At 45.4% G+C, this 144,179-nt stretch overlaps 1 protein-coding gene across 1 annotated transcript; it reads left to right on the top strand.

The window, feature by feature from the left end:
• The first annotated feature begins 44,339 nt into the window (after window positions 1-44,339).
• Window positions 44,340-135,922, top strand: LOC147706665 (CD5 antigen-like). The gene is made up of 6 exons (XM_086925811.1): window positions 44,340-44,403; window positions 62,328-62,648; window positions 79,221-79,535; window positions 109,414-109,734; window positions 131,902-131,934; window positions 135,289-135,922. The coding sequence occupies exons 1-6, from the start codon at window positions 44,340-44,342 to the stop codon at window positions 135,771-135,773; spliced, it is 1,539 nt and encodes a 512-aa protein (XP_086781937.1). The 3' UTR covers window positions 135,774-135,922.
• The last annotated feature ends 8,257 nt before the right edge of the window (window positions 135,923-144,179 follow it).

The raw sequence follows: 144,179 nt of genomic DNA, 5'->3' as shown, positions 1-144,179 counted from the left end.
CTTACTGATAAACAAATCAGTTTGGCACAAAAAGGAGCAGATTATACAATACTGAGCATTGAAAAACTCAAGAGATTTCCATTGACAATGTCAGAAAGACCTCTCATTGAATGGATAATACATGGAACGATTACAATTCCGATAACAACTTTCCAGTTTAATTACTGTCAAGAGTATATACCAGCAGGCCAGTATGAAAGGTTGGGTAAGGAATACATCAAATCAACCTGGGATTAACCTTATACACACAGATGTTACAGTGAAGGAAACAGAGAGGTATTTCTTAGTGGTAAAAATTGTAAAAAACCACTAAGCGGCACACTTCTGTGTCAAGGAATTATTTGCATGGAGCCTGTGAAGGGTCTTCAAATAACCTTTCATGTCACCTGCATGGCACGCCTGCAAAACAGATAGAGCCATTTTTTAGACCACTTTCGAATGGTAGTTACATTTTAATAAGTGACCACAGCTGTTGTGGCATGCTGTCAGGAAAAGCCTATCTGACAACTGTAACTTCCAGGGCCATTTGCTGTATGCAAGTATTATTGTATCCACACAGCAATCCAGATATGGGGGCTGCGTTATGGCCTCGTTGAATATCTCTTCTATTCGAATTGATACTTTAAGCAGAATGAAGTCTATTCTTTTACAAACAACTGTGCCTCTAACGTCATCAACAGAAACATATGATCTGCAAGTTGCAAGGACAGCAGCAGAGATACACACCCTTTTATCAACAAATTGCCCTGTACATTTCGTAGAAGTGTTAAGCCAAATCTTAAACATGTCTGATACCAGTGGCATCGCACATGTATTTAAGACAATTTTTTCGGGACTGTTAGCACCATATGAAACAGTTCTGGGCATCTTTCCGAATTTTGTCCATTCTGTCTTTGGCGGCCTACCCTTGATCTTGGGACTCGTATCAGGAATTTTATTTTTGCTTCTTCTGCACCGATATGGCAAGCCAATCCACATGCAAGACTCTAGCATCGATGGAAGAAACGATCCTAGCAATACGATGCCGAGACCGTATCACTAAGGTCCTCGAATTGGCCCGGCTAAGAGATCTAAGTACAACTTGGTTTCTTTCATTCAGAACGATCTGGAAAGATTGCATCCTACCTGTGCTTCGATGTCTGCTATGCGGAGAAGAATGCGTGTTGGACATCTGTCTTACACTAAAATCAGCAGTACCAATGGATATCGATACTTTGCTAGGTCCGGTAACGACTCATGCATCGTGTTGTCCCCAGCGGCTACCGATTCTGATGACGGCATTCGTTGAGACTTCACCACTATGAGTATGTGGTGGTGAGATAAGAGAGGAAAGCAGCACCGGACAGGTACAGCCTTCTGTGAGCATTGCTGATCCAACTATTGATGATAGCACTCACGCAGAAAACTGCACAGTTGCAGCATTTTCATACTTGGTCAAACTTTAACCTGATGTAGTAGACCTATTCTTTGCGAGTATGTCTGAAACAATGTTCTCTCCATCCAACGAGAATAACTCTTAAGAAAAACAATGAGCACACAGCGCTCCCTGAATTCTGAATTCGGCGTTCAGTTTTTGATAAACAAAGCTACAGAGAACATTTGGAACTTTTCCCCTGAAAGCGAAATTATTTTTGCCCATATTTCCAAAATATTTACCTTTTTTGGCACATGCTACTCTGCTTAAAGTAGAACTATTCTTAGAGAACAGAGCTTCTATTTTAGGATACTAGAGACAATATTTTACCTCAGCCTCTAGCACATATAAAAGAAATTTGTATAAATATGTGATGAAATGGTCTCGACCTTCTTTTCTGTATTTAGAGCCATTTCATGTGTAATTTTTGCAATTCGTTCAGCTGATATATATATATATGTATATATGCATTTCTCTAAATGATAACACTGCTTGAAAAGCGTACAGTACAAATACTCATTTCCGTGTATTTACCGTATACCATTTCAAATGAGAAATATGTATTTTGGGGTGGGTCGGAAAAAACATATCCACCTTTGAATGTTTAATATTGCTTAGTTTTAGTAATGATGGACATCAATTTGTGGAGTGGGTGTTGTGTTCTTATCTAGGACCCTAATTCGATATTCCTGATTTATGCCCTTGTGAGGTTATAATCAATAATGTCCTGATAACGGCATAGAATCAGATTCATATTCAGTAATAGCCCATGCAATCCAAAGCACAGCATGGCTACTCCCATCGACTCCTAGAAAGCACAACGCGTTCTTTAAACAAACCAAGCCTCCAGCAGTCCGGGAAACCCCCCCCCCCTGCTTTTGTTTTGATTTGAACAAGAACTCCTGAAGTCCTGCAAGAACTGTTAGTTCTTGGTGACGTCTTATGTCCAACCTTACGTCAAACCTGGCACCTTTCAGGAATAAAATACTGAAGAAACCAAATATTTACAATACTCCTTCTCAGGGGTCTTACCAATAAGTAGTCCATTCAAAAGTGGCAAAGAAATCAACACAGAATCTGAAATATGAAAAGACATCTTTATTATTATTAATTGTGAGGCTCCGTCGCCCAGCCACTCTTAAAGCAACTGGATGAGAGAGTCTGCTGCATGGCCTTCGCACAGGCCTTTTATACAGAATATTTCGCCTTAAGCACACATTCCTGCTTTGAAGTGCATTATGTTGGAAATTCCCAGGACGTGCATACAAAGCATCACTTTCAAGATAAGTCCAGGCTAAAAAAAGGATTGCACACATGCTTGGTTTCCTGTTCAATCAGGCCGGACAAACCCACCATAAAACCTTCAACCCAGATCGATGAACATGTTGTAAAGGAAAGGCAGCAACAGATGGGACGGAGATAGAAGCGGTGGGAATGGTGCCATAAAAGGTCGGACATGTCCTGCTCTTTGAACTTTATTGCGCCAGCTGCTGAACAAGGAACTGGCTTGGGAGGTTAGCCTCGAGCAACAGGGTCAGCTGTCGTCAGGTCATGCAGAAGTCAGCACAAACCCATGCTAAGGTTATGTCCTTTAAATGCTTGCTCTGCCATGGGGAAAGCCTACTGTAAGGGCAACGAAATAACATGGCTGCTATTTACAAGATGAAACCCAAGTGTTCAATGCAAAACCTTCAAATGCACAGTGAATCCATTGGTGTAACATGACGAAAATACTCATGAATAACGCATTCATCATTTGCGGTTCACTGATACCAAATTCATAACAGAATCATGACATTTAAAACACAGGTTCAGAACCCCCAGAACCACAGAGCATACTTTTGCCCTTACATAGGCAATAACCTATACTCATGCTAATTCTAAGACCATGTCTATATTTCATCACTAGCTGGTGTTGATGTAAATACTGTACCAAAGGAATTATCAGTAAACTCTGACCTAACCAGTTCATGTTCAGGTAAAATATGAAGCTCATGTGAAGAAACAGTAGAAAAAGAAAGAGCACGTTGGGAAGTTGGTGCAGACGTCAATTGTGCAGAAGGAAACAAACCAAAATATAGTAGCCAATAAAATACATAAAAGTATTAAAATAGATAGAGCTATACCGCACTTAGAGAACAATATTCTATAATGTCTGTTTTTCATCTCTTGCTTTTTATCGTCATTCCTCAATACAATCTCCATTTTCTAATGTCGCTCACGCAATCTTGTTAGAGTACTTCAGCTGTGATTATTAGCAGGTCATAGGGACACTGCAAGTCCTGCAGGCCTACTGCCACTACTCAGGTCACAAACTGAACCGTTGGTACTCCTACGTGACCCTGCAACTGGCAAATGGTAACCAATCAAAAATTTAACAAAAAACCATAATACAATTCAGCAAGAGAAAAGGAACAACAAAAGGTCAAATGCGTAATACTTGCACAATCCTAAACAGAAAGCAAATCATAGAATTTTCTAATAACGTTTTATATTGCTTCCTACGCATTTAAGTAATTCATTATATATTTAAGTGAAACAATAGTGTTTCTGATCAATGCTCTCAGATGAAAAAGGAATTCTGTTTCACAGAGAGTGGACTTTATTCTGCTTTTACTAAACAGAATAGTACTTTAAAACAATGCCAGCAAAGCAGCAAAAATTAGTTTCCAAACTTCAAGTCTATACAAGTTCACAGAAAATACCCAAAGTCCATCAAATCCGCTTCCAGTGTTTTCTTCGCGTTGGGCCTCTCCAAGTCAGGCTTTTCATGAGAAAACAATACTGTTTAGTTGTAGTGCTCTCCGGGCAAAACACTCACAGCTCACTCGAAAGTCTCAAAGTCTCAAAACAATGCACCAGTGTCTCTTCTTTGTGGCAGACACTACAAATGATGTGCTGTTTATTGATCAAGGGCACAAAGCATCTTGTGCAGATCCAAGAACTATTAAGCAAGATCAGCAGCATTTTCAGTCTCCAACACTCATCATTTAGTGTCAGAGGACGGTCAAGCTGCTCTCTCCTGGGCACCAGAATGTCCAACACTCATCATTTAGTGTCAGAGGACGCTCAAGCTGCTCTCTCCTGGGCACCAGAATGTAGTGCCTTTTTCTAAACGTGGATGCTCGGGTGCACTGCCGTTCCACTGGTGCAAAGCAAAAGTGTGAATGTGGCCAAAACTCGGGCCAATGGCTCAAGGGAATGTACACTGACAGAGGTTTACCAGCACATAACAGGTACAGAGCCCAAACAACAAATAAAAGAATCAGCTCCTCCTTTCTTCTGCAACGCCTTTCGCAAATCAACTGCCTTGCTTTGGAGGTACCACTGATGTCGCGCTGATGATCGTTGTCCAGCTTCGCGACTTCCTTGTTTGCAATAAGTGTAGAGCCAGGAAATCTGTTCATCTTAGAGCGGTCACTGATGGGGAGTGAGCTTAGTGTTGATCACAGGTCTGCAGGGAATCACTCTTCCTTTAACTCTGGAAGATCTTAGCAGAGCCTAGTGAAGCAGGGAATGTAACACAATTATTAGTTTCCTCCAAATCAAGCACAAAAAATAGTTCATGTGTTTTAACCAGAGGACTGGTGAGCAGGTGGCCTGCAATCTGCAAGGGAGTGACAATGTGCCATGAGCATAAAATACAAGAGCAAAGGCAAAGGGCAAAACAGTATCTTTAGCATCTTCAGTTATGCTCTTTTCATTATTCTCTGTCATCTATAGCTACACAGGAATTCTATCAATAATGAATTTCCTCACACAGTGGCATTGTCTAATGGAGTAAATACATGTGTTCCCTCAATGACTAAGCCTAGGTGTTCCTAAATTCCTTATCTAGAACATCTCGAATAGAAAAACAACATGATTCATATTATCAAGGACATGAAGAAAAGTCCCTTTAAAAATGTGCATTAAGTGCACTATGCAATACAAAAGGCTAATGATCAAATGTGAAGACAAAGAACAAACACTAGAAAGTCCTGGTATTTGCATGTTTAGAACACATCTAATCCCACCAAAAATTAAAGCAGCAGGAACACAAGAGAGCTGAAAAATTAAAAAATAGACATTGGAACCAGCCTATCACTACCTTGACAGTCAGTCTGAAAAAAACATTTTACATAACATGGGGGGTCCCTAATACATAACTTCGGTCTAGAAGTGTACACATAAACAATACACCCATAATAATAAATGGGCTGACTGGTGAAAGGAATATGGGAAAAAGGGAAATGGAATTAGGACACAACTAAAATACCTAATAACTAAGCATAGTGCGACATTGGTCAGGGGCGGAACAGCAAAAGAAAAATCTATAGCAAGAACAAGAGTTTGCTTGGGTGCCTCAGACATGTGATACAGCACCAAGAGAACGGGGAATACACAAAAGACCAAAGTTACACAAATTCTAATTCTATGTTCCTGTTCTCTCTTCAGGGAGTGGAAAAATGAAACCTGGCTTCCTTTCAAGGGACAAAGCCATATGCTATTTGGGAAACAAAACATGATCAAATAACGCAATATAAAAATTAGGTCACCTTGAGTCACAGATCTATAATTCTATCCTTAGGTCCAATCAAGGATACATAACAATTTAGGGCTGCCTATTCCTTTAAGGGAATGTGCAGTACGTAACATCAGGTGATACACTTTGAACCTGTTATATTTGTTTAGTTATTTATGTTCAATACAGCCAAATGTATAGCCAAAGGTAGGCATGCACTGGTAAAAGTGCTGCCATTATTCCTCACAGTATGCAAACCATATCCGTGAAATTTATCATTATACCAAATTCATCCAATAATTGTGTAGCGGTACATATCGTCATATGGACCTCTTCAGAACACAGGAGAACTTGTGATGGTAACAACATGAACAAAACATACAAAAATGCAGCACCATGGCATGTGTATTTTATGCACTTTAAACCTGCAGCCAAAAACCCAATATTTGGGCCTGTCTAAATTGTCAGGTCCAAACTCCATACAAACTCTACACCCTCATTTTGACATTGAGCACAACGCAGTTGTCGGTCTATTGTCAAATATAATATGTCATGACAGCTGTAAATACCTCAAACAGAAACATGTACATTTTTTTTCTGTTAAAGAAATGACGCAAAAACACATCTTTTGTCAATTAGCCAAACTCACGTGTCTTCCCTTCTTAAGAACAATCCATGAAAAATCTGTTGGCAAAAACAGAAAAATACACAACACAAAAAACATTGTACCATACACAAAAAATAACTGTTTATTACTTAACTGTTAATGAGCAAATCTGTATTGAACGTAGGCCTGTAACCTATAACCTTCAAAATTGTGTGAAAAAGGCTGCATGTTATTTTTATCTAACACTGGATGCATCATTTCGTTTTCTGTAAAATAAAACACAGCTAGCAAACATTGTAGCAGTCCTGCCAAGCATTTAACACGATGTTTAAAGAAACCCCTTTTCATCTCCCCGTTTCAATCAAGGTCTTTCATGTTACCACGGTGAAACCAGGAACCAGAAACCTCACCCTTAGCAGCCGTTCAGAGAGATCATTCTGCATTCCTTGGAAACAAAGGCCTAATTAAGAGGCTGTAAATGGCAACACACGAGGGGCCTTCTCCATAATTTATGGGGAAACACTTAAAAGAGAAAATCTCAGCGAGCGCGCTGAGCCAGCTGTTGCAAATTCTCCCAGCCCCCGGCCTCTGCCACAGTGGAGCTGACAAAACCAGTAGACTCTATTTAATCCTGCAAGAATGCAACCTATTTTGTAAAATAATTTCCCTTATTTTTAGGCGCCAAAATTATCTAAATTCCCATAGCAATAAACTACATTCACTATCAATATTCCTGAAAACCTACAGACACACAGACCAGTTTTTTTAGAGTAAATGCTTGTTACAATCCTATGGCACACACTTCATCAGTGTTAAATAAGCAAACTGTCCGTAGGCCTAGCTTGAAGATAGAACCTCCAATCCTGATATTAAAACAAGCCTGTGTACTGGCACATTAACCCACTGAATCACAAGAAAGCACAACCTTATATCAAAACCTAAATGCATGCATTTGCTTAAGGCTGAGACACTTTAAGGAAAGCAAAAATGCAGTTTAAACAGTGAATTTACTCAAAATCGACTTTCTGATTTTGGGCATTAAAAAATGAGTATCCCACAATCTTTTAGCAGAATATGGATTACTAGAAAGTCTATTACATAATCCATGAGTTGGGTATGTTAAAATAATAATTTATACGTTATAAAAATGAGCTTGCTTGCGCCTATGGCAAGCGAATTTATACACATGAATTCTTGTCATTTTAGTGATGCAACATAACGCAAATCACATTTTAATGCTAAGAGGTCATAGCATGAGTGTTACGCTTTATGAATATTAAAAAACGATTTTGGTAGCACTAATTTTTATTAATTATTTTTCCATAATTAATAATTTTTGTCTTCAAATAAAACCCAATTATTTCTGTTTGTGATTGTTTTACATATAGGAGCCCGCTACATCCCTTGCCTAATATTTAGATGCATTAACTCACAAACCTGAGCGCATATGCCTAATTTAAAAAGCGTCACATTCTGCGTCACTTTAGGGCCTCTGTTATATAAAAGGGCCTTCATGCAAAATTCCACCCGCGTTTAACTGCAAAAAAAAATTGCTGGCTGAAGAAACATTCCTATGCAAATATACTACAGCTAAAAACCTTTTGCCTGTGAACATTTAATACAGTGCATGTAAGTGAAAACGCTGTAAATGTATTTATTTCTGCAAAAACATGCAATTTCTTTTTTGGCTGGGGCCTTATTTATATCCATTAAATGTGAACCACACACATTGTGCTCATCTCAGACATAAACAGAAAGTGTTGAAAACATTTAGGACACACAAGGCAGCGCTCTCCAACCATTTCTTGTAAATCGCGTCGTCGCAATGTACAACAAAACTCACAAACAAAATAGACATGTAAACACACATTTTAACCACGCATTCAAACACACATTTAAACCCACAAGTCAACACTCAGGACGAAAACAGGACAGTCCGGACTATACGTAGCTTTAAGTCATATTTACAAGAAACACTGCTCAACAGTGTAAAAACCAAAAAATACACTCAATTCACTAGCTGCAGCTGGCAGAACACCAAAAATCGTTCTGCATATCCATTCATAAAATTATACAGAGCACAGTATCCTTGTTATGTATTATGACACATTTTAATTCCCTGCGGATACAAAATCACCAAGGAAGAAATATGTTTGTAAATCTAACCTATTTAGATAAACCGGCTAATTCAAACGTATACAAAGTTGGCCAATACAAAGCTTCAAATTCACTAAGATCAGGCATCTTATAGCTCACTAATCCAGCATCAAACTTCAAGGGTTACGGGATTTACCAAGTCCCTGCAAAGAACAAATACCCTCGGTTTTTGGCGTCTGCAGGCGTCAAATAACACAACAACAAAAACGCTAGCAAAGTGTCACCGACAAAAACACTAGCAAAAGCGTCAACAACTAAGAACTATGGGAGCGACCCACATATACTTTATCAAAGCTGTACCAAACAAATAGGTGTCCAAATTCTAACTGCCAATTTCTAACTGCACTAACAGTCTCTTTAAAAAAACTTACACAAAAAAGGGTTGCTCAGTCAGGAGTGACATCTTTTGGAGAGTTTTAAGTCAGAAAAATCAAAAATATGCCAGGCCGCAAAGACAGAGAATCCCCCAGAACCTCCGTGCACAGAGTACCTCTTTTAGTAGATTCCTGTCTTGCCTTCCCCAGCATAATTCTGTTCTCTGAAAAATTTCTCCTCCTCCAGGTAGTCACTTCATGATGAGCCCCGAGTTGGTTGCGCCAACTGAAGAAACCAAATATTTACAATACTCCTTCTCAGGGGTCTTACCAATAAGTAGTCCATTCAAAAGTGGCAAAGAAATCAACACAGAATCTGAAATATGAAAAGACATCTTTATTATTATTAATTGTGAGGCTCCGTCGCCCAGCCACTCTTAAAGCAACTGGATGAGAGAGTCTGCTGCATGGCCTTCGCACAGGCCTTTTATACAGAATATTTCGCCTTAAGCACACATTCCTGCTTTGAAGTGCATTATGTTGGAAATTCCCAGGACGTGCATACAAAGCATCACTTTCAAGATAAGTCCAGGCTAAAAAAAGGATTGCACACATGCTTGGTTTCCTGTTCAATAAGGCCGGACAAACCCACCATAAAACCTTCAACCCAGATCGATGAACATGTTGTAAAGGAAAGGCAGCAACAGATGGGACGGAGATAGAAGCGGTGGGAATGGTGCCATAAAAGGTCGGACATGTCCTGCATGAACTTTATTGCGCCAGCTGCTGAACAAGGAACTGGCTTGGGAGGTTAGCCTCGAGCAACAGGGTCAGCTGTCGTCAGGTCATGCAGAAGTCAGCACAAACCCATGCTAAGGTTATGTCCTTTAAATGCTTGCTCTGCCATGGGGAAAGCCTACTGTAAGGGCAACGAAATAACATGGCTGCTATTTACAAGATGAAACCCAAGTGTTCAATGCAAAACCTTCAAATGCACAGTGAATCCATTGGTGTAACATGACGAAAATACTCATGAATAACGCATTCATCCTTTGCGGTTCACTGATACCAAATTCATAACAGAATCATGACATTTAAAACACAGGTTCAGAACCCCCAGAACCACAATACCAACAGTTGCCTTAAACAAACACACAGTGGTTTGGAGCAGAGCGGCCATCTACTTGCCCGAGAGCCCAGCTGATGGGAGTGCACACGGAAGCCGCCCCTCCTGTTTGACGCACTGAGAGAGACGCTGTCTTTTTCTCCAGCCGAGAAAATCCAACTCCGGGGTTTCCAGCCTACCCTTGCAGGTTGCTGGGATATCGAGTCCTGAGGAAAGAGATACCAGACCTCCCACATTCTATTACCAAGGTACGGAGCTGACTAAACCCTTAGGAGAATTCTTGATGCAGATTCTTGGCAAAACTATCTTAACCAACTTAACTTAACGCTGCTACTTCATTGTCTCTTCCCACGTATTAGGCTTAGGTCAGGTACAACGGGGTAGGCTTAGTTAGAAGCACCAGTTGAGCCTTTTAGCCAATGTATATATGTATGTATATATGTTATCCATTTTAAAGTATCATATGGCTAAGAAACCGTATCAATGCTTTTACAGTATTATTTCATAATACTACTTTTACTGTACGCACTTTACTTTACCTTAAGTATTGCAATTGTGGCAAAAAATTTCTCTTGCATGAGAAGGAAGACTGCTCAATAAATAACACAGTTTTATGGAAAACGCCTGTCTCTCCTTTTCTCTGCATTCTGGTGAAACTAAGTATGCACTGTTGACTGAGTGAAATAATTGTCTATTGTTTTCACACGACTCTAGAGATATACTCTTATTCTGAGGGAGCAAAGTTGTCATGTTTATGCGGTTGTCGGAAACTGAATCCCTTCTTGTTTGAGCCATGGAAGGTTATCCATCCCTCTCCATTCGAGAACGTTTCCAGTGACCTCTGAGCTAGCTGGCACAAACCTAAATTAAGTTTAACATAGTCAGTAGAGACCTAGATGACCTCAGTCCTCCGTCTACACTGCTGTTTATGTTATTCCAATGCGCAGAGCCTGTTTGGAAAATAGGAACTACACTACAAGCATTGATAAGGATCGCCACTGTTTCACCTGAATATGTAATAAGTTACTGAAATGCATAGGAGCCCTAAAAATGTTACTAGATAATTTTAGGATTTGCTTTTTGCTTAGGATTGTGAAAAATGATAATTTTGTTTGTAATAGTGGTCATTACTTTATGGTAATTATGACCCAATGCCCTGTCCTCTTTGTATTCCTGCTCATACCTTTAATGAAATGTTTAGAATGGAAAATGCTCGCCTAGCAATTAATTAGGATTTGCCTGTGTAATGGCAAAAGGAGGGCCTGAGGTTACGTGGTTTTTGACTCCATTTTACATTCAACTCCATTTTGTGTTGCCCTTGCACAGGCTGCATGATTCACGAAGTGTCTCTGCCCTTTTGGACTGCAATGTGTTGAAATCCCCCTCCGTCCTTGTCTTGAAACTCATCTCAGACACCAGCCGGCCTAAACTAATTCTTGTCTGGACCACCTAATCCCTGTATCAACTATCTGTTAGCCTTTAGCATTCTTCTCGTGCTGTATCTTATCTTTTGGCCTTCGCTATTCTCTCCCTGTGTTTTCCTATTTCACAAACCTTTCCTTTGAAGCACGCAAACATGTTCTGCCATTACTGATTGACCTATAGGTGCTGCCATTTAGTGACTTATGGGATCGGGCAAAGACACGACTCAAGGCGGATGTTCTGGTTACATGATGCCTTGTTTTGAATGTTTTCTTATTGGCTAATATTTGGCAAATCTTGCATGTCCATGTTAGGCATTTTGAATGCTTTCAAAAGCTATGACTGCCCCTTACTTTTATGCTGAGTTTTGTAACCCCCAGCATATGTAAGGCCTCTGTTTTCTGTACTCCTCAGACTGCCTCATTCAGTTGCTAAGGCTTCTCTGTGATGTAGCCTCACTCATTTGAGTTTAATAAAAATGTTCTCTTTATATTCCAGCTTCTGTGTCAAGTTCTTCTTTCTATTAGTGAGACCCCTGAGAATGAAGATTTTGAGTTTCTTCAGAGTGAACTTTTTTTTATCCCTGTACCAAAATGTTTGGGCCATTTTCTGTCAGGCACTAGGTCTACCCACACAAGTGGGGTACCATTTTTATCAGGAGACTTTGAGGAACACTGGGTGGTAGGAAATGTGTGCTGGTCTGGTGATTCCACAACTCTGTCACACACAAATGTAAGGAAAATGTGATTTGTGTTGCCAAATTTGAGGTTGCTGGTGATTTTGGTTAGGAAAACATGGGGAATCCACCCAAGCCACACATCCTTAGACTTTACCCGGGTCTCTACTTTTCAGAAATGTCTGGGTTGGGTAGGTTTCCTTTTATGGACACCCAGCCTGCACCCAAAAATGCAGGGGACCTTCTTGTAAAACCAGGTTGTTTTGTGATTGCTCATTTTTGATGCTTCCACAATACGTTTATGGTCCTTTCCTGTGGCGGACACTTGGCCCACCCACACAAGTGAAGTACCATTTTTATTGGGAGACTTGAGACAATGCTGAGCGGAAGAAAATTTAGGCATTCTTTCTGATTCTAGAAGAAAAAGGCACAGTAATGCAAGGAAACATTGTGACTGTAGTCACATGTACAGGTTTGCAGGGCATTTTGGGTAGGAAAACTTGTCAAAATGTATGAACGGGACACCACCCTGTAGTCCCCCGAGTTTGTACTTTATGAAAATATCAAGAGTTGGTTGATTTTCCATAGAGACAATTTGCACCCTTCCAGATAAAGCCATAAGATGTAATTGCTACTTCATAACCAACTATCCATTAAGCACACACACATACTGCTTGGATTTGGCACGAGTGTGAGTGATGGTTCAGTATCTAAAATGTTATTAGCAAGAGAATTCACTAAAAGGAAATGCCCTGTTAATAGTTAAAAGGTTAAAAACCTGAACCGATGATCCGCAGCTCATGAGCTGTAAAGTCCCGACAACGATTTAGAAAAGGGGGTGGTGATGAACAGAGTGTCTGAGTTAAACAGACCACTCTTACCCAGTCCAAAGATCAGGGCTTGATCCATCACCGTTATTTATCTCACTGCCCCATCCCAGCTCAGAACCTGGCTATATGCAAATCAGTCTGTCCCTGGCCCAGTGCATCATGGGAACAGGGCAGACTAAACTACCAAGCCAATTCTTCACCAGAAAGGAGACAAGCTACCGGGGACCGGTTTCTGGCATTTCAGCCTTCTTCGGCCCGGCTTGCTTGAATCCTGATGGAGCAGTGAGAAAGGGACTCATGTCTGAGTATACCCTGCCACACCTATAGTGGCCAAAAACGATTTAGAAAAGGGGGTGGTGATGAACAGAGTGTCTGAGTTAAACAGACCACTCTTACCCAGTCCAAAGATCAGGGCTTGATCCATCACCGTTATTTATCTCACTGCCCCATCCCAGCTCAGAACCTGGCTATATGCAAATCAGTCTGTCCCTGGCCCAGTGCATCATGGGAACAGGGCAGACTAAACTACCAAGCCAATTCTTCACCAGAAAGGAGACAAGCTACCGGGGACCGGTTTCTGGCATTTCAGCCTTCTTCGGCCCGGCTTGCTTGAATCCTGATGGAGCAGTGAGAAAGGGACTCATGTCTGAGTATACCCTGCCACACCTATAGTGGCCAAAAACGATTTAGAAAAGGGGGTGGTGATGAACAGAGTGTCTGAGTTAAACAGACCACTCTTACCCAGTCCAAAGATCAGGGCTTGATCCATCACCGTTATTTATCTCACTGCCCCTTGTTGTAAATATTTTTGTCCACCCTAAGCGTGGAAGGGTATTCTCAGATGTGAGACCCTTGCTCATTGCACCATCAGGATTCAAGCAAACCGGGCCGAAGACGGCTGTAATGCCAGAAACCGGTCCCCGGGAGCTTGTTTCCTTCCCAGTGTAAGAATTGGCTTTTGTAGTTTGGTTTGCCCTGTTCCCATCATGCACTGGGACAGGAACAGACTAATTTGCATACAGCCAGGTTCTGAAACTGGGATGGTGCAGTGAGCTAAAAAACGGTGTTGGATCTAGCCCTGATCTCTTGACTGGGTGAGAGCTTTCTGTTTAATTCAGAGACTCTGTCCGTCACCACCCCTTGTTGTAAATAGTAAAGTCCCGACAAGGCACCAACCTCTTTACTGGCCATTTACACACCTTTCATTTATGACCCATGCAAGACCATTCACACTGCCAGCCACGGGCTAAGTACATTACAACACTTGCATAAATAGGGAGCACCATTCAGGGGCCCATCACTTTCATATGCCCTCATGCCTGACATAGGACCCACACCAGCTGAGTGAGTACTGGAGTTTGTCTAGCAATGTGTGTAGTGACCAGCAGCATGTCACCAATCCTCTCACACGACCGGCCAAGCACCAGTCCACGCACACCTCCAGCCAAGCACCTGTCCACACACAACACCAGACAAGTGCCAATCCATGCACATCGCTAGCCAAGTGCCAATCCATGCACACTGCCAGCCAAGCATCAGTCCAAGCACACCACCAGGCAAGCGCCAGTCCACATACACTGCTAGTTCACACACATCACCAGCCAAGCGTCTTTCCACACACATTGCCATCACATATGTTATGCAAAAAAACACAAACCAATTGGCAATAGATACAAAACTATAACTACAAGCATAACAGCTCCTTCTAAATACATCACACGTATGCCAACCATGAAATCTGAACAAAAAAATATAAAACAATACAGACCAGTCAGTTTACTTTTGTGCCCGTGGTTACAATCAAAAACACTTTTGTGTGTTGTACACTTTTAAACATGTGGGCAGACACAGCCCAGGATTAGAAGGACAATAGGGGCAGTACATATGACCCTTCAGTCAGAGACTACATTTTCTAGCTGGAAATTCTTGGGAAGAAGGTGATCAGGAAAGTGGCGATCTTTCTATCTAATACAACAAAAGAAGAGAGGTCTAGTCAGTCTTAGGACTGCTAGGGCTATGGAGCAAATGATAGGAGGGTTTTCACACAATCACTCAATTTGAGTAGGAAGGCCCTCACACACCGACCTGGTCAGTGTCATGCTTCATCATCGGGCCCCACCGAAGAGACCGAGTGCCTCTTCGGTGTGCTACGACGCCAGAAAGACTCCGGAGCTGGTCGTGTGGGGAGGACGTGTTGTGAAGGAATAATGATTAAAAGTGCCTAAAAGGGTATCAAAAAAAACTTTTAATGAGTGATCCCTAAGACACGGTTATGTGGTATATGTGTCTGAATTTACGTGCCAAGGTTGTTAGGATTTGGTTTAAATTCAGCTAAATACCACGTGGTTATATTCAATCAGTCTCTTCGGTGGGGCCCGATGATGAAGCATGACACTGACCAGGTCGGTGTGTGAGGGCCTTCCTACTCAACTTGAGTGATTGTGTGAAAACCCTCCTATCATTTGCTCCATAGCCCTAGCAGTCCTAAGACTGACCAGACCTCTCTTCTTTTGTTGTATTGCATTTAACCGGGGATTAAGAGAGTGTCCTCAATTCTCCCTACCTCTCCCTTTGTTGATATAGATCTTACTATCTATCCAGATCCTCCACCACTGCTTCTCAAGGCACTCCTACCTGTTCCAATAAAACAAGGCTGCCTATCAAAGACTGCTGAAACTGAACAACCATCATCTTGGAGTCTGGAGAGCAATCCTTAAAAACAACATAGGCGTTGTAGCTTGCTATACAGTGTAAGGTTCTAACCTCTGATATACTCAATCTACTCCACCAGTGTATTTATAGTAGTCTAAAATGCACAAAGGTTTGCGCACTTTAGCAACCTAACCCCATACAGTCACAGGTAAAGTACTTTCTTCATGGAAGGTAGTCAGCATATATACATTTACCTTGTCAGAAAATGTCAGAGCTAGAAGCTCATGACTACGCAAAGTGCTGCACTGTCCCTTCACACGTTTTTTTCAAAGTAGCTCTTTTGGGTAACCTCTATGGTTAGAGTGGATTGTGCCACAAGCAGCAGTGTCGCTTTTGAACAATTCCGTGAACAACAGCATGAAAAAGGTTTTTCCATTTAAATGGTGAACTTTGTTAAAAAGTCCTCTACCCACTTCCCACAACTTTCTTGGTGTCTTCGAAAGTGGACAGACAACCAAGGAGTGTCAATACTGAAATCCCTCCCAGTGTATACCCTGGAATTTTAGACATATCCGGTACTACACTCAGACATCATATACATTTTAATTCCAAAACGTTCCCTCTTGCTGGGATGTACTGCCTAAAAATCATTTAATCCTTGAACAGAACCAAAGACTCAACAACACGTATTTATATCCTGACCAAAAAGTAATCAATCTTAGGCCGAACCTTAAAAAGACGGTCACAATCAGGGTGATCTCGGGACAACACAAAAGAATTATCAACAAAATGCAACATCCGAAGAAGAAGCAAATACCGATTACGACTCATGGTTGCAGGAAAAACAGATGTTGCTATCAAGAGATTAGTAGATTAGCGGAAGTTCTCCCCCTGCCATCCCCAGTGGGGGCATGTATGGGTTGGCCCACAGGGTTGTGCTAGCACTACCCATGTGGGCCAGTGCCCGGACGCAATGGTTACATCCTCAGCACAGCTCTACCATTGCAGAGGGCGTAATCTATTGTGGTTAAAAAACATGGCAACATAAAATAAGTAAAAAAAACCTGAGATAAGCCACATTGCATGTTTTTCACATAGTGGCACTTTAAAAAAGATTTTCTTTTTTGAAACGAATTAAAGTGCATTTGTTATAAATTTATTTATTACAATACAAGTACTAGTTCCGTAAAATGATACACATTGCATTTAACGCTTCGGTCAGTAGAGGCCACTTTTGCAAGATCTGACAAATTCTGTTAAAGGCTAAGAATCACTTTCATGGGTTTGTTAGTTTTAAGCTCAACATATTTTTCATAAAAACAAACGCAAAACATAGCAACATACAAAAAGTGCAAATACCCTAAGGTTAAGCACATCGAATTAATTGTGCACATTAATCTTCAACACCACAAATAAAACTCCAATGATTATAATTCATAAAACAACAAACAAAAACAAACAAAAACAAAGCATTTGTTAAAATAAAAGTGGTGTGTTCCATAACATTACACACATTAGATTCAATGCTCGCATTACTTTGAAAAAACATCACACAGAAAACAAAGTAAAGCAAATTTAAAAAGTACACATTCCATAACATTACGCACAGTAGATACTCACAATATATTCAGTGCTCGCATTACTTCTAATACACTTCACACAGAAAACAAAGCAAAACAAATGTTAAAAGTACACATCCCTTAACATTACGCACATTAGATTCAGTGCTTGTATTACTCATAAAACACCTCACATAGAAAACAAAGCAAAAAAAATGAAATAAAAAAGTCAGAGGAAACCATCATACATAAACAACATCAGATTAATACAAGTGAAGGGGCCAGAAGCCATGGGTGTGACTGTCACCCTAAAAGATTTTACAAAGCAAACTAAATAACAAATAGAAACAACTTAAAGATAGAGGCGTTTCCGAAAGCCATAAAGAAGATACTGCATGTCTTAAGAGCCCTCCTTTACACTGACATTGCAGTTCTCATGGCTTGCAGCCCACTGGCCTTACAGTCACTGCTCACCAACTATATTGAATATGTGAAGGAATTAGGTCTCCAAGTCAGCCAATCAAAAACCTTTATCTTGAAGTGCGGGAGGAACAATATAAAATGTACAGACATAATATTAAATGGAACAAAGATTGGTTTAACCAACACTTTTTCTTACCATGGAGTCTTATTTAACAAGGACGGTCTGTGGATCCAGGCCATCGACAATAGAAAGACACTATTTAGCAAGGCTTGTTGGGCTCTCAGAAGCTTTGGAAGATGACTGGGCTCCAATCCTCAAGAGATGATGATAAAAATATACAAAACAATATGCCTTAGCATAGCACTCTATGGGGGGGATAGAGGGATACAAGAAATTTTCAGAGGTGCAATTAATAGAAAATAAATTGTTTAGATACCTCCTAGCAACCCCTAAAAGTGCTTCAGTATATGTAGCCCATACCGAACTTGGTGCCCTTTTCTCACAAACGTAATTAAGTTGGAACCAATTCTGCTGTGGCATAAAATCTGGACCTTAGAATGCACAAACCTCAAACGATTGTCTTAAATCAACTTCATATTCACGCATTGCGTGATTGGAGTATGTCCAGCGCTTTTTTTGTGAAGTGGCTCACCCTGAATACTTTTTGAACCAGAACTGCTAGTTAAAATCAGTCGGAAAATGTTGAAAAGGGAAGCAATGACACATTTTGTAAATTGATTATTGAACTTTCTGAACTCAGTGTTTGAAAAATCAATTGATGTTAACTTCTTTTAATATGAAGTATTATCTTAAAATTGTTTTTAGTGCATGGCATAGGTTTTTTCTTACATGTTTAAGACTGGACATATTTGATCGATTATGTAGTTTCCCTACTATGAATGACTGGTCCACAAATTTCAATAAGTGTCTCTCCAATGACAGGATGCCCAAGAACACTCTGCACATGGTTCTTTTTTGTAAATGTTTTACCCAGTTTAGGAAACGTTATGTCTTTCCGATGATTAGACATTTATGCTCCAAACAATGTTGTCCTGCATATTTGTGTTTGCAATCATTGCCAACATTACAGATTTGTTGTGGAATGTCATCATTTTTATGGGATGTTTTTATGCTAGGAGGAATATGTCATTAGTTATTACCTAGTGCACGTCATAAAGAGTATACACCCGAGGGGCGCGGGCAGTACGAGCCATGGGAGTAAGAGAAATTGGAAAGAAATATGAAAAACATCATACTAATGTATTTCAATAACTGTAGGAATTTATTTAAAGCCAGCCTCAATGAAAAATCAGGCAGCTACTCGTTTTAATAATCGGAGCTCAGGTCTATATTGCTTTTTTAATGTACATAATTGTATTTTATCAGATATAATGAAATGAAAATGATGCATGTTTGCTCTTTGTACAATTGCTTTTATAGATGTTTTCCCATGACTCTGAATTAAGCTACATATGACTATGACTAAATAGAAAAAAACCTAAAAGAAAGAGGTATTTCCAAGTGCCATTGAGCTGATACTGCAGATCTCAACTAGACAGGGAATGTGCATCTTAGCCGAGACCAAAAAAGGAGCACACAAAAGCTTTTAAAATTGTGTAATTACGTCTGGTAGTGGGTCTTTGATTAAAACACACCTATCACCCCCCTACTCGAGGCCATAAAACAGGGAAAACTGGCAACAAGAATCTGACATGGATGCCAGAGATGCACGGTGACTTCTGTAAACATAAAGCAGAGATAAAGTGCTCCTCTGTGCTTGGGACACCTGACTATAAGAAGGAACAAATGTGGCAGCTCGAGGCACCTCTCCAGAATATTCCTAAGGAAAATCAAAAGAGGACTGGACCTGCTGTCTGAGCCTTGAGATGAGAACAGTTAATTGGACCATTCTTCCCATTGTGCCATAAAAAAGAAGGTGACTACAATGGTCATGAGGTTGAAGACCTGTTAAAGCTACAAGGATACAAACATTTTCAGGAGGCCTTTTCCCACATCTGCCTAGCTGACCGGGGTCAACTAGACCTGTACTGGACCCCAATGTTTTCTTTCATTTTTTTTTTTTTTATTAAAGTTCTGCATGTTACATACAATATTGCAGATTACTTTCGTCAGTTAACCAATCATAACAACATGTGGCATTAAATAGGTACAGTAGTGCATATATTCTGATATGACTCTATACATACAGTGTAAGGTTGTTTTTTAGTGTGCTATTACCTCACGACATAGCTATGCATCAGAGTCCAGTGGTGCTTCATTTTGATGTGAGTGAAGGTATTGCAACAGAGGTTCCCAGATGTCTTTCGGTCTACCCGTTGTTGGTAATACTTCCGAATACAGAGCCAGGGTCTCCTGATAATATACCATGTCTCGTAACCACTTGGTAGTGGAAGGACAAACATGACTCTCCAGGACATGGCCACCCTTCGCTTGGCTAGCAATAGCGTTATTTTAACAAACCTGTACATCATTCCCTTCAAAAACGGTACCAAGCCCAATAGACAGACATGCGGGGAACATTCCAAATGACGGTCAGTCATATTGTGTAGAATAGCTATCGCAGCCACCCAAAATTCTTCTCACCTCCCATGCTAGGTGCCAGAAGTCCGCCCGATGCATTGCACCATTTGCATCTGTTATGGTCTCTCAGACTGCACTTCAAGAGTTTATGTGGTGTATGGTAAACCTGGTGTATGTATTTAAAGTGGATAATCCGCAGGTTGCCATTCGATGTAAGTGCTTGAGTCAACTGGCAGCAGTACTCCCAGTCCTTCTGCGTAAGTGGCGGCTCCATTTTTCTATTCCAATTCTCCATACTCTATGTTTTGAGTCTCTATATATAATGTAGTTTAGTCTCTAGTTTATGTCTTGTGGTGCTGGCTAGCAGTGTATGTAGAGGTTGCAGCATCGGGGGTTCTGTCGGAAATGATGGGTAGTGTGCTTGCAATGTCTTCCGAAGCCTATGCATAGTGAACAGGAATAAAGGTGTTTGGTTGAGTACGTAGGTTAGATCAGCCGGCTTCAGAAATCTACCAGCCGGAAAGAGGTCCTGCATTTTATCGATCCCAGCTAGTGTTAAAGTGCGCATGACACCCCTCTCATGAGTGACTTATAGATCTTCATGTTGTGCCAGGGACACAAGTGGGGAGTATACCAGGAGTTTACCCACCCTACTACCCAGCGCCTGCCAGGCTACAATAGTAGTATTAACATAGTTAATTTCCAAATGGTATGCCATGTAGTGTGTGGGTTAGTTTGGAGCTTAGAGGGATGGGGTGTGCATCTCCATCTTCCACAGCCACATGTGGAATGTAGTCGTGAGTGCGGTACCAGTAGTACGTAAACTGTGCCTGTGTGCACACATAGTACAGACGCATATCAGGTACATTGAACGCCCCCGCCTTGCTGTGATCTAGGGAGAGGGTTGACAGAATTACCCGTGCCCGTTTTACCCCATATTTGCGAAATTAGATGTGTTTGAATCATTTTAACATTGTTGTGTGGAGAGATATGGGGGTGGTGTTAAATTAATATAGAAACTTAGGTAGAATAATCCTTTTTATGATTGCCATGCAGTCAGCTAGTGACAGCGTCAATCGTATCCAGCGATCAACCTGGTGTTCCAGTTTTGTGCATGCGGTACCGTAATTTCCACGGACCACCACCTCAGGGTCACGATGGACCCAAACACAGAGGTATTCGACGGGCTCCTCTGACCACAGTAGTGGAAATTCCAGCGTGTGGGGAGATGTGGAAGCATTGAGCGGGACAACTAATGATTTAGACTAGATTATTGTGAGGCAAGAGAATCACCCAAATCGGAAGTATTCAGTATCTGAGACAGAAACTTCTGTGGCTCTCTCACAAAGAGGAGCATATCATCCGCATAGAGTGATACGATCACAGGGCGGTGGGCAAATTGCAGTGCTGCTCCCCTATGTTGCTGCCGAATTCTACAGGTGAGGGGCTCTAACATTATCACAAAGAGACGCGGAGAGATAGGACAACCTTGCTGCGTGCCTCTGAAAATTATAATAGGGTCGGATGTGATGACCTCTATACTTACACGTGCTGATGGGTCTGTGTACAACAGACGTATCCAGTTGACGAAGAGTGGTGGAAAACCCATCCGCTGCAGGATATTAAAAAGGTAGCTCCACTCGATGAATCAAAGGCCTTGGCTGCATCCAGTATCACAGCCGCCACCTGTAGGTCAGGGTTTAGAACATGATACACGGCTAGTAATGTCTGCAGGTTGTATGACCTTTCGGGAATGAATCCAGACTGGTCCAGTTGTACCAACCTGGGCATTAATGGGGTCATTTTGTCGCAAGTATTTTTGCCAACTATTTGGCATCTAAATTTATGAGGGAAATCGGGCGGTAGGAATCACATCGATTTGGTGGTTTCTTTTTTTTGAGCAGGGTGATGATGAGGGGCGCTCGTAACGTCGGGGGGAGCGAGCCCACCTTGTAGGCTTCCGCATACATTTCAAGTAGATAAGGAGTCAACTCCTCTGCAAATTCTTTATAAAACTCAGGTGAGACCTTCAGGCTTAGGAGCTTTTTTGTTCGGAAGGAACTTTATTGCTGTTATTATGTCATCTTCAGTTATAGGTTGGCATAGATCCTCCCTGTGAGCATCAGAGAGCCATGAAAGAGCAATATCTGATAGATATTCGTCTAAGTCCGATGATGATGCAGTAGTCTGTGAGGTGCACATATCTGTATACGTTGCTTGGCTCTGTAGAGTAACGATCTACCTCAGATGCATCTGTTATTTTAGTGCTGGTGTGGCAGTGGGCCCCTTCCCTTGCTTTAATTTTATTAGCTAACCTATGTGCCCCGGTCTTCCCCCGTCTCCTTATGTACAGGTGATTTGGTTCCTGGATAAATATTGAATTTCATAATCTGCTAATTTATGTGGGTATATAGAGGATCAAGCAGTGCCTCAGAGCTGAAGTGTCACGTGAACTGCCGGGAAAATGTTTGTGGGATGTGTAATTCGAACCTAACTTGATTATGATTTGACAGCACTCTAGGGAGCACCTCTATGTCCGATACCCTGGTTGTACTGTTAGCACTCATAAGCCAGTAGTCCAGCCTTGACCAACTAGCGTGTACTGTGGAGACATGTGTGCCTGTAAGCGTATATGGATTTTGCAGGCGCCATACATCCTCCAAGGCCAGTTCCACAATCCCCTTGTTGATAACCTTGGCAGATCTCGGAGAATGCCCTGTCACTCCCCTCGACTTGTCCATACTTGGGTCCAGATGGGTAATCAGCGCTCCGCCCCATAGTATGATAGCAATATTGAAAGAAGGCGCTCATAAAAAGCAGGGTCTTCTTCATTAGGACCATATACATATACTAAAGGGAAGAGAGTTCCCGCCAGCTTACTGTAGGCTATTGCGTACCTTCCTGCGTTGTCTATGCAACTCTAAATGGGAAATGTTTCTTTATCAGGGTGAGCACCCCCTGGCATATGTGGAATATAATGAGGCCTGTCTATAGCCCACCCACTTGGTCCCTTTCTGTGCCTCAGTATGCCGTGCGAGATGCCTTTCTTGAATGAGTGTGAACTTTACATCATGGCGATCTAGGTCGGCCAGTACCTGCTTATTTTTTGGGGGAGAGATAAGGCCCCTCACATTCCATGTTAAGCAAACACTTTTTTCATAAACCATCAATAGTCTTCACATATAGCAAATGAAATGCACCATTTAGCATCTTTTCATTGTCACTGCCCTTCAAATTGCATCCTATCACACTACCTTTACCCACAACAAAAATTCCCCTGTTCCTCTCCTCCCACCTTCTTCAGCAACCTTAACCTGCAAAAGCCATCCCTGTCCGCCCTAACAATGCCCCACAAGAAAGAAAATCTGCCGTAACAGCGGTGGAGTGACTCCTGGGTGACAAAGGAGGTGACCAGAGATAAACTGTGTACTTTCCCAGCCTAAGGTGAATATGAATATAAACAATTCAACAGTGATAACTAGAAAAAATAAGAAGCGTATAAAAGGCTAGAAAATCTTATCTACCAGATCAGAGTTCAGGATATCACACAGGAGGAGTCTGCACATGATGCAATTTGGAAAGCACCTGCAGGAAAGGCCCACAATTTTGCATTGTTATCGCAGTCTACAGGGGAAATTCCATTAGAGTAAACGTAGAGTGTCACTCTGTCGTGCCTTGCGAGGAAGCATCGTCGACATCCGCGGTTGGGGTAGGTGAGTGCTTGCATTTATGTTTTAGCATTTTAGCATAATCCATTACTGATTTTGGTGTGTTGAAAATGTGAGATTTGTCATTGAAATCTACTCTCATGCAACCTCACTGGCTTTTGCAAGGTCAATAATTGTCGAAACAGCTCAAAGGCAGAGGCACCCCAGTCTGCTGTACATGCCGACATCAACAGCAGTCAAGAAGTGTGGGGGCGTCGCACTATCAGGCACATATAGTGGAATCATCAGCCAAGTAGCAAGCTCACCTCCGCCGCCACTGGTCCTCAAAGCACTGTTTGTAAATTCAGTATATCCTGGTAACTATAACTTTTATTGGCAGTGTGTATTAGAATTGTCCCCGGGGGGACCTGTATCCCAATTGTACTCCACAGGTCCAGGGAAGAAGGGAAGAAACTGCCCATGTTGCGACAGGCACAGACACGCACCAGGCACCCAGCTATGGCAGACGTTAGCTGTAGATCGTGGGGCCATTACTTACTCAAGGTGTCGACTCAGCAGGAGAACATGGGCCTCAGCACAGGCACAAGAGGCGCGCATGCAGTCCTGAAGCTCCACGTGCGGAGATAGAGTCTGCAGGAGATCTGCAGTGTTTCCTGTCATCGCAGGTGCAGAGTTTGATTTTTCCCTGCCGATTACAGTTCAAGCAGAACCTGTGTTTTATTTCTGTTATTGTGGGCTTGAGCTCAAAAGAAGTTAGTGACTTTTACAACTCCTTACAGTGAGGAATAAATAAGTTGTTCAAAATTAAATAAAATAGATAGGTGAGAAATTCTAGTTCTGCTGGTTTGTTCATGCTCCGCTTCTTAAAGTTGTAAAGTGGCCATCACGTGTTACTGCATCCAAACAGAAGGTGGGGTACACACTGTTAGAGACCTTCTGTCCCTGCCGGCGGCTCTGAGGAGACTGCTAACCATTTAGCAATGAGGCCTAGGGCAATAATGGATGATCTGCACCTGGTAATAACAGACGAAAGCAAATAAGCAGAGTGCACTCTCCTGGTCGGCGTGCACTGTGTTTAGAAACAATGTGAACAGGACACACAAACCACCTGTCTTGATTTAGCTGAGTTTTAGACTTGAATAAAGCATCTGAGCATGGAATAATCACACTTGGGATATATCAGAGTAATTTAAGGATTTGCGCATTACTCTTGTGAAGCATAAATTGTGAAATTATGTAATGAAACAAGCAAGAGTATTCAATAGGTATTTGGGGCAAAAATCCTTCTGCAGGAACTCAGGAGCAATAATGAGTGAGCAGCAGCTGGGGACAGCTGTTCATGTCCTGTAGCATCTAGTGCTATTTTCTTAGGGCAAAATGTATCCTCTGACCCATATTGGAAGCGAGGGTTAATTTTGAACCGAAAATAGTTATGCGTATTGCTGGAATATGCTTTTCATGTAATTGCCCATAATTTCAGGTCATTTTGCTGTATTTGCAGGGAATTAAACGAGAGAGAATTACACCAGTTATGCTCGCCTCTACTTATTATCTGAGCTCCACTGCCCGTACCGGTCATTAACTCTATAATTCATTATTTTACCAAGGAGTGGCTTCAGGTGGAAGCAGAAATGTTACTATTACACTATACATTAAACATTTATCTTTCAATCTGTTATGTTTATCTAAAGGGGGATTTTCCAAAGAAAACACCCACGGCCAGATTTACATAAACTTTACACAACTCAGCAGAGCAAGTAAAGTTGCAGAGCTGCGCTGCGCTGCGCTGCGCTGCGCTGTGCTGCATGAATAGGAGAGAGATCAGTACAGCACCAGATCTACTAACATGTGGCGCTGTTCTCTCTCCCTTCTCAGGCACTCTTTTGGCAGCCGTGAACCAACACAGCCACCCAAAGACGATAGACAATCCATTGCACCTCAATGGGCAAAAGGGACAAGAAGCTTCCACCCTCGCCCGTACGTGGGAACTGCAGTGACATAACAGACTACAAAAAATAATCCTCTGAATTATCCAAGAAACTGGAGTCACGTGGCTATCCACGAGCAATCATCGCCAAAACCAAGAAAAGGGCAAGGAACAAAAACAGAGAGCCCTCCTCGAAACAATACCAAAGGAAAAGCAAGAGCAACCTATAACTTGCGTTACCACATACAATACATCCTCCAATGAAGTAGCCAAACTCATCAAGAAAAATTGGAAAATTCTCAGCTCCGGCCAGAGACAGTGGGACACACCGCGTTTTGCTTACAAAAGATGCAACAACCTGAAGGACCAATTAGTGAGCACCCGCCCGAAAACGCAGAACACGCAAGGACCGAACACCATCCTGAACGCATGGGGACTTCCCAAAGTCACAGGCCATTACCCCTGTAATGACTGTAGCGTGTGTCATTTAACCACCCACTCCAAAACCCTGGCATTTGAACCTAACAAAGTGTGGACTCAACGCAGCCACACTAACTGCAATTCATGTAACGTGATTTATCTCCTTACATGCACCTGCGGCCTCCGATACGTCGGGATGACCACCCGCAAAATACGAACTGGAGTCACCGAACACAGGAGCACCATTAGGTGCAAAAAAAAGATCAGCAAATTAACCAATCATTTCATCACCCAGGGACACACCCATAATGACCTAACTTGGACCATCATCGCACAACTCCCTGAACTGGCAGCTGACAATGAGAAAAGACTTCTAAATAAGGAACAACGCTGGATCTACCGCCTCTCCATGCAAACCAATGGCCTAAATGATGCAATCCCCTGGAACTCAGTCACCCCCTAAACACCTATGCGCAGAATTAGACGCTACCATACACTTGCTGGTGATCCAGTACTCCTATACTCATTCTAACCACCCTTCTCTCACTTGAGATGAGGTCTGTCAATCATCTAGGGCACTGACAACCGAGCATGACCCATCCTAACCTGGCTGTCAAACCACAACCTAGTCAGCGCATGACAGAGCCATGCCTACCAGCTCGGATAACAATAGGGCACCTACTTAGCACCTTTCCTTGCCTCACAGCCAGCAGTCCCCACTGTACTTTATACTCCCCAGTGTGTAAAACGCTGTGTGTAATACGCATGGAACAACTGCCCACATAGACCTTGGACAGCCCCTCATTTGGACAACATTGTGTAAATGCAAGATGTCCCCCATGTGTCCCCAGTACAAGTACTATGAACTTACAACCTCAGAGCACGTCGCACTACGACAAAGCATGCGCAGGCTCTTCTTAACCCGCGCAAGCGCTTTCACTCGTATACTAGCAGTGCTCCGTAAATGCCCTAACGGCATAGTGCAGAAATGCTTTGAACACTTCAATCCCTTTACCCCCGTATAGGCATCTGCCAACATTGCAAATACTTTATTTTGGGCACCTGACATCGGAACTAATACTGGAGCATTGCACGCCGTTTCAACGCCGCACACACGCGCAGTTGAGCCCAGACAACAGTGCATGCACAATAAACTAGTGTTTAGCACCCCGTGCATGAGCACACAACCATGGAAACACACGGGGAAGTCTCTCTTCACTTACCCCCCTCTCCAGGTGCCGATCGTTTCCTCATTAACAAGCATATATAAACTAGCATGATTCCTCAAGCTCATTCTACCGGAGATCGACGGCGGTGCAACAGGTCCAGGGCAGGCTCTGACTAGAAAGGCTGTGAGTATGACAACCACCAGGCAACAGTCTGGGTAAGCGCTTTTTCCTCCCTACAGGTCTCTAACCCCAGTGGCCAACATTTTTCTCTCAATAGGGTCACCCCCTACCGCTTCACTCCAGGAAGCATTGGCATCTAAATCTTAGCGTAAGAACCTTATACTTACGCCTCACCACATTATGTACCTCATTCTTAAGTGTTATACCCGTGTTTTAGCTATTCCACGTCTAAAATAGATGGGATATTCACCCTAATGGTACCACCAGTACCATTACACTTAAGCTGACTATAGTCTACCCACCATGCACTATAGATCCGGATTCTTTTGTATATGATTATGAGGCAAGATTCCAATTGACTCTCCTCTCCATACGTGTTTTGTCTATGTCCTAAATGTTTGTCTGTACAGGTATGCATGATAAGGGAATCTTCCTCTCACACCTAGATAAACATGCGAAATTACCCAAATTCCTCAAATTCCGCAGATTCCGTGAACGGAATGGAATTTACCGCCCAGGCCTAGTATAAAGGTACATAGAGGGCTCAAAGTAGGAGCTCCAACTGCCCGTGAAGCAATTCCAGTGCCGGCCCAAACAATCTAATCAGGTAATCACTGAAAACACTGCTGTTCGGAAGAACCCTGGTCGCAATGTAGTCTTGTAGCTGTGTCTCTCTGAGGAGTTGAGCCAAGTTATTGTAATAACATTGATTTCCAAGCACTTAGAGACCTGCAGGTGATTGGACGCGCTATAAATCTAAAATTACAATAACAATAACAATAATGAATGGAATACATTGACAAGTGTAAAGTAATATTCCAACATTTTTATACAAAGGAAGTGCACTGAGAAATGATGCACAGACACCACACAGTTTCAACATGGAGTCGGGTGTATGGAAGGCAATTGACCCCTTCCCGCCCCTGGAAGCATGTCAGTGTAGATATATATTGTGCAATCATAAAAATTACGTTCTGAAATAGCATGCATTTCAAGATTCTAATTCATGCTAAGAAGAGATCTCTACCAAAGTGATGGTGCGTGTCTATGATCATGGATGTTAGAGCAGAGCCCCAAACCTGCATGTCTGACACCAATGTCGATACAAAGTTTGTCCCATAATGTCCCAGTAACCATGGGGAGGTCACTACATCCAGTTAACTCTAACCCTCCCATCAATCGGGTGTGCCTTCCTCCGGGACCTGTATGGATAATCTGAATTCTACCAGTATTGCATCCCAGTTTTGAGCTACCCCAACATGAATATGCCATGTTGGGGTAAAATTATAGATCACCCCGGACTTTTTCAGATGGGTGAAAGAGAGTAAACCCATCCTGACAGGGAACACTTCTATAGACTACCAGCAGTTTGTGGAATGGATCTGTGCCATAGGGAATAAGACAAAATCCGTAGGTGCAGAGATAAGACCTGGCCGTAAGAAGAAATCTGCGCCCTGGTTCTCAAAAACATTAAAAGAAACACACAGGGAAGTTAGAACATTAGAACGCTGGTGGCATCGCAATTACAATAGCAAAGATCATGAAAGGTACAAGGCACATTAAAAGTGCAAATGCCGACTTCTATACCGCCGCTATCAAATCTACAAAAACCAAGCAGAAGGAAATCTTCAAAATTGTGAATAGTTTCAGAAATCCCAAATTCCTAATACAGGACATTCCACATCCCAGTTTCTTCGTGACTTCATAGCTAACTTTTTTGAACAAAAAATTTACAATCTCACTAAGGAGTTCCCTCCGGCTGAACAAACTGACCCTAAAGAAATGGTTAGGACTAATACTAATACGGCTTGCCTGAAGGCTTTCTCCCCGATTAGTTTGGAGGATACTCACAAGGTCATATCTCTAATTAAGTCAGGATCTCCCTTTGATCCGTGTCCCCCGGTTCTGTTAAAAGCCATGACAGAGGAGGAAAATCCCATGATCAAAGCCATCATTAACTCATCACTCCTGTCGGGTGAGATTCTAGCACAATGGAAAATCGCAGCGGTAAGACCCATCCAGAAGTCACTACCGGACCCTATGACCCTGTCCAATTTACGCCCCATCTCACTCCTTCCAGCTCTCTGTAAAGTAGTGGAAACATTTGTAAACAGACAGCTTACGGCATTTCTAGAAGGGAATAACATACTTCATCCTAATCAAGCGGGATTTAGAGCCCAGCATTCTATGGAGTCTGCCCTTCTGTTTACTACGGAAACCATACCAGCTGCCATTGATCAGGGCAAGAAGGCCGTCCTGATCCTTTTGGATCTATCGGCGGCGTTTGATACGGTGTCCCATGCTATTCTGTTGGACCGCCTGGCAAGTGCGGGCATAGCAGGAACCGTATCAGAGTGGCTTAAGAACTTTTTAACGCATAGGCGTCAAGTAATTACGTTGGGGCATTTCTGTTTAGAGGAAAAGGCAGTGATGACAGGGGGACCACAGGGCTCAAGTTTGAGCCCTACGCTTTTCAATCTTTACATGGTCCCCCTGATCAAGTTAATCTCTTCCTTTGACATCAGCACTATTGCTTATGCTGATGACACGCAGCTGGTCCTAGTCCTGGATAAGGATGTGATGAATGCAGAACAAAACCTCAAAAACTGTCTAGCAGCGACATTTACCTTGATGCAAAATAACCATCTGAAGTGTAACTCCGCGTAAAACGGAAATTCTGCCGTTTGGACTTAACGCTTTTGCCCCTCAGAAATGGTGGCCAAAGGATGCTGAAGCACCGCTAAGCACAATTAGTGCAGCACGACATTTAGTGATCACATTTGATGATTCCCTATCTTTCAAACAGCAAGTAGGGGCGGTTGTAGGATCCTGTTTTAATATCATAAAGGGGCTAAGGACATTTTTTGATTTGCTTCCCCTGGCAGCCAGGCGCACAGTGGCAGTTGCATTAATTACATCTAGACTAGATTATTGTAATAGCCTGTATGCAGTATCAAACAAATCGGCCCTTCACAGGCTTCTGATGGTCCAGCATGCGGACGCTCGCCTGGTACTTAGGTGGCCCAGAAAGTCTTCGGCCTCTGCTGCACTGGATGCCCTTCACTGGCTCCCTATCCATAAACGCATTCTGTTTAAGGTACTGACTATCACCTATAGGGCTTTTCACTTGCAGGGCCCGATATATCTCAACAAAAGTTTTACGAGATATTATCCTCCCCGAAATCTTAGGTCCGCCTCAGCCAACCTACTCGTTGTCCCCAAATTCAGACTTTCCATGAAGGGAGGAAAATCCCTGGCAGTGATTGGCGCCAGGGCAGGGAATAAACTACCCGACCAGTTGCGCTAGTTCGCACCTGAACATGGTTTCAGGAAAGCCCTTAAAACCTGGATTTACAGCCTGTCGGAACCAGCATGTAAAGCACTAGTGTGAATTCTAATTCCCTAGGTGGACAGTATACAGCTGCGGATCATCAACTCAGCTGGGTGAGTCTAAGCGCCAAGATGCTCCTTGGAGTGATAGTGCGCTACACAAATGACGCCTCACATCACATCACATCACACACATTTGCACAACCCTAGGGCGTCCTCCCTGTGGAGTGCCTTATGATCCACTTGTGCCCGCACAAGTAGTGATTTTATCCAGGCCTTGACTGGGGGAGGGTCTGGGGACTTCCACTGGTGGGTTAAGAGCCGCTTGACAGTTAAAAAGGAATCAGGAAGTAATCTAGTCCTAGGGAGTTGACCCAGCACACACGCCTCATAAGTGTGCAATGCTGGACGCTCTGTACAGGAGGATATTCGGGTTGTGAAATGACTGACTGAATGTATTTATAAAAAGCACTTATGCCGGGGCATCTTATTATTGCTAATAAGTGTGTAAGGCTGGACAGTGCAATGACATGTGGAGCAGATCTGCCCCATCTATAGCTCATCAGGGGTAGGCAGCGTTCATCTGATAAAATATAGATTTATTTTGACCATGGTAAGATGTTCTCTATGCACAATGTAAAATTCTATTACCCAGAATTTCACATTCCGCGGGGTGTTGGTAGGCCCTGCCGATACCGTTGTCCACTCCTTTTCAGTACAGGGACGAGCGAGATCCTCCTCCCAGCAAGCTCGCAGGTGTGCCAGTGGGGGCATTGTGTAAGTCAGCAACGAGGCTGTTAACCAGCAAGACACCCTCGCTGTACAGGTCTCCTAGTGTGTGTAGTCCAGCCACGTGCCAGGTGGCAAACTCAGCACCAGATGTAAAATTGGCTTGCCTAGGTGTAGAGTAGCAGCTGAAAGGGCTTCCTCATATAACAGCTTCAACTGCGGGCAAGCAGTGCAGAATAGGTTTTATAAAACTCATCTGGCAAGTGCCTGGATAGTGAGCAGTATTTCCTCTTGAGTGAGCTCTGCCCATTATTCTGGGGTAATGTGTCGTAGTTCTAGCGTAGAAAAAAACAAGCAGGTCTTGGCCTGGGTAGTTGTGGTAGATGAATAATATAGATCTGTGTAGTGTCATGTATGCTTGCCGTCAATCCTTCTGTGTATTAAGTAACGTGCAAAATTGAAGAGTTTAGCGTCATGATGGGTTTATAAGGGGACAACCTTGGTGTATGATCAAAGCCGCTAATCGTCCAGCTCGGTCAGCTGTTGCATGTGCACGAGATAAGTGTGCAGTGTAATTTAAGCACTGCAGTCTTTCCAGCAAAGATTCATGTTGAGCTTGTTGCTTCTCCAGCTCGCATATTTCAGAGGGTATGCCCACCACTTGGGTTTCCTCTTGAAGGAGCCCGCCCTGGGTATGAGGGAGATCTACTTTGATGGATCTGTGAAGACTACATTGTGTTCTCAAGCAGTGTCTCCAGATGTCTAATTTAAAAGCTTCCCATTCAATTAGGTGTGAGGATGCTGTGCAGTCATTGTTCCGGAAGTATTCCGCTATGGCAGACCTGTGGGCTTCCCAGAAAAGAAGGTCCCCCATCACCTCTGTTTATAATCGCCATGTCTAGATGGTAGACGTGTCAGTGTCCCACAACATCTGCAGGCATTGCGGGTTGTGATTGGAGTGAGTCGTACTCTTATAGTCAGTCCATATCACGGATGAGGCAAAGGTAGACGTACAAACCATCTTGTCCAGTCAAACATGTAGCTGATGAGAGCCTGAAAAGCATGGGTAGATTTTGTTGTGTACTTGATGTGTTGCCAGACATCCACCAACTGCCAATGTTCCAGCCAATTCTGCAATGATTGTGGGTGCTCCTGGGAGCAGGGGCAATGAGCAATCTACGGCTGGATCAAGGACACAGTTAAAGTCACCACCCATTAGCCACGGGAATTCATATCAGAGGCATAGCTTATTAGATAGGGTATCAAAGAATGTGGCTTAGTCAGAGTTTGGAGCATAGATCGAACCCAGGAGTATGTGTCACTCATCTAAGTGGTGCTTTGCAAACACATATGCCCCTCCTCATTAATGTCAATCTTGTCTGCCATGAAAGAAGTCTGCTGTCCAACCCACACCAATGCTCCCCGTGCAAAAGCACAAAGGCTAGTGAAGAAGAGCCATTCCCGCTAGCGTCTTTGAAGTCTAGGGATCTCAGGGTGCATCAAGTGTGATTCATGCACGAGGGCAATATGAGCCTGAGCTAGGAATAGATAGAGTATCTGGTGCAGGAGTGTGAATGCCTCTAATGTTTAAAGTAAATGTGTTATTGGGAGCCATTAACGTTGTTGGGGCTGGTCCTGGAGTGTGTGGCACCTACGGGTAAACACCTGATGTGAGTGGAGGAATCACTCCAACGGTAGATTCATGTGCACAGTAAAACATGAAATCATAGTTAGTCATAAAACAAACAAAAGTCAACAGACTTCAATAATTCCATTAGAGTGAGTGTACAAGCACTCAGGATGCTGGTTTACGGTCCAGGGAAGACCAGGCTTGGCATTTCAGGCTGGTCTGTTCCCATGAGGCACATGGTCAAGACTGATTTGCATATGGCTGGGTCTAAACTGGGGTGGCAAAGTGAGCTGTAGAACAATGATGGATTCAACCCTGATCTGTGACTGGTGTGAGTATCTGAAAATTGTCAGTGCTCTGTCCATCATCTCCTTGTGTTTGCTTAATACAACACATACATCACAATTCAGCCCACATATCAGTTTCAAGGCAGTACTGGAATAAATATTGTACATTCATTAAGTGGCTGTTATGTTAAACATTACTCTATAGTGTACACTCTGAGAAACAAATTGAGTTACTTGCGTGTCCTTGGGACCCTGTCGGGGACAGAGAGCAATCAGCGTAGTCTCTTCCTAGTCAAAATATGCTGTCTGATTTCTGGAGGTTTATCTCAGAAAGTACTGAAGAGTTAGGGAAAGAGGGGTCAGTGCTAGCAGAGTCTTCCTCGCTGTCACAGCCTATCATCTCCAGTGCCCTAAATTGTTCCATGTTGGGTGCATGTGCCAGTCTACAATCGCTGTCCCTGCATCATGTCCCCCATTGGCCTTCATGTGAAGCCAAGCCTTGAGATCCTCCAGGGAGCCCTGGGGAGGTGGACTTTTGATCCAGACTCGTAGAGTCCAGCCATTTCCTGGCCACGTCAGGGTCGTTGAAGAAGTACGCTTTTCCTGGGCCACACCTAGTAAGCATACATGGAACAATAGAGAGTGTTTGAGGTTAAAAGTGCATAGACGGGGCTTCACAGCCAAAAATGAGTACCTTCATTTGCACCAAAATGGTGTAGCCTGGGAATAGCATTGCTTGAGCATGATCTACTTGTATAGGCGAGAGATTGCGAGCTTCCCGCAATATTGAGTCTCTGTCTTTGTAGTACAGCAGGCGCAACAGTAGGGGACTTGGGGTTGAGCCTGGTGAGAGGGCTCTTATTGGAACCCTGTGAGCCCTCTCAATGGTTAAGAATAGTGACAGTGCATCCACTGGGACCAGACTGCTAATCCAGAATTCAACATAGACAGTAGCATCTTTCCATTACATCCCCTCTGGTAGCCCCACCACACAAATATTATTTCACCTGGACTGTACCCCCAGTTTGTCCTACATTCCAAAGTATGCAACGGCTAGGCAACTGACATAGCAATGTCTCCACCATCTGGGTCATAAGGAATACTTCCTTCAGAGTATTAATGGAGCAAGTTTTATCTACTAACTAGCAATGCATGCAGCAGAGTAAGATCAGTCACTACCCCATCAGTTTTGCTCTCCAATGAAGACGTAGGAGGATATTCTCAAGAACGTGTGATAATTACTGCAAAATTAGCTTAAATCAGTTCTTCTTATCGCAGTCTATCACGGTAAAGTAACTGCTGTGTTAACGTAGTATTCACAACACGGCAGTACCATGCGATAGGCCCAAGATAACGCATCAAATGTCTATGATAAAGTCAACACAACACTGCAAAAATGCGAAACACAATTGCAAAATACTTGCGATGAGGTCAACAGCGATACAAAAATCAGCAAAAAACAGTGACAGGCCAGCAATCCCCATGCCTCAAGTGTGAAAAGACACCGTTAAAGCCAAACAAAACCAAAGGGAAACAAAAAGAAACCACTTAGCAAAATAGATGCACTCGGACCAAGTGCAGAGGTCAAAGTGAACCCGACAAGCCCCACGGACAACCAGCAAGGAACAACAGGGTTGGGGAAGGCCAAGGAGAAGAGGGAGAAGAAGACGGGGTGCAGTTTGCAGGAAAATCAGATCTGTATCACAGAGGTGACAGAACACTACCATCAACTGAACTACAATCAGACAAACGTGAATGTGGTTGGAGTGTCGAGGGGGTCAATGGAGGAGGCCAAGTGGCGCTGGCATGATGTGAAATGCCAAGCCAAGCACAAACCCGCTGCAACAGGGAGGCTGCAAAAAGCGACAGGAGGTTGGAGTCCTGCTCCACACTAGGAGCTGGAGGGAACGGAGGCCAGAGTCAACAGTGTGGAGACGGTGCAAGGAGTTGAGAGTCCGGACACAGCTCGATAGGACCTGACCCAACAGCAATAGGGTTAGTAACGACCAGGGTCTGGGGGACAGGGGAGATAGGAAAAATAGCACACATGCACAACAATGTGCAGCACAATGCACACCCACAATGACCCTGGATCAGTCCCTGATCCCTGTGGCACACTGTAGCATATACACATAGCAATAACAGCACATCCATATTGACGACAATGTGGTACAATGTGCAGCCCTGACACTGCATAACAGAGAACACAACAGGGTCGACTCATGCGCAGAAACAGTCCAATTACATCAAACATAGCAGGAAAAAGTAAGATGGAAATGTACACGTACAACCTCAAATTTGTCATGTAGTCCAAATGTCCACTGTTCCCCATCATAAATCCAGCACCTCCCAAACAGTCACAATGTACATTGTAATTGAGTCTGCAAGTAAACAAGAACAATGCGCCAACATACCTGTCAACACAATTTCAAAATGCAGCGCCCCTACACATTGCAGAGGGACAAACAACACCTCCAGCAATGTAGACCAGACAACTCATCAGTGATGCTGGAGAGGACCACCATACCTTCAACACTGACACCCAATAACAGCACATGGACATCTCAGGCAACCCTCACCCAGGAGCAGGGCAGCCAAGCTACATAGATAAGAACCCAGCCCCTGCACAAACCATCTAGCAGGAAGCACCTACCATCATGGCTGGCTCACAACACTTCACGGAGGCACACTTGGCATTCCAAATAGGGGTGGGCAGAAAACTCCGCTCTGCCAGAGTAGTGGATAAAGCCAGCCACCCCTGCTCCCCGGCCCAGTCCCTGCTTCTGAAAGCAGCCAGGCCGGGGAGAGCCTCCCCAGGCCCCTACTTAATAATCACATTTTCAAAGCACTACACAACACTGGCACAGCATACCTCAATAACCACTTTGATTTTCACATCCAGATACCTCAGCTTGGCCAGACTCCTACTTGCACGCATTCCATGTCCAAGCAAAACCAGATCTGGCAGTCAGACTTTATTCTACAATACTGTGTAATGCAATGACCTGCTCTTTTACATCATGGTTTCCATATGTCTGCAAGGGATATATGTCGTTACAACACGCGCGTTACAACGACCTACCATTACAACGCGGTTGTAACAACTCAAGTCGTTACAACGACTTGCGTTGGGGGGCGCAAATTTAAAACATTTAAATTACTATTCCAACACCAGTCCCCGTGGATAGCAGGGAAGGTGTTGGGATAGTAAATTAAATGATTTACTATCCTTGAGCGCCCCCCAGCGCAATGCGTTGTAACAACTTTCGTTGTTACAACCGCGTGGTAATAGTAGGTCGTGGTAACGCGCGCGTTGTAAACGTTGCGCACCGTCTGCAAGAAGCTGAAGACCTGGCTGTTCAAATAGTTCCCCAAATTCCCTAGACCAGGCTTGGCTCAGACCTACTCAGTACCAGGACACTCTTCCAAATGGCAGTGTATTACCCAAATCCTCATAGAATAACATAACAAAAGCTTGAAAATGCAGGACCCACCAGCTCTTCAGAGCTCGTCACTCACGCTTCCATAACCTGTCAGGCCTGATTATGTCCAGGCTTGCAGGCAGAAAAAGAAGAAAATCAGGAACCCACTGTGAAGGGTTCAGAGACCTAGTTGGTGTGTATGGTTACTGCTAATTTTGTCAGTGTGTACCAAAATGAGAAAGAAAAATTTCTTTCTAGAGTCCCCTCACTCACCGGGGTTTCCCCACGGTGACATGCTTCATCATTGGGGCCATCCCAGTTCTCTACGAAAAGGGGCATGCTGCGACTAGCGGACTACGCAGGAGCACTATTTTTGTGAAACGGCTATGTGTGGTGTAAAGTGTTGTGGTGGTGGAGTGGGTGTGTGATTAAAAATACCTTGCTAGTGGGCCTCAACAATTTATTCTGCTCCTAGTTTGGTATGTTAAAATGGGGTAACACTGTATTCTAACCTTAAATTTGGGCTAAATCAGTGTTCTGTGGTCGACATGTTTCAAGCTCCCCAAGCTTTTCATCAGGACCATACAGGGTCCAGCCCTGTATTTTCCACTCCTATATTTAAATAAATAGGTTGTTTTTAAAAAAATTGTTGTTGTACTATGCGCTGTTAATTGTTAAACATGCGTTTTTATACATACGATTTGTATCCTATTCGTATTTATGTATGAGTGCTAAGTTACACTTCATGGTCTCAGGCGAGGGCAGGATCGCCTCGTGGAAAAATTGTTCCTATCGGCAAACCCGCTCGGTACTACCTGTTCGATCCTCACCCGACCGCATCGGTAATATGACTTAAAGATTTTAAGAGGGACACAGACAAACATAGTTTGGTTTGGTCCTTTCGGACCACCTCTCTAACCATATACATGAAATTAGCTGACTTTGGTAATCTGTCCTGCGTGCAAATTGCACATGGAGCATGTTGTTTCTCACATGCCAATCCCTCTGAGCGTACCAGAGAAAATGTGTGCAGTTGAATTAATATTTCCTGTTCTCCCTGGGAGTCAGGTCGTAACACTTCCAGGGTAATAGTGTGACCAAGAAAAAAAAGGCATTTCTCCTAAACCTTTTGTGCTCCAAGAACTTAGAGAAACTCGGAGACATGCAGTTTAAGAAAAGGCTCAGTGCACCCTGAAATAGAGAATTTATGTAAAATTGTATCCATTGAACGATTGTGTAGAGTCTCAAGATTACATAACCACTCTAGTCCCAATAAGAGCCTGTGGTGATTGCTACAGGCTGAAACACACAGACACCAAGTTAGTGTGCAGGCTGTACTGTTGAATTGCTGGTTTAAATGTCTGCTATGTGTGCAGTTTAGAATTATCTGTTCTTACTTCTTTACCCATTCACTGTTACAATAAACATTTCTCGCCTCTGATTTCTAGTGTGTCTGCAGTAATATCACAGTATAATTGCACATAAATGGACTCATGCATAATTTGTACACATTTGTGCCAAATTTATACAAAACTTTTATTGTATTAGTTTTAATTGACATTCTTCTGCTGATACACTTGGAGGAAAAAAATAAGTATTTTCCTGTGTCGGTTGTCATGAATAATTGCTGTATTAAGTATGTTTGCTCTCCTGGGTTCATCCTGGGCAGAAGCTACCGGATTAAATCCTACCTACATTATTTTCTGTACTAGTGGTTATCTATGTGTGGTGCTGGATTTACAACTGTTTCTATTTTAATAGCAACATACACTCAAACTCATTCAATAAGCAAAAAGTGATACCAAGCGGCAAATTGCTCTAAAATGTAAGTTACCATTATGAGTCCGGCCCGCTTACTTGATGTTTGAACAATAACATATGGAAACTCCACAGGTGGGGCAGAAATGTATGCATTGTATTGTAACATATAGGGGAAAAGAAGGATGTTTATATATCTTAAAATTAAATGTTAAGAATATGTTTTTGTTAAACGTTAATGTAAAGTATTATATTTTCTTTAAATATGATACAGAATAAAAAAATAGTACAGTACTATTAAATAAAGTTTGAATTAAAACTTTAAACAATGAATATATTTGGATGCAATTGTTACTATGCCCTGGCTGTCTGATGGCAGATGTAGGTGGGTGGAGTTAATGACAGTCATGAAGTTGCAAAGTATTGAAAGAAATACGGGATATAATTGGATGTTGGAGGAGTGGCTGATCCCTCCTCATTTGGAGTGTCATGTACATAAGGACAGACTGCTTCAAAACATTTAGAGCACCCCAGCCATCACCGCACATCTGTGGTAACCGTACACACCTGAAGAGCTCTGCATAGTGAGTATTATGCTTTTCAATCCTATAGGATGGCACTGGGAGAGATTATAGAGACAACCCCAGACAGGAAATAAGTTTCACCCTGAGGAACATATTGTAATGTTCAGGATGTGCCACATTTCACAGGATGAGCAGGAGATGAACATGGCTCATATGACTGGAGATTCCTAACAATGAATATGGAGTATGTAACTTAATAAGAAGGAGATGGCAGGTGGCAGCTTTAGAGGTAAAGAGGAGGTTAAAGACAGAGTGTATGGGGAAAAGAGAGTAGAGACAGTGAGTACGGGATACAGTATATTAGGAAAAGTGAGTATGGTATACAAGAGATTAGAATGTTATGATATGCAATGTTATGTTTTGTTATTAAAATGCATACAGTGCGCAAATTTCCATAGGCGTCTTGGCACTTTCAGGGTCATAGACATACTCCGACTGAGGTATCGCTAATTTATGAAGAGCCAGATCTTGAGTCATTTTCTAAATGCAAGAATGGGTTGGAAAGGTCCTAAAATCTAGTGGAAAGAGTTCCACAACTCAATTTTATTGTATCTGAAACTCCTACCACCCCAGTTTGTTTTTATGATTCTAACAGTGGTAACCAGATCTACTTGGAGAGTACCAACTAAATGTATTCCAAAGAAATTGTGGACCCTCTTTGTGTAGAGCCTTGTGAGCAATGCAGATTCTCTAAACTTGTGTTGTTGGCGTACCTGGAGCCAATGGATATCCTGAATGCCTGCCACTATCGGCTGATATTTAGGAACATCCACAATCAGTCTGGTGGCCGCATTTTGTACCGCCTGCAGTTTCCTTAGTAATATGGTCTGAAGATTCATGTACAAGTTATTACAATAGTCCAGCTTGGACAGGACTAGCGAGGACACAACCATTTTCCTGGTGTTTCTAGGAATAAAGGGGAGGACTTTTCTCAGGGTTTTAATGGTATAAAAAGAGGAGGACACCACTTTAGACACCTGGGTCTTGCAGATACGTCTCTTGTCCATGATAAAGCCACAATTCTTGGATTTCATCACTGGAGTAGGAGGTGGGCTCAGATTTCCTGGCCACCAGTCAGGAGACCAAGCGGGAGAGAGGTTACCGAACAGCAGCCCCTCTGTTTTGCTTCAATTCAATTTCAAGCAGTGCTTGCTCATCCTGCTACTCAGGGCAGGCATGTAATTTTAGAGAATGGTTAACGGTCTCATCCACAACAGAGATCATCAGCTGGGTTTCATCTGCGTAAGATGTTGGGTTCAGGTTAAAACTTCTAATCAGCATGGCAAGTTCAGAGACATAAATATTAAACAGCAACCGGGCTCAACGAAGAGCTCTGAGGGAACCCCGAAGGAAGAGTAAATGGTGAAGATTTAAACTGACCTAGATGTTCCGTTTGTGATATCCCTGATAAAAAAGATGTTAGTAGATTAAGAGCCCTTCCTCTAATCCCTATTGCGTTCAGAATCAGGTAGTATGGAGTACAAGAGATTAAAGGCAGTGAGTATCGGGGTAAACGCTGTCCTCAATTTGAGCCTCAGCACCGGCTCGTAATTGTCAACATCGACACCTATGGCAGCTGCCACATGTTTACGTAATATAGAGATGAACATAACAAGAGGTTTTTTTTATTAATCAAATAGACATTAAAAATACTAGGACAGGCCTCCCTAGCCATTGTCATAGCTTTGGGGTCACAAACAGTTTGAAATGTCACAGTCTGATGGCAAGTAGTTGTTTATTTACTGCATTAGCAGCTCAGGCAGTGGCAATGGGTGTTGCAAGCTGGGGTGGCCTTCTGATCAGGGCCCTGTCACTTATTCGTCTACAAATTAAGAACTGGGTACAGGTGATTTGAGAGAGTCAGTATTGGGTATTTATCTCAATAAGAAAGAGATAATAGCAATGGAGGTTCCACCAGGAGATTACAGTCCATGAATATAACACAATGAATATGGGATACAAGAGATTAGATATCGTGAGTATGGGGTACAGGAGACTAGAGAAAGCAATTATACGATACCGAATATTAGAGACATTGAGTATGAGGTATTTAACTCAATATGAAAAGATAGATATTTAGATACTGCGAGAAACTACATACAGTGAATATGAGGTACAAGAGATTAAAGACAGGGAGTATGCAATACAGGAGATTAGAGACACTGAGTAGGGAATTACAGGAGATTATAGACAATTAGTGTGAGGTAAGAGATTAATGATTGTGAGTTTGGGGTACAAGGTTACAGTCAGTAAGGTTGGGGTAAAAGAGATGAGATATAGTGAGTTTGGGTTACAGAAGACTGGAGACAGTGAGTATGGAATACAGAAGATTAGAGACATTGACTGTGGAGTATTTCTCTTGATAAGAAAGGGATGGCAGTATTGGAAGTATTGCACAAGATCAAACGCACTGAGTACAGGGTACAAGAGATTAGTGACTGTGAGTCTGTGGCATAAGAGATTACAGACAGTGAATTTGGCATATAGCAAACTAGAGAAAGTGAGTATGAGATACAGGTGATTAGATACAGTGAGCAAGGGGTATGGAGTAGACAGACTAAGTATGAGGTACTTAACTCAATAAGGAAGAGATGATTGCATTGGAGGTACTGCAGGAGATTTCAGACAGTGAATATGAGGCACAAAAGATTAGCAACTGCAAGTATGGGATACAGGAGACTAGAAAGAATGATTATTGGGTATTTAACTCAATTTGGAAGAGGTGGTAGCATTGGAGGTAGTGCAGGAGATTACAGACAGTGAGTATGGGGTACAAAAGAGTAGAAACAGTGAGTGCAGGGTACAGTAGATCAGACAAAATGAGTATGGGGTACAGAAAGTTAGAAACAGTGACTATGCAGGATTGGACATTGCAGATAATGATTATGGGGTTCAGTAGGTTATGAAAAGTTTGTATGGGGTACAGGAGAATAGAAATAGTACATATGGGAGAGAAGGGAATTTAGACAGGGACTAAGGGTACAGAAGTTCAGAGACAGTGACTATGGGTACAGGAGATTAGAGATAATGGGTATGGGGTATTTAACTAAATATGGAAAGATGATAGCATTGGGGTAGTGCATGAGATTACAGATTGCAAGTATGGGATATAATAGATTAGAGAAAGTGAGTATGTGGTATTTAATCTGGTTAAGCGGGCATGGTTGCATTGCAGACAGTACAAGAGAATATTGGCAGTCAGTCTGGGGTATAAGAGATTAGAGACAGTGAGCACGGGGTACAAGAGATCACAGTCAGTTTGAATAGGGTACTTACCTCAATAAGAAAGTGATTCAAGAGTTGGGTACAATACAGGAGATTAGGGACAGTGAGTATGTAGCATTTAATTGTCTCAGAAAAAGATGGCAACTTTGGACATAGGACAGGACACAGCACATATTTAACACCATTGAGTACAACTGGAACCACAGATTTTAATTTCATAAACTCCCTGGGGAATGGATAAACAATAAATATCCATGATTGTGAGTTTCATACATCAAGTAAGGGTTATTTAACTGCAAAGAAATGGAAGTGCCTCAGATAAAAAAGATTCCCGCGCAGTAAGTAGGAGGTATGTGCCTCTCTGTACGACCAACAGCAGAGGGGGTAGCATGTGCTCACCTTTCTGAGGTAGTGACTGCAGAGTGAGTAGGAGGTATTTATCTCTTGGAAGGAGTGATAGGAGATATAATATGGTCAATGTCCCTTTTCACTTGAGCAACAGAAGATAAATGGATAGGTTGGAGATTCTCACAAAGTCAGTTGATGTAATCACCTCTCAGAGGGGTGACAGCTGAGACTGCAGGGCTATGGAGAGAGCAGGAGATTAAGTTACTGACGTTTAACTCTGAGCGGAAGATACGCTAGCGGTAGGACTTAAGATTACAGCAAATAGTGGTATCCCAGTGTATAGGGAACATATGTGTGAATTAGGAGTAATTGGCAAAGATGTCTAAGCCATGCAAGAGTGAGTTACATGTATGCAATATAGTATGTGACTGAGTAAATAACATAGTCAGCCCAGTCTTTACTTACAGTATCTGAGTCTATATGTAATATAATGTAAACCTGACACAGTTTTACATTCCAATTTAAATGCCAACAAGTGGATGCACCCAAGGGTCAGAGAGGGGGTCATTTAAAGACCCCACAAACCATCTTTGGCATTTACTCACTGAGCAAATATGGGGCATTCACAACTTTTAGGGGTGTAACATATACATAACCTACACAGACCTCACATAATACCATTAATGAGCTTACAATGAGTTTACAGATGATTCATTTAATGGTATTTATAACTACTATTGCAAAGGTAGTGGCAGGTACAACATAGATCGAAACACAGCGACTAAAGCGATGAATAGATTTGAGGAGGGTAGCTAACAAATCGTTACCTCCCTACCATAAGGGACAGTGTGCAATCATCACACTTTTCAAATAAATAATACATGGGTTAACTGTTATTAGAACATATTCATAAGTATATTACCCCTACTAACACCTAGGCACACATAGCTAATGCCTACCTTAAACTCTCACAACTTACACCTAACAAATACCCACCTTCTTACCCCTTACACCAACACACACCAACGTTACAAAGTAGCCTTGGATATGTGTAATGTACATGGACTCCTCTGCTTCATGCCAGTCATGTCTGCAATGTAAGGAATTAAGTCATGATGGATTCATGTAGTCCTTAGCTCCATTTGTACGGCACATGGTCCATGGGTGGACAAGGGCATTCATGAACTGAAGCCTAGAAGTGGTGAGGCTCATCTTACACAGTGTACGTCCCACAGCACTGGCCACTCTCACCATCACCTGATGTGTCCAAGTGGCAAGGATTGTTCAACATCAGGAGAGGGGAAGTGTGCACCTTCAATAATAACCACAATAATTCAATATATTGCATCACCAATAGAGAGTGGCTAAAAAACAGTTCCAAACTATGACATTCTGAATAATATTGACAAAGTGTTCCCTTTCTTTCAGATCTTCAAATGTGGGGGCACATTGTGTTCCTGCTTCTTGCCCAGAGGGTGTCCGCTCTCTGTCCTGATTGTGGTGAGTGCTGTTTGTCTGACAGGTTAATGACACAGTCTGATGATTTGTACATCTACAGCTTTTAGTGCAAGAGAACACCCCAAGTAAAGTGATGAGCTAATGTATGCAGGTATTTATTGTGGATTATGGGCAGCAACATACTTTTTTTCACTTCATGTCCTCTATAGGGCAACAGAAGAACCAGAAAGAGTATTTGATGACTCTGGGAATTACAAATGCTGGTGTGACATAATGTTGCATAACATCATTATAGCATACTATAACGCATACCACAGCACAGAATACCAATATATCAAAATGACATGATATAACCTATTAGAATAAATAGCATATCTATATATATATAGGTATCAATATACATATTCACTCAAATTAAAAGGTTAACGTGATGTTATAGTTAGGTGAATATGTCAGTGGCTAGTGCCTATGCCATGCACTGCATATAAACTCACATATTACATAACTGACAACATAATTTTGTTGTTGTGAAGCTTTTATTTCGACATTTTTGTCTTGAAGCCATAAAAACATTTTTAAAATACATTCACTTACAAAGAAGTAAAAAAAGCCATAATTACTAAAGTACAATGACTACATCTACAAGAACAGCATCGTCAAGGGATATATACAATTTATGTGGAAATACATTACTAATTCCTTATAGGTATTTGCATACAAAATACAATTTGATACAATTTAGTAGTCAGTTACAGAACCGGATTTAAAAGCCTATCTACATTGTATAAATAATTAAAATGTCAGTAAATTAAAAACATATTTTTTACTTATTTGTAAATTTAAAAAGTTCCTCATAGAAATCAGGACTGTGGGGTATCAAACCCTTTGTTTTAACCCCAAGTTTCTTCCTAATCAAGCAGACACTGAGGAGATACCTACTGACTCCAAAAGCTACCAACTGAGAGGATGTAGATTTGAGTATCCTCTCTGCCTCTTTGTATGATCTTATGCCCAAATTTTTACAAAGTGGTTTAATCCATTTCATGCGTGGGTGTTTGTACACTGGACAAAAGAAGAGAATATGGGCCTCATCTTCACTATGTTTGAGTTCACACAATTTACAGATATACAACTCGTTTTCCGTACTTTGTCCCCATTTGCAGGTATTTACATTTAGTTGTAAGACGCCATACCTATATTGTAAGTATACAGTTTTGGCCAAGGGTGGCTCAATTTCGTCCATAAACTGCTCAAACATGGGTATATCCTTAAATTGCAAAAACTTCAAAGTTAAAGAGCCGGTGCCACAGTCATGTAAATATGCGTTGTTAACATAGGACCAAAAAGCAGCTTTTGCATGTTCTTTACAGTTAGTTGACAATGCCAGTGGGTTATTCCAAAAGTGTGATAGTCCTATTTTTGTGAACCAAGTAGATATGTGTCTCAGCCATTTGATTGAGTTAAATATATCCAGTTCCATGATTTCCAGTAATCCAAGTCTATAGTCAACGAGTTCCGGGGTAGACCATAATCTTACCCAATAAAGCAGTGGCCTTAAGCAACATAATAAATCTGTACGTTTTATATTAATGTCCAGGTAAACAGGCATTAAGGGCATTCTTAAGGGTAATCTCAATAAGCGCCTAAAGAACGCGTTCTCATCGATGTCAAATGTCTTATTTGAGTGTGGCCCCCAAATCTCTGCCCCATATAGGGCTGCGGATTGAGCTTTGGCTTTGAATACTTCCATCGCAGGAGTTATGGCTTTGGAAGCACTTCCTCCATGAATCTTTAAAATAGGAAGTGAACTATGTTTGAATGTCAGCCTGCTTTTTTCCAATTGGTTTTTCAAGGACATTTTACTATCTAGCCTAATGCCCAGGTAGTCAAAGGACTCCACGTATTCTAATTTTATGTTTTTTAAAACTAAATTCTTCTTAAAGGTTTTTGGAGGGTTAATGGCCATGTACTTAGTTTTTGTTGAGTTAATTTCTAGCCCCTTTACTTCACAATAACTATAGAATTGATTTACTAAGTTTTGTAATCCTTTCGGGGTTTGGGATATTAGGATGGTGTCGTCGGCAAACAACAATGCTGTAATTGCCTCATTGCCCAATTTCGGGGAGTCGTGGTTACATTGTGCCTGGTAAGGAGGGATATCATTCACAAATAAAGAAAAAAGGGTAGGGGCCAGCACACACCCTTGCCTTACCCCCCTTTTTACAGGTATAGCCTTTGTAAGTTCACCATTTTTTCCCCACCTTACTTTGGCAAAATTGTCTGTATGTAGCTTTATAAGAATTGTTAGCAATTCACCCGGAAGGCCCATTTTCCTCAAAGTGTCCCAAAGAAGGGAGCGTGGGACAAGATCAAACGCTGCACGTGGATCCATAAATGCTACATAAAGGCTGCCCTTCTTTATTTGTACATATTTCCAACAGATGCACATAAACCTGTACACCTGGTCCACAGTAGTTGTCTTAACTCTAAACCCCGCTTGATATTTGGAGAGGATTTTAGATTCCTGCATCCAGTCTAAAAGTCGATTTAAAATGTGCCTGGCAAAGATTTTCTGTAAAATATCGATTAAACTAATCGGTCTGTAATTGGCTGGGTTATAGCGGTCCCCTTTTTTAAAAATAGTCATTATTTCCACCCCCTTCCACGTCTCGGGGATTGGAGTCCCTGCCAATATCTAGTTACACAAAAAATTAATATATGGGCACCATACTTCAGTATTGTGGGTGAATAAGTCCCCAGGCAGTTTATCAGGGCCTGGTGCCTTACCCGCCTTAATGGCGTTTATTGAACGTAGGGTCTCTTCTTCGCTGAATTGGGGTAAACTAGTACACGAGGACAAATAAATTCCTGGATCATTTGGACCTGGATACACATCTACCGAATCATACAATTTAAGGAAATGGTCATACCATATTGTCTCGTCAAGGTAAAAGTCCCTGTTGCAGCGACCTATTTTGTTATTTTTTGATATCAGACTCCAGAAAGTACTTTGGTCATGCTTCCTAGCTGCGTTTAGGAGATCTTCCCAGACTGAATTGTCCCATTCCTTTTTTGATCAGGAGAGAAGTGTTTTGTACTCTTGTCTACACTCTCTTACCATCCTCTGGTCCATGGACATAACATCTTTGATTAAGTTGCTTTTCGCTAAGCGACACTGTTTGTTGTACCATGGTGTTTCTAATTCGAGTTGCCTGCTTAAATTGCTTTTATAGTTACTACATGTTTTACTCAAGAGGGGGATTAATAATTCTACCAGATGGTAGTGCATATTAAGGACTTCCTGGGAGCCCAGACACAAATTATTATATAAGGAGATCGTGTCTGAGAACGTATTATAAATACCAGCAAGTATGTCTTTTTTTGCTAGAATGTGTGGCCACTTTACAGCTCTTCTGTTATTAGAGACCTCGACCTCTCCCACCTCCCTTATAGGCTCTGTTTCCGCAAGCGATGTCAAAAATATTTTGGAAGGTAACCCCAGTTGTAGAGGGAAATGGTCACTTTCAGGCCTATTCACAACTTTGAAGTCCAACAATAAGTGCCACAAGTTAGTAGTAACCAGCATAAAATCAATAAGTGATTTAGAAATCCCCTTGCTGTATATATAATTTGCAGGTTTGTCAGAATCAAGTCGACCGTTACAGGCCCTTAAGTCATTAGACACAGTTAGTTCAAAGATCTGTATGGCTGCCTTTGAACTTTTGACTGATTTCACACTATCTAGAGTGGGGATGTCGTGGGCCCTGTCTTCGTTTTCTAGTAGGTTTTCAAGCCCCAATACAGGTTTGAATTGACAGTTGAAATTCCCACCTATAATAACTTGGGGATTTAGTTCTAGTGTACCCAAATACGAACTCAGCTGTTCTACAACCATGGATTCCTTGTTGTGAGGATTGGGCCTGTTGTAAATATTTAAAATGTATACGGCCCCCATTTCCTTCGTAGTCACTTTTACCCCAAGCAGATCATTGGAACGGAGGTAAAGAGGCGAGACAACAACATTCAGGGTTATTCTTATCCAAATTATTAAACCCCCAGACGGTCTACCTCTTGTTGACGTGATTGCTCCACAATGAAAAGCTTTGTACCCAAGTCTATGAATCATATAAATTGTTCAGGTTTCTTGTAAAAGTATGATATCATGATCTTCCATGAAAGAACTCCAAACCCTATCACAAAGATTTCTTGTTACCCCTCCAATGTTCCATGACAAATTTTTTATCTCCTGCATCGATTTACCTTGTGCTAAACTACCAGGGGAGTCATTCGTGATCATATGTACATTTGGTATTTCCCCCCTCTTTGGTCCAACCAAGATCAGGTTACTGATCACTAGCTCTTGGTCTTCCGTGCATGAGCGTTCTCCAGCAATACTAGCAGATGGTAAATCAACCTGTTGGTTTTTGGCTGTTTCGGTTTCAGGAGTCATTATACATGATCTTGCACATCTGCCCCGTGGAGCTTCAGTAAGCAGAGGAAACGGATTTTCACCAACTTCGGACTCTCCTTCTTGTCAGCGGCCCCACCATGACCAGTTTGTGTCCACACCCATGTTCTGTAATGGCATTCCGCCCCCTGCTGTTGGCGGATCAAAGAACAAGTACCTACTACTCATCGTGCCCTCACAGGGTGGGCCTCTATTGCTTGATATTATTTGCTTTGGATAAAAGTAGCTAAGGTCACAAGTTCCAATTCCTGAGTGTCCTCTCCTTGGTGTTGACCATACACAAGGTGGGCTACCGAAGGATCTTTAAAATTCACCAAGATGCAGTCCCCCCTTATATCCTTTGGTCTGGTGCCCAACCAATTAACTCTTCTAACATGTGTAACCTGGCAATTAATAGTATGATGGAGAGGCCTATTTTCTCTTAACCAGTATAAGGTCTTGTTTTTAAGTTCATCATAGGACTCCCTCCTATCAGGTTTCAAAGGAGGGACCCCTGTGAGGACTACCACGTACGGTTGGCACCCAGGTGGAAATTTAGCATTTGGAGCATGTTTTGGCACTTGTTGACCTAGGTTACGATCGGGTACTGGATCTTTAGCACAATTTGCCATGCAATTGGAAGTGCCTATTCCTTCATCCGTTCTTAGTGGCCCTAACGTTTCAGTGGTTATAAACACATTCTGGCTTGTTGGGGCATCCTGTTTTCCTTTACGTGGCGTTGGTTTTGGAGGGACAGCAGTTTGTATTCCTAAGTTGTTTAACGAAGCCCCAGAAGGGGCTGATTGCAATCCCCCCTGTACAGCAGTATCCTTTTTCTGGGCCAAAGTCTTATCTTTTCTTGGAGGTCGGGTTTGTTCAAGTGGTTTGGTAGTTATTGGACTTGGATCTCCCCTTGGTGCATCAGCCCCAATTTTTGAATGCAATACAACTAATGATTTTAATGCAAAAAAGTTGTCAAGTGAAACTTGTTCGAATTTGTCCAAGCGATCCGAGAGCCCTTTCAATCTTTCAATCACAGGTAAAATTATGGTTGACATTAAATGTTGGATCTGTTCCATCAAAGGTTTGTCTACGGATGGGTCCTTTGGACAGTTATCCTGGGCAATACCAGGTTGGGGACTGGTTAGGACATTTGCGAGTTCCACCTCTTATGGGTCTCCTTCTCCTGCTCCTACTTTCTTAGTCTCAAACCCTGTAGATTTGCAAGGAACACCCACATTCGTATGGTTTCTTCGTATTTTTTTAAAGGCTTTTGATCTATAGCCCTCGCACGTGGTGACTAATCTTTTCCTTCCTAAGGCTACACAACTTGATTTTACCGGAGAGGCCAGTACATCTTGTCGTGTAGGTGCTTCATGAATCGTTATCATGGGCAAGGTAGGTGAGTCTGCTGCTGGTGTAACTGGATGGATCGGTACTATAACAGCACTACTTGGGCTTCTATTTGCTATCTCCGGGTCAGGGAGAATGTCCAGGTTTCCATTACCTTCCCCTGGTTTGGCTATACAGGGCTGCGTATTGCATGGTGTTGTACTTAGTAGAGATTCTACTGGGTTGGTGTTAGTAGGAGATGTGGCCCGTACCAGTGCTACCAAAGAGGAGCGCTTTTGTGCGAGATATTCCTGTGATAGTCTTCGCTCTGCTAAAATAATCTCCTTCTCCACAACAGAAACTGCACGGTTTATGAACTGGTCTATGGTGCCAATTGTAGTGTTTCCCCCTCGCCTCGTACATCTTCAGGAGCGGGTAGACATAGGTGAATGACTAGACATGAACAAATGCCAGCAGTGTGCCCAGTTACTGTATCAAAAGAAGTCTGTGTTTTACCTGATGTAGTTCCTAGGGGGGTGGCCTGTCCCGGCCCCTGCTGGCCCCGGACGGCCACAGACGGCCCGCCCTTTGCCCGGGCTTCGCCCGGCGTCCCGCTTGCGTCCCGCAAGACGGGCCCTTGCCCGATTATGTGGATGAGAGGGCGGTTGTGGGCGGAGCACGCAGTGGGCACTGACCGGATGTTGCTTGGTCGCGCAGGGACTCCTGGGAGAGTGAGTCCCTGCCGCGCTACTCCCCTGCAGCCTCTCAGCACCACAGGTTGACAACGAACATGGGGCAAACAGGCAGCAGACAGCGTTGGTGGGCAGTCCTCCCACGAAGCGGCTCCCGAGAAGCGGCTCCCACGAAACGGGAGCGGTGAGAAGTTGCAGGTAAGGGGTAAAGCAAGCAGGATATCCCCACGGCGTCCAGCAATTACACGGAGGGTCACACAGGTCTGGTGCTCCGAGGTCCTTTTCACCCGTTTGCCGGTTGTGGGCGGGGCACGCAGGGGGCGCTGACCGGATGTTGCTTGGTTGGGCAGGGACTCCTGGGAGAGTGAGTCCCTGCTGCGCTACTCCCCTGCAGCCTCTCAGCACCACAGGTTGACAACGAACACGGGGCAAACAGGCAGCAGACAGCGTTGGTGGGCAGTCCTCCCACGAAGCGGCTCCCGTGAAGCGGCTCCCACGAAGCGGGAGCGGCGAGAAGTTGCAAGTAAGGGGTAAAGCAAGCAGGATATCCCCACGGCGTCCAGCAATTACACGGAGGGTCACACAGGTCTGGTGCTCCGAGGTCCTTTTCACCCCTTTGTCGGTTGTGGGCGGGGCATGCAGGGGGCGCTGACCGGATGTTTCTTTGGTCGTGCAGGGACTCCTTGGAGAGTGAGTCCCTGCCGCGCTACTCCCCTGCAGCCTCTCAGCACCACAGGTTGACAAGGAACACGGGGCAAACAGGCAGCAGACAGCGTTGGTGGGCAGTCCTCCCACGAAGCGGCTCCCGCGAAGCGGGAGCGGCGAGAAGTTGCAGGTAAGGGGTAAAGCAAGCAGGATATCCCCACGGCGTCCAGCAATTACATGGAGGGTCACACAGGTCTGGTGCTCCGAGGTCCTTTTCACCCCTTTGTCGGTTGTGGGTGGGGCACGCAGGGGGCGCTGACCGGATGTTGCTTGGTCGCACAGGGACTCCTTGGAGAGTGAGTCCCTGCCGCGCTACTCCCCTGCAGCCTCTCAGCACCACAGGTTGACAAGGAACACGGGGCAAACAGGCAGCAGACAGCGTTGTTGGGCAGTCCTCCCACGAAGCGGCTCCTGTGAAGCGGGAGCGGTGAGAAGTTGCAGGTAAGGGGTAAAGCAAGCAGGATATCCCCACGGCGTCCAGCAATTACACGGAGGGTCACACAGGTCTGGTGCTCCGAGGTCCTTTTCTCCCGTTTGCCGGTTGTGGGCGGGGCATGCAGGGGGCGCTGACCGGATATTGCTTGGTCACGCAGGGACTCCTGGGAGAGTGAGTCCCTGCCGCGCTACTCCCCTGCAGCCTCTCAGCACCACAGGTTGACAACGAACACGGGGCAAACAGGCAGCAGACAGCGTTGGTGGGCAGTCCTCCCACGAAGCGGCTCCCGCAAAGCGGCTCCCACAATCAAAGGAAGGCTGGGAGATCTTCAATACTGCCACACTACAAGTGACGATTATGCCTCACTATCACCTGTACCTTCCAGACCCCGCGATATTTGGCAGCCCCTGAACTATAAGGAATTTTCTCCCTGATACTATAAATGACTAAATATTGAAGGCGACTCAGAAAAGGGGGTGGTGATGAACAGAGTGTCTGAATTAAGCAGACCACTCTTACCCAGTCCAAAGATCAGGGCTTGATCCACCACCGTTTTTTAGCTCACTGCACCATCCCAGCTCAGAACTTGGCTATTTGCAAATTAGTCTGACCCTGGCCCAGTGCATCATGGGAACAGGGCAGACCAAACTACCAAGCCAATTCTTATACTGGGAAGGAAACAAGCTTCGGGGACCGGTTTCTGGCATTTCAGCCGTCTTTGGCCCGGCTTGGTTGAATCCTGATGGTGCAATGAGCAAGGGACTCACATCTGAGTATACCCTTCCACGCTTATGGTGGACAAAAATTATTCAGAAAAGGGGGTGGTGATGAATAGAGTGTCTGAATTAAGCAGACCACTCTTACCCAGTCCAAAGATCAGGGCTTGATCCATCACCGTTTTTTAGCTCACTGCACCATCCCAGCTCAGAACTTGGCTATATGCAAATTAGTCTGACCCTGGCCCAGTGCATCATGGGAACAAGGCAGACCAAACTACCAAGCCAATTCTTATACTGGGAAGGAAACAAGCTTTCGGGGACCGGTTTCTGGCATTTCAGCCGTCTTCGGCCCGGCTTGCTTGAATCCTGATGGTGCAATGAGCAAGGGACTCACATCTGAGTATACCCTTCCACGCTTATGGTGGACAAAAATGATTCAGAAAAGGGGATGGTGATGAACAGAGTGTCTGAATTAAGCAGACCACTCTTACCCAGTCCAAAGATCATGGCTTGATCCATCACCGTTATTTATCTCACTGCACCATCCCAGTTCAGAACCTGGCTATATGCAAATCAGTCTGTCCCTGGCCCAGTGCAGCATGGGAACAGGGCAGACTAAACTACCAAGCCAATTCTTCACCACAAAGGAGACAAGCTACCGGGGACCGGTTTCTGGCATTTCAGCCGTCGTCGGCCCGTCTTGCTTGAATCCTGATGGTGCAGTGAGAAAGGGACTCATGTCTGAGTATACCCTGCCACACCTATAGTGGCCAAAAACGATTCAGAAAAGGGGGTGGTGATGAACAGAGTGTCTGAATTAAGCAGACCACTCTTACCCAGTCCAAAGATGAGGGCTTGATCTATCACCGTTATTTATCTCACTGCACCATCCCAGTTCAGTACCTGGCTATATGCAAATCAGTCTGTCCCTGGCCCAGTGCATCATGGGAACAGGGCAGACTAAACTACCAAGCCAATTCTTCACCAGAAAGGAGACAAGCTACCGGGGACCCAGCTCAGCTCAGCTCAGAACTTGGCTATATGCAAATTAGTCTGACCCTGGTACAGTGCATCATGGGAACAGGGCAGAACAAAGTACCAAGCCAATTCTTATACTGGGAAGGAAACAAGCTTCCGGGGACCGGTTTCTGGCATTTCAGCCGTCTTCGGCCCGGCTTGCTTGAATCTTGATGGTGCAATGAGCAAGGGACTCACATCTGAGTATACCCTTCCACGCTTATGGTGGACAAAAATGATTCAGAAAAGGGGGTGGTGATGAACAGAGTGTCTGAATTAAGCAGACCACTCTTACCCAGTCCAAAGATCAGGGCTTGATCTATCACCTTTATTTAGCTCACTGCACCATCCCAGCTCAGAACTTGGCTATATGTAAATTAGTCTGACCCAGGCCCAGTGCATCATGGGAACAGGGCTAATTCCTAACTATATAAGGCCTGAAACCTATGTTCTTTTTAGTGAATTTCGAAGTTTTTTTTTAATGCTAATTCCTAACTATATACGACCCGAAAGCCCACCAGGAGCCTCCAGTATGCCCCAGGGGGCTGCATTGCAGAGGTGTAATGAGGCCACACCCTTTTTTACAGCTCTCTTCAACGCAGCCCCGTGCATGTTTGAAGAGGGGGACTAATTCCCCTTGCATACTGGGGGTCCCTGGGTCATATCTGCCCAAACACCGATATTCTGAACGATTGAAAATGACTTTTTTTTAAATTAAATTTGTACTATATTGCATATTCAAGGAACACATAGCACACATCGCCCACAACCCGGAGGCCGGCAGCAACAGTGAATAGCATCCGGTCTATGTCTCAAAAGCATTATACACAGCCTCAGTGCCAGCATCCCGGGGGCCTGGCGGCGCAAACAAAGAGAGTATTATGCATGTATAGCACGGCCAGTTAGCAAGTGTGGAATGAGCTAGTCTTGTGAGATCAATCTTGTAAGTAGGGAAATTAATCCCTTCAAACCCATGATATTCCCTGATAGCGCAGGCTAGGGGCTCTGCCACCAAGGCATACAGAAGAGGGGAAAGGGGACAGCCCTGCCTGGTGCCCCTGCTGATCTCAATCAGGGCGGTGACCATATTCCCTAGTTTCAATCGAGCCGTCGGCTTGTAGTATAGGGCCCCCAGCATCTGCAAGAAAGGCTCACCCAGCCCATACTTTCATAGGACCCTAAGCATGAACGGCCACTCCATCGAGTCAAAAGCTTTTTCCATGTCCAAGAATATAGCAACTGCCTTAATTTCAGGCCGGACATGCTGAATGGTTCCCAACACTGTGCGAATATTATACGTCAAATTCCAAGCGGGGACAAACCCGGCCTGTTCGGGGGCAACCAGTTCAGGGACCAGTATGGCCAGCCGCGCAGCCAAAACTTTCGCATATAGTTTAGCATCCACATTAATCAGGGGGAGCGGTCTATATGAGCCACATTCATTGGGGGGTTTCCCCGGTTTCGGGATAGTGATGAAGAGCGCCTCCCTCATAGACTTCGGCATACTACCCTGTTGGCAAATATCATCGAAGAGTGACATCAAGTGCGGATTAAGTTTATCTTGGAAAGCCTTATAGAAGGCCACCGTAAGCCCATCAGCCCCGGAGCACTGCCTGATCTCATTCCCTCAAGTGCCTCTAAAATCTCATCCTTCTGAATGGGCAGCATTAGAAATTCTCTCTGCCAGTTGGCGAGGGAGGGCATGTTGATATAACTCAAATAGTCATCTATTTCCTCCTCTAGCTGGCCAGACCGTGATCGGTAAAGTTCAGTATAGTAAGCGTGGAATTCCGCCAGTATGTCGCCCTCCTCTGTTACCACCTCACCACTAGATGTAATTAACTCCTCAACCACTAATTGCGGCCTGCTGTTGCGCATAAGTTTAGCCAGTAGGGAACCAGGGCGGTCTCTCTCCCCATAAGTGCGTGCCGTGGCATACTTCCCCATGTGCTGTATTTCTCTATCTGCTTTCTCATTAAAGTTTATTATTAGGGTTTTAATCCTTTCCTCAGTGTCAGAGTTTCCCGCCCTCCAACTCTAAGACCTCAGTGCCCGGCATTCCAATATAACCTGTTTATTGAACTCACACATATTGGATCGCAGACACATTCCCGTAGTAGGCCTAACAAAACCCCCCTCCCAGCTGTCCCAACTTATCACACCTAACTTGATCAGAAAAGAAAAACATCCACCCACCCACCCACAGCCGACCACCCCCAACCAGGTTAGACAGATCCCGCTACCACCCATCTTCCCCCACACAACAAGCCAACCCGACAAACTCTTATAGAGCTCTTGACAGAGCCAAATGCCGAAAGCGCAGGGGCAGAGGTTTCCAGCCAGACAACAGTTCAACTTGAGTCCGTGACTGCAAAACTCAGCTACTCCTCCACCCTGCCCCCTGCTAGCAATCGGCACCCTCGCCAGTTTTTACCTATTAGTCAAATAAGTGAACTCCCGCTCGTGGGAGGGCATTTTCCGCATAAATGAGTGGTCAGGAGACCGTGCTATCAACAAACGTCCTAGAGCAAGCAAATTAGGGCAGATAATAACCGGAAAGATCTCACCCTAAAAGCGTTTCACAGTGGGCCTGCACACTCCCTGCAAGGTCCAATGTCCAACGGGCCGCAATTGACCCGCAAAGAAGTCATCTTAGGAGTTCCATTTCCTCGTCGTCCCGGCGAGACTGCATGGGGCAGCTCCGCACTCCTGTTCACTCCTGATCGTCCATGGGAGATACGCCATCGTCGTCCTCTCGCTGACTCCTCGGACTATTACGCCGTTCCTTCGCCCATTCCTTCAGTGACTTTTTCAGCTCAATAGGATCAGTGAAGAAATGTGAATGTCCCTGCCTATTAATACGAAGTTTCGCAGGGTACATCATGGCATAGTCAAGCCAAAGGTCCCTCAGTTGCTTCTTGTATGGAGCAAAGCGCTTCCTCTCCTCCTGCACTTTCGCCGTGAAATCCGGGTAAAGGGAGATGTTCATACCCTCATACTGCAGATCTCCTTTCTCTCTGGCCAGTCGAAGCGCTAGGTCCCTGTCACGATAGTTCAACAGCTTCGCTATAATCGGTCGCGGTGGGGCTCCCGGTTGCGGCTTCGGCCCTAAAGTGCGATGAGCTCTCTCAACGATAAACATAGGGGAGAAGACGTCCTCCCCCAGCAGTGTCCGCAGCAACTTCTCCACAAACAATTCCATTTTGCCAGTGTTGGTGGTCTCCGCCACCCCAGTGATGCGCACGTTGGTGCGCCGTGAGCGCGCCTCCAAGTCCTCCGTCTTGTCTTGAATGACCTGGAGGAGTCTGCGGAACTGTTTGTGATCCTTGTCCCATTCGGACTGTGCCTCCTCCGCCTCCGTCAGTCGCCTTTCCGCCATGTCGAGCCGTTCTGCGTGCTTATCGACTCTCTCAGACATGCGGTCCATGCGATAAGTCAAAGCATCAAGTTTAGAACCAATAGCCGCCATGCTGTCCTGCAAGCCTTTTTCCATTGACACCAGCATTTCGCGTATATCTGCACACAATGAAATTTCGGAGGCGACAGTTCGCGGCGAGGTTTCTGGGGCCGATACAACAGTCCCCTTCGTCTTACGTTGGTCAAAGGACAGTTTGGGCTGGGTCCTGTAGCCTTTCCCCATGGCGTTCCTAGTTGACATCCGGAGGAGTCGCACAGCCAACTGTAATGCACCGCAGGGGGATGACAGTGGGGTAAACAGGAGCCGCTCAGGCAGTTGGCGCCAAATAGCAGTGTGTTGCGCAGCAAGAAATTGCGCCCAAAATGGCGGCCGTCCGCACAGCAGTGCGAGTAGGCCCAACCGCCAGATTCCTTCACCGCAAAGCACTCTCCATCCACCACACCTTCCGAGAGCCGGACAGAAGGGTCACCGCCTGTCTAGATCACACCCCACCTTAAATCCTGCATACGTCTGTGGGTAGTGGGACAACCGAGCACAGGTCGACAGGGTGTCTTCCCAAGAAATTGGCGGCCAGTCGACCACCGCCCCGGGCGGTTAGCACCGCTGCAAACACCTTCATGCGGGCCACCTCCGACTCTCCTTAGACGAACGCCGACTTGCCACACCACCCCCTGATAGCATAACATATCAGCACCGCCCAGCGACGAGTGCCTGGCTACAGACCAGTCACACCGGTCCCTCTTCAGTACGGCGATCCGCACGTCGCGTGACGTAGCACTGGCAGCCCTGCAGGATAGTCCGCGGAAGCCGGCCTGGTCCGCCCCGGCACAGTCCCCCGGGCAGCAAAGCACCACCACACCGGTTTTCGTCAGGGCAAAAGACTCCCACCGGGCTGGAGAGTAGTCAGGGAGTTCACACCAACTTTTAGAGCTAGTTGGGTGCCAAAAAGGATAATTTTGACGGAGTTTAACAGGGCACAGGCGAGGAGCTCAACGCTCACACGTCTTTCATGGTCGCCGGCAAGCTCCGCCCCCCGATTGAAAATGACTTTTCTTGAGAAACATTTGGATTTGGATTATCATGTCCAATACTTTGGAATTTTTGCAAGACTGACTTTGAGGATGCTATAAATTACTCATCTGTATCGGGGTCATCTGTGCAAATGTTTTTTGTGGCTGCTATCTCAGGTAAACTGGTGATATGGGCTGTTAGCACCAGCTTGTGTATGAGGAGGTACATTTATCGTGACTTTGGCTGTGCTAAAGTGCTGATAACTTGGTGGTAGTTCCTTGAGAATATACCCCATAGTTTTTAAGCACAGCCCTATCTACAAGGACAGGCAGACCAGACATTGCCTTAATAAATAACGCCTCCTTGAAGCAGGTGAAAAAAGAAAGGCTTACATTTTACCTTTCACAATGCACATGCCCTGAAGAGAAAATCACACATGTACTCTGTGAGATATTTCAGGGTTTATTTAAGCATAGGAGTTTGCAATCGAAGGGTATTCTTGCACTACAACACCAGACATTGAAATATTGCATTTATTTTAGGAATAATTTGTAACAAGTAAGACTATTCTGCTGGCTGATGGTCATCCTTTTTTAGCAAATGCAGATCTGAATTTAATTAAGGTTTATAAACAGCAAAGTGGTGCAAAATAACAAAAAGTACTGCATGGTTATTAATGTTACAGCTCAAACGCTATTTGTGATGGACATATTTTTGTTTCTCATTGCAAATAGTGCTTAGAGCTGCTTTTTGTTGCTTTCCATCATTTTGTTTCAAGAGGTGTTACTGTGTGTAACTTGAGCAGGTCAGCACAAACACCATAGTTTTTGATGCAAAGTCCCATCTACCAAGATTGGCAAACCAGACTTTATTTTAATAAATAACGCCTCAATAAAGCACATGTAATAAAGGGGATTCTTTCATTTCTCTAAGCAAACTACACACTGCATGTGTGCTGAAGTGTGATATCACAGAGTTTGTCATAGCATCGGAATATGTAATTAAACGATTTGCTTCCAGTACAAAGTCACCTCTGCACCTGGAGTGAGAATTTGCATCACACAACACAAAACACTAAAGATGAGAACAGAGAGCGTAAAGTGGTCCAGTACCCTAGCTCCCATAAATAGATAGGTAATCCACAGATGGGTAGTTGTTCCTAAGAAGATTGGGAAGGATACTAGGGGAGAGGGAAGAGAGGGGGGCCTCCTTATTAGGGGAACCCCTGAATAAATGTTTCATTTTGGATGCCAACATTGTATATTTAATCTACAGTCCCACCCACTCAACACACTTGCATTCACCATGACAGCATGTTTTACTTTAAAAGATCTCCGGCAAAGAGCCCCCTCATGTGGCCGATGGGGTATTGCAGTACCGACCCCAATAGGAGCAAAAACAGCCCAATCATGAAGCATGGCACCCTAACATGTATGTGATGGCAACACTTCCTTGTAAGGAAGCCCCCCTTCTTCTCCCCCCTTGAACCCTTCATGTATTCTCCCACCTGCATTTCTGTATTTTCATACGTGCTTCACACAATGCAGCCTATTCAGTGTGTCTGCCCAAGGGATGAAAACAACAGCAGGCCATTTCTAATAAATATGGCTTCATTATGTGACCTCCCCCTCACACAATGCAGTGCTGCAAATTTGTGCACAGTCTTTCAGGTCCTGTTCAGTTTCTAAATTTGTGTGACATGACCTTGTGCCGGGAAACAAGGTTTACAACGCAGTCATTACATTGCAACATCCTTTACAATGCATGTCATTACAATGCAGCCATTACAACCCATGTCACTACAACACAGGCATTACATCGCAAGTCATTACAATGCATACCATTACGAAGCCTAGTACCCTTACACTATCCAACACTTACCCTACTGTTGCACTCACTGGAGTTAGAATAGTAATGTTTACTCCCACAATATCCAATACTTACTCTACTGATACACTCACCGGAGTTACAATAGTATGTATTACCCCTATTACAACCAACATGTACCTTAAATATGATGTATTGGTAGGCATTGTAATGATATGCGTTGTAAAGGTATAATGTGATGTAATGGAATGCATTGTAAAGGTAATTTCTGAAAATGCAAAGTAATGGCATTTGATGTAAAAGAATGCATTGTAAAGGAATGCATTGTAAATGTGTGCATTGTAACGTCATGCATTCCCTAGTGCCATATCATTATCCTATGCTTACAAAGAAGGGGTGTTTACATTTCATTTTTCCTTCGTCAGCATACATACATTAAACAGAATGAGTCAGTTACAGCCCTGTGTTTCCAGGCTCTGCGGTCTGCACCCCATGCACTGACTCAAAGATATTACCAATTATACATGTAATGAAGACAGGAGAAAGAAATGCAAAGACTCCTTCTGCACCGGCAGAGCGCAGAGAATGGGAGCATAATTCAGACCCATGGCTATCACTACTGACTGAATCAAACACTTTGAAATCAGCGCGGCTAATCCTGGGTGTCTCCAGAAAAGTCTAGGGGCAATGTCTGTGTGTTATACCCCTAGGTGTGGAGTTCTGGACTTAATTAAGGTCCAGAGGTGTCAGGGACAACACCCGAAGACCCCTGAGTTCTACCTGTCTCGGTGCACAAATAAACAGAAACACGGGCTTCTCGATGGCGGCGTCAAAGACCAAAGGTTTATTACTGCAAGGATACAGAAGTCACAGAAACTACACACGGGCAGATTCTAGGAGCCTGTTCGATTTGTACTAAGTTGGTTGCTCCTTAAATACACGTTTTTTAGCTGTAGGCAACATTCTTCACATACTCGTACATTTCTTAAACGTTGTATCCTAAACAATAAATATTTGGCGTTAAACAGGAATAGTCAACAAAGTTTCTGATGTCAAACATTTCGAATGAGGGGTTCCCACTGTTCAATCATAATCCCATGTCATCTTCTTATTCAGGAGCCGGACCGCCTCATCGTAAATTTCGTTACCTCCCCCTAATAAAGGCCCAGAAGGAAAGGAGCAGAGCCAGGTGTAGAAGATAGAAAAGCAGGATAAGAGATGTTTGTGGGCCGTAAATGGGCAAGGCTACTGACTTCGGCCGCCTAATCATGATCAGGCCAACGAGCACGAGAACCAGTATAGCAGGACTGGCTTTAGGCAGAGGAGGCAGCTTCTGCCGAGTCATGCGGCCACAGCGTTTCTGACTTGAGGTGTATGTGTCATTAACAAGGTGAATCGCCGGCTAAAGCCTACGTGTCCTTTAGGTGGAATGAATTGATCAGAGGTCACTGTTTGTTCATTGACTATGTGAGGGCAAGAATACAAGATGGATGCCATATTCTAAAATGGATGCCATCGGTGTACCGGAAATGTGCTCATAACAAGAGTGCTCTTGCTCGTAGCATAGCGAAAACACCAGGATATACTATATGGATCATTTACGGTTCACTGGTACCGAAATTATAGGTTTACGACGATGTCGAAAACACGGGTTCGAAACGTCACAGAACCTCAGGTGCTTGCTTTTGTAAACATCACAACAGTCTCAATATACATTTGTAATTAAATTTATAATATGAATTGTATCAAATAATCTGAACTCTCTATGTGAAGACATTCACATTCTATTGTTATGAACAGTGAAGATTTATTTTCCAGACCCGTATTTGTCACTCTCTTTCTCTTTACCTTTCTTGTTCTCTCTTGTTCTCTCCTCTTCTCTGTCATTCTCTCTCTCTTTATTCCCACTCTTTTTATGCTCTCACTATTGTTCTTTTTAGCTCTTGTTCTCTCTCTCTTTTTCTTTCCCTCTTTCTCCATATTCGTTGCTCTACTTATCTCTTGCACTCACTGTTCTCTCTCCATCTCGCTCTCTCTTTGTCCCTCTCCTTTTTCTCGATGTGTTTTCTTTCTTTCTTCATCTCTCTTTCTTACTCTCTTTCCCTTCCTTAAATTCTTTCTCTTACTGCCTTATTCTCGTCCTTTCTTTCTCATCTCTCCTCTGCTCAATATTGTTTTCGTGCTCTCACCTTCTCTCTATCTTTCCCTCTAATTTATCTTTCTTTCCCTCTCCCACTCTCCTCCCTGTCTCCCTGTGATTGGGTGAGATTGATAGGAGGACACTGGTTTGGGAGTTGTACTTAATATATAATTTTACTGTTTAAAATCTAAATGAACTTTTTGTTTCTCTGTTTCTTTGCAGTTGACACACATGCTGTTCGCCTCTCTAATGCTGCGGATCCTTGTGCTGGGGTTGTGCTGGTTAACATAGATAACTTTGAAGGAACAATTTGTGACGTGTCCTGGGATATGAATGATGCTGCTGTGGTCTGCAGGCAGCTGGGGTGCGGAGTGCCAATCTCAGCGCCGGGAGGGTCTGTCTTTGGAGCCCCCTCTAACAAGTATCCCACAATAACCAGTGTGGGCTGCAGAGGAGATGAGCCCAGCTTGTTAAAGTGTTCTTTCAGCTCCAGAACACAAGCATTTTGTAACCAAAGAAGAGACGCCTCAGTACATTGCACAGGTAAGAAATGCATCAGATCCTACAAAGTAATATCCCGAATCCTTTTAGAGTGACTTGTCCACTATTGGTTTATGACCTTAGTGTTCCAAGGGATTGTTCTACACACTCTTCCCTCGCTCCCACTTCATGAATTCTAACCAGGAGGAGAGTCCTTCAGTTGGCAATAAAGATCTGGCTCTCCTGGCTACTGTCCTTCCATTTTGTCTTCTCATGAAACATAATGTGTTTTCAAAAAATTGGTTTGCAATATATTTTATTATGATGTGCATACAGTGTAGAATCACAAATTGAACATTGTACTCAAATATTCTGCATTTGTAACCCCAGACTCAGATTCTACAGAATAGACTATCTCTGTGGGGTTGATGAAGGAGGTATATCAACACAGAGGGATTTAGGTCTCAATTTTAAAAATACCGCACCTCCTTTTCCTCTTCCACCCTTCATGTCCAGTCATATCTTTATGATGTATAGTCTTTTATGAATGCGGGATCAGCTTTTCGAAATGCTACCTCTCTTAAAAAACATATTCTGGATTTTAACTTAAATATTTAATTCAACATTGAAATCTGGATAATCAATTCTCTTCAAAGAACTTACACCAGAGAACTACTCAATCAGTCAAGATCACAGGCTAGCCAAGAAAGGAGGCAGTCTTGACTTATCTTTGAAAAATGTGAATGTATTTCCAGCTGCATATCCACCCTTCAAGTAAGTAACAAAGGGAATTAGTATTTGGGGTCGGCAGTCACCCACCTCAAGCAATAACAACACTAACTTTGCAGAGTAAAAACCTAAGCAACAAAGGAGCATATTACCAACAAGTAACGATATTTATCGCTAAATAGGCTTAGCGACAATTTTTTTATTGCAGAGCATCGCAGGATTTTATCACTAAGATAGCGTGCTATTTGCATCGTTTATCTCAAATGTGATAAAATACCTGGCAAAAGCGAGGAAATGCGTGAATATTGCTGAGAATACAGCGATATTCACGCATTAGCGACAAAATGCTCTTAGCCATGTTATCCACCTCCCATTGGATAACATGGCTAAGGACTTGTCTGGGCAGGTGTTAGCTTTTGGAGATATTCGCTCTTAGCGCAAATATTTCCATCGCTACGCCTGCCTTGCTAATAGGCAATTGCGATGTAAGCCACTGTTTTTAGTCGCTAACAGTTTGGTACACCCACTTTGAGTGTCATTAGCGATAAATATCGCTAACATGCGAAGCGGGCCCCAAACCGCTCGCTATCACCTAAAAGCTGTCGCTAACTGCTGTTAGCGACAGCTTGCTAATAGGGCGATAGAATTATCGCAGCTTAGCGGCCGAAAACGGCCGCTAAAGCAGCGAAAATTCCCTATCGCCACCCTTGATAATATGCCCCAAAATTACTTGAGCTCGGCCTCATTGTAGCTATGACACCTAGAAGACAGGTTCAAGTTAGAGCAATGGATAAAGTACTTAAGGAGTATCAAAGCAGTAATAAAGTAAAAAACAAAGAATAAAACATCCAAACCTAATGAGAACAATAAAGTAGACTTCAGTAAAGAGAATGTCACCATAAAAAATAATCTAACAAGGGGAACCAGAAATATCAGTCTTTAACACCTTCGATGCAGATGACGAGCTCAGCTCGTCATCAGCCACAGGGGGCGTGTGCGGATGACGAGCTGAGCGCTTCATCTTACGCAGCTTTTAGAAAAAAGCCGCGTAGGGGAAAAGTAACCGCCGCAGCGATGCGGTTAAAGTTTTAAGTGAAAATAGCTCCAAATACCCTATGGGCCTGATTTCAATGTTAGGCAGAATTCTGTACGACCAACACAGAATAGGTCCTGGACCGACCAACACCCTGTCAGTGGTCCCGACTACCTCATTAGGATGCGACTGATTACTGTTCAGTCACATACTGATATTTCACGATGGAAGCATGCATTATGGACTTAAACCTCCTACAATGCATGGTCCCATAGTGAAATGCGAGGGGCTGTTCATCTGCTCCCTGTGGTAGGCACCTCAAGGTGCCTGTCAAAGGGTGCAGGGATCAACAGCGGGGTAACACAGGGAACCCTGATTGGGGCCCTCAAACACGATTTCTGACAAGCAATGTTGAAAAACGTGCATTGTAACTTCAAGGGCGGAAAGGACCACCCTTGAGATCATTAGATGACTTCCAACTACCGTATGGGCTCTTGGAGCAAGACTTCTGGGTGCTGGAACAAGGACAATGAACCAAGATCTGATAGTCTCCCTGTCGGGTGTGGGGCCATCACCTAGGAAGTGAAGACCACTTGCCTTGAGCCTGTAGAATGAGCTTCTGCCTGCCTGGCAAGATCACTGGATCCTGTAAAGAGGAGAAAATCACCTGAGGGAGCAAGACTCAACAAAAAAACTTTAAAAGTGGACATCAGTGAGCAGTGTTTGAGACAAACAATCCAATCAAAGACCATTGCAGGTGTGTGGTCCTCATCCCAAAGTTCTCAGCTCATATGTAAGGGAGGGGTCCACCAAAAAGTACAAGACATTGCTAGTGTGTGCACCTAAGTCAACAACTTCTGTGCATTAGAAAACTGGGCCAGTGTGAAGCATTAGCCATTGCCTGCTTCTGTGTCAAAGTGGGCAAATTCAATGTATCAGATAGAGAGGCACAGGGAAGTTCAGGCTATTACTCAGGCTTGCTTCAATGTCATCAGCCTCTTTGACTCTAGAAGGAGACCATTTGGGTAATTTTTGAACTCAAAGCCACAAATCATAAAATGACCCGCAGTATTCTGAACATGAGCAACAACTCCTTTAAAGTGGTAGGTTTTAAAACAATAATAATTGACCCCAAATTGGATTGTTTGAAGATGGAGAAGGGTGATGCATCTTCTAAGAATAACCGTGAGGGATTGTGGAACCACAACATTGAGAAACTGCAGAAGAACAGGAGCAACCCAGTCCTCAAGTGATTGATGCTTGACATACATATGGGTAAGGCCGTTCTAGGCCGTCCAGCCTGCTTGGGTCATGTACTTCTGCATACCTCATACCTGCCCCCCTCTCAAATAGCCTTGGATTGCTTGATCTGCGATTACCACTGACAGTCAAGTGTTGAAAGGGGTAGTACTTCGCCCAATAACTCTGGACCCATAGTGAGTCAGGCCCAGAGACATCAGGATTAAAAGGCCACCAACCCCCTAGAGTGGGCCAGCACCTCTTGCTTGTCCCATGACCCTCTATTTGGGGTTCTAAAACCAGGTAAATAATCAGTCCCTTCATTGTGTTTACTTTGAATGGGTTCTTGGGGCAGCTTCCATCCTACTGGGGTTTGGGCCAGCCTTTTTCTTAGTTCTCTCGTTACATTTACTTGTGAAAGGGCAAGCCTCACTGTGGGTATTTACAATTTAATATTGTTCCTCTGCCCACTTTAATTGACCTTCCTGCAACAGGAGGAAGAACACGACCCAACACCAAGGCTCTCTCATTAGTGATGTTGTTTGAGATGTTATCCATGATGTTATCAGCGATGTCACTGACTATGTTATAAGTGATGTAATATGTAAGTTCATAAGCAGTGCATTGCGGGCCATTAGTTATAGTTAGTTAGCACAGCTTCCTATAACTGCTGAATGTCTTTGCGTTTGTACGAGTAAAATCTGAGCGTATCTATAATGTCCCTGTAGCCTTTGTTTTTTTTTCAGTGAATTTCTATTTATTTAGTAACTATGGGCCAGATGTATCAAAGGGTTTTGCCCATTCTGTATCTATGGGAATATGTGTTGATACATATGGCCCTATAAATCCCTGGGCTTTAGGAGGTCTGCCTAGAACTTCATCAGCTATCACTTCTTCTACATTTCTAGTAACCATTTCCTCTTTCTCAATTGGACAACCATTTTTAACCTCATAAGCTTGACAACTGATGTCAACTGCATGCAACAAATCATTGCTCTGTAAATAACTCTCTTCATTAAAAAAAGGCTCTGAACATGAACTGTGTTTCCAATGCCCTAAAAAAAATAACAAAAATTACTTCTGTTAATTGACTGTTTTCCTCTAACGTTTGGCCTTCGTTAAATGGATTGGTTTATCTAGTGATCGAATTATCTTCAATACTAAAATGAAGAATTTCCTTTTTACTTCAAAATCCTTTTCAACAATGAATTTAATATGTTTCTTCTTTTTATAAAATTGTGTTCTCTTTCTATATTCTTTGTGTGTTTCAGTAAATTAATTTTTGGCTAATTTCTTTATATTGATTTTTTCTTCTTTTACTATAAGTTGTATACTTTGTTTTTACTGTTACTTTTTTGCTTTTTCTATTTGTTGCACATTTTTTTGTGCTTGGTACATTTTCACTGCTTTGGACATTTCCATTTTTTTCTGAATCTAGTAATGTTTTTTATAAAGTCTTTTGTGGTCTTTCCATCAATTGTTCTCTTTTTAGACCCATTATGTTGGTCTTCCAATACTTGTGGTTGAGTTGTTTTCAAATGAATTTACTTTTTCTGACTTTTTCTTCTTCTTTCTTTTTGCAGCATGATAACTTTATTTTAACGATGATAAAGAGTATCTGAAAAAAAATAAACATGAATAAGTATTTATTAAAAACTTTAAAAAATTATACATTTTAATTACTATACACACACATTTCATACAAATTCTGCCAAAATAACTGTAGGACTAAAGCACAACTGTGAAGGTGATAAGAGCACTACATACATAATGCATAGCAGTTTGAAGCACTCCATAAAACTAGAACCTGAAGCACTCAATGACTACATGCATATTTACTAAATGATTATAATATTATAAGGAAAGACACTGCGTGAATTAACAATTGGATCACTTTTACTTTAATAAATAGATTACTACATAGTACACAAACACTCACTATGGTTTTGCAACAGTACATTTTTAGAATTTACAGTAGTGCAGTGTTGTTTCTCTAGTGTAGGGTAGTGCAGTGATATTTCAGTAGTGTAGGATGTCGTACTAATTTAAGGTTTAGGGTAGTGTAATAGTGTTTCATTAGTGTAGGGGGTCATGCTGGGGTAATGTTTTAGAGTTTAGGGTACTACACTGCTGATTCGGTAGTATAGGTAGATGTACTGGGGTAGATTTAGGGTTTAGGGTAGTGCAGTGGTCTTTATGTAGTGTAGAAGGTCCTGCTGGGACAGTGTTCTAGGATAGTGCTGTGCTTTTATATAGTGTACAGGATCATGCTAGGGACAGTGTTTTAGAATAGAAGATAGTGCAGTGGTGTTTGTGTAGTGTAGGGGTCATGCAGGTTAGTGCAATGGTGTTTGAGTAGTGTAGGTGGTTTAGGGTAGTGAAGTGGTGTTTATGTAGTGCATGGGCTCATAATAGGAATAGTGTTTTAGAGTTTAAGGAAGTGTAGTGGTGTTTGTGTAGTATATGGAGTCGTGCTGGAGTAGTGTTTTACGGTAGTGCAGTAGTGTTTGGGTAGTGTACGGGGTCGTGCTGGAGTAGTGTTCTAGGATGGTGCAGTCGCGATTGGGTAGTGAAGGAGGTCGTGGTGAGATAGATTAATGTTTAGGGTAATGCAATGGTGTTTGAGCAGTGTACAGAGTCGTGCTGGGTAGTGTTATAGTATATAGGATAGGACAGTAGTGTTTATGTAGTGTAGGGGGTCATACAAGGGGTAGATTTAGAGTTTAAAGTTGTGCACTGGTTTTGGTGTAGTGTATAGGGTATTGTTGTGGTAGTGTTTTAGGGTAGTGCAATAGTGCTTCGGTAGTGTAGGGGGTCATGCTGGTGTATATTTAAGGTTTAGGGTAGTACAATGGTGTTTGGGTACTGTAGTGGGTCGTGCTGTTATAGTGTTTTAGAGTTTAGGGTAGTGCATTGATAAATAGGTAGTGTAGGAGGTCGTGCTGGGGAAATGTTGTAGGGTAGTGCGTTGGTATTTATGTACAGTACAGGGTCATGGTACGGATAGCGTTATAGGGTTTAAGGTAGTGAAGTGGTGTTTGTGTAGTGTAGGGGATCTTGGTACGGTAGTGTTCTAGGGAATAAACTGGTGTTTGGGTAGTGTATGAGGTTCTGCTGCAGTAGATTTAAGCTTTAGAGTAGTGAAATGGTGATTAGGTAGTATAGGGAGTCATACTGGGGTAGTGCTCTAGCATAGTGCAGTGGTGTTTATGTACCATAGGTGATCATTCTAGGGATAGTGTTATAAGGTTTAAGGCAGTGCAGTGGTGTTTGTGTAGTGTAGGGGGCCGTGGTAGGGCACTGTTCTAGGAAATAAAGTGGTGTTTGGATAGTGTAGGAGGTTCTGCTGGGGTAGATTTAAAGTTTAGAGTAGTAAAGTGGTGAATAGGTAGTGTAGGTGGTCATGCTGGAGGTAGATTAAGAGTTTACAGTAGTTCAGTGGTGTTTGAGTAGTGTAGGAATTCAGCCTGGGGGTAGTGTCACTACAAGACTACATGTACTTATTTGTCTGCAAAAACATCATGCATACATTCCATAAATTTCAGAACTGCATTTTACTATTAATACTAAACTCATTTTGGAAACACATAAGCAATGACTATTTTCTAATTCTACGAAAATGTGACAACACCATTCGGTTTTAACAAATAACATATCGGGAAACACATAAACTTCCAAAATGCTTCTCTCAGAGCAAATCTTAAATGCACAGACTCTCCGTGTGATTCTAGAGAAATAACAACATTTCCTATGAATACAATAGTAGGATACTATAGTGGTGTTTGGGTAGTATAAGGGCTCCTGCTGCGATAGATTTAAGCTTCAGAGTAGTGAAATGGTGATTAGGTAGCAGAGGTGCAACTAGAGTCTAATTTCGGAGGGGGCTAAGGAAAAATTTTAGTGTTGGGCTGATTCTTCAGGCAAACGACAGAGTGGAGCTGCAGGGGCTCTACGCAGGGGGGACATCAAAGCCTAATTAACAAGCAAAGTGTCTTTAAAAGACCTGTGAAGTACGCGGATGCGGCTGTGTGTGCCCCGGAAGGTGTCTCATCCCGGGCAGCCACACACGTCGGGGGGGCTGAAACCTTATGAATCCAATGGGCATTGCACGCCTGTTAGGTGGTATAAGGAGTCATAGAGAGGTAGTGTTCTAGCCTAGAGCAATGGTATTTATGTACCATGGGAGATAATGCGAGGGATGGCATTTTAGGGTGTAAGGTAGTGCAGTGGTGTTTGTGTACTAATTAGAGTGGGGTCATGGTAGGGGAGTGTTCTAAGAAATTAACTGGTGTTTGGGTAGTGTAGAGGTTCTGCTGGGGTAGATTTAAGGTTTAGGGTAATAAAATGGTGAATATGGTGAATAGGTACAGTAGGTACTCATGCTGGAGGTAGATTAAGGGTTTACAGTAGTAGAGTGGTATTTGGGTTGCATAGGAAATCTTACTGGTGGAAGTGTCTCTATAAGACTACATGTACTTATTTGTCTACAAAAACATCAAACAAGCATTCCATATATTTCAGAACTGCCCTTTACTATTAACACTAAACTCATTTTGGAAACACATAACCAATGACTATTTTCTAATTCTACCAAAATCGGAGAAGACAATATGTTTTTTACCAATAACATGTCGGGAAACACATAAACAACCAAAATGCTTCTCTCAGAGTGATTCCTACATGCAGAGACTCAGTGTGTCATTCTAGACAAATAAAAATATTTCTTATAAATGCAATAGTAGGGTAGTATAGTGGTGTTTGGGTAGTGTAAGGGGTACTACTGTGATAGATTCAGGCTTTAGAAAACATTAGAACAGCATATTTATCTGTATGCAAACACATAAAATAAACAAATGCTTATCTCAGAATACTTTCTAAAAGCACACAAACTCACAATAAAATTCTGCAGAAAAAAAAGTATTCCCAGCACTTTACCAGGACAAACACATTACTCTGATTGAAAACAAAGTGCACCACATACATTCCCTCACAAATCAATAACTCACCGTTCCAATTGTTTTGTAGAATAAGAAGTATGTCAGTCACACAGCGATTTACTTATTCAGAATCTCTGTTTTCAACACCTCTCACCAGAACCATAGAATGGCAGAGTTTCCTCTCATTTTCAACACATATACACCTTCACATCAAATCACATTCCTTCCCACATTAATTCAAAACCAAACACACATTTCTATAGGTTAGACATTTCAATCATTTCCAAACAACATATATTTGAACCCTATCCCCAATCTGCCTTCTGTCTGTTACCATAGAAACACGTCATAAACACTTAACTGAGCTCCCAGGTCAAAAGTCCATCACACAATATTGCTAATGAAACCAGCAAGTGTGCTTGGCTTCTCAATATACCAGCTTATCCTACGTAATGTTCTTTTCAACCACGTTCTGATAACCAATAAGAATCATACTTTTTAAAAACACAAACATGTACCCTAGTTTCAGGGTAGAATGTTGTCAAACAACCAGTCATTTCTTGTTCTTTTTTCAACAGTGCATCTTATCCACCATTTTAAAAAATTCTTAGTTTTCAAACTGCCACTTCATTTTACAGAGGTCATCTGAGTGCATCCAGACCTCTATTCAAGATGCTTGGAATGTAGATTGTGGGGCACAGCTATATTTTCTGGAGCCAAAGGTACCCAGAACAGAAAGTAATTCACAAAGACCTAGGTTTACCAAACCTAGACATTAAATGGATTGGACAGAGAGGACTACGGTGGCACCAATTGATGCCATTGGTGAAATCCTTTTTACATATCCAACACTCTGATCGCATAACTGTGCACTGTGGTGGCAATGACCTAGGCACTTTGACTGGAGTACGTCTGGAAATGCTTATGTTCTACAAAACAATTGCAGTGGTGTTTGAGTAGTGTAGGAATTCAGCCTGGGGGTAGTGTCACTACAAGACTACATGTACTTATTTGTCTGCAAAAACATCATGCATACATTCCATAAATTTCAGAACTGCATTTTACTATTAATACTAAACTCATTTTGGAAACACATAAGCAATGACTATTTTCTAATTCTACGAAAATGTGACAACACAATTCGGTTTTAACAAATAACATATCGGGAAACACATAAACTTCCAAAATGCTTCTCTCAGAGCAAATCTTAAATGCACAGACTCTCTGTGTGATTCTAGAGAAATAACAACATTTCCTATGAATACAATAGTAGGATACTATAGTGGTGTTTGGGTAGTATAAGGGCTCCTGCTGCGATACATTTAAGCTCCAGAGTAGTGAAATGGTGATTAGGTAGCAGAGGTGCAACTAGAGTCTAATTTCGGAGGGGGCTAAGGAACATTTTTAGTGGTGGGCTGATTTTTCAGGCAAACGACAGAGTGGAGCTGCAGGGGCTCTACGCAGGGGGGGGACATCAAAGCCTAATTAACAAGCAAAGTGTCTTTAAAAGACCTGTGAAGTACTCGGATGCGGCTGTGTGTGCCCCGGAAGGTGTCTCATCCCGGGCAGCCACACACGTCGGGGGGGCTGAAACCTTATGAATCCAATGGGCATTGCACGCCTGTTAGGTGGTATAAGGAGTCATAGAGAGGTAGTGTTCTAGCCTAGAGCAATGGTATTTATGTACCATGGGAGATAATGCTAGGGATGGCATTTTAGGGTGTAAGGTAGTGCAGTGGTGTTTGTGTACTAATTATAGTGGGGTCATGGTAGGGGAGTGTTCTAAGAAATTAACTGGTGTTTGGGTAGTGTAGAGGTTCTGCTGGGGTAGATTTAAGGTTTAGGGTAATAAAATGGTGAATATGGTGAATAGGTACAGTAGGTACTCATGCTGGAGGTAGATTAAGGGTTTACAGTAGTAGAGTGGTATTTGGGTTGCATAGGAAATCATACTGGTGGAAGTGTCTCTATAAGACTACATGTACTTATTTGTCTACAAAAACATCAAACAAGCATTCCATATATTTCAGAACTGCCTTTTACTATTAACACTAAACTCATTCTGGAAACACATAACCAATGACTATTTTATAATTCTACCAAAATCTGAGCAGACAATATGTTTTTTACCAATAACATGTCGGGAAACACATAAACAACCAAAATGCTTCTCTCAGAGTGATTCCTACATGCAGAGACTCAGTGTGTAATTCTAGACAAATAAAAATATTTCTTATAAATGCAATAGTAGGGTAGTATAGTGGTGTTTGGGTAGTGTAAGGGGTACTACTGTGATAGATTCAGGCTTTAGAAAACATTAGAACAGCATATTTATCTGTATGCAAACACATAAAATAAACAAATGCTTATCTCAGAATACTTTCTAAAAGCACACAAACTCACAATAAAATTCTGCAGAAAAAAAAGTATTCCCAGCACTTTACCAGGACAAACACATTACTCTGATTGAAAACAAAGTGCACCACATACATTCCCTCACAAATCAATAACTCACCGTTCCAATTGTTTTGTAGAATAAGAAGTATGTCAGTCACACAGCAGATTTACTTATTCAGAATCTCTGTTTTCAACACCTCTCACCAGAACCATAGAATGGCAGAGTTTCCCTCTCATTTTCAACACATATACACCTTCACATCAAATCACATTCCTTCCCACATTAATTCAAAACCAAACACACATTTCTATAGGTTAGACATTTCAATCATTTCCAAACAACATATATTTGAACCCTATCCCCAATCTGCCTTCTGTCTGTTACCATAGAAACACGTCATAAACACTTAACTGAGCTCCCAGGTCAAAAGTCCATCACACAATATTGCTAATGAAACCAGCAAGTGTGCTTGGCTTCTCAATATACCAGCTTATCCTACGTAATGTTCTTTTCAACCACGTTCTGATAACCAATAAGAATCATACTTTTTAAAAACACAAACATGTACCCTAGTTTCAGGGTAGAATGTTGTCAAACAACCAGTCATTTCTTGTTCTTTTTTCAACAGTGCATCTTATCCACCATTTTAAAAAAATCTTAGTTTTCAAACTGCCACTTCATTTTACAGAGGTCATCTGAGTGCATCCAGACCTCTATTCAAGATGCTTGGAATGTAGATTGTGGGGCACAGCTATATTTTCTGGAGCCAAAGGTACCCAGAACAGAAAGTAATTCACAAAGACCTAGGTTTACCAAACCTAGACATTAAATGGATTGGACAGAGAGGACTACGGTGGCACCAATTGATGCCATTGGTGAAATCCTTTTTACATATCCAACACTCTGATCGCATAACTGTGCACTGTGGTGGCAATGACCTAGGCACTTTGACTGGAGTACGTCTGGAAATGCTTATGAAGGACACCTTTGGAAACTTGTCTATTCTAACATATGCCAAAGGCAGAAATGGAACTGGTCCAATCAATTTTGTCCACAGATTGAGAAAGCTAGGAAACATCTGAATAAATATGTTTCTGCTTTTCTCCGAGAATAAAGAATAGGGTCCATTTACCACAACAATCTGCGTTTTAATATGCATGGCATCTATAGGAGAGCTGGTGTACATTTTACAGATCAAGGGAACTGAGTCTTCCTCATGAACTTTAGACTATGCATCGATACTTACGTGTAGGTACTAAAATCTCTCAATAAACACAAGGGCTCTTTTTAGAGCCACCCAAGATCTAAACACATAAGCTGAATGTATATCTCAAAAATATATGCTTTTGATTTTTTCCATGGCAAAATGCGTGGATCCTAAGTGCACCCCGCAACTTTAATAAAATAAATTGTTTCCTTCTTTTTTGGCCCTACGGGTCCTTATGTGACCCCCTGAGTACTCCTGGCCCACACCGCTCGAGGACTACAGTCCCTTATTGATGGTTTTATCAGCTTCATGTAGGATCTAGATCTAACGCCCATTCTCACTAAATCATACGTAATGTAAACAGGAAAAAGACCATCTAAGAATTTTATTTTTACAATTGGGTCTCACAAATTAGAAAAAGTTCAGCCATTTAATTATCTAGGGATTTTATTTTATAAGCACCTTAGTTTTAAAACATTGAATAATGATAAATGTAGCTCACAAATCAGCTTGGTGGGCTCAATTATGCATTTTGCAAAAAGACTAGGCCGCTGGTCACTGAATGAAATAATGCACCTTTATAACTCTGTATGCTGTGCTAGGACCTTGTAAGGAAGTGAGGTTTGGGGTTTTAGAGATACGACGATGATTCAAAATGAGGAAAAGAAATTCCTGAGAAGGGTGCTGCAGGTACCACAAAGCACACCTTCACATATTGTCCACGAGGAGTTAGGCCTCACTAATATTATTGATAGCTTAGACTCAAACTCATAACCTGTTGGATTAAAATATGGACGTACCCTGAAGCCACATTAAGTAGGCAAATACTAACGGACTGCATTGCCCTGGATAGGGGACTAATGATACCTTGGCTCAAATATGTAAGGGAGTCCTTGAAAGGGTCGGGTTATGTCAAGTATTTCGATCAACGCACTAAACTTTCGCCTAAAGACAAGGGAATGATAAAGATGGAATTCTTAAGGCAAACAGCAAATGGAAGGGAGGACAGAGAACTGATGAAATCCTCGGTGAGAGCCCACTTGCTAACTAAATCAACTCCAGGAATGGAATTTTACCTGTCCCATATGTACACCAAAGACGACTAGTTCCTAATGACCAGATTCAGGCTGAATCTTCTGCATCACATTTTATCGGTTCCAGCAGGGTACACATCAAATATCGAGATAAAGGGACCGTGCGGCTGCGACCAGTGGTCTCTGCAGGACACTCTTCATTTTGTTTTAATATGCCCCTTCAATGCGTACCCTAGGACTATGTTTTTAAAAGCTATTCTAAGGCAAATTAGATTCAACCAGGCAAAGGTGGCACTATTGTTTCTGAAATTGTCAGCAGATCCACTAACACTGTTTAGTATGTAAAATTTGTTAAGATCGGACGTGAGACCAAGGAACACTAGAGGCGATGAATAACTGTCTATGATCCTCCTTGTTGACAGAAGGGTTGGCTGCACCAATATCGGACCTTTGTTGCAAACCCGTGTTACCGTGCCGGGAGATCGTCATCTCTGATTGGGGAGATTGAAATGTCCATGGGGCTGCTGTTTGGACCTTCACATAGTCCAAGAAAAAATCTCTTTTTCACTATCGAGGAGTGTTATATACATTGTAAGCCAGATCCTGCATATAAGTATCTTGATACACATCGTAAGAAAAGTACCATTTCTACCAACGGCGGCAGATATCATTCACTTTACTCCGAACAAGGCACATCGAGCATCCTTACCAAGTGTAGTATTTGTGCCCTCTACTACTGGTGGATCTTTCTATTTCTTTTTCGTGTCTTTGTCGCCTAGGAGAAGGGGTCTCTGACTTAATCACAACAAGAAAGCATAAGAGATTTCCCGTACCTGTGGCATTGCGTTCGCTCTAAAACACGCCCATCCATTTTACCTCATTTGGTTCGCAGCTTGAATATTAACAATACAGATTTAGCCCTGACGAAGTTACAACAAGTAACGAAACGCGTTGGCTGTGTATATGTCTTTTTGGTAGAATTATCTAAATAAAGAAAAGAGAACTCAAGATTACAAATACCTGCGTAATTCCTTTGAGTGCGCCTTCCACTTTTTTTTTAGAAGAGTTGGCTGCACCAATATTGCCCAGGATTCTTGTTTTTATTGTATAAATTGTTTTTAATATGACTTTTTAGACATGCAACAATTTTACTGTGAATGTTTATATATTTTTGTATTTTATTACATAACTTTCAGCGGTTGTAATGCCTTTCTCTTTTAATAATGCACTTTGTATGGTATTGTTTCTATATCGAATAAAGTAATTTTTTATAGATTGATTGACACCTTGTGCAGGCCTAGGGGGTCAGGGTGTGGCTACCCTGCACCTGTCCACATTTTGCACACATATTTCACAGACTTCTTCACCCTCGCTTCGACCTAGGCACAAAATGACTACCAACAGTTCCTGGGTTTGAATGTTTACAACCGCTTAACAACGAATTAGAATTGAGCACGTAATCGGGACGATGTGCTTATGCTGCGATGTCAATCCTTGCACAATCCAAGGATTCACAGCAGCCATAGATATATAAATGACTTTATCCATAATTCTCTCAGAAACTACTGAACAGATTGACAACATATAAGCAAAAAGCACAAGTCCGAACTGAGGACTACCTCTCTGCCAAATTTGGAGTAATTCTGTTCAGCCATTCGGGATGTAACCGTGTCTAAACATCACATGGGAAATTGCATGGGGAAAACACCTTTTGGGACCCACTTCTTTCTCAGCCCCCGCTTGACCAATCACCCCCAAACATTCAGGGAAGGTGCAGAACTGAGCTGGCCAAAAGTAAAAAAAGAATCAAGGAGATTCATCAATCAATGCCAAAGTCATTCCAATTAGAATGTTGTGGTTTTCCTATGGATAATAGGTCCTAACTATAGCTACCTACTTGCGACTGCCAGTAGCTAATATATCATTATTATTATATTATATTATATTATATTATATTATATTATATTATATTATATTATATTATATTATATTATATTATATTATATTATATTATATTATATTTTATTATATTATATGTTCAGCTCACCTCAGTGCCCCCCAGGGTCCTTCAGGCTTTCTCTTGGTCCGTAGGACTTAGGGTTCGAGCCGGGAAGGGTACCGGAGCTGGCCTCTTTGTCCCATCACTAAAAGGCTGTTCACAGTGTTCATTAAACACTGTGAACAGATTATATACGGAGTAATAATATAAAGCTAGAACGCTCATGCCATAGCTCACCAACTGGATCTGTGCTATTACCCAACTGATGCCTTTACCGCGTCTATAACATAATATTACCATAATAATATCACTGTAGAGGCATACTTGGTAAATGCGTATTACCAAACATGCCTTTACTGTAATATTATCTTGGTAAAGGTATACATGTTGAAGCACTATTCGTATGAAATGCATGGGTGGTACTGACGCACGTTGTACGGGCTGCATTGTAAAGGCATGCATACTAATTGAATGTGTGGAACAGTCATACAACCCTCGTTTACATGAGAAAGTGTAATGTCATAATCTCAAGTATTACATATAATATTGACATTCCAGATCATTCCATATTATGCTGCATGATGAAATTAGCGGTTTGTCACCATTACCACCTCAAGACTCTTAATTAGGATTTGAATTTTAAAAATGCATTTATTCTTAATCTACCTTCCCATGCACCTACAGTACTCCTAGTGCTAAAAATCCCCCACGTGTATTTCTACTTTAGAACTTGTAAATAAATAAATAAATCTGAATTGAGTTTTGGAGAAGTGTGGGGCATATTATCAATGCTGTGCAAAAAATATCGCAGAGCGTTGATAACGTAGAAAAATCTATTGCCGATTTCACATCGCCTGTTAGCAGCGTATTCTCAACGCTAAAGCCAACAGGCGATGTGAAATTGTCGATAGGTCGCATTAGCGCGTGAAAACAAGTGCTGTTTTCACGCGCTAATGTATGCCTTGATAATATGGGGGGGGTGGATTTAGCTTTATGATCCACCTCCTCTTGTTAGCAATGCCTAACATGTACTAAAAGCAGGCGTTGGGAGACCTGCGATAGACGCGTTTATCGCAGGTCTTCTTCTCCCAAGGCCTGCCTTGTGAATAGGGCAATCCCACCTCCAACCACATTTTACATGTGGTTGGACGTGGGTTCGCCCACCCTGCATGTCATTAGCGTTATTTATCGCCCCCAGCGTGGGGCCAATAATTAGCGCATGAAATGCGTCGCTAACCGGAGTTAGCAACGCTTTCATAATAGGGCGATAATTAATTCATGCATTAGCAACCGGAAAAGGACGCTAACACATGAATTAAGGCCCTTGATAATATGCCCCTGTTGCAACATACAGCAATAGCCTTGAGGCAGGAGTTAACTGTGAGTTGTGTGTCTTATGTATTTTATTGCTGATTGAGGGTGAATCATCACAGTGAGAGTCTTCTGTTAATATTAGGTATCATCCGAGCATGGCAGGTATCAAGGACTGAAGAATTCACGATTCACCAAAGATTGAGTAAAGATTGAAAGACAGGATAGTGGTAGTAAGGCAAACATTAACATTTCGGTAAGGCCTTCTTGACTAGACATTCAAAGTCAATCAGAAAGGTTTATTCACATGGCCATAATGACATATTTTAGAATCTCAAAGATGCGATGTCTTAGAAGTGTGAGGGTGTAGAGGTAATAATCGCTGACCAACTAGCAGTATACCTGTCAGTATACCTGTCAGTGGGGTTGTATTACTGGGGCCACGGTGGCAAAATCCTGATGAGCGGAGCTGTGTCCAAAGAGGCGCCCACTGTATCGATCATGGACTCACTCCCATGCCTTGGATCCCATTGGCCAATTACATCCATGTGGGGAAGGAGTAGTGGTAGATGCTGTCAACACATCTGCTGAGAGACTGGAAAAAGAGCGTTCACATGTTTGACAGATGTATTCCCACAGCACGTCATTTGTCGCTGAATATTACCTTATTATTTATCAAAAAGACGTTATATTTTCTTAGTTCCTTTTGTTGGCATTCCTTTCCAATGCCTTTTTAATCTCTTCCCAGGTCCTGATCAGGTCCGGTTGGTGAACGGCCCCTCTCTCTGTGCTGGAAGAGTTGAGGTCAGGCACAATGGTGTGTGGGGTAAAGTCTGTGATGACTCCTGGGATCAGAAGGACGCGTCGGTGGTCTGTAGACAGCTTGGATGTGGAGCTGTAGGAAGCTATGGGTATAATTCATCATTCGGGATCAGCCCTTTGACAGTTCTGATGAGTAACGTCCAATGCCAAGGAGATGAGTCTGCCCTGTGGAAATGTGCCCAGAGAGGCTGGAGTGTTAATACCTGTCCAACGGGGAGGAATGCTGGAGTGACCTGTGCAGGTAAGAAGTGCAAGCTGAGAGTAAAAACAAGCTTCATTGCATAATGAAGATATGAGTCACATCAGTCAAAATATAAAGTGACCTTGGACAGACAGCATTGCATCAGGTGCAGGTGAATGAACCATTAATGCCCTTCATCAAATAATTAAGATCCATATTCACTCTCGAATTAGGGGTGATTTTACAAACCCCCTTCCTGCCTGTATACTTGTGTGTGCTCCTGTTCTCTGTATCTTGCCAAACTTTATGACTCCTTTGGGGAAGGAGGGTTTCACAAGTCAATCCCTACCCACTGTTAAGCCTCCTAGAAGCCGACGTTGTGATTTTTCTTGCCTAAAATTACTTTGCACCATCCACTGAGGCCTTTTTTTAATTGTAAGTGCTTAGCAATGATCCTATTACTTATCGATAATCTTCACTACCCTGAACTCTAGTCTTCCCCATCACAGTCCCATTCTATCCGCCCATTCCTCCATCCCTCCATACTTCCCTCCGCCCTTCCTTACAGTCCTCCTTCCCTCCATCCTTCAATCCATCCTTATGTCGGTCCTTCCCTCCCTCCCTCCATCCTGCCTTCCCTCTGTCCCTCTCTCCCTCCATTCTTCCCTCCCTCCCTCTCTCCTTCCCTCCCTCCATCTCTCCTTCTCTTTCCTTGGCATCTCTATAAGCTTGGCATTTGCAGGTTGTCGATATAGGGAAGAGGGAGGAAACAGGGAAGAGGGGGAGTATTTCCGTTAAAAGAAAATAAAAGCTCCGAGAAGTGTAGAGATTGTTGGCATCTCTCAAAGGGTAGCTGTCTGGAAGGGGCGGAGCCATCTCATGTGGTTATAGCTGGGATAGACAAGAAGGACCAAGGTGTAGTTCAAATAATTAAAAATACAGTAAGATTGTGATCAATACTTGTGTTGCCCAAAAGTTATGTATTAAATGAGTCTCTCATGGAAATTATTCTGCTATATGACTATTCAAAACTGACACTTTTGTACTTTTGCATGGTCCAATGGTATTGGAGCTCTCGCTCCATCCTGCATCTCTCCGCAGCGCAAAAACAACTCAATGGTATTGGACCCCACTAGGTGTGCTCAAGAGTTACACTCCACAACAACAGGCTCATTTTCTCCCTGATCCTGTTTCAATTTAAGTTTTTTTTTACACCTTCATTATCGCTTCCTCCCATTCCCCCCTGTTGCTGCTTGCCTGCTTGGCCTGAACCCAACTACCTCCTTCGTCGCTGCTGCTTTTATTTCTATTTTTTTGTACAATCCGTCTTGCCGCTAACGCCAGCTGATGGTCTTGGAGTAGCTCAAGTGCTCACCAGTTACATTACGCAATGACACATTCCTTGTCATACACAGGGGGAAGCACAGAGCCACAAGCTGTTTAAATTTGGTTCCCCAGTTCCCCTATTAGCTCTGGCCGTTACACCACATCCTCATTTCACTTCAAAGCTCTTCAACTGTTTCTCAATAACACTTCAACATTCTTCAGCAAGACCCCCTTTACACCAAACAAGCAAAGTCAAAGCCAAATGATCTCTCCAATGTCAGAGCTATTGGCATTGTCAATATGAATGCTTAGCCATGTTGCTTAGCAACATATCTGCTGTTTGTTCAACATGCTTAGCAAGGCTGAAAGTCACTGTACAAAGTTCTATGATGCGGCCAGCACAGACCACTTGTTAGGTCTCGCCTATGCAGTGCGCATGCGCTGGATAGGAGAGAGATCTAATGTCATTGGCACAGCTTTGGGGGCAAAAACGTGCTAGTATTATATTGCTTGCAATGGCAACGTGTGCATGTGTGGCAATTTCCTTGCAGGAGTGTGCGGAGCCATATGGTGGTGCCATATGGGCACACGCTTCTGCAAGGGAATCACGTAGGCCCCTTCCCCTGCTCCCGAGCCACACGCTTGTTTAAGACTTGTGCCCTGCTGTGTACAGAGGCTGTAGAAAATCCAGTGATTTGCAGCAGCTGTGAGTGTCTAAGAGAAGCCTTTCAAGGGGCCTTCATCAGCACCACTGACATTTTTTTTTTACCGTATATGTCATTTAAGTATATGAAGTGCAGTAAATGCGTAATTTAGTGAATTTCGCATAGCAAACTGCAAAGTCCCCAAATTACGCAAATCATGAACGCGTAATTTTGATTTCACTTAGGCATAGTTTGTCACTGGTAAAGGCCTTTGCACATCTAGCCCAGGGAGTATTCGGATTCCCACAGTCAAACAAGGTATATAGGTTACATGTTATATGTTATGTTATATGTGGGTTGGAACTTACTCAGGGAAGGGCAAACTGATGGACCACACGTTTAAACTGTTCCTCCAACAGCTAAGCCACAAGGGCTGCCAACCCCAGATGGAGAAAGCGAAGATGATTTCATGTTTTATGTCATTTGTTGCAAATCTAAAAATACCCCCCAAAAAAATTTTAAACAAAAAAAAGAAGTATTTACGGTGCCACTCTCCAGGAGTCTGAACGAGTTGAGTACTTATTTGACACTAGAAGTGTGTGCCCAATCTGCTGCTAGTGTCAATATCTCCCATGTTTGCAGGGCATTTCTCTGATGAAGTCTGTTTCTCCCTGTGGCTCAGGTGACTGGGCCTTTATAACGCAGTACCCGGGCCCAGCTCCACTGGACAGAGCTTGGAGCTGTTCTCAGGAGGCAGGGGGGTGTTTGAAAGAGAGCGGACTGTGCTGCTCCTGTACATGGACGATCCCAGGGTAGGTTTTGGGGTCTTGAAGGAATTGTGTGGGTGGTCTCGACGTCCTGGCTCGTCTGTCAAAGCCTGCTAACTGCCTGCTCACTGACCAGGCATGTTTACATTAGCTCTGTCTGTGGCCGGTGAACTCTGCTGGGCTATCTTTACCCTAAATTTTTCAGAATTTTCAACAAATTATTAATTTCCAAGCTTTTCATTTTCAAGCGAATTAATGACAAGAAATGCAAATCAAAACTGTCTAGGGAATATCTAAAGATTTTTATAAATTGCTTCATCTACAAATACCCTCATTTCAATATTTACAAGGCCATTTACAAGCCTCGGGATTTATGGGCCATTTTTGATCCCATCACTCTTCCCCATCTTTAAAACATAGCAACCTCATAAACCCTGAGTGTTGAGTGGTGGCAAAGAAAGAAATACACGCAATAATGCAACAAGCTGCATTAAAATGTAAGGCTTTCTCTGCTGGGCAGCGCCCATTCCAAAAGAATGGGACTACTGAGCATATTGGCACAGAACAGAGTGCACCCTGACAGGGAAAGGGGTGAGTTAGGGCATAGCTATCAATCGTGCAGCATGTGCATTAGCACCAGGGCCCAGGTGTGTGAGTGCTCTCTGTAATTTGCTACCTATACTGGGGACCCATTTTCATTCTTGCATTCGAGGCAGTGGTACACTTTCTATGCCACTGAGAGTGGGCCCTTCCATGGCTTTAAGTGAGATTAAAAATAAGCATTGGCATAGCCAATAGGTCTCGCCTTTGGGACCTTATAAGTATTTAGCTATGCTGCACAATATCCTTGGTGCAACAACATCAACTGTTGCAAGGCTAAACACTTAAAAGGTCCCAAAGGCGAGAACTATTGGCTATGCCAAGGCTTGTTTGTTTTAAGAGGGGTAGGACAATAAATTCAACATGGGGGGGCAAAGAGACTCAGCTTAGTCTCAAAGTGATATTCTTCTGGGACGCGAGTAGAGGGCCAAGATCAGTTTCTTCTTAACCCACAAACGAAGCGCCTGGCAAAGGCTTCCTCCTCTTACTTAATAGGGCATGAGGTACTATTAGTAAGCCTGCTGGAATTCTAATCTTTGTGTTTTTAAACCTTCACTGCTTTTTAAAATATTGTCACATTACCTGCACTGCGCTCCTTACAATCCGGCAGTAGCGTCTTCCCTGTTCCACCGCGGATTCTTCCGTTTGATGTGGAGGGAAACACGACGCGAAACCGGAACTGTGGGCAGACTCCTTTTCCGGGTTTTGCAGTTAGCCGTCTAGCTGCTGACACTGCATAAATTTGGATGCTAGCTCCAACACGCAGCGGACGCGCTTACAGGGACAATATCAATCTCTCCTTAACCCACGAATGAAGTGCCTGGCAAAGGCTTCCTCCTCTTACTTAATAGGGTGTAAGGTACTATTAGTAAACCTGCTGGAATTCTAATCTTTGTGTTTTTAAATCTTCACTGCTTTTTAAAATATTGTCACATTACCTGCACTGCGCTCCTTACAATCCGGCAGTAGCATCTTCCCTGATCCACCGCGGATTCTTCCGTTTGATTTGGAGGGAAATACGACGCGAAACGGAAGTGTGAGCAGACTCCTTTTCCGGGTTTTGCAGTTAGCAGTCTAGCTCCTGACACTGCATAAATTCGGATGCTAGCTCCAATGCGCAGCAGACGCGCTTGAGCGCGCCAAGGCAAGCCTTTCTGCACCCGTCCGTGCCTGGCCCGGGTCTAGGGCTAATAACCATGGTCTCCCGCCTAGAGCCAGCCCAGAATCCACCTCTACTCTGGATTTTAGCAATGTAGTAGATCCTGTTACACTTGAATATACCTCTAAACAATTATTGGCTTGAGTCCAAATTGTATCAAAGCACACACCACAGAAAATGTCAAAGTCTGCGACAACTGTGGGCTCCGTTTTCTGTCCAATCTTGAAAGTACGATGAAAAAGCCTACATCTAGCTCTAACTCACTATCTTCCCATGGCAAACCTTTCCTCTTCATCAGTATAAATTGCCGTTTCTTACCTAAACACAAATCAGACATCTTCAATCTTCTGTATAATAATAAACCAGATGCGATTTTTCTCACCGAGACATGGCTTCACGCTAGCTCAGGCCCAGATATTGCTACAGCCTTACCTGAAAATTATGCCATAGTGAGGAAAGATCGTAATTTAAAAACCGGTGGTGGAATTGCCATTATCTTTAAAAAAAGACTTTAAATGTGCTTTTGATGATCTCCCCCTCCCAAATTGTGAGGCCGCCCTTTTTAAGCTATCTCTCTCCCCCAAATTCACCATTTCAGGTGCACTCATCTATCGTTCCCCTTTCCCTTCCTTATCTAGGACCTCAAATTTTACAGAACTTATAGCTCCTTTAGTCACAAAAACTGCCAACCTTTCCCTTTAGGTGATTTCAATCTCCACCTTGAAAACAAAGCTTGTAAAAACAGTTTAACCCCTTCGATGCTTGTGACGGAACCATTCCGTCATCAGTCACGGCTGATCTGTGCTGATGACGGAATGGTTCCGTCACAACCACACCCTGTTCTGGAATGTCCAGCACAGGGGGAAAATTCAAGCAGCAGCCAAGGTGTTAAGTCTTATTTCTGATTTGGCTTTGTTGCATATTCACTTACAAAATTCTGGTCCGACTCATGCAGCTGGACATTTCCTAGACCCCATTTTTTCCAATCTTACTGAGATCTCCTGCCCCTAGGCCCTACCAATAAGTTGATAAGATCATTTCCTTATTACATTTTACCTAACACCCCCATCACACCTTTCAGCCTTTCCCAGTCCACCTATCTCACAGTGTAGAAACTGAAAAAAAATGGATATTACCTCCTTCAACACTGTTCTCGACTCTAATCTACCTTGTTCCTCGCAACAAGTAAACCAGTTATCAGTCTCCGTGGAAAACTGGCTAACGGATGCCAAAAACACATGTTTACCTCTCACAAACAAAAAAATGCTCAACCATCGTCCATCTGCCCCATGGTTCAACGAATCACTGAAAAGTGAATGGACTAACTGTAAATTACTGGAGAGAAAATGGAGAAAGAACTACACTTCCTTATCCAAGTCTATCTACAAAAATGCCTTAAAAAACTACCATAAGCTCTGTAAATCAGCTCGCGCAGAACATGTTTATAAATGCAGCAAAGTGCTCCAAAACACTTTTCAACACTGTTAGAGAGCTTGCTGGTTCCAAAACTCAAACACAACCTTTCCCTCTAACCAAGCCCAAATGTGATGCCCTGGCCGCCTTTTTTGTTCAAAAAGTGGATACCATCTACCAAGATATTTTACTTAAACTGGCAAGAAATCCCTCTGAGGACTCCCCTCCTCAACCTTCTCTTGAGGACACTAAACACCTCCTTAATCAAACAGAAACAGAGGCTTCCCGTGACCCCTTTCTTAAAACCTGGCCCCGACTTACGATAGAAAATTTAACAAAACTCATACATAATATTAAATCGGGATCACCAAATGATCCCCTACCTATTTCAATACTGAAGAAATTGAGTTCTTTCTCACTCTCTGTGATAGCAAATCTCCACAACGCATCATTGCAAGAAGCTACAATTCCGTCTACATGGATGCTAGCCATGATACATCCCCTACTTAAAAAAGCAAACACTGACCCTGATATGTCCAGCAATTACCGACCTATATCCCTACTTCCTGTCTTCTCAAAGATTCTTGAACGACATATCCATTCGCATCTTACACAGTATGTATAAACACATGGGCTCCTTCACCCATCCCAATCAGGCTTCAGGGCTTGTTTTTCAACAGAAACCACCCTACTTGGGGTCACTGAAAACATACGTCACCACCTGGACAATGGGGACACCGTTGCGCTTATTTTACTTGACTTAAGCGCCGCTTTTGATACGGTGTCCTACACCGTATTGATAAACACACTAAGATCACAGGGCATTGACGGACCTGCATTAAGTTGGCTTTTTGCCTTCCTTTCAAATCGTACTTTTCAAGTCTTCTCACAAATAACCTGCTCCGAAATCCACTCCTTTGCTCATGGGGTGCCTCAGGGATCCATCCTCAGTCCTCTGCTGTTCAACCTGTATTTAAGACCACTGGCGGATATAGCAGAAAACTCTGGCTTATCCCTTTTTTCCTTTGCCGATGACTCTCAAATCATCTTCTCCCTTTCCTCACACAACGCAAACTCAAACACTCCCTCTATCCTTAAACCTGGTCTGAACAACATAGCATCTTGGATGCAACAAAACTTTCTCAAATTAAATGGAGATAGTGGTGTTAGGAAAAAACAAAGATCTCTGGAACTCCCTACATTGGCCATGTGAAATGGGGGATCTCCCATCTCCCTACCCCCAAGTCCGAAATCTGGGCATTCCGATTGACGACCAACTCAGTATGCATCCGCAATCAGTCAAGGTTGCAGCTACGTGCTTCCCCATTCATAAATGGTTAAGGAAAATGTGTTGGATGCTCCCTGAATCCACTAGGAAAACCATAGTCAATGCCTTAATCACATCTAGGCTTGATTATGGAAACGTACTCTACCTTGGCTCAAATAAAGCTGTAGTCCACAGACTACGGATGGTATGGAACGCTGCAATCAGACTTTTGTGCAATGTCAATCAATCAATCAAAACATTTGTATAGCGCGCTACTCACCCGGAGGGTCTCAAGGCGCTTGGGGGAGGGGGGTCCGCTACTGCTCGAACAGCCAGGTCCTGAGTTGCTTCCTGAAGGAGAGGTGGTCTTGGGTCAGGTGAAGGTGAATGAGGAGGGAGTTCCACATCTTAGCAGCCAGGTAGGAGAAGGATCTTCCTCCCGTTGTGGCTCGTCGGATGCAGGGGAAGGCGGCGAGGGCGTGGATGGTCGATCGTAGCTGGCGGGTGGGAGTGTAGAAGGTCAGGCGGTCGTTGAGGTATCTTGGGCCTTGGTTGTGGAGAGCTTTATGTGCGTGGGTGAGGAGTCGGAACGTGATTCTCGTACTGACGAGGAGCCAGTGCAGGTTTCTCAGGTGTTCGGTGATGTGGCGGGTCGGGGAATGTCCAGGATGAGGCGTGCTGAGGCGTTCTGAATGCGCTGGAGCTTTTTGTGAAGTTTGGCTGTGGTTCCGGCGTAGAGGGAGTTGCTGTAGTCCAGTCGGCTGGTGACAAGGGCCTGGGTGACCGTCTTCCTGGTTTTGGTGGGGAACCACCGGAAGATCTTACGTGGCATGCGTAGGATGCTGAAGAACGACGCGGAGACGGCGTTGACTTGTCTGGTCATGAAGAGGGAGGAGTCCAGGATGAAGCCCAGGTTGCGTGCGTGGTCTGTGGGTTTGGGTGCGCTGCCCAAGGCAGGGGGCCACCAGGAGTCGTCCCAGGCGGAGGGCGAGGATCCCAGGATGAGGACTTCCATCTTATCTGAGTTCAGTTTCAGGCGGCTGTTCATCATCCACTCGGCTACGTCTTTCATCCCTTCGTGTAGGTTGGTTCTGGCGGTGGCGGGATCGTTGGTGAGGGAGAGGATCAGCTGGGTGTCGTCGGTGTAGGAGATGATGTTGAGGTTGTGTTGGCGTGTGAGGGCCGTGAGGGGGCTCATGTAGATGTTGAACAGCGTGGGGCTGAGTGATGATCCTTGTGGTACGCCGCAGATGACTTCGGGGGCCTAGGATCTGAACGGGGGGAGGCGGACTCTCTCTTCGTCCGGCGAGGAAGGAGATGTTCCACTCCAGTGCCTTCTTCTGGATTCCAATGTTGTTGAGGCGCTGCACTAGGGTGCGGTGGCAGACCGTGTCGAACGCCGCGGAGAGGTCCAGGAGGATGAGGGCCGCTGTTTCCCCGTTGTCGAGCAGGGCTCGGATGTCGTCGTGGCTGCAATGAGGTCGGTCTCGGTGCTGTGGTTGGCCCGGAAGCCGGACTGCGAGTGGTCGAGGGATCCATTTGTCTCGAGGAAGGCGGCCAGATGTCTGTTGATGGTCTTCTCAATGACTTTGGCAGGAAAAGGACGGAGCGAGATGGGGCGGTAGTTTTTGAGGTCGGTGGGGTCCGCTGATGGTTTCTTCAGTAGGGCGCTGAGTTCGGCATGCAAGTCCCAAAGTTCACTTCCCTTTCTACCTACCGACGTAAGTTACATTGGCTAAAAGTCGAAAATCAAATAAAATACAAGGCCCTGACCTATATGCACAAAATCAAATCTTGCTGTGCTCCTCGATATCTTCAGTCTTTGGCCAGTCCTTACGTCCCTCATTGTAATCTCTGTTCTGCTACTCAAGTGAGGTTCATCACCCCCAAATTCAAATTAGCCCGGATGGGGGTAGATCGTTCTCTCACCTTGGCCCCTCGCTCTGGAACTCATTAACCCTGGCACTCCGAACTGAGACAAACTAGACCCAGTTTCGCAAATCCTTAAATACGTGGTTTTTCAACAAATAAACGGTGTAATCTCTGCCCTTCTCCCTCTGAGCACTGTTTCGCTTTGCGCCTGGAAACCCTTTTTGGGTAGCTGTTGCGCACTATAAATTTAGAAACTAACTAACTTCTGTAATTCCAGTGACTTCAGCTTCTTCCCCCTTCCTCCTTCCTCTGCTACTGGGTGGCCATGCCTACTGTTGAGTACCTGGGTTTTGGGGTCCTCAAATCATTGACTGTTCCCTACAGCTCTCATCAAGCATCTCTCTGCCTCCCTCCCTGGCTTCTGCAATCCTGCATTTCTTGTTTCAGTGGGCATGTCCTTGAACCAGTAATCGGATTCACTATTTTTCAATGCGTCGCTATTTTCAACAGATTAGGTAACCAAGTTGCAATTTGATACCTGCTGGGTTTTTCAGTGCTGTTTTGCAATTTCAGCACTGAGGGCACTACACTGGCTGCCAATACGGGAAAGAGTGAAATTTGAATCCCTATGCCTTGCACACAAAATCTTGCAAGGCAAAGGCCCCCCCGTCCTTCAGAAGATGGTGATCCCGTATAAAGCGAGCAGAACCTTACGTTTAGACCAGCAACACCTGACTGTTGTCCCTAGGGTAAAAAAGGCCCGATCAGGAGGAAGGAGATTCTCAGTCAACGTTGCCACCCTCTGTAATGCCCTCCCCCTAGGTTTGCGCGCGGAACCATGTCTTCGGCGCTTTCGAAAACAACTTAAAACTCTCCTCTTCTGTTAATCTTCTCTGGTCCTGCTATTTCTGTCACTTGCTGGTGGTAAAGCGCTGGGATGCTCTAGGGTAACTGGGCGCTATATAAAACCGATTTAATAATAATAATAATAATTTCCTAACTGTGATTGGCTAAAAATTGCAATTAGGAAAATTGCAAAACAAACTTTTCATATATCTAGCCCGCAAATTCCACTGCAGATTTAACAGAGGTTGCCAACTGTAACATTAGTGTTAAATCTATTTCAATGTGCAAAGTTAACCATTATACTTTCACACAGGAAAACACAGAAAGCTAAACATATACAGTTCAAGTCTAAGACTGCAATCAAAGGAATAGGATGAACTTTATTGCCATAGATACTCGCTAAAGTATCCAAACTCGGCCACATTGTTGTTTGCTGGCCATAGTGCTCCTACTGGCCGTATTACAGATAAGTGACATTTTCTATTGCATGTGTTGAATGAATGATTCTTAAAAACAGCTGTGAGGGATTTTTACAATGCCAATGCATGGCTGTGCCCTCCTTTAATGATGGCCAATGTCCTTGTGTGGGCCAACGCCTCATATAGCCTTGGGGTGCTTCTTTTTGTCTTTATTTTAGCTGCAGTACTAAAATCGCGTTTGCCACATGGTCACTGGTAAGACATATAGCTTGTCACCACCCCACGTTGGCCTTTTTTGTAGCTTCAAATAGTCTTAGGATCTTGATCACCTGTATATTTAGACATCTGTGTTCTGGATCAGGGATTAAACCCAGATAAGTTGACTGGGGGTGAGAGCTTGCAATGTTCAACACTCCGTCCATCATCCCCTTTGGTTTTGCTATCTTCACCCTAAATTGGCAGGGTATGCAAAGAAGTGGGTTCCTTGCTCACTTTGTCACTGCATTCATACTAGCCTGGCTGATGATGGCCGATTAGCCAGAAACCGGTCCCAGGATGCTTGTTTCCGGTCCAGATTAGACATGGCTTGGCAGTTCGGGCTGGACTGTTCCCATGAGGCACAGGGTCAGATTGATTTCCAATAGCCATGGCTGAACTGGGGTGGTGGAGTGGGCTAAAGAATGATGATGGATTACACCCAGATCAGTTGACTGGAGGTGAGTGCTTGCAATGTTCAACACTAAGTCCATCATCCCCTTTGGGTTTCCCTGGATCAGGGACTGACAGCATGATGTAAGAGCAGTGTGGCTGAGAGCTCTAATCAGCTTCTCTCATCCTTTGAGCAGCTTGCTGGAGAATGGCTGCATATTTCATCCTTCGAGTGGAATGGCTGGAGAGTGGCAGCATCTTTCATCCTTCCAGCGGCTTGGCTGGAGAATGGCAGCACATTCATCCTTCCAGTGGCTTGGCTGGAGAATGGCAGCATCTTTCATCCTTCCATTGGCTTGGCTGGAGAATGGCAGCACATTCATCCTTCAGTGGCATGGCTGGAGAATGGCAGCATCTTTCATCCTTTCAGCGGCATGGCTGAAGAATGGCAGCATCTTTCATCCTTCCAGTGGCTTGGCTAGAGAATGGCAGCATCTTTCATCCTTCCAGTGGCTTGGCTGGAGAATGGCAGCATCTTTCATCCTTTCAGCGGCATGGCTGAAGAATGGCAGCATCTTTCATCCTTCCAGTGGCTTGGCTAGAGAATGGCAGCATCTTTCATCCTTCCAGTGGCTTGGCTAGAGAATGGCAGCATCTTTCATCCTTCAGCGGCTTGGCTGAAGAATGGCAGCATCTTTCATCCTTCCAGCGCCTTGGCTGGAGAATGGCAGCATCTTTAATCCTTCCAGTGGCCTGGCTGGAGAATGGCAGCATCTTTCATCCTTCAGTGGCTTGGCTGGAGAATGGCAGTATCTTTCATCCTTCCAGTGGCTTGGCTAGAGAATGGCAGCATCTTTTATCCTTCCAGTGGCTTGGCTAGAGAATGGCAGCATCTTTAATCCTTCCAGGGGCTTGGCTGAAGAATGGCAGCATCTTTAATCCTTCCAGTGGCCTGGCTGGAGAATGGCAGCATCTTTCATCCTTCAGTGGCTTGGCTGGAGAATGGCAGTATCTTTCATCCTTCCAGTGGCTTGGCTAGAGAATGGCAGCATCTTTCATCCTTCCAGTGGCTTGGCTGGAGAATGGCAGCATCTTTCATCCTTCTAGCGGCTTGGCTGGAGAATGGCAGCATCTTTCATCCTTCTAGCGGCTTGGTTGGAGAATGGCAGCATCTTTCATCCTTCCAGGGTCTTGGCTGAGAACTCCAGACAGCATATTTCATCCGTTGAATGGTGGGCTAGAGAAAGGCAGCATCTTTCATCCTTCCAGTGGCTTGGCTGGAGAAAGGCAGTATCTTTCATCCTTCCAGTGGCTTGGCTGGAGAAAGGCAGTATCTTTCATCCTTCCTGTGGCTTGGCTGAACAATGGCAGCATCTTTCATCCTTCCAGTGGCTTGGTTGGAGAATGGCATCATCTTTCATCCTTCCAGTGGCTTGGCTGGAGAAAGGCAGCATCTTTCATCCTTCCAGTGGCTTGGCTGGAGAAAGGCAGCATCATTCATCCTTCGAGTGGCTTGGCTGGGACCTCTGCGCAGCATCTTTCATCCTTCCATCAGCTTGGATGGAGAATGGCAGTGTGTTTCATACTTCGAGCGGCTTGGCTGAGAGCTGCATGCAGCATCTTTTATCCTTCGAGTTGCTTCACTAGAGAATCGCATCATCTTTTATCCTTTGAGTGGCTTGGCTTAAGAATGAAAACATCTTTCTTCCTTTGAGTGGCTTGGCTTAAGAATGAAAACATCTTTCTTCCTTTGAGTGGCTTGGCAGAGAACTTCACGCAGCATCTTTCATCCTTCCAGTGGTTGGGCTTGAGAATGGCAGCGTCTTTCATCCTTTGAGCGGCTTGGCTGCGAGGTCCACGCAGCATCCTTCATCCTTCCAGCGGTTTGGCTGAGATATCCACGCAGCACCTTTCATCCTTCCAGTTGCTTGGCTGGAGAATGGCAGGATCTTTCATCGTTCCGGTGGCTTTGTTGGAGAATGGTAGCATCTTTCATCCTTCGAGAGACTTGGATGGATAATGGCAGCATCTTTCATCCTATGAGTGGCTTGTCTGAAGAATGGCAGTGTAGGAGAGTAGGATCTGCTTCTTATAGTTTCCCCCACTTTCTGCTGATATATCACTGTTTTTGTCTTAGATTGACTGGGATCCTGCTATTCAGGACCCAAGTCTAGCTGCTTTATCCTCTAAATTGATTGCATGTACTTGAGTTACACTTCAGATTGGATTCTCGGGTACCTTTGTAAGTCCCCAGTATATGGTATATGTTATAACTTGTGTTTCCCTGCTGTGCTGTATATGGTCGCTCAATGTGTTTTTTTTTGTTTTGGTTTGGGGGGCTATGTGGTATATGGTCACCCTTTGGTTGTGTTTGTTCCCAATGGATCTTGCGTGTGAGTTGGCGTCAGGTTGTGAGCCACTCATTAGCTTGTGCACAAGTTGTTTACCCCATATGTCCAGTTTGGGTTCGTAGTGTGCACGTGTGGTGCTGAGGTGTGCTTGTTGTGAGTGTGTGTTTTTTCCCGTAGTATGGATGTTCCTTTGTGTCTTGCTTGTTATACTGGCCTGGCCAGCTTGTATAATTAGTGGCATAAGGATGTAGGATGAAGATAGTTGTTCATTTCAGGAAGTAATGCGGTGCGGGATGTGTTAAAATTTATTGTATGTGTTGTTAATTTGTACTTTAGTGCATTGCGTTAATATTACTGACTATGTGTACTAGAGTGCATCTCATTGACAACCATTTTATTGCTTATTTGTAATTGTACCCATAACGAAAGGAGATATGTTATAACTTGTGTTTCCCTGCTGCTCAGCTAGTATGTATGCCATATGGATTGTTGGATGATTGGAATGTTGCTGTGCTGTGAATGTCAGTTGAGTGAGGGCTGAGCAGCAGGACAGCTGCTCCTGATGGGGTTTCCTTTATATCTTTACTAACTAACTTAAATAAAGTAACTTGATCTATCTTACATGAAGTATCCATCTTCTCTTTGAGTATACTATGTACTTAGGGCCTGGGTAAACCAGAGGCCTTCCAGGGACTGCAGCAGGTATTATGCCACCCATGAGAGACCATTCAAAATTGCACCACAGGTCTGCTAGTGCAGCCTGTGTAAGGTGGTGCATGCACCCCTTACTTAGATAGCGGTTCACTATATTTATTCTAAATCACTGCACATATAAACCTATCTGTTACCCTTATGGCAGGCCTTATCAATGCTGAAGACAGGGTCCTGACATTTGTTCAAGAGGGAGCCCCTGCATGAGCAAAGCCTCTCTGCAGCCTTCGGAAACTATTTTCCAGAGTTGTTTTTGACGCAGCCAACCATATACACTTAAGGGCATTATAACATGACGTTAAATGGTAACTTTAAAATGGCTGCTTTGAAACATTTTATGTTTGGTGTCAAATACCTTGGAATCATACCTCCGAACCATTAACTGGTGGGGGAAATATTATTCCACCCTTCTAGAGGGACTTATGTGCAACACCGGGCAACTCGGTATCAGCTTTCTCAACTGCGACATCACAAAATGGATGCTGCCTGCCACAGACATGAGTTGCCCTCCTGCTGCTGAGCCACACTCAAGTAAGGTAAGGGTCTCCTGTCACAGGGAGGTGTGACCACCTCCCAGAAGGCTTTAGTGTATTGGAGCTAGGTGGGTGCATTCTGAGAGTGCTTTAAAGTCTGCACTGGGGAGGTCCCTGGGCATAGTCCAGCTCAAACCGGTTGCAGGAGCCATTTGCTCCTGCTCTGGCATGAAACTAAACAAAGGACATGGGTGTAGCCACCCCTCTGTGCTGACCTTCCCATAGGTGGGTCCCCAGAGTTTGTCCCACTCCTTCCTTGGGTATAAACTAGGAACCTTTGACTACAGGACTTTAGATTTTACCTGGAATAGACTCTGCTACAGAAACTAAGTAGTTCCACGATCTACACTACGCTGGATGACTGAAGAATCTCCCTTGGAGTGAAGAAATTACTCTCCTGCAAGGCAATCACCTTTAACACATCTGACTGGTTTGCATCTCCCGAGCTCCTGAAGACTCTGAAGATTTCTACAACACAGGAGGTCGGTTCCCAAGGTCTCTGAGGCCGATATGCTCCCTCAGCATTTCAAAGACCAGTATTCTTAGTGGGGACTGGGCAACCGTAACCCCTGTACACCATGTACTTTTGCAGCAGCATATGCTTTTTGGCAATCCCTGAGGCTGTGCTTAGGTCTACGTGTAGTCCTGAGCCAAAGGAGTATTTCCACTGAAGATTTCCGGCCTACACTCCACGAGTGTTCCGTGGGCAGGTATTTCATGATTCAGCTCAAGGTCTTCTAGCGATCCTTGGTCCGTTGGCCGGCGGGTCCCTGTGAAGGTAACTTTGACTTTCCTTGGGATTTCTCGGTTGCTCCATATGTACCCTGACTTTCCATTGCTTGAAGAGTCCCCATGACCTTGCTGGTCCTCACCGAAGCTGAATTCCTCTGCCCGCATGGGTTGCTGTTGTCAAAGCTTGTTGTTGTGCGATCCGGACACTGACCCCTTAGCACTCAACATCCTTCGTGGGATAGCTCACCTCCAGACATTGGTCATCATCGATGTCTCCTGGTCCCAGTGGCTTCAGAGTCAAGCATCCCCTCTTCTCACTTGAAGCACCCGACATCGTGGCCATTTGTCTATCTTACACCTGGTCACACTGAAGTGACCCAGACTCTGTCCCTTCTGCTTTCAAGTTCTTCTCACCTCGGATCCAGGCTTGGATTCCACTGGACACTTTTCATCATCCCTACAGCAGCACTTTTCCGCATCACTCCATTGAAAACAACAAAGGTTTCCAACATCACTTGACCCCTATGCACCCAGCTCCTCGGGGATAGGTAAAACGGGTATCCCGGTACTCTCAAGGGTGATGGCCTTAGACCCTTTTATGTTTGAAAGGGTTTGATAAAAGACCTCTCTGAAGTGTCCTTAATCTTTAAAAGTTCCAAACCCAACTTTCCCATAGAATTGTATGGAGCTCGTGCCTGTGTTCACACACTGCACCTGTCATAGCCGGTTGCTCCTCCCACCACGTGGCTCCTCCTGAGTGCGCTGGTCGCCCCCTGCTCTTGCCGCCAGTTCGCCGCTTCCCCCAGGCCTTAGGTGCCTCTTTGTCGTTTTTACTCTGCTCTGTGCCTAATTCTGTGTATTGTTTTCTGATGTATTCCACACACGTCAAGCTTGAGTGAGGGCCTCTAATGCATTTGATACACGTTGAGCTTGTAGTGAGGGCCTCTAGTGCATCCTATACACGTCAAGCTTGTAGTGAGGGCTTCTAATGCAACCTTTACACGTCAAGCTTGTAGTGAGGGCCTCTAATGCATTCCACACACGTTGAGCTTGTACTGAGGGCCGCTAATGTATTCCACACATGTCAAGCTTGTAGTGAGGGCCTTTAATGCATCCTATACACGTCAAGCTGTAGTGTAGTACCTATTATCCCAATAGGCTCTGTGCATTGGAATAATATATACTATAGATTTGATGTAGGACTTGTGTCTATTAGGTCTTTGTTGAATATATTAAACTTAATTGTGAGTGCCAGCTAGCTCATTCACTAGATACTTTCTCGAATAAACAAGAAGCGATTTGTTTCTGACAACCGCATAAACATGACAAATTTGTTTCCCCAAGAATAAACGTATCTTCAAAGTCATGGCAACAATAGATAGATATTTTACTCAGTAAATCGTGCATGCTTCGTTTCATCAGAGGTGCAGAGAAATAGAGAGACGGGCGTTTTCAATAAAAGGGTTTATTGAACAGTTTTCTTTCTCGTGCAAGTAAAGAGCACTGCTACAATCGTAATACTGGTTGCAAGGTATAATGCGTATAGCAGGAAGAGTATTATAAAATAAAACTGTAAAAGCATTGTATCATTTCTTAAGCCATAGATAAATACACACATAAATAACAAAGGCTAAAAGTTCGCAATTGTTTTTCTTCCCTGCAAGATTTTTTTACAATATTTTCTACATTACAATATTCTTACAATGATGTTTTTGTATCATATTAAAAACTCAATATTTTTTAACTAACTCCATTATTTATGTGACCCACCAAAAGGAACGTTTAAGCACAATAATCCTGGGGGATAGCAAAATGCACCTTATTGTATGAGGAATGCTAAATTATCTTAGATAGGAATTAAGCACAAATCAAGTGATATATACCATCCTGATACAAACATGGTGATTTAGAAACTCAACAAAACTGTTACAATGATTCAAATTGACCGACAGGATTGGAGAGAAGAATTGCAGTTGTAGCATGTACAATGACTCCACACAACACACAGACAAGTATTCTTTGAGTTATTCACTGAAAGAAAACTCAAAACAAGGGGAAACGTTGTTTATAACGCGGTCGTTACATCGCGATGCCATTACATCGTGGTTTTTATAACGCAAGTCATAACAACGGCTTGTGCTGGATGGCGCTCTAGGACAAGGAATAGTATAATTTACTATCCAACACCTTCCCTACTGTATGTAGACTGGAGTTGGAATAGTAAATTCTAGTACTCCTAAGTCCAGCGTCATCCAACGCAAGTCGTTGTAACGACTTGCGTTGTAAAAACCGCGATGTAATGGCATGCGATGTATTAGCATGCGTTGTAATGTCATACAACCAAAACAAGTGTCTGAAAGAGATGGGTGATATGGAGTACATGTCTAGTTAGATTGAACACAAAAACTGAGTGGTGCAGGAAAGAGTTAGACAAGAAAAGGCAAATAAAGGTAAAGTATTACAAAAAAACGTGCTGTAAAGAAACTCTATCTATCTATCGCCCTCACTCTATCTATCTATCTATCTATCTATCTATCTATCTATCTATCTATCTATCTATCTATCTATCTATCTATCTATCTATCTATCTATCTATCTATCTATCTATCTATCTATCACCCTCACTCACTCTATCTATCTATGTCTCTATCTCTCTCTCTCTCTATCACCCTCACTCACTCTATCTATCTATGTCTCTATCTCTATCTATCTATCTATCTATCTATCTATCTATCTATCTATCTATCTATCTATCTATCTATCTATCTATCACCCTCACTCTATCTACCTATCTCTATATCTATCTATCTATCTATCTATCTATCTATCTATCTATCTATCTATCTATCTATCTATCTATCTATCTATCTATCACCCTCACTCTATCTACCTATCTCTCTATCTATCTATCTATCTATCTATCTATCTATCTATCTATCTATCTATCTATCTATCTATCTATCTATCTATCTATCTATCACCCTCACTCTATCTATCTATCTATCTCTCTATCTATCTCTCTATCTATCTATCTATCTATCTATCTATCTATCTATCTATCTATCTATCTATCTATCTATCTATCTATCTATCTATCTATCTATCTATCTATCTATCACCCTCACTCTACCTACCTATCTCTCTATCTATCTATCTATCTATCTATCTATCTATCTATCTATCTATCTATCTATCTATCTATCTATCTATCACCCTCACTCTATCTATCTCTCTCTATCTATCTCTATCTATCTATCTATCTATCTATCTATCTATCTATCTATCTATCTATCTATCTATCTATCACCCTCACACTATCTATCTATCTATCTATCTATCTATCTATCTATCTATCTATCTATCTATCTATCTATCTATCTATCTATATATCTATCTATCTATCTATCTATCTATCTATCTATCTATCTATCTATCTATCTATCTGTGGAGTGGAGAAGTGTGGCTCAGGGGTTAGAGGCGGCAGACCCGGAAGCTGAGATCAGCCCTGTCTTGGGCTCAAAAATTCCACGGACTCGATAATTCTCGCTCCGGTGCCTTCTCGACTCACGGGTTCACACTCTGTGACTCTGGGCAATAGCTTGCTTAATCTCCACAACGGCCCCTCGCGGCGGGATGCCTGGCTTTCACCTTGTGGATACCCTGCGGGGGTTATCTCACAGGGGAATACCAGGACGGGTTCCCTAAGCAAGCGCCGGGAAACCCTTTGTGGGTAGCTGTGCGCTATATAAGCTCAAATACATTTACATCTATCTATCTATCTATCTATCTATCTATCTATCTATCTATCTATCTATCTATCTATCTATCTATCTATCTATCTATCTATCTATCTATCTATCTATCTATCTATCTATCTATCTATCTATCTATCTGTCTGTCTATCTATCTATCTATCTATCTATCTATCTATCTATCTATCTATCTATCTATCTATCTGTCTGTCTATCTATCTATCCATCCGTCTATCTATCTATCTATCTATCTATCTATCTATCTATCTATCTATCTATCTATCTATCTATCTATCTATCTATCTATCTATCTATCTATCTATCTATCTATCTATCTATCTATCTATCTATCTATCTATCTATCTATCTATCCATCCGTCTATCTATCTATCCATCTATCTATCTATCTATCTTTCAATCTATCTATCTATCGATCTATCTATAAATATTATCACAGATATACTCACAGGTGATTGGTGAAATACTTTGCTGTGTCTTACTTCATTTCATTGTCACATGCACAGCCTACGTTTACTATGGCAGACTTACACAAAAGCATAACTTTCTAACTAACTTTCACTCTCCTTCCCTGGTCCACATTGCAAGGCATGACATTCCCAGACACAGTAAAAAAAGAATGCTATTATAAACTCTGATTTTAGAGTGTAGATGTGAACACTGAATAAACGCTGAGCGGGTTAAAGGAAGCATTGGGGGCATCCCCTGCTCTGATGGAGGCACTGGCTGCCCAGTTCTCCCTGCCTGGCAGGCATAGAGCTCTAGAAAAGGTGGGTGGTTCACCTGTTGTGATGGCAGAGGGGGCCTCCATCATCTCAGCAGGGACCAAAGACAGCACTCTGTGCTTTAAAGAGGCTCCTTTTACTCTACTGCAGGAGCCTCAATCAACCCACCCACTGAACCCTCGTAAATGTGTTATTTCTAAAAGAGTTTATTTAAGCGAACCAGGTACCCAAAATTTAACATTCTGACATGGATTTTAATAAACCATCTAGAACTACTGGCAGGCCTGATGAGCGAGAACATGACATGAATGTTCTACACTTGTTTGTAGTTAGGTGTTCCATCTGGGGGTTCATCAAGAAGAGCTCCCCCAAAAGGACAACATATTTGATGCTTTCTATGTGTGTGTCAAGTATTATTCACCAGGTCAGTCAACCGAGTCATCATAAACTGTGCTTTTGTCCCTGTTAGACCTGACATCATTGGCTCGAGTCTCTCCCCCATTTTTTCTGCTTGCCTCCTATGTTTACGATGTTTTTGCTGGTATATCGCTCTGGGCACTGTGCCACTGCTGATCAGTGCCGCAGTTCAAATGCTCCCTATGTTAAATTACTGTATCGATTGAATTCCACGATTGCCTTATTTGGTTTACTGTTAGTCCCTAGTCTAGTGCACGCGGAGTGCCGGGGCTTGTAAATCCAAATGCCGCTAGTGGGCTTGCAGCACGTGTTGTGCCACCCACACGAGCGGCCTAGTAAAAGTATGTCTACAGGTCTGTCATTGCTAGACCTACGTGCAGTATTGTACTGTCACGCGGACTGCGCAAGTACGCCTACTTGCCGTCCCCCAAACCTTCCCTTAACTGCATATTAGTCACCCCTATGGTAGGCCCGAGGGCAGAGAGCCTTGTAAGTATAAGGTAGGACAAGCCTGACGAAGTTGGCATGTCCTAATTGTGAACTACGTCCATATTCGTACTTCACTATCGTAAGGTCGCCTGCTCTCCATTAGTTAGAATGGGCTGCCGGGATTATTAATGGTACGATCCGAGCTGGCTCGGGCGCATGGTGCAATGTCGAGTTTGGTATCCCTGAACTCAGAGTTTGATAACACATCCATTTAGGTGGATGGTTTTTGGACTCTGGGTTTGAAAATAGCACTTTTAGAAAGTGGCTATTTTCTTGCCTAACAATTTCTGGTTTCTGCTGGTTTGGTGTGTGTGTGACAGGGGCTGGGTGACTCCAGAGTTCTGAATGAGTCAGTGTGGGGTGAGTGGTACATCTGCATTGAGAGTAGGGGAAGAGTAGCCATTGACAGCTGGCCCTGCCCGATACAATGCTGGCTCCACCTCCTGCAGAGCGACGGATAGCTCTGTCCTGCCAGTGACAATACTGGCTCCAGCTCCTGCTGGGCATCTGAGGACCCAGCCCTGCACCGTGAATAGGCCAGGTGTCTCTGCCTAGCTACACCCACAACAGACCCGGAAGGAGGGGGAGATCCCCTGCATGGACAAAGGGATCAAAGCCGAAAAGGGGTATAAGAGAAGGACCCCTGAACCAAGACTTTAGATCAATTCTGACAAGGAAACCTGAACCGAGGAAAAGAAGCCTGCTGAACCAAGGACTTGCCTACCCCTTCTGCCAGAGTGCTGTTTGCTGGGGGGAATCCTGCAGGTCACTTCTTTATTTTTGCCAAGGAACCAGGAGAGAGGAACTGAGTGTGTACTCTCGAACTTTGCCAAGGAAATCTCCAAGGGCTGGAAGAGTGCCAGCCTCCTGTTGAAGTCACAGGGCTAAAGTACTTCACTGTTTGTTAAAAGTGCTTGTTGATGGAACCTGAGAACCCAGCACCTCTGAAAGAATCCAGCAATCTCAACGCAGACAGACGCCACCGAATCCAGCTCGACATCATGAGTAACGGGTCCAGTGTCCCGCTTGCTCGACGCCGGCCGCCAGGCCCTATCGACGCTAGTAGCGAAGCCGCTGCCGACGCCTCGACCCCGAGCCTTCTCGACGCCGTGAGCGCTGCTCACTCTTGCAACATCATCATCGACATCGACGACGACTGAGGCCCGATCGACACCGAAGACGCGACGCCGGACTGCTTGACGCCGCTGATCATCGTGTGCTTCACTTTTCCAAGGTACTGTGTTGTGGGGGGTCTGTGTGACTCCAGGCTCGACGTAGCGCTCCTCGCAGTTGACGCAGAACCTTGGGATTAACTTTACTTCGACGTTGTGTGACTCCCGTGTGGGTTACATTGTTGCCAAGAACTGAGATCTAAAGAAGAAGACTTGCCTTTTGTTACTAAAGACTTTGTGCTAAGAAGAAACTTCGCTTGAACTATTATTTTTTCTTCCAGGAGTATTTATTAAGATTGTGGTATATTTATTTTGTTATTTGGTCTTGTGCTAAGCCTTATATAAACATTCGTATTTTTATAATACTACTGTGTCGTGTCCATTTGTAGTGTCTCCACTTTATTACTGTATGTGGTCGTAAATGCTTAACGCACTGCCTCTGAGATAAGCCTATCTGCTTTGCCAAGCTACCAAGGGGGTGAGCAGGGGTTATCTAAGTGTGTGATCCCCTTGCCCTGACTACAGGAGGTGAGTCCCTATTTGTCAGAAGTGTATACCTCTGCCAACTAGAGACCGCCGAGTCTAACATTGGTGGGTCAGCGGTGAGGATTTGAACTGTGCGTTTACGACCCATGTGCAGTGATTAGTATACGCTACATAGTGAAAGCAGACCATAGCACAGCCACAATCTATTTTTTGGATAGGATATTCTATTTTTGTTCTCCGCTTTTCCAAAGCTTGTTTGAACACTGACAGTTTTGACCATGAGTGATGCCGGAAGCACTCCCCTTGTCGTTGTGAAAGGATTTGATAGAGCAAAGATAAACAACTACAAGTTACAGGAGCTGAAATCCTTTTGCAAGCAGTTTAAAGTCCCTACCACAGGCCTCAAGATTAAGGAAGACATTTTTAAAGCATCGAAGGCCTGGTTAGAGGCCAGAGATCCCACTGATCCAGCGGTGGTACCGCCAGTGGAAGGGGAGGAGGAGGTGCCTGTGAATGGGCCCGTGTCTCCTCCCGGTAGCAGTGTTTCCTCCAAAGGTCTTTCTCCCGAGGAAAGAGAAGAAAGGGCGAAGGAACGAGCCTACAACATGGAAATGGCAAAACATAAGATAGATGGGCAGTTGGAGATAGAGAATGCAAGAGGAAGGAGAGAAGCTGATATGGAGATCAAAAGATTGGAGTTCGAAAGAGAAAATTTAGCTTTTGAACGAGAGAAAATGGCGAGGGAGATGGAGCTCCAAGCGAAGAGTTTAGAGTTGAATCCCTCTGGTGGCAGCATCCCATCTGTGCCTGCAGAAAGTAGGTTTTATTTTCCCAAAGATGTGATCAAAGATTATCATAAGAATGAAGATATTGGCCAATGGTTTAAAGCGTATGAGTTAGCATTGTTGGCCCACCGGGTCCCTGAGAAGGATTGGGGAGCGGGGTTGTGGGGTCGCTTTGTGAATGAGGGGAGAGATACCCTGTTAGATATTCCTATGGAGGATAGGATGTCGTATACTCATATGAAGGATGCTTTAATGTTGAGGTATGGCCCTACCCCAGAAAAGTACCGACAAGCCTTTAGAGAATGTAAGAAATTGCCTGGTACGACGTGGGTTAAGTATGTGTCATATTTTTGCAGAGCCATGGATGGTTGGGTAAAGGGCAGCAAAGTGGAAAGTTATGAAGCTCTTAATGATGTGTTTTGCTTGGGAGCACTTGTTGAATAACTGTTTTCCAGAGCTGCGCCAGCACCTTATTGATAGCAAGATATCTAACCCTAGAAAACTTGCTGAGGAGGCGGACCGCTGGGTCAGTACCAGAGTCCATAAGGGTCCAGTGGGAGACTCAGCCAAAGGTGGGCAGGGTCCCCAGCATAAGAGTGGGGGGACAAGGGTAAGCAGAAGGAGTCCCAGAAAGGGCCCAAAAGTAATCCCCAAGGGAACCAAGGGAAGGGTTCCCAGCCTCCCCCTATGAAGAAGTTAGGGGCCCGACAGGTAAATCTGTTCATAGGGGCCCAATGACCTGCTACGTCTGTAAGCAGGTGGGACATCATTTTTACGATCCCCAGTGTCCCATGAGGGTCACGAATGCACCGCCGCGTGCACCCCCGTCAGTTGGCGAGTGTAGCCCTGGGAGGGGAGGAGATGGTTGCCCATGGTGGGAGGGATCCCGCAGAGATGTCCCTGGTCTCGCTAGGAGACATGGAAATGGTCCCTCCACCCCCTCTGCCTAGTAACACTAATAAATATAGGCAGTGGGTGACCATTAATGGCCATAGAGTGGAAGCTCTCAAAGACACCGGAGCGAGTGTGACAGCTGCCAAGTGTCACTTGGTGTCCAGAGAGCAGGTGGTTCCCCATGCTTTCTACCTCGTGATAGCTGCCGACAACTCCCAAAAAGAGTGTGAGGTAGCTCAGGTTTCCTTTGAATGGTGGGGGAGTTTCAGGTACTCTTCAGGTTGCTGTGAGGCCCGCCATGCCTGTTGATTGTCTCCTGGGCAATGATTTGGAAGACTCCCCTTGGGCTAAGGTGGAGCGAGCATCACATTTAAAAATGTTGGGTGTGCCAGAGTGGGTGTGTGCGACCACTCGATCGATGACAGCGAGTAAGGGTGTTGATGGGGTCCCGGAGCCTGAAAGTATGGCCCAGGACCCAGCTGTGGGGAGAAGAGGCAGGAGGCATGGGAAACCGGCCCCCACCGTTACCCGTGGTCCAGGAGGAGGTAGACCCCGAGGGGGATGCCCTGGAGCCCACAGGGGAACAAGTTCCTGAACTGGTAGACCTGCCCGAGCTGACCCATTGGCAGCAGGATGGTGGTCCCTCCAGGGAAGAATTTTGCGCAGAACAGAAAGTGTGCCCTTCTCTTGTGGGTATGAGGCAGCAGGCCTCAGCCCAGACCGCAGGTGATCAGTCAGGATCGCATTTTGTGTACTGGGAGAATGACCTCCTGTATAGCAAGCCTAAGGCTGCTGAGCCTGGGTCTGCCCGTGTGCTGGTGGTACCCCAGTGCTTCAGAGCCTTCCTACAGGGTTTGGCTCATGACGTTCCGTTAGCTGGACATATGGGGCAGGACAAGACCTATGACAGGCTTGTCACCAATTTTAATTGGCCCCAGATGAGAAGGGATGTAGACATCCATTGTAAAACCTGTCACACTTGCCAGGCAAGTGGGAAAAGCGGAAGGAAGCTTAAGGGTCCCCTCAAACCTATTCCAGTCGTCAGTACCCCCTTTGACCGGGTGGGGATTGACATTGTTGGGCCCCTGGACCCCAAGACAGCCCTGGGCAACAGGTTCATCCTGGTCTTGGTGGACCATGCCACACAGTACCCGGAAGCCATCCCTCTCCGAACAGTGACGGCCCCCGTGGTGGGACGGGCGCTGATGGGTGCTTTCTCCTGCATGGTGTTCCCCAGAGAGGTGGTGTCAGACCGGGGCACCAACTTCATTTCCAATTATATGAAGACTCTGTGGAAGGAGTGTGGGGTAACCTACAAGTTCACCACTCCTTACCACCCTCAAGATAATGGGCTGGTTGAGAGATTCAACCGGACCCTTAAAGACTTGATCATGGGTCTTGAAGAACCAATGAGGCATAAATGGGACGTCCTCTTGCCATTCCTGCTGTTTGCTTACCGAGAGGTGCCGCAGAAGTCTCTAGGGTTCAGCCCCTTTGAGCTTTTGTATGGTCACCCGGTAAGAGGACCTTTGAGTCTGGTCAAAGAAGGCTGGGAGCAATCTCCCAGGAAACCTCCCCAGGATGTATACAGTTACATGCTGGCCTTTAGGAACCAGACTTGGCGCTTCAGAGATCTTGCTCAGGCAAATCTGGAGGCCAGCCATAAAGAGATGAAGCGGTGGTATGACCAGAATGCCACTATGGTCGAACTTCAGCCTGGTCAAGAGGTTTGGGTCATGTCCCCTGTGGAACCTTGTGCGCTCAAGGATAGGTGGACTGGACCGTTCAAGGTTGTGGAGAAGAAGAGTGATGTCACCTACTTGGTGGACTTGAAATCTCCCAGCAACCCCTTGAGGGTCCTGCATGTCAACCGGTTAAAGCCCCACTTAGAAAGGTCCAAAGTGGGCATGCTCCTAGCTACATATGTTGGAATGGAGGAGAAGAGCGAGCCTCTTCCTGACCTCCTGTACGCAAAAGAGCAAGACGGGTCAGTGGATGGTGTTGTCCTCTCTGACACACTGACCCTTGAGCAGCAGCAAGATTGTCGCCAACTGTTGGGACAATTCCCTGATCTATTCTCCTTGATTCCTGGTGTCACTCACTGGTGTGTCCACGACGTGGACACCGGGGACAGCCCTCCTGTGAAGCACAAGGCTTACAGGGTTACTGACAAGGTCAGCGCATACATTAAGGAGGAGGTCTCCAAAATGTTTGCCTTAGGGGTGGTTGAGTCCTCTAGCAGTCTTTGGGCCAGCCCAGTGGTCTTGGTCCCGGAGGCTGCGGCGCCTGGTGCTTCACCCGAACTTCGGTTCTGCGTGGATTACCGAGGGCTCAATTCGGTCACCAAGACCAATGAGCACCCCATCCCCAGAGCTGATGAGCTCGTAGATCGGTTGGGGGCTGTCCGGTACCTTAGTACGTTTCATCTGACGTCTGGGTACTGGCAGATCGCCTTGACTGATGGGGCGAAGGAGAGGTCCGCATTCTCCACACCAGATGGGCTGTACCAGTTCCGGGTTATGCCCTTTGGGATGAAGAATGCCCCTGCCACTTTCCAGAGGGTGGTCAACCAGGTCTTGGCTGGACTGGAGGATTTCAGTGCCGCCTACCTGGACGACATTGCATTGTTCAGGGCCAGCTGGGAGGAACACCTGCGCCACCTCCAGGAAGTGTTGTTGGCCCTGCGCAGAGCAGGCCTCACAATCAAAGCCAGTAAGTGCCAGATTGGGCAGGGTTCTGTGGTGTACTTGGGGCACCAAGTAGGGAGCGGCAAGGTGGCCCACCTGCAACCCAAGATATATACCATCCTGGCTTGGGCACCGCCCAAAACCCAAACTCAGGTGAGAGCCTTCTTAGGACTCACGGGTTACTACAGGAGGTTCGTCAAGGATTACGGTAACATCGTGCACCCCTTGACTTCGCTGACTTCCAGGAAGCAGCCACGAAATGTGATTTGGACTGACGCCTGTCAAACGGCCTTTGACACTCTGAAAACTGCAATGTGTTCGGCACCCATACTCCAGGCACCCGACTTTTCTAAAGAATTTGTTGTCCAGACGGATGCTTCAGAGCATGGCGTGGAGGCTGTTCTAGCTCAGGTGAATGAAGAGGGCCAATACTTACCCGTAGCCTTCATCAGTAGTAGGTTACTTCCCAGGGAACAGAGGTGGAGTGCGATAGAGCGCGAAGCATTTGCTGTGGTCTGGGCGCTGAAGAAGACCCTACCTGTTTGGGACTCACTTCCGGGTTCAGACAGACCACAGGCCCCTCAGATGGTTGATGCAGATGAGTGGTGAGAATCCGAAACTGTTGAGGTGGTCCATTTCCCTACAGGGGATGGACTTCATGGTGGAACACCGCCCTGGTACAGATCACGCCAATGCTGATGGTCTGTCCAGATTTTTCCGCCTTAGTGATGAGGACGCCATAGGTCAAGGGTAGTTCTCCCCCCATTTCAGCTGGAGGGGACACATGTTAGACCTGACATCATTGGCTTGAGTCTCTCCTCCATTTTTTCTGTGTGCCTCCTATGTTGACAATGTTTTTGCTGGTATATCGCTCTGGGCACTGTGCCACTGCTGATCAGTGCCGCGGTGCAAGTGCTCCCTATGTTAAATTACTGTATCGATTGAATTCCACGATTGGCTTATTTGGTTTACTGTCAGTCTCTAGTCTAGTGCACGCGGAGTGCTGGGGCTTGTAAATCCAAATGCCGCTAGTGGGCTTGCAGCACGTGTTGTGCCACCCACACGAGCGGCCTAGTAAAAGTATGTCTACAGGTCTGTCATTGCTAGACCTACGTGCAGTCTTGTACTGTCACGCGGACTGCGCAAGTACGCCTACTTGCCAGTCCCCCAATCCTTCCCTTACCTGCATATTAGTCACCCCTATGATAGGCCAGAGGGCAGGGTGCATTGTAAGTTTAAGGTAGGACAAGCCTGTCGAAGTTGGCATGTCCTAATAGTGAACCACCGCCATATTCGTACTTCACTATCTTAAGGTCGCCTGCTCTCCGTTAGTTAGAATGGGCTGCTGGGACTATTATTGGTATGATCCTAGCTGGCTCGAGGAGCATGGTGCAATGTCGAGTTTGGTATCCCTGAACTCGGAGTTTGATAACGCATCCGTTTGGGTGGATGGTTTTTGGACTCTGGGTTTGAAAATAGCACTTTTAGAAAGTGACTATTTTCTTGCCTAACTATTTCTGGTTTCTGCTGGTTTGGTGTGTGTGTGACAGGGGCTGGGTGGCTCCAGAGTTCTGAATGAGTCAGTGTGGGGTGAGTGGTGCATCTGCATTGAGAGTAGGGGAAGAGTAGCCCTTGATAGCTGGCCCTGCCCGATACAATGCTGGCTCCACCTCCTGCCGAGCGACGGATAGCTCTGTCCTGCCAGTGACAATACTGACTCCACCTCCTGCTGGGCATCTGAGGACCCAGCCCTGCAGTGTGAATAGGCCAGTTTTCTCTGCCTGGCTTCACCCACAAAAGCCCCGGAATGAGGGGGAGTTCCCCTGCATGGACAAAGGGATCAAAGCCGAAAAGGGGTATATGAGAAGGACCCCTGAACCAAGACTTTAGATCACTTCTGACAAGGAACCCTGAACAGAGGACAAGAAGCCTGCTGATCAAGGACTTGCCTACCCCTTCTGCCAGAGTGCTGTTTGCTGGGGGGAATCCTGCAGTCACTTCTTTATTTTTGCCAAGGAACCAGGAGAGAGGAACTGAGTGTGTACTCTCGAACTTTGCCAAGGAAATCTCCAAGGGCTGGAAGAGTGCCAGCATCCTGTTGAAGTCACAGGGCTAAAGGACTTCACCATTTGCTAAAAGCGCTTGTTGCTGGAACCTGAGAACCCAGCACCTCCGAAAGAATCCAGCAATCTCGACGCCGACGGATGCCGCCGAATCCAGCTCCACATCGTGAGTAACGGCTCCAGTGTCCCGCTTCCTCGACGCCGGCCGCCGGGCCCGATCGACGCTAGTAGCGAAGCCGCTGCCGACGCCTCGATCCCGAGCCCTCTCGACGCCATGAGCGCTGCTCACTCTTGCAACATCATCATCGACATCGACGACGACTGAGGCCCGATCGACACCGAAGACGTGACGCCGGACTGCTCGACGCCGCTGATCATCGTGTGCTTCACTTTTCCAAGGTACTGTGTTGTGGGGGGTCCGTGTGACTCCGGGCTCGACGTAGCGCTCCTCGCGGTCGACGCCGAACCTTGGGATTAACTTTACCTCAACGTTGTGTGACTCCCGTGTGGGTTACATTGTTGCCAAGAACTGAGATCTAAAGAAGAAGACTTGCCTTTTGTTACTAAAGACTTTGTGCTAAGAAGAAACTACGCTTCAACTATTATTTTTCCTTCCAAGAGTATTTATTAGGATTGTGGTATATTTTTGTCGTTATTTGGTCTTGTGCTAAGCCTTGTATAAACATTCGTATTTTTATAATACTACTGTGTTGTGTCCATTTGTAGTGTCTCCACTTTATTACTGTATGTGGTCGTAAATGCTTAACGCACTGCCTCTGATATAAGCCTATCTGCTTTGCCAAGCTACAAAGAGGGTGAGCAGGGGTTATCTAAGTGTGTGATCGTCTTGCCCTGACTAGAGGAGGTGAGTCCCTATTTGTCAGAAGTGTATACCTCTGCCAACTAGAGACCGCCGAGTCTAACAGTCCCAAATGTTAATATACAAATTCTGAAGTCACTAAGGTAGCATTGAAGAGTTCTGAGTTAATTTTGAGCACTAACCACTGAGTGTAATCTGTAAGCACACTTGCCACAGTAGTCAATAACAGATGACACTAAGGGCAGATGGATGTTGAAAAGATTTGATGACAATTGTACTCACAAATGAGATCTCTTTATAACCAATTTTCTGACCTGGTTATTTCTGGTCCTTTCTTCACAGGGGGAGCAGACACCATCCGGTTGGTGAATTCCGGGAATGCTTGCAAAGGTAGGGTGGAGATCAAACACGAGAATCGCTGGGGCACGGTCTGTGACAGCGACTGGGACTTGAAGGATGCTGAGGTGGTCTGTAGACAACTGAACTGTGGATCAGCATCCAGAGCAGAAACAAGAAATGAAATATTTGGAAGTGGTGTCTTCCCCGTGTGGATGAGTGACGTCAGGTGCACAGGAGCAGAAAGGTCTCTCTTTGATTGTCCACGCGGTTCCTGGGGACTCAACAGCTGCTCGTTAAGGAGGGATGGTGGAGTGCAGTGCAGTGGTAAGAGAAGCCAACAGCAATCCTTCAACTCCATGAAAAGTCACAAACTAATTTTTAAAAGTACCGTTGTTTTGATCAAAAAATGCACAATACATAACAACATCACATTACTATCATAAATCATAAAATAAATGAATAAAACAAGAAAATATTAATCTTAAGAGATGCAGAAAAGTAATTTGGCAAACTGAATTGGATTTATTAAGAGCTACACAGTCTTGCAATGTCCTCCAGATAATGCAAAGTCTTTGAAGGCAACAAATGCAGAAGGAGGCCCAGTGGTTCAATCCTATATGCAAATGACGTACGTCTAGCATCAGACCCTCTCACTTCTGTCCCTTCAGTATGTGCAGGTTATAAGGTGAAGAAGTATCTGTAGGAGAGTAGGGTCTGCAATCCTATGATCACCCGGACTTTTTGCTTTTGTTTCACTGGTTTACGACTTTCTCGGGCTGTGGGCCTGCTAATCAGACCCACAGCCTAGCTGTTCTCCCACTAAATTGATGCGTGTACCTTAGGTGCATTACCCAATTGGAACTGGGCCACCTTGTCAGACCCTGTAACTCAGGGCATCGGTGTACCCAGGGCCTACCAGGGGCTGAAGCATGTATTATGCCACCCCCGGATGGCCAGCTAAATCTGACACAACTGGCTGCACGACAGCTGGGGCAACGTGGCGTACCCGCTCGTTGCTTTAGGTATAGTATTCCTATATCTAACCTTGCAATGGACACCCGAGTTCCTATCAGTCACTCCTATGGCAGGCCTTGACAATCCTGAAGGCAGAGTGCATGGAACCGTGTGAATTGGGCTCTGGCACGAGCCGAGCCCGGTTGCAGCTTGCGGAACCAAGACCCAATGGCTGTTCCATGATAACGCGTATCATATCGGTAACTTCGGTATAGCGTTATCAAGACATGTCGAGTAAGGTGTCATATGAATCGGGATGCTGCCCCCTCACCAATTCTGGCGACGAGGTTAGCATTCCGCCCTTCTAGAGGGACACGACATGTACGTAACTGTGAACCCCGGTTAAAGTTAACTGAAGCCTCAGCTCCTCAAAATGGATGCTGCCACCACAGAAACAAGTCTGACCTCCTGCTGCTGGGAGTCCTTCCAGCAAGGAGAGCTTGGACACAAGGGTTCCTGTCAGGGGCGGTGTTCGCACCATCCCAGACAGGGTTTTGTGTATTCTGGGTAGGTAGGGCTTTGCGAGAAGGTGACTGCGGAGTGGCACCCCGGTGCTCACTACGCATCTGCCGGCTAGAACCAGTTCCAGGGGCGCGCGGCCCCTGACCTGGGAAAAGTCCGGCAGGGGAGAGGGGTGTAACTACCCCCCTTCCTGGTCCCACCCCTAGGGCAGGACCTAGTCATGTACCCACCCCTTTCTTTAGGATAAAGGCCGGAGCGGGGACCCTTCCAAATTAGATCATCTTTGAATCAAGAATACTTTCTACGAAAGGACTTCGAGACTCTTCTCAAGATTTCTCCCTTGTGGCTAAGGAATAGTCACCCTGCGTCCGCAGGCACCATCTAAGAACTCTGCGGTTTGCTGCAAGTCCTTCCTCAGGAATCCGACTGCTCAGTTCGACGAGAACCGGCTTCCCTGGCACCTCTGACCTCTACCCACATCGTCAGCTCAGCTGAGATCTGTGGGTGCGACGAGACCTTGAGGGACCGGCCATCATCAAAACCTGCACGCTTTCTTAAACAGCAAAACCACCTAAGGAATCCTCTGGTGAGTGCTCTGGGGTACGAGAAGCCCCGACCCTGCGCAGCTCCAGCACCGAAATGCAGCCTCCCAGCATCTCCACGATCTGCGTGGGGCCCTTCTGCTCACTGTTCAGCCCGTTGTCCGATCACTAGCCGCTGGCTTGTGACTCTCTTGACGACAACCGACAACCAACGCTGCTGGTCTGGTTGCTCCAGACTGGCCTTTGCTCCCTTCTGCGAGAGGAGCACCCCGGACCCTCCTGGTCCACTCAAGACGCCATTTTAGGCCCACCACGTGGCCCTGAAATCTGCCAAGGCTGTTGCCCCAATCCTGGGCCCAGCGACGCCGACAGCATCAACCTTCGTGGGACAGCTCGCACCTCCATCGTCGCCCACTCACCTAGTCGAGGTGACGGCCACCCGGTGCCTTCCTGGTACCCTCTGACTACTGGCTAGTAGTACGAACTTGGTCCCCTCTGCTTTCAGGTATCATCGATCACTGATCCAGGCTTGGATCTCTACGAACTATTCATCACTGGTTGCCGGCCAGCAACTCCTCTCTTCCGGCTCCTGGCTCGTCAGCAAAGACCCCCGACGCCTGTAAGACTTGTGCAGCCGCAGCCCTCGTGGCTAGGTAACTTCGGCATTTCGGTGCCTGCATAGCCTCCTTACTTTAGGGTCCCGAGTCCCTCGCTTCCGACTTGCCTTATCGGGTTCGCCCGAGACCACTAGAACTTTCCGTGCCCTCGGGCACTTGTTTTAATTGTGCACTTGAAGTATTTTCCTAAGAGTTTTGTTCTGTGCTTAGTACCCTGTCCTCATAAAGAGTACAGGGCTGTTGTGATTCTAATAAATATACTGTTTATTTTCATAACACTTGTGTGGTGTCCTTTCACTTGGTGTTCAAGGGGTATGTGATGGTATAACAGCTGGCTTAACACGCCCTCTAGAGTTTAGCCTGAAGACTGCTCGTATCCACGCTACTAGGATAGCTGGTCTAAGGTTGACTTACAACCAATCACCATAAGGGTCGTTTGGACCGATGCATAGTGGTCGCTAGAATAGCGAACGCTGCATATCGGGCCAACTTCTCACATTGGTGAGCAGCGGTTGGGATTTGAGCTTGCTGTTGTTCTACCACGCGTATCCTAAGAATATCTTGTGAAAGATCGCATAAGTACTCCAGGTACATATAACTTAGCTTAGAATACTCTGAGTTCTACTGAACCAGCTGTTGTAGCTCCTCAAGGCTTAGCACACCTTGGCTACAACTCTTAGCAAGGGATCAGTAGGTAAACACATAGTGTAGGTAGGTGCATCACTTACACCACACTAGAAGCAGCATGTCAGACAAAGGAGGAAACTCTGAGTCTCCCCTTGTGTCAGTCGACCTTCCACAGGTCACCTCCAGATATGCTGCACTTAGCTTCCACGAGATGCGACAGATCTGTACATCTCGGAAGCTAAAACAGGGTGCAAACCCTACCATTCCGTTTCTGATTGGTCTCTTGGAGACTTATGATGCAAGGAGGGCGGGTAACACCGACCCTTCTCATCCAGAAGTGGATATGCCCCCCCTCGAGGGAACCCGAGGTGACCCTGACCTTATCCATCTCTCCGCAGAAGGTGAAGAGGAGGACGAGGAGCCAGAGACATCTGGGGACGAGGCAGACAAAGGTCCAGTCATAGTTAGCCAGCTAACTCAGGACAACTTAAGCCGGCACGAGAATGGTACTAGGAGACCCCTGGGGCCTCTCTCGGGCCAGCTTAACATTGGGAACGGACGAGTTAGGTCTCTGTCGAGAGGCTCTAACAGATCCGTTCAAACCAATGGCTCTCAAGGCTCTGCTCGAAGAGGGATGACATCCCCTCAGAGGAGAGTGTACGAAGCGAAGGAGCGGGAAGTCAATCTGCAGATCGAAAGGGAAGAACTTGCCCTAGCCAAAGAGAGACTCGCCTTTGCTCGAGAGCAAGAATTGAGTGGGACCATTCCCACTGGTGGCAGCATTCCCCCACGGGAACCCAGGAGTTTAGACACTAAGCACCTGAATAAGATAGTGCCCCCCTTTAAGCAAGGGGACGACATCCACAAATGGATTACTGCTTTGGAGCGGGCCTGCACTGTACAGTGCCTCCCCCAGAGTCAGTGGGCAGCTATCTTGTGGCTCTCCTTTGAAGGTAAAGGTAGAGATAAGCTCCTCACTACTAGAGTCGAGGATGCTAACAATTACCAGGTCCTGAAGAACACACTGATTGATGGGTTCGGCCTAACCACTGAGCAGTACAGGTTGCTGTTCAGGGATACCCAGAAAACTCAGTCTCAGGACTGGTCTGACTTCGTTGATTGTGCCACTAAGGCTCTGGAGGGCTGGTTGCTGGGCAGTAAGGTTACTGATTACACAGGATTGTATAATTTAATCATGCGAGAACAGATTTTAAACAATTGTCAGAACCAGTTGTTGCATCAGCACCTTGTCGACTCGGATCTGACCTCTCCCCAAGAATTGGGAAAGAAGGCAGACAGATGGGTCAGGACAAGGGTTAAGCAAAACCAGGGCCAGAACCAGGGTGGTCAGAAAAAGCAGACCAGAAGGGTAAAGATTCAAAAGGGGAACAAACTGACCAGAAGTCTTCGACAGGTCTCCAACAACCCAAAGAGGGGGGGGGTCAGGCTTCCCAGAAAAAGAAAAATCAAGAAGGCCAATCGAAAAGGTGGTGCCAATACTGTAAAAGTAAAACTCACTGGTTTTAGTGCACCAAGAAAGGAGGGCAGACTCCTGCTACTGCAGCCCCTAAGGCACCTGTGCCCCCTAGTACAGCCAGCAGTAGTAGTGCGCCTCCCAAGGGACTAGTTGGGTTAACCTTGGGTTCTGAGGGGTGTGACAACTTAGTTGGTACGCTCACTCAGGCTGTCCTTGTCTGTACGGGGGATTTGGATATATCCCCTGATGTCAGTCCCAATACTTTGGGCAAATACCGACAGACGCCTTTAATTAATGGAAGAATGGCTCAGGCCTATAGGGACACGGGTGCCAGCGTCACCATGGTGACGCCTAACTTTGTGCACCCTGGACAGATCATGCCAGGTACAGATTTCCTGGTGACCAATGCCAGCAACGTCACTACCAGTCATAGTTTGGCGATTGTTGCTTTCTCCTGGGGAGGGGTAAATGGCCAGAAAAAGGTTGTTGTTAGTTCAGACCTCCCAGTAGATTGTTTGTTGGGCAATGATTTGGAGTCATCACAATGGTCAGAAGTGGAGCACCGGACTCACATGGAGATGTTAGGCTTGCCAGCACATGTGTTTGCTGTGACCAGGTCACAGGTCAGACGATGCCCCACTGAACAGGTGCTGGATCCTGGAACAATGGACCAGACACCTCCCAAGAAGAAGAGCAGTCTGGTTAAGGCCTCGCCTTCCCCCTTGCCCCAGGTCGAGGATCAAGTCTCAGAGGAGGCTGGCCTCCAGGAATTGCGGGAAACTGAACCTAAAGAACTCGAACTTGATCAAGTTGAGTTTCTGGGCTCAGGGGGACCCACACGAGAAGACCTGGGGAAGGATCAATTAGACTGCCCTTCCCTTGAACCCCTCAGACAGCAGGCTGCTGCTGAGGCTGCTGGGAACGCCACAGGTACCCACAAGGTATACTGGGAAGATGGACTCCTGTACACTGAGGCAAGAGACCCCAAGCCTGGCATGACCAGGAGGCTGGTTATCCCCTTGTCTCAGCGTGGTTTCCTCCTTACCTTGGCCCACGAGATTCCCTTAGCAGGACACTTAGGCCAGATGAAGACGTGGGACAGGCTTGTCTCACACTTTCATTGGCCTCACATGAACGAAGATACCAAGGAGTTTTGTTGCTCCTGTGTCACTTGCCAAGCCAGTGGTAAGTCAGGTAGCACTAAAAAGGCCCCCCTTATACCAATGCCTGTGGTGGGGGTGCCCTTTGAACGGGTGGGGATTGACATCGTCGGTCCCATGGAACCACCAACAACATCAGGGCACAAGTTTATACTGGTGGTAGTGGATCATGCCACCAGGTATCCTGAAGCTATTCCCTTTAGGACCACTACAGCCCCTGTGGTGGCAAGAGCCCTAGTTGGAGTATTCTCCAGAGTGGGCTTCCCTAAGGAGGTCGTCTCTGACAGAGGTGCAAACTTCATGTCGAGCTACTTGACTGCTATGTGGAAGGAATGTGGTGTCAACTACAAGTTCACTACAACCTATCATCCACAATGCAATGGGCTTGTTGAGCGGTTCAACAGGACCCTGAAAGGGATGATTCATGGACTACCTGAAAAGCTTAGGCGTAGATGGGACGTCCTGATTCCCTGCCTTTTATTCGCTTACAGAGAAGTCCCACAGAAGGGGGTTGGCTACAGCCCTTTTGAACTTTTGTACGGGCATCCTGTAAGAGGACCCCTGTGCTTGGTGAAGGAAGGATGGGAGAGACCTCTCAAAAAGCCTGCAACCAGCATAGTGGACTATGTGCTTGGTCTCCGCTCGCGGATGGCTGAGTACATGGAGAAGGCATCCGAAAACCTTAAGGCCAGCCAAGAACTTCAAAAAGCTTGGCATGACCAAAAGGCTGTCTTGACTGTTTATCAGCCCGGGCAGAAGGTGTGGGTGTTGGAGCCAGTGGCCCCAGCAGCACTCAAGGACAAATGGTCCGGGCCCTACACCATCCTGGAGAAAAACGGAGAGGTCCCCTACCTGGTAGACCTTGGAACTCCCCGGAGCCCCCACAGGGTGCTCCATGTCAACAGGCTCAAAGCATATGTTGATAGGAAGGACATGAGTTTGCTCATGGCCATAGATGAGGGACAGGAGGAGGAGAGTGACCCTCTCCCCGACCTGCTCACTCAGAATCCTGACGATGGATCGGTAGACGGTGTTGTCTTTTGTGGCAGCCTCTCCGAACATCAACAGGAGGATTGTAAACCGGTTCTTCAATCCTTCCGGCATATGTTCTCTCTAACACCCAGTCAGACCAATTGGTGTACCCATGAGGTTGACACTGGTGACAGCTTTCCAGTCAAGAGTAAAATCTACAGGCAGCCCGATCACGTTAGAGACTGCATCAAAAGTGAAGTGCAGAAAATGTTGGAGCTGGGAGTCATTGAACCCTCGGATAGCCCCTGGGCTAGTCCCGTAGTTCTAGTGCCAAAACCTCACACCCCGGGCGGTAAGAAGGAGATGAGGTTCTGCGTAGACTACAGGGGTCTCAATGCAGTCACTAAGACGGATGCCCACCCAATACCAAGGGCAGACGAGCTTATCGATAGATTGGCTTCGGCCAACTACTTAAGTACATTTGACCTGACAGCTGGGTATTGGCAAATCAGGTTAGCTGAGGACGCCAAGCCTAAGACCGCATTTTCTACCCCTGGTGGGCATTATCAGCTCGTGGTGATGCCCTTTGGTTTGAAAAATGCACCTGCCACCTTTCAACGGTTGGTGAATCACGTTCTCACTGGGCTGGACGACTTCTGTGCGGCGTATCTTGACGATATTGCTGTCTTTAGTTCCACCTGGGAGGATCACCTGGTCCACCTGCGGAAAGTGTTAGAGGCTCTGCAAGCAGCAGGTCTCACTATCAAGGCTACCAAGTGCCAGATAGGGCAGACACAGGTTGTATACTTGGGCCACCTTGTCGGTGGAGGCCAAGTTCAACCACTGGAGAGCAAGATACAGTCAATCAGGGACTGGGCTCCTCCAACCACCCAGACTCAGGTTCGAGCTTATAATAATAACAAGAACAATATCCAGCAACAGGCAGCGATAACAATAACAAGAACAATATCCAGCAACAGGCAGCGATAACAATAACAATAACAATATCCAGCAACAGGCAGCGATAGCAATAACAAGAACAATATCCAGCAACAGGCAGCGATAACAATAACAAGAACAATATCCAGCAACAGGCAGCGATAACAATAACAAGAACAATATCCATCAACAGGCAGCGATATAATAATAACAAGAACAATATCCAGCAACAGGCAGCGATATAATAATAACAAGAACAATATCCAGCAACAGGCAGCGATAACAATAACAAGAACAATATCCAGCAACAGGCAGCGATAACAATAACAAGAACAATATCCAGCAACAGGCAGCGATAACAATAACAAGAACAATATCCAGCAACAGGCAGCGATAACAATAACAAGAACAATATCCAGCAACAGGCAGAGATAACAATAACAAGAACAATATCCAGCAACAGGCAGCGATAACAATAACAAGAGCAATATCCAGCAACAGGCAGAGATAACAATAACAAGAACAATATCCAGCAACAGGCAGCAATAACAATAACAAGAGCAATATCCAGCAACAGGCAGCAATAACAATAACAAGAACAATATCCAGCAACAGGCAATATACAGCAACAGGCAGCGATAACAATAACAAGAACAATATCCAGCAACAGGCAGCGATAACAATAACAAGAACAATATCCAGCAACAGGCAGCGATAACAATAACAAGAGCAATATCCAGCAACAGGCAGCAATAACAATAACAAGAGCAATATCCAGCAACAGGCAGCGATAACAATAACAAGAACAATATCCAGCAACAAGCAGCGATAACAATAACAAGAACAATATCCAGCAACAGGCAGCGATAACAATAACAATAACAATATCCAGCAACAGGCAGCGATAACAATAACAATATCCAGCAACAGGCAGCGATAACAATAACAAGAACAATATCCAGCAACAGGCAGCGATAACAATAACAAGAACAATATCCAGCAACAGGCAGCGATAACAATAACAAGAACAATATCCAGCAACAGGCAGCGATATAATAATAACAAGAACAATATCCAGCAACAGGCAGCGATAACAATGACAAGAACAATATCCAGCAACAGGCAGCGATAACAATAACAAGAACAATATCCAGCAACAGGCAGGGATAACAATAACAAGAACAATATCCAGCAACAGGCAGCGATAACAATAACAAGAACAATATCCAGCAACAGGCAGCGATAACAATAACAAGAACAATATCCAGCAACAGGCAGCGATAACAATAACAAGAACAATATCCAGCAACAGGCAGCGATAACAATAACAAGAACCATATCCAGCAACAGGCAGCGATAACAATAACAAGAGCAATATCCAGCAACAGGCAGAGATAACAATAACAAGAACAATATCCAGCAACAGGCAGCAATAACAATAACAAGAGCAATATCCAGCAACAGGCAGCAATAACAATAACAAGAACAATATCCAGCAACAGGCAATATCCAGCAACAGGCAGCGATAACAATAACAAGAGCAATATCCAGCAACAGGCAGCGATGACAATAACAAGAGCAATATCCAGCAACAGGCAGCGATAACAATAACAAGAACAATATCCAGCAACAGGCAGTGATAACAATAACAAGAGCAATATCCAGCAACAGGCAGCGATAACAATAACAAGAGCAATATCCAGCAACAGGCAGCGATAACAATAACAAGAGCAATATCCAGCAACAGGCAGCTGTGAGAAGTTGGCCTGATATGTAGTGTTTCCAATTCTGGAACCACTGGGTATCAGTCCAAACAAACCCCAAAGATGTCAGGCTGTAAGTCAACCTTGTAGACAAGCTATCCTAGTGGTAGCATGGACTAAGCAGCCTTAAAGGCTTAACTTAAGAGGTCGTGTTAAGCGAGCTTGTTTTACCACATACAATCCTGTAATCAAATGAAAGGACACCACACAAGTATATATTGTAAAAATATATGTATTTATTTCTAAATTACTCCCCAGTACTCTTTATGAGGAAAGGGGCACAAGCGTTAAATCAAAAGCACTGTTAAACATATAAAGTTGGCACAATTATGGCGGAGGGCGGGGGGCCACTCAGACCATATACTAAAAAAATGGTATAAGTAACACTTATCGAACAATGGTTAGGCCTAGGGCCTAGAGATTCGCTGGGAGCAGTCAGGACAAGCAATGAAGAAGTCGGGAGTAGCCCACAGGAGACGGGTGCAGCACGGAAAGTGCGGCGCGCACCAATGTAATGTCAATGGTGCGTAAAAGTTAGTTAAAGTGAATTAAATGATACTTCCGCTGAACCTAGGAACACAAAACTTCAGACACAGACCCTAGAGGTGTGTGCCAGTGTAAGGACACCGGCGTTGCAAAGTTACCTCACCCACAGGCCGTGGGTGCACAGGGTCGAAGTGGCGTCGGGTTCTGTCACGCAGGTTCTTGGTGCTTGGAGCTGTTGCAGCTGCAGGCGCTGTGAAGCAGAAGTGTCCGGTGCGATCCAAGGGTGGATCGAAGTAGAAAAGTACCTGAAAGCAGAGGGGACAGAGTCTGGGTCACTCAGCAGTGACCAGGGTGGAACCAGGACGGAACCAGGCAATGTCGGGCGCAATCAGGCGGTTGTCGATAGGCTTCTCTCCGCTGTCACGTGGGCTCTGGGGCATCTGCGACGTCCAGGAGCAGGTCACGATCTGTCCCACGTAGGCTCTCGCCGTCAGCACCGTCGGCTTCAAGATTGCAGCAAACAGCACTTGGCAAAAGCAATCCACGCAGAACCGGGAGATTGCTTATCACTCGAACCAGGAGGGTCAGAGTCGGTGCTCCTTTTCACAGGAGCTGGTGCAGATCTGGAGCAACCAGAAAAGCAAGTCGGATTTCAAGTTTCGTCGGCACAGGGGCCACAAGCCAGCTGGCAAGTGACCGGGCCAACGCGTCGAGCGCACACCAGCAGAAGGGCCCCACGCAGCACTCGTCGAGTGTGGAGGGGTGAGCTTTGGTGCAAGTGGAGCTCGGGGCTGGGGCTTCTCAAACCCCGGTGCACAGCTTCGAGGGTCACTCGTGGGCTGCACGGTCAGCGTCTCGTGGCCTTTTCAAGATGGCGTGCCCCACGCTTCCGGTCGCCTCCACGGGTCTCAGCTCTGCAGGGACTGTGGATCGGGCAGGTAGAAGGCAGGCAAGCTTGATCTCGTCGATCTCTGTCGCTCGAGTTCCGGCGGGAACTGCAACAAAGCAAGGGTCGAGGGCTGGATGGTGCCTGTTTGCACAGGGTGGTCACTCCTTGACCACAAGGGAGATTCTTCAGTCTTCTCACGTCGTGTAGAAAGTCGAAGGGTCCAGATTTCGTTTCTTATGTTTCTTCAGGATGATCTGAAGTCCGTTGGGACTGCTCCCCCTCTTATTCGAATCTAGGGGGTTGGACATCCTGCTAGGTCCCCTCCTATGGGTGGGACCCAGGAAGGGGGTGGTTACACCCCTCTCCTTTGATCCTGGCCGCGCTGGGACAGGGGCTGGGAGGCCCCAGAACCGGTTTGGCCGGATCCTGCAAGGGGCAGCCTTGTGCTCCCCAGGCAGTGTCTGGTTTCTTTGAAACCTCCCTACTCCAATCCACTATCTCCTGTCTGGGGTGGTTTGACACCGCCCTGTGACAGGAAACTCTTTGTCCAGGCCTCCTCTGCCGGGTTTCGGTCAGCAGCAGGAGGCCAGACCCGTGTCTGTGGCAGGGGCATCCATTTTGTGGATCTGAGGCTCATTTTAAATCAACCGCGTTTCAGTAAAGTAACATGTCTTCTCCCTCTAGAAGGGTGGAATGCTACCCCCGTCGCCAGAACTGGCGAGGGGGTAGTATTCCAATTCGTATGACACCTTACACGACATGTTTTGATAAAGCCAAACCAAAGTTGCTATATAACCGCGAGGATTATAAGGCGCTTAAGAGTATATGGTATGGCATTATCCCGGATCAGCTTAGGGAGTTGTTCCCGACAGCTGCAGACAGGCTCAGCTCATGCCAGAGCACCATCTCACATAAAACCACGCACTCTGCCTCCAGGATTGATGAGGCCTTCCATAGGAGTGGCTCACAGGTTATATATGTGTCCAGATATAGGTTTAGATATAGGTATACTATATCTAAGCAAGGGGTGATTACACCCACTTGCCCCAGCTGAGTGTTCAGCCAGTTGTGTCAATTTAGATAGCCAGCCAGGGGTGGCAAAAGATATGCTGCAGCCCCTGGTAGGCCTTGGATGCACCTATGCCCTGGGCACCTATAGTGCACTGTACAGGGGCTGATAAGGTGACCCAAGCCAATCTAGTTATGCACCTAGGGTACATGGAATCCATTTTACAGAGAGAGCAGATAGCCTGGGGCCCTGATTAGCAGGGAACCAGGCCAACTAAGTCGAAAACCAGCTAAACACAGGGCAAAAAAATCTGGGGTAACCATAGTCAGGTAGCCACCTTCCTACATAACCCCCCCCCAAACGAAAGGAGATAAGGCTATCCTTGGCCAGGTAAGCCTATATTGCCTGAGTGGCCATATAAGGAAGTACCTGCACTAGCATGGGTACCCCCTGTCTCATGGTCCACTAAGCAGTCCCTCACCCTAGGGGTATTAGAGGGTCTCCACCATAGGGAATCACTACCTTGGGTGTGTTTATGCAAAGTTAAAGGCTGGTTTGGATATGGAGTATTGAAGTGAGGCCCCACTATTTTTGGGCTCAACTTCCTCCAATTATCTTCCACCATGTGTGCCTTTCTTTCTTCAACTGAGTTGCACTGAGCTCTCAGGGTCAACCTCTGGCTACCTAAAGCTGGAGGCTGGGTCCCTCTGTTTGGCTTGCTGGAGGGACAGTTCAGGTTTGGGCCCTTTGGGTCCCAGGTTTGGCTGTGCCCAACAGAATCCATCTGTGGGAGGTCCCTAACTGTTTTTAAGGGGGCTCCCTCAGGAGTTTTTAAAGTTTTCACCTTACTAGGCCTACTAGTTTTGGTGCCCCTAATCTGTTGATGGGGGTGCTTTATTTGACAGGGGGCCCTCTGGGTCTCACTGTCCTTCTTGTCCTCTGCAGCCCTGGGCTGACTGAGGCAAGGTAGAGAGGGGCAGGTTACCTGCTCCAGACTGGATCCCACCTGAGAAGGGTCCACTGCCATCAGAGGCTCTGTCAGGCCAGGCCTAACAACCTCTGGGGCAGTTCCTTCATCAGGGGTAAGATCAGTTCCCTGAGGAGGCTGATCCTGTCCTACTGTCTGGTGAGGGGGAGATTTCTCTTCCTCCTCCATGCTCTCAGTTTGGGTGGAGTGATCCATCATTTCAGGCTTCACAACACACATATCTGTTTGAGTTTGGGCTGTGGCCATCACAGCCCCACCAACCTTTTCAGGAGGAGACTCAGTTTGGGTTTCTGCTGTTATCATAACAGCTTTGCTATTCTGCTTTGGAAGAGCTTCTGTTAAAGATGGGGCAGAGAGTTGCTCAGCCCTACCAACCTTTTCAGGGAGGACATCTTGGATTGGGGCTATAGCCAGTACAGCCCCACTAACCTTTCCATTGGAATTTACCATTCTAGAATGGATTTCCTGTTCAACCTCAGCCCAGGCTGAGATTTCCAAATCATTACCCAGTAGACAGTCTACAGGCAAGTTTGGTGACACTGCCACTCTCTTTGGGCCAATGACACCTCCCCAGCTGAGACTTACTACTGCCATGGGATGATTTGTTTGGATGCCATCAATGTTTGTTACCTGGTATGTGGCACCTGGTAAAAGTTGCTTAGAGGGGACTATACAGTCAGCCACCATGGTGATGCTAGCCCCTGTGTCTCTAAAAGCTTCAACTTTCAAACCATTGATGATGGGTTCTTGTCTATATTTGCTCAAGGTATTTGGGCAAACTGAGAAGTTGGCAAACCCCATGCCAGTCTCATAAACAAGATCATTTGGGGATGGGGACCTGGATAGGCCAGGGTCCCCTTGGGCTCCAAAAGTAAACCCACCCAGATTCCTGGGTGTGCTCCCACTTCCTGGGGGATTACTGCTGACAGTAACAGGAGGTGTTGGAGCTGGCTTTGGAGGCATGTTTTCTTTATTGCCATTCTTGGGACAACAGTTGTCTGTTTTGTAATGCCCAACCTGTTTACAGGCATGACAATAAGGCCTTTTCTCTGTTGAAGAAGTGTCGCGGGGCCCACCCATTTCCTTGGAATTTTGGGGCCCTGGGGAAGTCTTTTCTTTACTTTTATCCCCACCCTTATCTTGAGGCTTGGTAGACTCCTTCTTCTGGTTATTGTCCTGATTCTTAGGCCTAATCCTGGTTCTGACCCATTTATCTGCCCTCTTTCCCAATTCTTGGGGAGAGGTCAAATCTGAGTCCACCAGGTGCTGGTGTAAGAGCTGGTTCTGACAATTACTTAGGATCTGCTCCCTCATAATCAAATTATACAATCCTGTGAAGTCATGTACTTTGCTGCCATTTAGCCAACCCTCCAGAGCCTTAGTTGCACAATCAACAAAATCAGTCCAGTCCTGAGTCTGTGTCTTCTGGGTATCTCTGAACTTTAACCTGTACTGTTCAGTGGTTAAGCCAAACCCATCTATCAGAACACTCTTCAGGACTTTGTAATTGCTGGCATCCTCATGTCTGACAGTGAGGAGCCTATCCCTCCCTTTCTCTGAAAAGGAGTACCATAAGATTGCTGCCCACTGTTCCTCAGGAACCTGCTGTACCATGCAGGCTCTCTCCAGAGCAGTCATCCATTTGTGGATGTCATCCCCTTCCTGATAGGGGGGCACAATCTTTGTCAGGTTTCTACTATCATAGGACCTGGGTTTTTCTTTAGGAACTTTGCTGCCACCAGTGGCATCTAAGCCACACAATTTTCTCTCTCTTGCTAAAGCAAGTTTAGCTTGAGCCAAGGCTACCTCTTCCCTTTCTATTTGGAGTTGGACAGCCCTCATCCTGGCCCTATGCTCTTTTCTCTGGGAGGAAGTCATTCCTCTTTGAGATTCTCTTGAGGCACTAGAAAGGTGAGAGTCCCCTGATAGAGATCTCTCCCTCCTATTACCTGGGAGAATTTGGTTATGAGATCTGGGGTGGTGCTGGCCCCCCCCATTCCCATGTAGGTCCAAGTTGGCCTGGTTAAGGCTGGCAACCTGTACCTGGTTTCCCCTCTGATCCTGATCTTCAGGCTCTTCTAAATCAGAGCCTTCCTCTTCCTCTTCCTCCTCCACTACATCATCATCTGGAAGATCCTCATTCTCAGGGGAGTTTATCCCTTCACCTGCACCTAAGGGAGCCTGACTCACCTTATCTAGATCATCCTTTTCTAGGAGAGCTATTAGGGAAGGAATGGTAGGGCCTCTGCCCTTTTTTAGCCCCCTGGCTGTGCACAAGGCACTCAGGTCTTTGTGGCTAAGGTTGTCATATCTGGATGTTGTCCCTATAGGATCAACTTCTACAGGAGCAGAGCCTGAGGCTCTATCTGCATCAGACATGACTGCTAGTGAGGTGTAAGTGGTGCACTTACCTACACTAAGTGGTTTCCTACTGTACCTTGCTAGTGAGTTGTAGTCAGGGTGTGCTAATCCCTTTAATCTACAACTACTAAGTTCAGTAGAACTTAATATGCTAAGCTTTTGATTTATATGTACCTAGAGGTACTTGATGTGATCTTTCAATTTGATAAAGATTGCAATGGTAAAACAAACAGCAAGCTCAAATCCGCACCGCTGCACACCAATGTGAGAAGTTGGCCTGATATGTAGTGTTTCCAATTCTGGAACCACTGGGTATCAGTCCAAACAAACCCCAAAGATGTCAGGCTGTAAGTCAACCTTGTAGACAAGCTATCCTAGTGGTAGCATGGACTAAGCAGCCTTAAAGGCTTAACTTAAGAGGTCGTGTTAAGCGAGCTTGTTTTACCACATACAATCCTGTAATCAAATGAAAGGACACCACACAAGTATATATTGTAAAAATATATGTATTTATTTCTAAATTACTCCCCAGTACTCTTTATGAGGAAAGGGGCACAAGCGTTAAATCAAAAGCACTGTTAAACATATAAAGTTGGCACAATTATGGCGGAGGGCGGGGGGCCACTCAGACCATATACTAAAAAAATGGTATAAGTAACACTTATCGAACAATGGTTAGGCCTAGGGCCTAGAGATTCGCTGGGAGCAGTCAGGACAAGCAATGAAGAAGTCGGGAGTAGCCCACAGGAGACGGGTGCAGCACGGAAAGTGCGGCGCGCACCAATGTAATGTCAATGGTGCGTAAAAGTTAGTTAAAGTGAATTAAATGATACTTCCGCTGAACCTAGGAACACAAAACTTCAGACACAGACCCTAGAGGTGTGTGCCAGTGTAAGGACACCGGCGTTGCAAAGTTACCTCACCCACAGGCCGTGGGTGCACAGGGTCGAAGTGGCGTCGGGTTCTGTCACGCAGGTTCTTGGTGCTTGGAGCTGTTGCAGCTGCAGGCGCTGTGAAGCAGAAGTGTCCGGTGCGATCCAAGGGTGGATCGAAGTAGAAAAGTACCTGAAAGCAGAGGGGACAGAGTCTGGGTCACTCAGCAGTGACCAGGGTGGAACCAGGACGGAACCAGGCAATGTCGGGCGCAATCAGGCGGTTGTCGATAGGCTTCTCTCCGCTGTCACGTGGGCTCTGGGGCATCTGCGACGTCCAGGAGCAGGTCACGATCTGTCCCACGTAGGCTCTCGCCGTCAGCACCGTCGGCTTCAAGATTGCAGCAAACAGCACTTGGCAAAAGCAATCCACGCAGAACCGGGAGATTGCTTATCACTCGAACCAGGAGGGTCAGAGTCGGTGCTCCTTTTCACAGGAGCTGGTGCAGATCTGGAGCAACCAGAAAAGCAAGTCGGATTTCAAGTTTCGTCGGCACAGGGGCCACAAGCCAGCTGGCAAGTGACCGGGCCAACGCGTCGAGCGCACACCAGCAGAAGGGCCCCACGCAGCACTCGTCGAGTGTGGAGGGGTGAGCTTTGGTGCAAGTGGAGCTCGGGGCTGGGGCTTCTCAAACCCCGGTGCACAGCTTCGAGGGTCACTCGTGGGCTGCACGGTCAGCGTCTCGTGGCCTTTTCAAGATGGCGTGCCCCACGCTTCCGGTCGCCTCCACGGGTCTCAGCTCTGCAGGGACTGTGGATCGGGCAGGTAGAAGGCAGGCAAGCTTGATCTCGTCGATCTCTGTCGCTCGAGTTCCGGCGGGAACTGCAACAAAGCAAGGGTCGAGGGCTGGATGGTGCCTGTTTGCACAGGGTGGTCACTCCTTGACCACAAGGGAGATTCTTCAGTCTTCTCACGTCGTGTAGAAAGTCGAAGGGTCCAGATTTCGTTTCTTATGTTTCTTCAGGATGATCTGAAGTCCGTTGGGACTGCTCCCCCTCTTATTCGAATCTAGGGGGTTGGACATCCTGCTAGGTCCCCTCCTATGGGTGGGACCCAGGAAGGGGGTGGTTACACCCCTCTCCTTTGATCCTGGCCGCGCTGGGACAGGGGCTGGGAGGCCCCAGAACCGGTTTGGCCGGATCCTGCAAGGGGCAGCCTTGTGCTCCCCAGGCAGTGTCTGGTTTCTTTGAAACCTCCCTACTCCAATCCACTATCTCCTGTCTGGGGTGGTTTGACACCGCCCTGTGACAGGAAACTCTTTGTCCAGGCCTCCTCTGCCGGGTTTCGGTCAGCAGCAGGAGGCCAGACCCGTGTCTGTGGCAGGGGCATCCATTTTGTGGATCTGAGGCTCATTTTAAATCAACCGCGTTTCAGTAAAGTAACATGTCTTCTCCCTCTAGAAGGGTGGAATGCTACCCCCGTCGCCAGAACTGGCGAGGGGGTAGTATTCCAATTCGTATGACACCTTACACGACATGTTTTGATAAAGCCAAACCAAAGTTGCTATATAACCGCGAGGATTATAAGGCGCTTAAGAGTATATGGTATGGCATTATCCCGGATCAGCTTAGGGAGTTGTTCCCGACAGCTGCAGACAGGCTCAGCTCATGCCAGAGCACCATCTCACATAAAACCACGCACTCTGCCTCCAGGATTGATGAGGCCTTCCATAGGAGTGGCTCACAGGTTATATATGTGTCCAGATATAGGTTTAGATATAGGTATACTATATCTAAGCAAGGGGTGATTACACCCACTTGCCCCAGCTGAGTGTTCAGCCAGTTGTGTCAATTTAGATAGCCAGCCAGGGGTGGCAAAAGATATGCTGCAGCCCCTGGTAGGCCTTGGATGCACCTATGCCCTGGGCACCTATAGTGCACTGTACAGGGGCTGATAAGGTGACCCAAGCCAATCTAGTTATGCACCTAGGGTACATGGAATCCATTTTACAGAGAGAGCAGATAGCCTGGGGCCCTGATTAGCAGGGAACCAGGCCAACTAAGTCGAAAACCAGCTAAACACAGGGCAAAAAAATCTGGGGTAACCATAGTCAGGTAGCCACCTTCCTACAGCAGCGATAACAATAACAAGAACAATATCTAGCAACAGGCAGCGATAACAATAACAAGAACAATATCCAGCAACAGGCAGCGATAACAATAACAAGAACAATATCCAGCAACAGGCAGCGATAACAATAACAAGAACAATATGCAGCAACAGGCAGCGATAACAATAACAAGAGCAATATCCAGCAACAGGCAGCGATAACAATAACAAGAACAATATCCAGCAACAGGCAGAGATAACAATAACAATAACAATATCCAGCAACAGGCAGCGATAACAATAACAAGAACAATATCTAGCAACAGGCAGCGATAACAATAACAAGAACAATATCTAGCAACAGGCAGCGATAACAATAACAATATCCAGCAACAGGCAGCGATAACAATAACAATATCCAGCAACAGGCAGCGATAACAATAACAAGAACAATATCCAGCAACAGGCAGCGATAACAATAACAAGAGCAATATCCAGCAACAGGCAGCGATAACAATAACAAGAGCAATATCCAGCAACAGGCAGCGATAACAATAACAAGAACAATATCCAGCAACAGGCAGCGATAACAATAACAAGAACCATATCCAGCAACAGGCAGCGATAACAATAACAAGAACCATATCCAGCAACAGGCAGCGATAACAATAACAAGAACCATATCCAGCAACAGGCAGCGATAACAATAACAAGAACCATATCCAGCAACAGGCAGCGATAACAATAACAAGAACAATATCCAGCAACAGGCAGCGATAACAATAACAATAACAATATCCAGCAACAGGCAGCGATAACAATAACAAGAACCATATCCAGCAACAGGCAGCGATAACAATAACAAGAACCATATCCAGCAACAGGCAGCGATAACAATAACAAGAACAATATCCAGCAACAGGCAGCGATAACAATAACAAGAACCATATCCAGCAACAGGCAGCGATAACAATAACAAGAACCATATCCAGCAACAGGCAGCGATAACAATAACAAGAACAATATCCATCAACAGGCAGCGATAACAATAACAAGAGCAATATCCATCAACAGGCAGCGATAACAATAACAAGAACCATATCCATCAACAGGCAGCGATAACAATAACAAGAACCATATCCAGCAACAGGCAGAGATAACAATAACAATATCCAGCAACAGGCAGCGATATCTAGCAACAGGCAGCGATAACAATAACAATAACTATATCCAGCAACAGGCAGCGATAACAATAACAATGGGGCATATTACCAACGGTTAGCAATATTTACTCCTAACGATTTTTAGCAAAGAATTTTTTAATGCTAAGCATCGCCGGAAATTATCGCAGATATAAATTGCTATTAGCAAGGTTTATCTCAGTAGTGATAAAAATCCTCGCGCTAACTGCCAATTGAGAGATTATCGCTGGAAACCCAACGATAATCTCTCGAAGTTTGGCGTTAGCTTGATAATAGGGGCTCACAAACTTAGCCATGATATCCACCTTCCATAGGATCTCATGGCTCAGTCAGGAAAATCTCTAATAAAAGAGAGAGGGACCCTCTACCAAAGGGATGGGGTACCAACTATAACTGTCCTGTGTTGTATGTTATGTTGTTTTGATTAATGTGTCCAAAGGGAATTGCTTTCTTGACAAAGTCAATAGTTGGTTCCCCATCCCTTGACAAAGTCAGTCAGGAAAATACCAGGTGTAAGAAAAGCAGTGCTAACCGCAGTTAGCGCTACCGTTTTCTTATCACTAACAGGGTTAGCGAAATCCTTGATAATCCTCCTGCTCATTATTATAATACATTAACGGGTAGGGGCCACTGTGGGTTTTGCTTTATGTTCAGTTGGTGTGGGTACTGATTTTGCTCTGTCCATTTTGCTGTGCTTTAGTCTTCCTGGGAGGCTGCAGTTTTACTGTGTACCTTGCTTTCTAGCTGGCAATCTGATACAATCTTGTGGTGTTCAATGAATGATTTGGAGTGTGTTGATCTAATAAACAATTCAGCACCGACAGCGGGCTTCAGTGCACCAGAGGAGGTGCAGGGACCCGCAGAGCCTGGCAGGATGACAGAAGTGCATAATGAAAACCCCCAGTGAAAGCTCCTTATATCCAGAGCCGGAAAGTGGTGTGCGGACTCACCACTCCAGTCGGTGTTAACAACAGCAATAACAGTAGCAATAATTCTAGGCCACAAACAAAAGTTTTAGCTTCGTAACTCCATATACCGCTACAATAACGGCAAAAAACCCCAGAGCATTGAAAGTGTAGAAGACCACTAGACGGATGCATCAAAGGGTTGGCTTGTGGAATGGAGGGTGTATGTTTTAATGTTATTTAACCAGGCTTTGATGGCTAGAGGGCATTGAAGCTGCTTGAAAAGAAATTCACTAGCTATTGCATATTGAGTGACCACCATAAGTGAAATACCCAAAAAGAATATGCAGTCTGACATTAGAATAATCATGCTGGTTCGTCGAGCACTCAAGCATGTGAGGCAGCATTAAGTGACGGTCTGGGAGCCATTTTGTCGCCCCTCAGTTTTTTACCATGATCGCTCAAAGTTACTGAAATTTCTTGACATTACAGTTTACAGTTAACATTAACAAACATACTGCTGCTGCAATTTTAGTCATGTGATTAAATGTACAGGACCCTTTAGAATGATATAATTTGTCTGGTGATTTCCACAAATTAAATGTCTTCATTTTTCATCCGAAAATGTATTTGCTTTTGTTACTGTTCAATTACATTGAACTAAAATTGACTTGAAACCCCATCTCCTGAGTTTCAACAGCCTTGGGTCCCTGAAAGCACAGGCCACACAAAGTTTACCAACCTTGAGGCTAATTATGATGTCAGATGGACCAAAACCGACAGACCAAACGTTGGTTGTGGTCCACCCAACATCTGACATTGTGGTCCGCCTGCCACATTACGATGCATCAAGCGAGGCATCAGGCAGAAGGGCTCTCTGCTGCTTTTCTGACAGGTTCCATCAGCTCAGAACAGTATTGTAAAAGCTCACAATCCCTTAATGACGACGAAGCCAGCCTCAGCTCCACTGTCGGAATTATGACGTAATTTTCCAACACCCTTACCATGTCAGTCTTTTCAACATGGAAAAGCTGTTGTAAAATTACTTTGGGGCCTACTAACAGGGCCCCTTCCCCCCTGGACCTCTGCTATTGGTCATGGAGAGCACCTATGTTGCCCCCCCTGAACATACCGACAACCATACTGGTACCAGCCACACATTGCATGGATGTTTCAAAACATCAGATATCTAAATTGTTATCTCTGAATCGCCGGCTTACGGTTGAGTGGTTCCAGAGCATTGCGGACGCATATTCACCCAACATCACAATTAGACCCCTTGTCTCTTGTAAAACAGACTTCAGACAACTGACTGTCTTAAACCTTGAAACTTTATGAATTGCTACTTATTTGTGCTGCATGTTGCCTCATAACAACGAGGGTGGGAGCAGCTTGTCAGGAATGAGTTTTCACCAGTAGATGTATACTTTACCAGCTTGTGGAACTCCACCTCCCTAGCCGAAAAACCCCTCTCCACTGTAATCAGGTGTTGAAGCACACTTAAGGGCATATTATCAAGGGGGTTTATCTCCGCTTTCTTGGCTTTAAAAGCCAAGAAAGCGGAGATAAAATTATCTCCCTATTACCTAGCTGTCGCTAACACCAGTTAGCGACAGCCAGTTGGAGATAGCGACCATCTTGAGCTCCGCTTTGCATGTTATAAAAATGTATTACTAATGACATGCAAAGTGGGCGTGCCAAGATGTTAGCGACTGGAAACAGTCGCTAACATCGCTATCTCCTATTACCAACTCTTGGAGATATTCGCGCTAAGCGTGAATAACTCCAAAAGCTAACACCTGCTCTGAGCAGTTCTTAGCCATGTTTTCCAATGACAAAGCTTTGAGAGGTAAGCATAGTAAATATGGCAATGCCTCCCTGTCAGAGTGGGATGTAGATGGTTGGCATGTAATTGAATGTTGGGCATGCGGCATTTTTTTTCTTTTTGGTCTGAGGGTGGAGAGGGTGGTAAATACAGTATTGCCTTCCTGCATGCCTCCTTGGAAGGTCGGTGGTGCAGGAGACCATAATAATACAGCTGATTGATCAACAACGTAAGAATAATATCTTGTTATGTTTCTCTTTTATCTTTGCAGAGAGTCGTGTTTTGGACCCAACAGTCTTCAAAGGTACATCTACAAGTTGTTTTGCATCCTGAAAGTACATCTTTAGTCCCCTCCCTCACTGGTACTGTACTTGCACAAACATAGGCAACAAGTATGACTTGTTAAACAGAAGAGAAATATTACAAACCCTCCATGTCTAGAGAGACCAATCTGAAGGCCAGAAGGTTGGATGGCATCTTTTTCACCACAGCAACCTTAAAAAGTGTTAATAGCACTGAAGAAAGAACGGCAGATGAGCACTATCTTAGAATATGAGATGACGTGACACTGTATGTGTAGCGGTTTGAAGGGGTTTCCTAGTTGCTCAAAACATGATCCTCTGGAGACCGTAACATGAGGCATTAGGCACAATTTCCTGCACATTACCACCTGTCACACTAATATGCCACACTTACACCGTAGTAAAAATAGTCTCTGATGTTAGCAAAGACCTATTTGTAGGTTTGGCCAGTGGCAGCCGGTACAGCTAAGCGCGGTAAGGAGGGGCGGGACATGGTGGAGGGGAAGTCAATGGATTAGAAATAATTTATTAATTCAATTCTACCTATTCTGTCATCTGCCGACTTATGCCCAACCCTACCACTTTACCAGGCTTACCTGTGGTAGCTGCCGCTGGGTTTGTCCTGAAGTTTAACACGCATTTAACACATGCGTTACTGGCCTTTGTACAGGGGGACCAAGGCTTGACCACGTAGCACTCAGGGGCAGTTGGTGGCAAATCATATTGGAGGGAGGCAACAAATATACCATATACACATACTAATATAGATAATAAAATACACATTATTATATATATATACACATAAAAAAAATCACTGACTTTACACTGCCAATTGATGTCTGAAGCACGTCCAAACCTCACAGCCAACTCTCATCCAATCAAGACTCTACTCTCATGTTGTTAAATGGAATGAGTAAAGCATCTTGATTGCCTGGATCAGGCTGGCTTCATGCTGCAAAAGGCACTGTAGGACTGTGCCTGCTTTTCAAACCATCTGTGCAAGTCAACCAGGTTGGAGATGTTTGAATCAGGCATGTTGGTTTGTGCACTTCAAACTTATGTGGCCACTCCTAACTACTGCCAATAATTGGACATTTTTTTTGAATAAAATCATTTTATTACCATTTTCATTTTGACACTTTTCTGCCAAGCTCCCATGGAGGAACCACCACTGCACTTTCTCCAACTGAGTTTGCTGCCCTTCTCCTCTCACTGCACGAGTACAAAAGCGCAGCTGGGCGGGTGTTGATGCTACTGCACTAGCTGAACCATTGAGACCTACACCTCTGCTCACACTGCACACGCGTGGCCATCTGCACCTGGTGCCACTGAACCTGCTGAATCATTGTTAGGTATGCCTCTGCTCGCACTGCACTAGTATAGGTGCGGCATCATCAGTTGAGCTTGGTGCCACTGCACCTACTGAATCATTTCTAGGTACTCCTCTGCTCACACTCCACCAGCACGGGCAAGGCAATGCCGGTCATGCCCGGTGCTACTGCACCAGCTGGCTCATTGCTAGATGTGCGTCTGCTCACACTGCACTGGTAAAAGCACAGCATTGTCGGTCATGCCCAGTGCCACTGCACCTGCTGAACCATTGGTAGGCATTCCTTTGCTCACTCTGCACCAGTACATGCGTAGCATTGTCGGTCTAACCTATTACAACTGCACCTGCTGAACCATTGCTAGATATGGCTCTTCTCACTCTGCCTCCCCCTCGAAATTGTTTCATTCTGGCAGCGTGCTTGGGCCCTCCACCTGCCCCAAGCCTGAAATAAAGAGTTTGGGCTTTTGACTAGACGCTGAGCTCAGCTTTAAAACTCAAGCAAGGATAGCTGTTGCTTCCTGCTTTGGCGTCTTAAAACTGTTGCGTAAAATGTTTGCCTCTGCTTCGCCTTTCAGCAAGAAAGCTTGAAGTCCAGGCGCTTGTTTTATCCTGCCTGGATTAAGGCAACACCCGCTACCTCGGTGCTCCTGTTGCGGTGTTGAAGAAACTTCATACCATCCAAAATTGCGCCGCTCGGATTCTTGAAGGTGTCCCCAGCCGCCAGTCAGATAAATCTGCCCTGAGGTCTTCACATTGTAAAGCCCTCTGCCCCGTGTGACCTGACATTATTGCTTCATTCATCCGACCCTGTCAATCCCTCAAATGAGCTCCACTTGGCGTCAGTTCCTGGAATTAGGAGGTCCAAGAGCGGCGGCCGGCTCTTTTCCTATAACGCTGCCACGCGATGGAATTCCTGGCCGCAGCAGCTGCACAAAGAGCCAGACCGTTCTGTCTTTCGTAAGAAGTTGAAGACCTGGCATTTTCAAAACTGATTGCTACATTAGCGCTGGTTCTACCGTAGCACTGGGACGCCTTCGGGTAACCATGCGCTTTATAAATGCTATTTCATTTCAATTCGTTTCAATGATAGGTACGGCTCATATGACACTGCGCTAATGTGGACGTGGCTTCACCAGTAGGTCCTGGTGCCGCTGCACCCACTGCACACACTGAATCATTGCAAGATATGTGCCTGCTCACACTGCACTAGTACAGGCGTGGCATCTCTAGCCGTGCCCTGTGCGGCTGCACCTGCTGAACCATTGGTAAATATGTGTCTGCTCACTGTGCACCAGTAAAGGTGTGGCATCGGTGGTTGGCCCTGTTGCACTGCACCTGCTGAATCATTGCTAGGTATGCCTCTGCTCACACTGCACTAGTACAAGCGCTGCATTGCCGGTCGTGCCCAGTGCAATTGCGCCTGCTGCACGTTGCTTTGCACTCTTATCAAGAAGTCTGTCTGTCTCTCACACTTCAGAAAGTGATGACATCAGTTGATGAGGGGTTCTCCAGTGAGGGACACATTATTGGGGCATATTAACAAGGCGGCGCTATAAAATAAAATGTTATAATTTCATCAGCAAAGACACGCTTTCGCGTGTTTTGCTGACTAAGCCCCCGTTTCCGTTTGCTAATGAGATGCAAAGTAGGAACGGCGATATCCACACAATTTCTGGAATTTTTATCGCCTCAGTGATGCGCGTTGTTGATAACGCGCTAACCGATTGATAAATTCCAGAGATAGCCAGTGATAATTATGTAAGCGCTAAGCGCGCTTTGTGATATTTATCGCCGCCCTTCATAATATGCCACTATTATTAGTTGTTAATAGGGACTACATTTCAAGGCTGTTGCACCGCGGGTGCGTTACTTTTTCCAACATTGAAAGTGACGCATCGATGGTGCAAGGGGCTTGCAAATAAGCCCCTTTTTTAAAATATATTTTTCTCTGCCTGCAAATCCTGCACATTCTTGAAAGTGTTGACAAGTTTTGTGAGTGGCCTCATGATGTTCTCTGTCTCCGCAGTGCCCCTGTCGGTGGATCCGAAGGAGGCAGACGCGACCCTCCTCATCAGCAGTAACGGGAAGGAAGTCAGCAACCTTGCAGTTTACCGCTGTGTCCCGGGGTCCACAGGGGTCACCTCTGGGAGGTGGTACTGGGAGGTGAACATCAAACGGGATACGATTAAGGATGAATCAAAGTCCAACAAGTGGAAGCTAGGGGTCGCCGTCGAGTCAGTAAAAGGAAAGGTCCAGACCCTGACTCCCAATAATGGCTACTGGGTCCTCAGCCAAGGATATTCAAGTCATACTGTTATCGATGAAACAGACAAAGAGCATCGCTTTTCTGGCGTGCTTTACAAAGTGGGCATCTTCGTGGACTACGAGGAGGGGCTGGTGTCTCTCTACGACGCTGACAAACAGAAGCACATCTACACCTTCACCGCCACCTTTAAAGAGAAGATATATCCACACATCTGCCTTGGGTGGAGAAAAGGAGTTTATATGTAATAATCACATAAAGGTAAAAAATGCATGTCTGATAAATTGTTCTCTTTTCATAAGATTTAAAAATCAGGATAAAGTCAAAATACTTAAAGCGATAGAAATGTGCACTTATATTTAATAAAAAGCAAAACAGCTTCCTTTAAAAGCATGTTGAACAAATGTTTCTGTGCATTTTTCTGAAACCAAGAGTCATCAAATTTCTACAGGACATCTCACTGAGAGAGAATGATAACAAGCATTTACAATGCAACGGTCCCGGCATTCCTAAAGTTAGAGCTATTGGCATTTGCAAATGACATTAATTTTATTTATGTTTTCGTTTTTAAAACATAAATAAATGGCATTGTCATTTACAATGCCAACAGCAGGGCAGGAGAACAAGAACAACGAACGAGGGGGCAGGAGAGCAAGCACAAGCAACGAGGGGGGGTAGGACAGCAAGCACAATCAACTAAGGGGCAGGAGAGCATGCACAAGCAACTAGGGGGGGCAGGACAGCAAGCACAAGCAATGAGGGGGCAGGACAGCAAGCACAAGCAAGGAGGGGGGGCAGGACAGCAAACACAAGCAACAAGGAAGCAGGACAGCAAGCACAAGCAACGAGAGAGGGCAGGTGAGCAAGCAAAAGCAACAAGGGGGCAGGACAGCAAGCACAAGCAATGAAGGGGCAGGACAGCAAGCACAAGCAACGAGGGCGCAGGACAGAAAGCACAAGCAACTAGGGGGCAGGACAGCAAGCACAATCAACTAAGGGGCAGGTGAGCAAGCACAAGCAACGAGGGGGGGCAGGACAGCAAGCACAAGCAAGGAGGGGGGGCAGGACAGCAAACACAAGCAACGAGGAAGCAGGACAGCAAGCACAAGCAACAAGAGAGGGCAGGTGAGCAAGCAAAAGCAACAAGGGGGCAGGACAGAAAGCACAAGCAACGAGGGGGCAAGACAGCAATGCACAAGCAACGAGGGGGGCAGGAGAGCAAGCACAAGCAACAAGGGGGCAAGACAACAAGCACAAGCAACGAGGTGGCAGGACAGCAAGCACAAGCAACGAGGGAGCAAGACAGCAAGCTCAAGCAACGAGGGGGCAAGACAGCAAGCACAAGAAACAAGGGGGCAAGACAGTAAGCACAAGCAACGAGGGGGCAAGACAGCAATGCACAAGCAACGAGGGGGCAAGACAGCAAGCTCAAGCAACGAGGGGGCAGAACAGCAAGCACAAGCAACGAGAGGGGGCAGGAGAGCAAGCAAAAGCAACAAGGGGGCAGGACAGCAAGCACAAGCAATGAGGGGGCAAGACAGCAAGCACAACTAACGAGGGGGCAAGACAGCAAGCACAAGCAACGAGGGGGCAAGACAGCAATGCACAAGCAACGAGGGAGCAAGACAGCAAGCTCAAGCAACGAGGGGGCAAGACAGCAAGCTCAAGCAACGAGGGGGCAGGACAGCAAGTACGAGGTGGCAGGACAGCAAGCACAAGCAACGAGAGGGGGGCAGGAGAGCAAGCACAACCAGCAACGAGGGGGCAGAAGAGCAAGCAAAAGCAATGAGGGGGCATAACAGCAAGCACACGCAATGAAAGGGCAGGACAATAAGCACGAGCAACGAGGGGGGCAAGAGAGCAAGCACAAGCAACGAGGGGGAAGGACAGCAAGCACAAGAAAAGAGAGAGCAGTACAGCAAGCATGAGGTGGCAGGACAGCAAGCACAATCAACAAGGGGGCAGGAGAGCAAGCACAGGCAACGAGGGGGCAGGAGAGCAAGCACAAGCAAAGAGGGGGCAGGAGAGCAAGCACAACCAACAAGGGGGGCATGAGAGCAAGCACAACCAACAAAGGGGGCAGGAGAGCAAGCACAACCAACGAGGGGGTGGCAGGACAGCAAACACAACCAACGAGGGGGCAGGACAGCAAGCACTGAGTGGCAGGACAGCAAGAACAAGTAACGAGGGGGTAGGCCAGCAAGCACAAGCAACCAGGGAGTAAGACAGCAAGCACGAGGTGGCAGGACTGCAAGCACAACCAGCGAGGGGGGGCAGGAGAGCAAGCACAACACACGAGGGGGCAGGACAGCAAGCAAAGAGGGGTCAGGACAGCAAGCACGAGGTGGCAGGACAGCAAGCACAAGCAACGAGGGGGCAGGAGACCAAGCACAAGCAACAAGGGGGCAGGAGAGCAAGCACAAGCAACGAGGGGCAGGAGAGCAAGCACAAGAATTGTGGGGGGCAGGAGAGCAAGCATGACAAATGAGGGGGGCAGGAGAGCAAGCACAACCAACAAGGGGGGCAGGAGAGCAAGCACAACCAACAAGAGTGGGCAGGAGAGCAATCACAACCAACGAGGGGGCAGGACAGCAAACACGGAGGGCAAGACAGCAAGCTCAAGCAACGAGGGGGGGCAGGACAGCAAACACAACCAACGAGGGGGCAGGACAGTAAGCACGGAGTGGCAAGACCGCAAGCACAAGTAACGAGGGGGTAGGCCAGCAAGCATAAGCAACCGGGGAGTAAGAGAGCAAGCACGAGGTGGCAGGACTGCAAGCACAACCAGCGAGGGGGGGCAGGAGAGCAAGCACAACACACGAGGGGGCAGGGGAGCTCGCTCAAGCAATGAGGGGGCAGGAGAGAAAGCACAAGGAACGAGGGGGCAGGACAGCAAGCACAAGCAACGAAGGTGCAGGACAGCAAGCACAAGCAAAGAAGGGGCAGGACAGCAAACATGAGCAACAAGGGGGCAGGACAGCAAGCACAAGCAAAGAGGGGGGACAGTAGAGCAAGCACAAGCTACGAGGGTGCAGGACAGCAAGCAATGAGGGGGCAGGACAGCAAGCACGAGGTGGCAGGACAGCAAGCACAAGTAACGAGGGAGCAGGAGACCAAGCACAAGCAACAAGGGGGCAGGAGAGCAAGCACAAGCAACGAGGGGCAGGAGAGCAAGCACAAGAATTGAGGGGGGCAGGAGAGCAAGCACAACCAACAAGGGGGGCAGGAGAGCAAGCACAACCAACAAGGGTGGGCAGGAGAGCAATCACAACCAACGAGGGGGGCAGGACAGCAAGCACAAGCAACCGGGGAGTAGGACAGCAAGCACAAGGTGGCAGGACAGCAAGCACAAGCAATAAGGGGGCAGGATAGCAAGCACAAGCTGCCTAGGCCTACGGCTCTAGGTAACTTCCCCCGCACTGTAAAAAAGGTCAAAAATCTTGGAGTTATGATTGACTCAGATCTTTTGGAAAAATCCCAAGTCAGTAAAATAACGGGCAAGTGATTCGGCACGTTAAAAATCTTGCGCAAAATCATTGATCTCATCCCCACTGAAGCCAGAAAAACAATTGTTCACGCGCTCATAACCCCCCATCTGGGCTACGGAAACGTTCTCCTATTAGGCCTGAACCAAAAACAATTACACCAGTTACAATGCATACAGAATGCAGCCGCACGTATGGTACTGGGTCTTCCCAGAAGAACATCCTCCAAAGCGGCCCTGTCCAAACTTCACTGGCTCCCGGTTAGGGAAAGAATCAAATTTAAAAGCCTCTGTTACGCCCATAAAATTGCCCACAATAAAGGACCTATCCATCTCAGAAACCTATTAACCATCCATCGTCCTATCAGAGACCTAAGATCTTCTGGAAGGACGCAATTCAAAATTCCCCGCATTTTCAAAGCAAAAATGGGGGGCAGATCCTTTCGCTACCTCAGAGTAAAACACTGGAATGCCCTCCCGGATCATCTGCGAATGGAACCCTCAGAAACGCTTTTCAGAGCGAAACTAAAAACCCACCTCTTCCCGCAATAAATACATTTTGCTCCCCCCTCCTCCCCTCTCCTCTGACAGTTTTTTGTTAGCAGTAAGCGCGGGGATACACCGTTTGTGCAGCCATGCGCTTTACAAATACTTTATTATTAATATTATTATTATTATTATTATTAGGGGGCAGGACAGCAAGCACGAGCAACGAGGGGGCGGGGCATCAAACGCAATACACGAGGGGGCAGAACAGCAAGCACAAGCAACGAGGGGGGGCAGGAGAGCAAGCACATGCAATGAGGGGGCAGGGGCAGGAGAGCAACACACATAACGAGGGGGAAGGGGCAGGAGAGCAAGCACACGCAGCAAGGGGGCAGGAGTAGCAAGCACAAGCAAAGAGTGGGGCAGAAGAGCAAGCACAAGCAACAAGGGGGGCAGGAAAGCAAGCACAAGCAATGAGGGGGCAGGACAGCAAGTACAAGCAATGAGAGGGAAAGACAGCAAGCACAAGCAACGAGGGGGTAAAACAGCAAGCACAGGCAACGAGGGGGTAGGAAAGCAAGCACGAGGTGGCAGGACAGCAATTCCAAGCAACAAGGGGGCAGGAGAGCAAGCACAAGCAACGAGGCGGCAGGAGCGCAAGCACAAGCAACGGGAGAGGGCAGGAGAGCAAGCAAAAGCAACAAGGGGGCAGGACAGAAAGCACAAGCAACTAGGGGGCAGGACAGCAAGCACAATCAACTAAGGGGCAGGTGAGCAAGCACAAGCAATGAGGGGGCAGGACAGCAAGCACAAGCAAGGAGGGGGGGCAGGACAGCAAACACAAGCAACGAGGAAGCAGGACAGCAAGCACAAGCAACGAGAGAGGGCAGGTGAGCAAGCAAAAGCAACAAGGGGGCAGGACAGCAAGCACAGGCAACGAGGGGGCAGAACAGCAAGCACAAGCAATGAAGGGGCAGGACAGCAAGCACAAGCAACGAGGGCGCAGGACAGCAAGCACAAGCAACGAGGGGCAAGACAGCAAGCACGATCAACGAGGGGGCAGGTGAGCAAGCACTAGCAACGAGGGGGAAGGAGCAGGAGAGCAAGCACAAGCAACGAGGGGGGCAGGAGAGCAAGCACAAGCAACAAGGGGGCAAGACAACAAGCACAAGCAACGAGGTGGCAGGACAGCAAGCACAAGCAACGAGGGAGCAAGACAGCAAGCTCAAGCAACGAGGGGGCAAGACAGCAAGCACAAGAAACAAGGGGGCAAGACAGTAAGCACAAGCAACGAGGGGGCAAGACAGCAATGCACAAGCAACGAGGGGGCAAGACAGCAAGCTCAAGCAACGAGGGGGCAGAACAGCAAGCACAAGCAACGAGAGGGGGCAGGAGAGCACGCAAAAGCAACAAGGGGGCAGGACAGCAAGCACAAGCAATGAGGGGGCAAGACAGCAAGCACAACTAACGAGGGGGCAAGACAGCAAGCACAAGCAACGAGGGGGCAAGACAGCAATGCACAAGCAACAAGGGAGCAAGACAGCAAGCTCAAGCAACGAGGGGGCAAGACAGCAAGCTCAAGCAACGAGGGGGCAGGACAGCAAGTACGAGGTGGCAGGACAGCAAGCACAAGCAACGAGAGGGGGGCAGGAGAGCAAGCACAAGCAACGAGAGGGGGGCAGGAGAGCAAGCACAACCAGCAACAAGGCGGCAGAAGAGCAAGCACAAGCAATGAGGGGGCACAACAGCAAGCACACTCAATGAAAGGGCAGGACAATAAGCACGAGCAACGAGGGGGGCAAGAGAGCAAGCACAAGCAACGAGGGGGAAGGACAGCAAGCACAAGAAAAGAGAGAGCAGTACAGCAAGCATGAGGTGGCAGGACAGCAAGCACAATCAACAAGGGGGCAGGAGAGCAAGCACAGGCAACGAGGGGGCAGGAGAGCAAGCACAAGCAAAGAGGGGGCAGGAGAGCAAGCACAACCAACAAGGGGGGCATGAGAGCAAGCACAACCAACAAAGGGGGCAGGAGAGCAAGCACAACCAACGAGGGGGCGGCAGGACAGCAAGCACAACCAACGAGGGGGCAGGACAGCAAGCACGGAGTGGCAGGACAGCAAGAACAAGTAACGAGGGGGTAGGCCAGCAAGCACAAGCAACCAGGGAGTAAGACAGCAAGCACGAGGTGGCAGGACTGCAAGCACAACCAGCGAGGGGGGGCAGGAGAGCAAGCACAACACACGAGGGGGCAGGACAGCAAGCAAAGAGGGGTCAGGACAGCAAGCACGAGGTGGCAGGACAGCAAGCACAAGTAACGAGGGGGCAGGAGACCAAGCACAAGCAACAAGGGGGCAGGAGAGCAAGCACAAGCAACGAGGGGCAGGAGAGCAAGCACAAGAATTGTGGGGGGCAGGAGAGCAAGCATGACAAACGAGGGGGGCAGGAGAGCAAGCACAACCAACGAGGGGGGCAGGAGAGCAAGCACAACCAACAAGAGTGGGCAGGAGAGCAATCACAACCAACGAGGGGGCAGGACAGCAAACACGGAGGGCAAGACAGCAAGCTCAAGCAACGAGGGGGGGCAGGACAGCAAACACAACCAACGAGGGGGCAGGACAGTAAGCACGGAGTGGCAGGACCGCAAGCACAAGTAACGAGGGGGTAGGCCAGCAAGCATAAGCAACCGGGGAGTAAGAGAGCAAGCACGAGGTGGCAGGACTGCAAGCACAACCAGCGAGGGGGGGCAGGAGAGCAAGCACAACACACGAGGGGGCAGGGGAGCTCGCTCAAGCAATGAGGGGGCAGGAGAGAAAGCACAAGGAACGAGGGGGCAGGACAGCAAGCACAAGCAACGAAGGTGCAGGACAGCAAGCACAAGCAAAGAAGGGGCAGGACAGCAAACATGAGCAACGAGGGGGCAGGACAGCAAGCACAAGCAAAGAGGGGGGACAGTAGAGCAAGCACAAGCTACGAGGGTGCAGGACAGCAAGCAATGAGGGGGCAGGACAGCAAGCACGAGGTGGCAGGACAGCAAGCACGAGGTGGCAGGACAGCAAGCACAAGTAACGAGGGAGCAGGAGACCAAGCACAAGCAACAAGGGGGCAGGAGAGCAAGCACAAGCAACGAGGGGCAGGAGAGCAAGCACAAGAATTGAGGGGGGCAGGAGAGCAAGCACAACCAACAAGGGGGGCAGGAGAGCAATCACAACCAACGAGGGGGGCAGGACAGCAAACACGGAGGGCAGGATAGCAAGCACAAGCAACGAGGGGGCAGGACAGCAAGCACAAGCAACCGGGGAGTAGGACAGCAAGCACAAGGTGGCAGGACAGCAAGCACAAGCAATAAGGGGGCAGGATAGCAAGCACAAGCTGCCTAGGCCTACGGCTCTAGGTAACTTCCCCCGCACTGTAAAAAAGGTCAAAAATCTTGGAGTTATGATTGACTCAGATCTTTTGGAAAAATCCCAAGTCAGTAAAATAACGGGCAAGTGATTCTGAACGTTAAAAATCCTGCGCAAAATCATTGATCTCATCCCCACTGAAGCCAGAAAAACAATTGTTCACGCGCTCATAACCCCCCATCTGGACTACGGAAACGTTCTCCTATTAGGCCTGAACCAAAAACAATTACACCAGTTACAATGCATACAGAATGCAGCCGCACGTATGGTACTGGGTCTTCCCAGAAGAACATCCTCCAAAGCGGCCCTGTCCAAACTTCACTGGCTCCCGGTTAGGGAAAGAATCAAATTTAAAAGCCTCTGTTACGCCCATAAAATTGCCCACAATAAAGGACCTATCTATCTCAGAAACCTATTAACCATCCATCGTCCTATCAGAGACCTAAGATCTTCTGGAAGGACGCAATTCAAAATTCCCCGCATTTTCAAAGCAAAAATGGGGGGCAGATCCTTTCGCTACCTCAGAGTAAAACACTGGAATGCCCTCCCGGATCATCTGCGAATGGAACCCTCAGAAACGCTTTTCAGAGCGAAACTAAAAACCCACCTCTTCCCGCAATAAATACATTTTGCTCCCCCCTCCTCCCCTCTCCTCTGACAGTTTTTTGTTAGCAGTAAGCGCGGGGATACACCGTTTGTGCAGCCATGCGCTTTACAAATACTTTATTATTAATATTATTATTATTATTATTATTATTAGGGGGCAGGACAGCAAGCACGAGCAACGAGGGGGCGGGACATCAAACGCAATACACGAGGGGGCAGAACAGCAAGCACAAGCAACGAGGGGGGGCAGGAGAGCAAGCACATGCAATGAGGGGGCAGGGGCAGGAGAGCAACACACATAACGAGGGGGAAGGGGCAGGAGAGCAAGCACACGCAGCAAGGGGGCAGGAGTAGCAAGCACAAGCAAAGAGTGGGGCAGAAGAGCAAGCACAAGCAACAAGGGGGGCAGGAAAGCAAGCACAAGCAATGAGGGGGCAGGACAGCAAGTACAAGCAACGAGAGGGAAAGACAGCAAGCACAAGCAACGAGGGGGTAAAACAGCACGCACAAGCAACGAGGGGGTAGGAAAGCAAGCACGAGGTGGCAGGACAGCAATTCCAAGCAACAAGGGGGCAGGAGAGCAAGCACAAGCAACGAGGCGGCAGGAGCGCAAGCACAAGCAACAAGAGGGCAGGAGAGGAAGCACAAGCAATGAGGGGGCAGGACAGCAAGTACAA

This window comes from Lissotriton vulgaris, chromosome 6 (assembly GCF_964263255.1).
Source record: "Lissotriton vulgaris chromosome 6, aLisVul1.2, whole genome shotgun sequence".
NCBI lineage: Eukaryota > Metazoa > Chordata > Amphibia > Caudata > Salamandridae > Lissotriton > Lissotriton vulgaris.
This window is presented reverse-complemented; position numbering and strand designations above follow the sequence as displayed.

Coding starts and splice junctions, on each gene's coding strand:
- LOC147706665 (XM_086925811.1), top strand. CDS start 44,340: ATGTGGGGGCACATTGTGTTCCTGCTTCTTGCCCAGAGGGTGTCCGCT. Junction 62,649..79,220: donor CGCCTCAGTACATTGCACAG/GTAAGAAATGCA, acceptor ATCTCTTCCCAG/GTCCTGATCAGGTCCGGTTG. Junction 79,536..109,413: donor TGCTGGAGTGACCTGTGCAG/GTAAGAAGTGCA, acceptor CTTTCTTCACAG/GGGGAGCAGACACCATCCGG.